Consider the following 144,179-nt stretch of genomic DNA (forward strand, 5'->3'; position numbering starts at 1 on the left):
CAGATTTTCTATAGTTGGTTCATCCGGAATTTGTGAGTCTTCCCCAAAGATATTATTTTCGTCATCGGATAGGTTAATGACTGGAACACCATCTGAAGATTCTGATTCGGAGTCGCTGAATGTGATAATAAGTTTTGAGCCCGACATCTATCACACCACAACTAACTCATTAGTACTACATAATATTTACATATAAATTTTAACCAACAGTGATAAGAAATGGTTTTTGAAATCAGACCCGATCAAAGTCCAGACTTACTAATGTATCCTAACGACTTATCAGTTAGACACACTAATGCAAACCTGGTTCGCTAAGAAAACCTGGCTCTGATACCACATGTCATAACCCGTCCTTAACCCTAAGAACGAGTTAGATAACGTATGATTTCATTGCGAGGTATTGACCTCTATATGAGACATTTTTAAAAGAAAACTGCATATATTTTACATTACAAACCACAAATCTTATTTTTGATACAAGCTTTAGACGATAGAAAGATGATTATCGTTTAGCGATAATCTTCGACTTACAAACTTTACAAATAATGATAACAACACGATTTCTAGTATATTTTACAACACAAATCCTCGGGTATGCAGTTTTATTTTTGACACAAATATGCGTACGCAAGATCCTGCTCAAATTCAACATAATGCAGCGGAAACTTCTAATTATCACCTGAGAATAAACATGTTTAAAACGTCAACATAAAGTTGGTGAGATATAGGTTTAGTGCCGGCAACAATATATATATAGACCACAAGATTTCATATATAAACAGTTTAATAAAAATATTCTAAGTGGTTGAGCACCTGGTAACCATACTTAACATTTAATCACGTCGCATATTCCCTTTATTATGAAATCTTACTACACCGTACCAAGTGTAGTCACGAAACGAAGTACTGTGCAACCGTTGAATACTGGTCGTCCAGTCCGGTTGGGGTTGTCAGGCCCGATAGATCTATCAACAGGATTCGCGTTTACAATACCGCTGTAAATATTAGTTACCAAGCTACAGGGAAGTATGCCAGTGGTACAACTCAACGTAGAATATATTTTTCAGTTACTTGTGTCCATAACGTAAAACATAAAATACATGTATTCTCATCCCGAAATATTTAGAGTTTAAAAGTGGGACTATATACTCACTTTCGTCTTGAAGATATGTAATTTCGACTTGGTCTCCGATTGATATCACGAACCTATCCATATATAGTTTATCAATATATTTCTATTTTAAACAATCGTCACATATATATACTTTTTATACTTTTAATAGTTTTAATAATTTCTTAGTCCGTAGTTAGCAGTCCGATGTTAGTAATTCAATTTTAATGGTTCATTTTTAGGTGTTTAATAAACCCCCAATGAAATAAATAAAAACCCCCATCGTATATGTATTGGTCGAGATTAATCTTGACCCATGGTACCGGTGTTGTCAAATGACGTGTTGCGTACATAAAGTACCGGTGTTGTCAAATGACGTGTTGCGTACAATCATGGGATCTTATGATTAATCTTCTCGTATTGTTTACGGGTGATCCTGAACCATATAAAATTAAATTATGAGTACATATATATAAAATATCATGTTATTTTAAAAAGATGTGATTTATTTAATTTTCTCCAATTATTTTCGTAGCCAAACTAGTCTTAGATATCCGATCTCGTTTTGGTCATAGTTTCTTCGTTACAACTCCGTTTTCGTTGATTCAACTTGCCACTTCCTTGGATCGAGTCCCTCTTTAAGACTATGAACTGTAAATACCTTAGTTTGTATTCGAAATCACAGGTCATAGGTCAAACTTTAGTGAAACTTATGAAGTTAATCATTTTCCATCATGTAAACAACCTTAAATGATTATTTTTCTAAAAATACTTATACTTTGAGTTAAATCATGAAATTTTTATGTGTTATCATATTCATAGTAAAAATCATTTTTCCAGAAAATAAACCTCCAATTCAAAGTTTAAGATGGTTTTTAATTATCCAACCCAAAACAGCCCCCGGTTGCACTCCGACGTCATAAAAACAGTTTTTAAGGTGTTCTTTGAAAAACCAAGTTATACCTTGTTAAATTAGCATATTTTTAAGTTATATTACAGGTCTTGAAGTATTTTAAAAGTTAAGTTAGAAGGATCTATTTAGTTTGCGAACAAGTTTGAAATCATTCAAAATATGTTCTAGTTTATAAACTCTTATATATATAGCTATAAATATATGAATTGAAAAAGAGTTGAAGTAGAGTTTTTACCTCAAGTTTAAAATGTAAAGTTGCTGGAAAGAAGTAGTAAAATAAAAGTTGAGAGAGTTCTTGCAAGTGTGTGTGAAAATTGGAAGTAAAATTTGGAAAATGAATGTGTAAAAATGAGTTAGAAATGGTGCTTATTTATAGGCTTGAAAATTTGGTTTTTAGTGAAAATATCTAAGATAAGTTAAAATTTATTATGTCATGAATGACATATTATTCCAATAATTGAAGATTTCTATTGGTATATACCAATAGTAAATACTTCTAGAAGCTGTGTATAGTACCCTAGATATACGTATAGGATTATTGAGGAAACGGAACGAGAATTCAAATATAACTATCTTTTGTAAATATACTTATATTGTTTTATGTATAAAAGCCCTTTAAAAATGATTAAATACATTACTTATACGATATATGTATAAACATTATAAATCATCAGTATTTATGTCAAATAACGTTACGTATGGTTATTGTTTTGAAAACTTAAGTTAGTAGTTTCAAAATATACTTATGACTTTTTGTTATTAATACAAAATGAGATATTAAAACATCCTTAGATCATGTTAAATATGTATGTATAATTATCATATATTGTATAGTTCGTGATATCATCGGTCAAACTAGACGGTCAAACGTTGTGTAAAACTCTTTTCAAAAACATAAATCTTAACAATTTGGATTGCTTATCATGTTGGTAAGGTTTAATTTATATAAATATTAATCTTATAAGTATAGAACGATCGAAAAAGTGCGGGTCATTACAGCAAACGAGAGATGAAGCGACCCGTCCTAATCCATCCGGACGAAGTCCATATCGATTACAAACGATTCACAATAGTTGGTTACATCGCGAGGTACTTGACCTCTATATGATACATTTTACAAACATCGCATTCGTTTTTGAAAAGACAATCTTTCATTACATCGAAAGTTGACGGCATGCATACTATTTTACAATATATCTAACTATAATTGACTTAATAATAATCTTGATGAACTCAACGACTCGAATGCAACGTCTTTTGAAATATGTCATGAATAACTTCAAGTAATATCTCTAAAATGAGCAAATGCACAGCGGAAGATTTCTTTCGTACCTGAGAATAAACATGCTTTAAAGTGTCAACCAAAAGGTTGGTGAGTTCATTAGTTCAACATAAATAATCATTTCCATCATTTTAATAGACCACAAGATTTTCATTTCCAGTTCTCATAAATAAGCGTCCCATGCATAGAGACAAAAATCATTCATATGGATTGAACACCTGGTAACCGACGTTAACTTAATGCATAGAATATCCCCAGAACAGAACCTCTCGTCTGTATAATAATAATCTCGAAGTACTAAAGCATTCGTACCCCGAATGGGACTTGTCAAGGTCCATAGATCTATCTTTAGGATTCGCGTCAATCAGGGGCCATTTCCCTAAATTCTTAGGTTACCAGACTTGAAGGGCGATATTCGGTTAATAATCCAACCATAGAATGTAATTTTAAGTACTTGTGTGTATTTCGTAAAACATTTATAAAAGCAGCGCATGTATTCTCAGTCCCAAAAATATATATAGTAAAAGCATTTAAAAAGGGAGCAAATGAAACTCACATACTGTATTTTGTAGTAAAAATACATATGACGACATTTAACAACTGAACAATGCAGGGTTGACCTCGGATTCACGAACCTATATCAGATATATATATATTAATACATATAATTGTAATCGAACAGATTTATATATTATATCTTAAATTATATATTATATATATTTAATTTGTGTATATATTGAAAATGATTAATATTTATATAGTTATATCAATATATATATATTAAAAATACCTAATTTGTTAAAAAAAGTTAATATGATTATTACATACTTATATGTAATATTACTATAAGTATATTTTTATATCAATAACAGTAACAAAGGTTGTATTCGATTATAATGATAATATTAATAATAATAATACTGATAAAAATATTAATTATAGTAATAATAATAATAATGATAAAAATAATAATAATGTCTCTAAAAATAATACTAATAATATTAGTGATAATAATAATAATCCTAATAGTAATAAAAATGATACTTTTACTAAAAACGTTATTTTTAATAATATTGATAATAATATTTTTTTTAATAAAATAATACATTTACTAAAAGGATACTTTTCATAATAATGCTAATAATGATAGTTTTAGAAATAATGATGTTATAATAATAATGATAATAATCATACAATATTGGTTTTAATCATAATGATACTACTAAATAATAATAATAATAATAATAATAATAATAATAATAATAATAATAATAATAATAATAATAATAATAATAATAATAATAATAATAATACAAATAATAAAAATAAAAATAGAGCACAACCTTTGAAGAACAAGCTTTCTAAAAAAATGCCATAGACTGGGCTTGAACCCGCGACCTCTCGTTTAACCACAACACCCCTAACCATTCATCTGTCATTGTTTTTCTTGATAAAATTCCTAATCTAATTATATTTAACCCGTTTATATTTCTTCTTCTAGTATCACCATCCTAATTTTTTTAACGATTCATTATCAAAATCACTTAATGTCGTCATTCATTCTCACAGGAAGCAACAAGAAAAGCTGGATCATGGCTAGCAGACTAGGGTCTCAGCCCAATTCTAAAACAATTACGCAAGCCCAATTACATGAGGGTTGTTTGGTTTCACCTGAAGCCCAAGGAAAAGGAGTAGCCCATGTATTTAAAAGGGATCCAACTCAAATCCCATTGATACCCGATGCTGTTGAGGTGATACAATAATTCGGCAAAAACAAAAATATGATAATAACTAATCTTATCAATTGTTGGTCGGCCATGAGGCTAATCGGTTGTCCCACATACACCACTTTTGTCACAAAGTTTAATATTGCTTTGTATAAAAATCACCAATATATTTACTAACAATTCCGATACACGAGAAGCACTCTTTTGCCTCTTTCTTCAATCTCTCGGTTTGTTCTCGAGGTTAGACACCGGTAGTTTGATGATCATTAGTAAGCCAGAGTAATGAAGATTCTAAACTTCCTTTTTGAACATTCGATCGACCCTTCTCTTGAAATGAACGAGTACGTGTTTGGCGTTTGCATCGGTGAACTCATTGTTACAATTAATGTATCTTGAGTTATTAAATTAAATTCTTATCAAGCAGCGGCAGTAACGAAGGTGTGGTGATTGTTTTATAAAGGTGGTGAGGGTTCCATGATGGAGGTAGAGGTGACTTGGTTTAGGATGGGTTCTACAACCACTAAAACAGTAAAAAAAAAATAGCAGTAGCAACAACCATATTGGTAAAATTTATGGTGGTCATGGGGTGATGCAAAGGGTCAAGTTGGTGCTCCATTAAATCAGCAAAACAGAAAAATTTATAGTGATAGTGGTCGTTAAGTGGGTTTGCACAAAGGAAGGTGTGGGTTAGGATGTCGAGCATGAATAAAAGAAAATAGAAGGAGATAGCGGTAGCATTAACAGGTCGAGTAGTTTAAAAGAAAATAGAGTGTTGCTCATGATGGTTTGTGGTGGTTTGATTCATATAGAAGAAAAGATGGTTCTAATGAGTTTTGATTTGTAACCGGGGTTGAAACAAAAAACGTTATGGTGGTGGTGAAAGTGGCATAAGTAAGGACGCGATAATGCTACCAAAACAATTTGGTTTCTTATTTACAGAAACAAAGATTAGGAGTATGGGAGTATGATTTTAGTGATGATGAGAGACTATGGTTCAAGCACAAAAGTTAGATATAATATTAGAGAGATATAGTAGACAAAGCAAGAACTGTATGATAATTGAAAAAGGCAACAAAGTGAAATCATTTATGCGGTTAAAGTAGGAACAAAAGTTCACGAGAGTTTATCCAAGTTAATGATCAATTAGTAGAAAGGAAAAGATAAATGTCTTGGGTGATGTACATATAATTATTGGAGGGTAGTGAGAGTACAGAAATTTGATTGAGAAGTTTGTTAAAGTGGGGAATCAAATGGTAACGTAAAATCAAGCTAGTGATTAGTTAGATATTAGTGCTCAAATAACAATAATATCGTATAAATTAATAGTTAGATAGAATACATACAATATGATAATAAAAAGAAAACGTGTCAATTAACTATATATTAGCCGTCTTTTTGTCTTCATTCTATCGACAGGTTTACACGGAGTGATATTTCTCGCTCGGTTGATAATCAGTGACGGATAAAGTCTCCATAAAAATCCCATAGTTTTAAATTAAATATCTTTATTTATTTCAGTCATTAGTGTATAAAAATTTGGTTATTAATTACTAAATGAAAATTACATCACTGTCCGCGCTCAATAACAGGTAAAATATAAAAAGTGCTAAAATTTAATAACTAGATCCTAAATACATTTTTAGTAAGCCTAAAATTTATAGAACTCATTTTCGGATCACCGTTTATTTTAAAATCATATAAGTTTGGATTTAACTTGTTTAATATCGATCGAATGATAAAAGAGTGTCACCCGTTCACTAAATAAATTCGAAATCACATATACATTATATATTCATTTTAACAATAAATTTTATTATATCTTTATTAACTTACATATTATTTTAACAACAATTGCATATAACAATTTATTGATATTCTTATATATAATTATTTACATATATATTTATATATTTATATACATATCTATTAACACATAGTTGTTCGTGAATCGTCGAAACTGGTCGAAGGTCAATTGAATATATGAAACAGTTCAAACTTTTGAGACTCGACATTACAGACTTTGCTTATCGTGTTGAAATCATAAAAAGATTAAGTTTAAATTTGGTCGAAAATTTCCGGGTCATCACAGTACCTACCCGTTAAAGCCCGAAATTTGAGTGAGGTGGTCATGGTTAACAATAAAAATGTTTTCATGACGAATATGAGTTGATAAATAAAGTTTTATCATCATTGAGTAGTATGGATAAAATGATTTGATTAATCGAAGTGTATGAATGAAGCTATCACAAAAGATCGAGATGAAGAAATGGAGATTTTCCATAACTTTTGACGTAGTCACGATTTAATTATGGAATTTAAGGGATTTAAAGAAAATCTTCGAAATCTAAGAGATTTGATTCTTCGGCGAATAAGGAGATTAAGATCTCTATAATTAAATACGGTGATCTGCCTCGATTACTCTGTCTGATATTTCCATTATAAATGAACTTCTTCCGTTCCATTATTTTTCACTACTCCTATACTAAATTCCTAATTTCAAAAGATTTTGAAAATGTTTAATCCAGTTCTGATCCTTGTTCTTATTCTGATTATCGCAATGATCGTTCTTCTTTTCCAACTCCCACCGGAAGAATCTGTTTATTTCTACTATGCTCTAGGGATTATTGTATTTATAATCCTCCCGTGTCTTTATATTGCTATTCGTATTAATATCCACGGTTTGTAACTTTCGTGATGTTATTGGACTTTATATTTTCTCTTATTTTTCAATGTTCCTATTCCTGTCTCCTATAATCACTGTCATTCACCGTTAATACTCCCTCCTATTTGCTGCGATTTATACTCCAATTTCTATTTCGGAGCTTTGTCCCTTCATTTCTTCTATTGGGCATTTCTTGTAATGGTCCAGAATTCACGGATATAAGTTTCAGAATGAACATTGTTAATGTTCTAAGAAAGAAACGGTAATAGCACAATATGACTTGTCAGATTACCAGAATTCAAGGAAAAAAATAGGACTATCAAAAATATGTTCTTGATATGTTTATAGATTAGACAGAACGTAAGAGTCGTGTAACATGGCACATGATGACGTTAGAGTCTGTGAATCATCACGTTTCATTAGAAACTCAGCATGACTTACTGTAATATAATTACGTTGATCAAGTGTCATTATATTATACTAACTCATGCATCAGTTCCCAACATTACTTCAATAACATTCATATTTTAAGCTTGAAAGTTTACAGAATATAGAAACTAACAGTTTCTATATGATGTAACGCTAATAGCACGAAGAGATTAATGATTTCAGATAAGAACAGTTATAAAAATATCTTCAGAAATATGGAGGATATTTATAATGAAAGATACGATGATATCTTGGAATTTCTAATATCGAATGATGGTGAAGAAAATTTGTCCGCAAGAGTTTGGAGTCAGAAGCAAGGTATTCGCTAAAGATTTCATCAGAAACAGAATCATCAGGATTCTTAATGTACAAGTTTAGTCCTTGTGATTTGTTCAGAGACTCCTTCGTAGTTTGCTCAATCAGTTTTTCAGTTCCAACTTTTCTGAGCTTTTTCCAACATACTATTCTATATCATCAAACTTCCGACGATTAAGGTCGTTTACAGTTGCCCACGGTTTCTGCTGCTTCATTCAGCTTTTTCAACATTCAGAGTATTGATTTGTAGACTGAGTGCTTTTCAGAATTTCAGAATGAAATATCATAATTCTTAAGAGATAAATGTTATACATTTAACTGTTGATGTAGATATGCTGTGAGTCTTCAAAGTACCGATTGCTAATTCCCGGTAATTGGTATGACAGTTCTCGTTACAAGATGCGGATGAGCATATGATAGGGTTTCAATAAATAAATATAGTGATTTGTCGGAGAGATTTAAACCAAGGAGCGACGAGGTTGCTGGTACATTTGCTGATAATATGGTGGAATATAAAAGGTTCTCCGGTAACAATAAAAGAGCACACATATATATCAAGGTTATAATAAGGTTGTTTATAACAAAAAGTCGAAGTTGACTTGTTGGAGCTGTGACAAAATTGACTAATTTGAAAAGAACTAAAATGTTATTTTCGATAATAACAAGGCCAAAGGAGCTAGCACTGATATGTGTTAAACGTTTACTCAGGTTCCGAGTGTTTTTAGGTGCATAACTATACACATCAATCTTTTCTTTCGTAGATGAAGTGCGGTTGGTTCATCCTCTCGATTGAGGTGTTTTCAAGAATTATGATAGGTTTGAACGCAGATTGGAATCGTCAAGATACAAATGAGGTTTAAGTTGAAATCAAGTGGCAAACTTGAAGAGATGTTTAGTTTCATATGTTATAATCAATATTTTAATTCAGTTTTAATTGTCCAATCTTGATAGTCCACAGTCGATATTCCACAGTTAACAGTCCAATAATTCATATATAGTTTAATTTATAATATTCGAATTAATTAATACATATCGTGACCCGTGTACATGTCTCATACTTGATCACAACTCAAATTATATATATTATTGTATAATCAACCTCAACCCTGTATAGAGAACTCGATCATTACTGCATATAGAGTGTCTATGGTTATTCCAAATAATATATATAAATGCGTCGATATGATATGTCAAAACCTTGTATATGTATCCCGATATTTAAAGTGCGTAAAATAAGTAACAGAAATTAAATAACGATAAATAAAGTGCGTAAAGTAAATAACAGAAATTAAATGACGATAAATAAAATTGCGAGAATGTAAATTGTGATAATTAAATTGCGATAAATAAAATGTAATCAGTTAGCTAGGAACAATTAGCTAGGAACATTTAGCGTGGATTCTTAACAAAATTTCTCATAGTTAATTTGTTTGTTTCTAACAAATTTTATTTTGTCAAATGTTTTCTTCATTATGCCACTTGTTGGATTCTGATAAATCAAAATCCAAATATGAAATTGGATGAATATGGTTATTCTGTGGTGAACGGATACGTGTATCGGTGGATATAAATAGGATAGTAAATGACTGTTGAATCATATGTGAAAGAATGTACAATGTAACTTATTAATGTGGAATCTAAATATTCCTCGGGTACTACCTACCCGTTAAAATATTTTCACCATTAACTGTTTGTACGAAAGAATTTTTAATTACAATCTTTGTGAAAATATACTTACATATATATTTTCTTCAGATGTAATCATGGATTTAATGAGTTAATATAGTATTAAACTCATTTGGTTTACCGTCAAAGCTAGAATACATAATCTCTAAAACTTTTAGAAACCACATATTCTTCGCAGAATATTTCTTCAATGAAGTTACGAATTAATACTTCATCGTTCATTTTTGTTGGTACTCCTTGGTATCTATGGTGCGTATGACGTTGATGTTCGTGTGACAGATTGTGAAGTTGAGGTTTGCGATGCGGTTGTTGTTGGTGGTGGTAATGGTACTGTTAGCGTTGATGATGGTGGTGCTGGTTATACTGCTGGTGCTGCTGCTGGTGTTTGTAACCTTTGCACTATATTCTCCAAAGCCACTACCCGAGCGCGAAGCTCGTTGACTTCTTCTATTACACCGAGGTGATTGTCGGTTTGGACGAGCGGATAAATATGATCTAGAATTTGGTATAGTATATAATCGTGACGAGATACTCTGGAAATGAGAGAGAAAATAGTATTACGAACGTGTTCGCTGGTAAGTGCTTCAGGTTCATCGCCAAGAGGTAATTTCGGTTGGTGGAAGGGATCGTCTTCTTCGCGTCTCCATTGATTAAGTTGACTACGAACCCATCAGATGAATTGGGTATGACTGATTGGTTGATTCATTCTGGTGACGCTGATAGGTGAAACTCTATATCGGAATAGCTGTCGGAATAACTATCGGAATAGTTATCGGAATCTGAAGGACTCGAACTGGTTGAGGGATTCATCTCGTACGATCAGATGAAGGATTTTTGATAAAAAATAGATTATAAGATGTAGATTAGTACCCTGCAATACATAATTTACATATGCATATATAATACTAAAATCCCATAAGTTACGGAGGAATTTACGGAATATATCAGGCAAAGTTTATAGTAACAAATACGCTAAGATATGGATTAGCAGATATGGTAAAATATGAATCTGTCTATACACTATATATGCAATAAAGGCAGTAAGATGTGTCTAGACTAAGAATGATAAGCAAGTGATTCCCTAAGAATGATAAGCAGATGATTTCCGACTAGAAATGATAAGCAAAACTTTTGACATGCAGACACGGTCGAAGTCCAGACTCACTAATGCATATAAACAACTATCAGTTAGACTCACTAATGCAATACCTGGTTCGCTAAGACCACCGCTCTGATACCAACTGAAGCGACCCGTCCTAATCCATCCGGACGAAGTCCATATCGATTACAAACGATTCACAATAGTTGGTTACATCGCGAGGTACTTGACCTCTATATGATACATTTTACAAACATTGCATTCGTTTTTGAAAAGACAATCTTTCATTACATCGAAAGTTGACGGCATGCATACTATTTTATAATATATCTAACTATAATTGACTTAATAATAATCTTGATGAACTCAACGACTCGAATGCAACGTCTTTTGAAATATGTCATGAATGACTTCAAGTAATATCTCTAAAATGAGCAAATGCACAGCGGAAGATTTCTTTCATACCTGAGAATAAACATGCTTTAAAGTGTCAACCAAAAGGTTGGTGAGTTCATTAGTTCAACATAAATAATCATTTCCATCATTTTAATAGACCACAGGATTTTCATTTCCAGTTCTCATAAATAAGCGTCCCATGCATAGAGACAAAAATCATTCATATGAATTGAACACCTGGTAACCGACGTTAACTTAATGCATAGAATATCCCCAAAACAGAACCTCTCGTCTGTATAATAATAATCTCGAAGTACTAAAGCATTCGTACCCCGAATGGGACTTGTCAAGGTCCATAGATCTATCTTTAGGATTCACGTCAATCAGGGGCCATTTCCCTAAATTCTTAGGTTACCAGACTTGAAGGGCGATATTCGATTAATAATCCAACCATAGAATGTAATTTTAAGTACTTGTGTGTATTTCGTAAAACATTTATAAAAGCAGCGCATGTATTCTCAGTCCCAAAAATATATATAGTAAAAGCATTTAAAAAGGGAGCAAATGAAACTCACATACTGTATTTTGTAGTAAAAATACATATGACGACATTTAACAACTGAACAATGCAGGGTTGACCTCAGATTCACGAACCTATATCAGATATATATATATATATATATATTAATACATATAATTGTAATCGAACAGATTTATATATTATATCTTAAATTATATATTATATATATTTAATTTGTGTATATATTAAAAATGATTAATATTTATATAGTTATATCAATATATATATATATTAAAAATACCTAATTTGTTAAAAAAGTTAATATGATTATTACATACTTATATGTAATATTACTATAAGTATATTTTTATATCAATAATAGTAACAAAGGTTGTATTCGATTATAATGATAATATTAATAATAATAATACTGATAAAAATATTAATTATAGTAATAATAATAATAGTGATAAAAATAATAATAATGTCTCTAAAAATAATACTAATAACATTAGTGATAATAATAATAGTCCTAATAGTAATAAAAATGATACTTTTACTAAAAATGTTATTTTTAATAATATTGATAATAATATTTTTTTAATAAAATAATACATTTACTAAAAGGATACTTTTCATAATAATGCTAATAATGATAGTTTTATAAATAATGATGTTATAATAATAATGATAATAATCATACAATATTGGTTTTAATCATAATGATACTACTAAATAATAATAATAATAATAATAATAATAATAATAATAATAATAATAATAATAATAATAATAATAATAATAATACAAATAATAAAAATAATAATAAAAATAAAAATAGAGCATAACCTTTGAAGAACAAGCTTTCTAAAAAAAAATGCCATAGACTGGGCTTGAACCCGCGACCTCTTGTTTAACCACAACACCCCTAACCATTCATCTGTCATTGTTTTTCTTGATAAAATTCCTAATCTAATTATATTTAACCCGTTTATATTTCTTCTTCTAGTTATTTTTTTAACGATTCATTATCAAAATCACTTAATGTCGTCATTCATTCTCACAGGAAGCAACAAGAAAAGCTGGATCATGGCTAGCAGACTAGGGTCTCGGCCCACTTCTAAAACAATTACGCAAGCCCAATTACATGAGGGTTGTTTGGTTTCACCTGAAGCCCAAGGAAAAGGAGTAGCCCATGTATTTAAAAGGGGTCCAACTCAAATCCCATTGGTACCCGAGGCTGTTGAGGTGATACAATAATTTGGCAAAAACAAAAATATGATAATAACTAATCTTATCAATTGTTGGTCGACCATGAGGCTAATCGGTTGTCCCACATACACCACTTTTGTCACAAAGTTTAATATTGCTTTGTATAAAAATCGCCAATATATTTACTAACAATTCCGATACACGAGAAGCACTCTTTTGCCTCTTTCTTCAATCTCTCGGTTTGTTCTCGAGGTTAGACACCGGTAGTTTGATGATCATTAGTAAGCCGGAGTAATGAAGATTCTAAACTTCCTTTTTGAACATTCGATCGACCCTTCTCTTGAAATGAACGAGTACGTGTTTGGCGTTTGCATCGGTGAACTCATTGTTACAATTAATGTATCTTGAGTTATTAAATTAAATTCTTATCAAGCAGCGGCAGTAACGAAGGTGTGGTGATTGTTTTATAAAGGTGGTGAGGGTTCCATGATGGAGGTGGAGGTGACTTGGTTTAGGATGGGTTCTACAACCACTAAAACAGAAAAAAAATAGCAGTAGCAACAACCATATTGGTGAGATTTATGGTGGTCATGGGGTGATGCAAAGAGTCAAGTTGGTGCTCCATTAAATCAGCAAAACAGAAAAATTTATAGTGATAGTGGTCGTTAAGTGGGTTTGCACAAAGGAAGGTGTGGGTTAGGATGTCGAGCAGGAATAAAAGAAAACAGAAGGAGATAGCGGTAGCATTAACAGGTCGAGTAGTTTAAAAGAAAATAGAGTGTTGCTCATGATGGTTTGTGGTGGTTTGATTCATATAGAAGAAAAGATGGTTCTAATGAGTTTTGATTTGTAACCGGGGTTGAAACAAGAAACGTTATGGTGGTGGTGAAAGTGGCATAAGTAAGGACGCGATAATGCTACCAAAACAATTTGGTTTCTTATTTACAGAAACAAAGATTAGGAGTATGGGAGTATGATTTTAGTGATGATGAGAGACTATGGTTCAAGCACAAAAGTTAGATATAATATCAGAGAGATATAGTAGACAAAGCAAGAACTGTATGATAATTGAAAAAGGCAACAAAGTGAAATCATTTATGCGGTTAAAGTAGGAACAAAAGTTCACGAGAGTTTATCCAAGTTAATGATCAATTAGTAGAAAGGAAAAGATAAATGTCTTGGGTGATGTACATATAATTATTGTAGGGTAGTGAGAGTACAGAAATTTGATTGAGAAGTTTGTTAAAGTGGGGAATCAAATGGTAACGTAAAATCAAGCTAGTGATTAGTTAGATATTAGTGCTCAAATAACAATAATATCGTATAAATTAATAGTTAGATAGAATACATACAATATGATAATAAAAAGAAAACGTTTCAATTAACTATATATTAGCCGTCTTTTTGTCTTCATTCTATCGACAGGTTTACACGGAGTGATATTTCTCGCTCGGTTGATAATCAGTGACGGATAAAGTCTCCATAAAAATCCCATAGTTTTAAATTAAATATATCTTTATTTATTTCAGTCATTAGTGTATAAAAATTTGGTTATTAATTACTAAATGAAAATTACATCACTGTCCGCGCTCAATAACAGGTAAAATATAAAAAGTGCTAAAATTTAATAACTAGATCCTAAATACATTTTTAGTAAGCCTAAAATTTATAGAACTCATTTTCGGATCACCGTTTATTTTAAAATCATATAAGTTTGGATTTAACTTGTTTAATATCGATCGAATGATAAAAGAGTGTCACCCGTTCACTAAATAAATTCGAAATCACATATACATTATATATTCATTTTAACAATAAATTTTATTATATCTTTATTAACTTACATATTATTTTAACAACAATTGCATATAACAATTTATTGATATTCTTATATATAATTATTTACATATATATTTATATATTTATATACATATCTATTAACATATAGTTGTTCGTGAATCGTCGGAACTGGTCGAAGGTCAATTGAATATATGAAACAGTTCAAACTTTTGAGACTCGACATTACAGACTTTGCTTATCGTGTTGAAATCATAAAAAGATTAAGTTTAAATTTGGTCGGAAATTTCCTGGTCATCACAAGAGAGAAAACATCAGCTGTGTGTTTAGACAACTTTTGTTCGTGTGTCACATATTTGTACCAAAGAGAGTATTCACGAGAACCAACGACACGATATATCGAGTGACTATATGCATCACATGAGGATAAACATGGTTTTAGAGGATTTTGGAAGCATCAATTGCATACACTCATAATGAAAGGATTATCAAGTTGCATGAGAAGTTGTATAGGAAATAATTACAGAATCTCAATGAATTATAATTATGGAATCGCCACTGCAAGGACGGCACCGCTCCGACGTTTTAATTTGTCTTTGAAGACCAAATCAATAATAACACTACCAAATTTGCGTACCGATAAGGCGATAATGAGACCCGCATAGGTTAGGGACAAAAACAATTGAAATAGCAGCAGGTTCGGTAGATATGTTCATCCTATGTCTATGTGTAGTGTGTGTGACCAAATGAGCCGTGGACCAGCACAACACTTTCAACACCCACTCTTTGACTTTTTTCTTCTCTCCAAAAGTTTTCGTTCAAATCTCTCTTTCAAAAAGTTTCAATGCGCTTCACAATTTTCCCATAATTAAAATTCACCAAAATTATCCAAAACCCCCCCTTTGATTTCATTCCAAACACTACAATCCATACATTTATACCTACTACTTGTTCAAGCTTAATTTTTTAGATACGAAATCTTTCCCGATCTATCATCTAATTCACTCTTAAAATTAGGGTTTTTTTTACTGTTTTATCTCTAGGGTTTCGAGTGATTCAATTTAGGTAATTTCTGGTCTGTAAGAGCAATTGGAGCTGTGAATTGAGAGATATATCGTATATGAGCTATCAAATTTCAGACTTTGGTCCTGATTGAGAAGTTAGGGCAAAGCTTCTGTGAAATTTTTGGGGTTTTTTAAGTTTAGGGTTTGTTTATGAAATTTTGAAGGAAGGATGTTTTATTCACAGTTTATATTAGCAAAAAAGGGTCCTTTAGGGACAATATGGATTGCAGCACATTTGGAGAGGAAGCTTCGTAAGAATCAGGTTGCAGATACTGATATTGGTGTCTCAGTAGGTAATATATATATCTACTGTGTTAGCTCTAATCTTTTGTTGAGTGAATTCTATTATCTTGATTGAGATACAATAATGATTTTTTATAACAGAGTACTTAATATGAAGCTTTATAATTTAATTTAATTTAATTTGAAGTTCTCTATTAATTGCTGACTATTTATATCTTTATTGACTGTGGCTTATTAATTAAGTTAATTAAATGGTTAAGTACTCTGTTAGGCAAGTGATTTTACATCTTGGTTTTAGCTAACATAACTTCCATGAGCTGAGCAGCGTATTCCTTTTGGTAACCCTAAGTTGCTGACTGAGACTGCAGAAAATAGTAATCATTATATGTCGCAATTTAGACGAACGAGGTTCATTTTCTAGGGTACTTAGTGAGTAACCAATAGTTTGAAGTTGTGTTTACTTGTTTAGTGACGTAGTCTCATAGGAATTAGGAAAGAGTTATGTATTTGGAAGACATAGAATGAGACAATAATCTTTTGATATTAGATGACCCGAATTATTCATCTAATTTATCATTTACAGATTGAAAGTTTAGATATTGTAAGAAACCTTATCAAATATACATATATTTGATTCATGCCCTTGATCACAAAATAATTTTATTTAGCTTTATCTTGTGAAAGTAGGATACTTTAATTTTAGAGCTAACAACTTACTGTTTACAAAGAATTAGACATATGAATCGTATAGGTTTTAGGTGGGTAACCAAATGGCGGTGAATAAATTTGAAGTTGACCTTAGTGATTTAGCATTATGCGAATGCCTCAATCTTTGCTATCACTTTACGCGGCACAAACAATATTTTTGTACCCTTTTTTAAGTTTACAGAACCTTAAGTGTTGCAGAATAGCTAGTAGCCTGCTTATCTTAAGCAAACCCTTAATCGAAGTCTACGCATTAAAACTGTGGAATTAACATGTCATGGAATACACCATCATATCTAAATTTGAAGTTGTATTACTAATGTCTTTAAATCATATGATTTGTGTATATTGAATCTATCAGTTTCCTGTTAAGTTGATCATGTCTATATCATGACTTGTTTGATAAATACTTGCCAAATATAAAATCTAAACACACTTGAAAAAAACAAAAAACAATGGTTGATTGTACTTATGTTTACAACAATTTAAACTGCCAATATATTATGTTTGGTTTTGACAGACTCGATCCTCTTTCCTGAGATGCCGATTGCACTCCGGTTGTCGAGCCATCTTTTGCTCGGTGTGGTTAGAATTTACTCAAGAAAAGTCAACTATCTTTTCGACGATTGCAGTGAGGCTTTGCTTAAAGTCAAACAAGCTTTTCGTTCCACCACTGTTGACTTGCCACCTGAAGAATCTACTGCTCCTTATCATTCAATCACACTGCCCGAAACTTTTGACCTAGATGACTTTGAGCTGCCAGATAGTGAGATTCTTCATGGGTTAGTTTATCAGTATCCAATCTATTTATATCAACGATATCCATGTAATTGATCTGCAATTATAAATGCTGACTCTGATTACAACAGTTTAAAAAGAAAATCTATCGTTCTTGGTGGTATGTTTTGCCAATTTGTACTGATTTTTTGTTGCTTGGTTTATATGTGTTGCAGTAATTATGTTGATCACCACATTAGTTCAAAGGAACAGATTACACTTCAAGATACTATGGATGGTGTGGTCTTTTCTACATCCAAATTTGGACTTGATGGTTTGTCTCTGTCCACTGTCACGCACACACGCACACACACACACACACACACATATTTCGTTTGCTTTTCCTTTTCATCTTTTATAATTATAACTTGTTTCTCGCTTACAGAGACCTTTGGTGATGGCGATGCATCTGGGTTGGACCTTGAAGAGGTAAATTTGGTACCAAAAGCTAACAACTTCTAGATTGAATTAACTTAAAAATCAGAACATTTCCCGTTTCATATTTAAATTTGTTTTTGGACTTCAAAAGTTTTCTATCTATGAAATCACTTGAATTACTTCTGCGTTTGATTTACGTAGTCGAATCAAATTTTTAAAAGAGTTCATATTTTGTTTACAAACTAAAAATGTACACTACATGAGTATGTTATTTTACAAACTACAAATGTACACTTCATGAGTATGTTATTTGCATGAGTATCTAAAATGTTTTTTAAAATTTTATCCAACCAGGAACTAATGGTTGAAAAGGCTGCAAATGTTGAACATGCTGCTGGTACATCGAATTTAGAGTATGGTGTTTCTCTCTCCAACTGTTAATAAATCATTTTGCGATTCACATGGTTTAATCTACTGATAAAAGGAGGTTTTGGTACCATGTTTATTTAATATGGTTCAAACTTGCTATTATCTTCGTCTTTGAGCAACTTGTGTAGAATCACCTCCCACAATATGAATTTATTTTTATTTTTATATTTTTTTAACTTCTATTCACCACCATGTTAGGTATTTCATGCAATGATTTAGAGCTACAAACTAACAAAATTTTACATTTTTCAAATTTCAGCGTTGATCCTCAAGCATCTGGTCATGCTAATGATCCTAATGACATCCTAAATCAGGTCCATTAAGGAACTTGCGATTGTCTGCATATTAAATCATAACCTAAAATTTAAACCCATATGTAAAATATTGTTTTGTGCTTCTCTTTTTATACCAGCCAATGGACGAGGATGATGGATACAACGAACCAGCTGAGTATGCGCATGCTCCATGTACTCCTGGATTGTGGGAAGAACCGAATCTATCAAACATTCAAGAAACTTCTGCATGTGATGATCATCAAGAACCAGAAAATCATACAATACCAGAATTTGCAGTGAAACAGAGCATCGAAAATGTTAAAGAACAAGTTGATAATCAATTCGAGTCGGACGAAAAATCACCACCACACGTTGTTGCAACCGAGCAGATGTTGATGGATGATCTTGGTTCAACGCCTTTTACAGAATCTGTTTTAGCTAACCATGTTAACTCCATATCTGAAACTGTTGATCCTGTGTCTAATGACCCTGAAAAAGTGGAAGATTTACTTAATAAACATGTTAGGGATGAGGAGCCTTTAGTTCAAATGGTTGAAGGTAATCATGAAAACTATGCAGAACATCAAGGTATGTTATACGATATTACTCATATGATCACGTTAAAAGCAAAATTGTAATATTCACGAGTCGGGACGAGTCAGTCGTTGGCTAACGTTGACTTTTAGTTATAAATAAATCAAACACATATATATTACACATAAATATATGAAAAAAACATAAATATTTCAAACATAGATATATGACAAAATTCGTCTTTAGAAAATATAAAGTTTTTGACCTAACTTTGACTTTGACCGACTCAAACCGAGGGTGTGTTTGATAAAACTGGATGATTAACCGCTGAATGGTTCATAATCTGAATGATTTAAAGGTTCTGAATGGTTAAGAGAGAATTCCAGCTTTGAATGGTTCAACACCAAGTGCTGAACCAAACTATTCAGCACCATTTGTCATTTAGCACCATTTGTCATTTAGAGGTCAATGATAGCAATCAACGCTGAACCATTCAATTAAGAGGTAAGCAAACACACCCTGACTCGGCTGATTCAGCCCGACCCGACTTTTTAGCATTGGTCGTGACTCGGCGTTTTTGGCTAGTCGAGATGGACTTGTCCCCAAACCGACGCATCGGCCGACTTTGCGGACTTTTACATTAGTGGTTAAAATAGTTCAGATTGTTTGTTGGATCTTTGTTAAAAAGTTTATTGATTGATGCTGCAGGGAATCAGGAGACTGCAAGTCAGTTGGATCGAGCCACTGAACCCATTTTAGAACCCAAGGACTCCACATTTCCGGTTCCGATGTCTCACGAGAGCGTGCCAAGTTCCGTCTTCCCGACTCTTAGACCATGTGTCACTCTCATGAACCATGAAACTAATGGTGAGAAACTTGTTGATTCTCCTGAACTATCTCATTTTACGTCCTTGCATTCACACTTTGATATCGAATATCTGTTTTTTTCAGTTGAAGGACCCCATGCAAATGAAGTATTGAATAATAACTTGCAAGAAATTCACCCTTCTGAACGTAGTCTGAATGATGAAGTTCAGTTAACATCTTCAATATCAGACAGACAGGTGGACAATGTAATCGAAAGTGCAGTTCAAATCGGTAACATTAACAGCAATACGTCTGACATGTTCCCCGTTCCCGAGAAACTGCTGTCTTTTTCACAAGGGCTTTCAGATGTACCCAAACACCTGCTATCCGAATCTACACCGGCTGCAAATGACGTGGCAATATCTGGGAAAAAACGCAGCTTCAGTGAAACTTCAATGAATGCTCAGAGTATAGATTTAAATGAATCTTGGGGCTTTTTCAACACAAATGTAACTGAACAACCACCTCAACAACCACCTGTTTTGAATGATGATGATTTGTTGTCTTCCATTTTAGGTATGCATAGGATTTCCTATACGTGGCAATTGAGACCCATAATCTCAAATTTGGGTCAGTTGGGTTAAGCTTTTGGGTCAATTGGGTCTTGAAAAGAAAGCCATGCAATGTAAACCCAAAACTGTAAAAAAAGGTACAATGAGTTTCCCTCCAACCTATTGGGTCCTATACAAAATATAAAGGAACATGTCCAATGGTATAAATTGATGAAGCTCAATAAATAGAGATAGGTCTAATGGGTCTTGTGAATAGGTAAAACGGGTCGAGTATAAAGATTATAACATGCTTCATTCTTTCAAACATATATGGAAGCATTCATGGTTATATCAATTATGTATTTATGTGTATTAAGTGAGGATTTTTTTTGGTGCAGTTGGTAGAAATACTTCATTATTAAAAATGAAGCCTACTCCGCCTGTATCTACAAAACGACGTCGAGCACCTAAGACTCCGAAGACAGGCGTTTCAAAAAGGAAGGTGGTTATGGATGATAACATGGTTTTGCATGGCGAGTAAGTCTCATTTGTTTTTTACTTGGACCTGTTCATAATAACCATGTTGAATGGTCAACTTATTTATATATTTTAAAACATTAATTGTTGTCTGAATTTCTCTTAAAAGCTTTGTTTATTTTAAACAGCACAATACGTCAACAATTAACGAACACCGATGACATACGGAGACTAAGAAAGAAAGCTCCTTGCACTCGTGCTGAAATTTCAATGCTTGAGAAAAACTTCTGGGAAGATGAACTATTTGGTGAACCCATTTGTACTGGTGAGTTGTGGGCAAAATTTGGTCACTTGTTTGCATTTCTTTGTATTTAATTGTCAAGTTTGAAAAAGGCGCGATACATGTTCGAGATGGTCGGGACCTTAAAAGGTCGAGACGGGGGGCTGAAACGGACGTTGACTTTTAAATATATAAATATCTATATTCATATACTACCTCCGTCCCAAATTAATAGTCATGTTTTGACTTTTCAAAGTCTTTATTTCTTAACTTTGACCTTAAATAACTTTTTTTTAAGTTTTATGATATTTGATAAAATTTATATGAATTAATTAAGTTTTATGTGTTTTCATTTGGTATAATCTTTATCAAATATTATATAACATAAAAAGTGATTTAAATGTTTCTACCATTTTCATGGCGTCTTTATTTTATTTTACTATTTTTTTTATTTTTACTATTTCTTATTTTTTACAAAAAAAAGTCCTACTTTTTGGCTGGAGGTCCACTCGGAAGCAATCTCTTTATCCGTCGAATAAAGAGAGGGACGACTTTCTCTATCTTTTCTGGGTGGAGAAATGACTTGTTTTTATTCTCGGGTAGGGGAATGATTGTCTACATCTCACCTCCCCATACACCACTCATGTGGTATTGGGTTTTGTTGTTGTTGTTGTTGTTGTATAAAAAGTGATTTAAAGTCAAAGTTAATAAATGAAGATTTTTGAAAAGTCTAAACACGACTATTAATTTGGGACGGAGGGAGTACATATTTTAAAGCCAAAAACTTTCCTTGACTAATTTGTCCCAATAATCGCTATCACCATTTATTACTGTACAAAATCAAACTAAAATATGACAATCTTGACTGATTTGACCGACTTTTCCGGACTTTGACCCAACCTTTGAGCGATGGTCACCAAATTGTACTTTATCACTTTTGACCGAGACATGCTAGTCACCAAACCGCCGCAATGGCACGAGATGGTGTCGTTTGCAACCATGTTCATAGTGCATTTGTCATATCTTTCCATTTAGAAAAATATAACATTTTGATTGCTCGAGGTTCTTGACTCACAAAGTTAAAATGTCTTGTTTTTTAAACAGGGGTGTCATTCAGATTGGCTTCTTTGCACAATCAGACGTATGATTTGAGTAATATCGTTGTCTCCCCGTTAGAAGGTGGACCCGACCCAAAATTAATTTCCCATAGTGATGAAAAGGACGTTGAAGTGGAAGTGGAGACACAAAACACGGGTGTCTCGGTTGGTCCATATGTTCCTAACGAAATCGGAATTGAAGACAAGGATGTTGCCGAAACTCAACCTATCGAGCTTCCTTTGGTGACTGACAACACATCAAATTTAGAATATTATGGTAATCAAAATCAAAATCAAAATCAAACACCGATGGATACAGCCGAAGTTGTGGCTGAACCGTTCAGTTCAGAACACCCGCAGACAACTCCAATGGATGTTGATCCAAAAAGCTTCTCAGACATTGTAATGCCTATCGAGGCTGAATCACCAAGTTATAATCATAATGACATGTCAGCAGCAGCAATCGGTGAGATTGAAAACACCAATCAGATGGATGCTTTCTTGCAAACGGATGCACACAGGGATATAAATATAAATAACAATAACAATATTGATAGTAGCATGGCTGCTGATGTAATCGCTGATGATGTCATCGTTGGAAAAGTATCAGAAGAAAAGCATGAAAATGAAATCAGGATAAATGAGGAGGTTGTAAACGAAGGTGCACCTTTAGATCAAAGTACTGATTTCAATGCTCAGAACATGATCTACAACGGTATATTTGGTGAAGATTTTGTAACTTCTGGAGTATACGATTCTGACGCCAATGCGGTTACACGTGACGCATCGTTGGACGAAAGAGAGAATTTAGGTCAACATGTTACGTTCGAAATGACTGAAATGAATGTTGAAGATACCCCTGCAAATAACAGGCTTGATGATGAGGTATGTCCATTCACTTTATAATAAATCGATTATGTTGTCCGATGCTTATGCATGCATGATGTTATTCTTTTGGTCAAAATACTCAAGAATTGCTTTTCAACAAAATAAAATAAAATATAAAATAAAAATTATATTTTTTTGTTGTTGAAGAATTACCTACTGAAGATTTCTAATTTGCTTTCTTGGTGCAGGAGTTCAATCATTCTGCAGTTGAAAACGATACAGGTCTCAATTCTTAGTTTTCTTTACGTCTGATTTCAGTGTATTTCGTTACATTGTGGAATTAAATTGAATAACAACTTCCCTTTTTCAGATTTTTTGAATTTTGATGATGTCGATGATGACGGGGGTGATGCTGGTGGGGATTATGGACCTGATGTGGAAACAACACGGGTTATAGACAACAGTGGATGGTCTTCCCGTACAAAGTATGTATATATTTTACAATTTCGATCCATAAGATTTTCAATATTATAGTTATGGTCATTACACTTGTCACATTTTGAATTTGTTGTAGAGCGGTTACAAAATATCTCCAAATTATGTTTGATAAAGAAGCTGAACGCGGAAGGAATATGCTTTCTGTGAACAACCTTCTAATCGGCAAAACACGAAAAGAGGCATCGAGGATGTTCTTCGAGACACTCGTATGCTTACAGCTTACTAATTACTCCACTAATTACTATAATTCTCAAGCACATAAAGCTGATTATTAGATTATCATCTTGTTTATGTTCTATGCATTTTGCAGGTTCTTAAGACAAAGGATTACATCCATGTTGAGCAGGCGGATCCGTATGAAAACATAAACGTGTTTCCTCGTGCAAAGCTTTTGAAGTCGGACTTTTAATTACACATTACTAATCTCGCACCATTGCGAAATAAACGAGCTGCTTGGAGCTGGATTATTGTTCTTACTTAGATATCTGTTGTTTGTTTTATGTTGTTTGTGGTAGCTTATTAAGTAAATTAGTTATGTTGGTAGTTATATAACAACCATGGACTCAAGTAGATTTTGTAGCATTTGTAATGACTCTTATAGAGCGTATGATGTTTTATGGATTAGATTTATTTGTATATACGTATATAGAGTTGATCAATGCTAATTTATGAGATATTATTATTGTGTCATTTACTTGTGTTTGTCATTTGTTAACCTTTGCGGTTTGCCACTTGCTTAGTGTTGTTTTGAAACTTATGGATACAAACATTTGTTAACTTTGTGTTTGCCATTCTTATTTAGAGTATAAACAAAATACAATATTTTATTGACTTATTTTTTATTATTATTGTTAATTGTTATACAAAGCTTGATATTTTGTATAAACAAATTTATTTCAATCATAAATTAAAATTAAAATCTTTTGATACAAATGATTTTAATTGTCATGTTTCCAAAATCATGATTCATGATAAAAAGTTAAAGCTAAAGGGTTTTGACCTAAAAAGCTTTCAAATCTCATGAAACACATAGCTAAAGTTAAATGGTTTTGACCTAAAAAGCTACTATTCACTTTGATAGCTTTTTGACCTAAAAAGTTATGAAAGTAAATATGATGCTATTGTACATATAAGGTTATATGACAAATACCACAAATTTTCACGATTTTGATGTTTTTCTTGTAATTAAACTTTATTACAACTATTTTACGACATTTGATATGATTAGATATTGATTTGAAGCAATGAAATTAGAATTAGTTCATGTCTTGCATGAGTAGTTCTCAAACACTATTAACATCCGACTGTTTGCGTGGAATCAAATGTCATATATATATAACGAAATTTGTGAAAAGAACTCATGACATAATATGATTTTTTTGTTTGTTGCAGATTCAATAACTTATTTCAAACCTTATTTTAGGAAAACAACATCAAAATCATGATAATTTATAGTGTTTGTCGTACTCCACTTTTGTGAGATTGAGTTTTGTTGTTGTAGTTACAAAACCATGTTCATTTTTTCCATAAACAATATATAAGATATAGTAAAGAATCGAAATAGAAATTTTTATTGAAGATAACAAGTAAACGGGAGCCCGCTTCGCTGGGCCTGAGCCTGGGCCACACTTCTTTTTTGTTATTAAAATGGAATGGGGATCGTGATATATGGTATGGATCTATACGGTCATAATTCATAAATATCTCAAAAAGGAGATGTAGCCACCTGTGTGTGACCAAAATAGCCTCGAGATCTCAGTATTGACCTTTTTCTTTCATCACTCTCTTCCTGGTAGTTTAAGGTTTTTGAGTTCTAGACTTACTACATGGCAAAAATCAGATAAAAAAAGTGTTGACAGGCCCAGGATTTGAACCTGGGTCTTTTGGTCGATAAACGCGCATGGGAGCCATCCAGCTAATATTCAATATCTGTATTAAAGGCAAGTATATCTTTTTATTCGCTAAAAAAGCTGGAAAAAACAAAAAGTGGGAAAACAAAGTGTGAACAGATGTAAAGATGGAGGGTTGTAGTTGAAGAAAATGAAAATAAGTTTGAAGTGAAAAATAACATTTTTTTGTCTTCTTTTGTTTTCTAATTGAATCTATGTATAATAAGAGAACTATTATATTGAAATCAAATATTATTTTTTTATAATGTTATTTTACAAAAAAAATCTTAGTGACACAATCCTTGTCACGTATCATTCTGTGTGGGTTAATTTGTGTCAAGTGTCACTCAATGGCTATGTATAAGTATGCGTGACAACATACTGAACTTAAATGTGTGTCTACTTGTTAGTCTTCGTGACACAGACCGATCCACAACGACTCACACGTAGAACGTATTAAAAAAATACTTTTACAAAAAAGTTTTTTAAACATTAAGGTCAGTATGTTTATATAGTTGTTTCGTCTTTAAATAGTTCTCTCTAAATCTCACCCATAAAATTTATAAATAAAAATAAATAAAAAATTAAATGATTAAAACTCGATATATGTTAGACCACTCTTATTCATGACACCCGTCATAGAACCACATTGCTGTCACATCAGCGACACCTCAGCAACTTCTTCCTTTCACTTTACCAACCACATTCACTAACATCAACCACACCAACCACATTGACCCTACATATATATTTTATTATTATTATTATTATTATTATTATTATTATTATTATTATTATTATTATTATTATTATTATTATTATTATTTAAATTATTTAAAAAAATGTAAAAGTATCCCGAGACACCATCTCTCTCACTTCATCTCTTTTATCTTCTACCATCTCTCTCATTTCATATACAGAGACACCATCTCTCTCATGTGATTACCCGAGATTTTACCTTCTATGGGGAACCAATGTTACCTTCTATGGGGAACCAATGTGCTCGTTTATAGAAGGTTTTTTTCGTTTTAAAAAAAAGAATACATTACCAATTAACATAAATAAAATTAAATAAATACACAAATGAAATAAATAAACCAGCGTGAAACAAAATGTCGTTGCAGAGCATAATATGAGACGGTGGTTCAACGGCGGCCATAACCGCACCCCGTAGCATTGGCGCCAAAGCTACGGCGGGGCAACGACGGCCCATCGACGCTACCGCCGTGAATGGTCTTAGTACGTATATATAACTGTAACCCTTCCCCAAAATAATTATCTCCCCAAAGCTCCTCCCTCTCTCTTTTTACCTCCGTCTCTATATTTGTTATTCTCTTTTTCTGTTTGTTTTGTTTCGACTCATAAACGCTGTGAGTCGTAGCAGAGACTCGCCAGTCTTCGATTAAATGCCGACTTGGTTTATGAGGTGCAACTTTTATTCTGTATATTTTTATTTCATTTCGCATTAATTTGTTAATTATATATGTTTAATTAATAAATTCGGTTTCTTATGAATTTTCTCCCGTTTATTTAGGGTTTCAGATCTGTTATTTGTATTTTTTGTGATTCAAATTGTTTTAAAGACTAAATCATTGATATTTTGTTGTTTCTAGCTGGAAATGGAACGTTAGGGTTACGTAGATTCTCGTGTGTGTATCTATGTGTGTATATGTTTTGATATTGTAAGATTCGAGGCTACTGATTAATTTATTGAAACATAGGATCCAGGAGATGATATTGCCAACATCAAATTTACTTCTTTCACCATATTTTGATGTTTATTTCCCAGAATACCCTTTAATAAATTATTATAAAAAGTTTTACAAGTTTTGTGTAAGACATTCATTAAGGGTAGTTTAGATAATTTTGGTGGAAGAAGTAAATTTAATGTTGGCAATATCATCTCCCGCTATTATTGATTTACGCTGTTAATTTGTATATATGTTATTGCGTTCTTGATTTCTTCCTGTGGATCTTGTCTAATACTTGGTTTTGATTTTCTGCAGCTCGAAGGAGAAGCACACTCTAGGGTAAGTTTTGAGGCTTTACTATACATATGCGTTCGTTTAATTTTATGTTTGTTTTTTCCACATGGATTATTGTCAAAGTCGTAAAACTTGCGATTCGAGGAAACTTCAGGTTTTTGAGGAGTTCTTTCTCGGCGACTTGGGAGAACTCGGATGTTGACTTTTTAATATACACATGTTTCAATATACATATAAGTATCAATATTAGACTTCTAAAATCATATAAATTATGTTTTCAAATAACAACGATAAATGACACTGGTTAAGATTCACCCAACATCGTTTTTTGTTTTTTAATGAGTATAACACCCAAAGTATTGTATTATAAGATATATTGTTTTGTTTTACTATATTTCTATATTTTTAATATTTACTTTGTATTATATTACTTTACTATTAAAATCAAAATATCTAAACTTAGTAGACCATGACATGACATACCCTTTACAGCTGTAACACTATTTGTAGTGGTAAGTGGCATTTCTTACTCGTGTTTCTTGCTTTTTGCACTTTTTTGGTGACTATGACATGATTCTTTTTTGGGTGGAGTAGGGTGTTGGTTTTGGTTGATTTTAGTGGAATTCTGATGTGACATTTTATTTTTATTTTTTCTATTTTACTACTCGTAATTTGTTATATATTATTTATTTAATAAAAATGCAAAATAAAAAATTACACATATTTTAAACTAAATAAAAACACATTTAATTAACACCATTACTAATAAAAAAATACATAATTAAAAATCTTAAAAAAAGAAAATTACATTATTTAAATTCATAAAATAAAGATGTACAAACATAAACTACTCCTACTCATTCGGGAAGTTGTAATATTCCATCTTGCAACGAACATATTATTTTAGATTTTGAAGACGTACCACGTCTTCCGGGTCTTCCATTGTGACCGATGATCTCCCCCAACAAATTAATATGTGTTAGCGCACTTTGCATATTAACATACTCATTGAAATTGTCAAGTACATCCACATTTTTTGTTGCCACATTAGTCCTGTGGTACATAAAGTCTTTTGTGCTTAGAGTTTGAATAGGTCTCTGAAGCGGTAGCGGTGTACCCTGTTCAGCTTCTGCGGATTCAAGTTTCATAAAATCACTTAGAGTTGGAATATGTTCAGGGATCACCAATAATTCCACATTTCTCAGTGATTCATCGCAATCGCTATCTACCAGAAGTTTTTCAATTTGAAATAAATTTGGTTCTTTAACAATGTCTAGCTCACTTGGAGTCTTCATCAACCAACCTTACTTTACCATCATCGTTTATATCATTTAACTTTTCACATCTTCTATAATTTCGCTTCATAACTAATGCGGTTTTCTAGTTGTGTATGACTTTATCATATGAACCTTTTTAAATAATTTTTCATGTTGAAGTTGGATCATCGAACAAACTTCTAATCTTACTATGTATCCATGACATTTTCATAGATTCGTTAGATTTACAGATATAATCTGAAAAGCATTAGATATCTTTTTAAGTTGCTCAGTTGTGTGGTCAAGACGAGTGCCTGCTAAAGTATACAAGGCATCTCCGAAACTTTTATAGGAATAATCGAGATCACATAAAGATGTATATTCAACCCCATAGGACAATTCTTTCATATGCACCGCCCCTGCATGTTTTTTGAGCCAATTTCGATCATGACGGAGACTCAGACAAAAATATCTTGCTTGATTCCCAAACCCTTGTAGATAAACATCACTGGCTTTAATATAAACTTTACAATTAAGATATCTGGTTACCTTCATGAAAATAGACTGTGATATAACCTTCGTTTTTGTAGGCTTGGTATCTTCGTAGAAACTCCCTAGTTAACCCTCCTCACCAACCTTACGAATTTCATTTATCTCTCCTCGCCTTTAAAAACATTTCGTATCGTTCCCTAGACCAAAACTTCACTCACGAAGCCAAATTGTTTGAAAAAACTTTGGAAGATTAGTTGCTGCAACTTGGCTTTGTAAGTGAAGCTTTGGTTCAGGGGAACGATACAAGACGTTTTTAAAGCCGTGTAGAGCAGAAATAAAATGAAATTCGTAAGGTTGGTGAAAGAGTGTTAACTAGAAAGTTGCTACAAAGATACCGAGCCTTCAAAAACGAAGGTTATATTACAGTTTATTTTCATGAAGGTAACAAATATTTTAATTGTAAAGAACTTATATTAAAGCCAGTGATATTTATCTACAAGGGTTTAATAAGTGAAGCATGATATTTTATAAGTGAAGCATGATATTTATCTACAAGGGTTTAATAAGTGAAGCATGATATTTTATCTGTCAGGGTCTTCGTCATGATCGAAATTTTGACTCAAAAAATATGCAGGGGCGGTGCATATGAAAGAATTGCTCTATAGGGTTGACTTTTACATCTTTATGTGATCTCGATTATTCCAATAAAAGTTTCAGATGTACTGTGTATACTTTAGAAGGCGCTCGTCTTGACCACACAGCTGAGCAATTTAAAAAGACCTCTAATGTTTTTCACATTATATCTGTAGTGCTAAATGAAGCAATGAGAATGTCATGAATACAAAGTAAGGTTAGAAATTTGTTCGAGGATCCAACTTCAACATGGAAAATTATTAAGAAAGGTTCATATGATAAAACTATATACAACTGGAAAGACGCATCAGTTATGAAGCAAATTAATAGGAGATCGAAAAAGTTAGATGATATGAACAATGAAGGTAAAGCAAGGTGGTTGATGAAGACCCCAAGAGAGCTGGACATTATTAAAAAACCAAATTTATTTCAATTGAAAAACTTCTAGTAGATAGCGATGAATCACTAAGAAAAACTGAATTATTGGTGATCCTTGAACATATTCCATGTCTAGGTGATTTTATTGAATTTGAGGAAGCTGGACAGGGCCAGCGCTACCGCTTCAGAGACCTATGCCGCCGCCACCTGAACCACCAGTTCTTTTAATTATGGCTGTTCTTTTAAATATGGCTGATTATCCTCCGCTTTCGCCACCACGTGGAGCCCATCAATAATTAATTGATAATTATAAATAATTATAATAAATATAAATAGAAGATGGAGAATATGTGGCTGTTATACATTTAAGTTGGGTGTAGAACTACTAAATCATTGGTTAAAGAACAAGTCAGGAGCACATTTTCCAAAGTTTTAAACTTTTAATAATTATATGAACCAATGATATATTAGTTCCACACCCAACTATGTAATAATAAGAAAAATAGTTTTTTTTTTTTTTTTATATATATAATCGAGTCTTTTTGTTTTTAAATATAAGTGAAGAAAAAATATTTTTGTTTGTTAAAAATCAATAGTTTAACTTAATGCTGAAAAATCAATGGTTGAGCAAGTGGACGAAATCAATGGTTGAAGCTGGAAATGAATGGTTGAACTTAATTTGGTTGCATCACAATACATAATGACTGGACGAAATTAGCTTTACAAGCTGAGCAAGTGACAAAAATTAATGCTGAAAAATTAACAGGAGTTGGCCTAAAGGTCATCGGTGTTATAAAACGATAAATCAGGGTCAACAACGTAAAAAAAAAATAGATAAAGGTTATCCGTGTTTTTGATACAAAGATGAGAGACCAACGATGCAATTTTGAAATATAAAAAGACACTTACCAATTATGATGGTGTTGACATATTAGGATGTGGAGGTCCAAAAACCCATGGATTCGAGACCCTAGGCCGTCCAGGTTGCATTGGTTGAGGGGCTCCACGTGATGTCGAAGAACCCCGTATAGGATCCGGCATCTGCCCAGGGTGAGGATAATCAGCCATATTTAGAAGGTGGCGGCGGCATAGGTCTCTGTTGACCACGAAGACGATGTGGCATTTATTGATGGGCTCCATGTGGCGGCATCAAAAAGCAGTGGACTATGTGTGACAACCCGGAAATTTTTGACCAAATTTAAACTTTATCTTTAAATGATTTAACGTTTCCGACACGATAAGCAAAGTCTATGAAGTTGAATCTCAAAATTTTAGAACTGTTTCATTACATTTGACTGCTCTCGACGATTCATGAACAATTATATATATATATATATATATATATATATATATATATATATATATATATATATATATATATATATATACAAGTAAAACACTATTTGCTACAGTAAACACTATTTGCTACAGTAAAACCGTATTTTGCTACAGTGAAACACTATTTGCTACAGTAAAAAACACTATTTGATGTCGACGAACTAGCAAACAAAAACGGATAAGGCGGCCATGCGATCGCATGGCAAAAACACTGAAAACTCATGCGATCGCATGAGGTACTGTAGCTGGCCACATACTATAAAAGCTCGGTTCATTCCTCCGAATTATTATTTTTTATATTATTATTATTATTATTATTATTATTATTATTATTATTATTATTATTATTATTATTATTATTATTATTATTATTTTTATTATAATATTATTATTAGTAGTATATATACCTAAAATACTACGACGATGTTATGAGCGTGTCACCTTCAAAATGGGTTTTTGAACGGGATAGAGCTAAGGAAATTATGGGTTATTGCCAAGGAGGTTATGGGTAATGTTCGGGGGTATATTTGTGAATCAAATCTAGTGTTTATCATTTCCGTTACGTCTACGTACTTTCCTACAATATTGAATCTCAATATTTATACGTAAGCACTCATATTTTATCTTTTATATATTAATTGTGTATCCATGTCTAGTGCTCGAGTATATATATATTTATATATGCTTGTATGCTAAATTTCGTAGTTAAACAGTTATAATGAATCACGAATTAAATACATGGTAAAAAGTATATGATATACATGTTTTTGGAAAGCTGGCGAAAAATCAATAACTTTTCATTTAGATATCGAATAATTTCGATGAACGGATTAAAAGATATTATCAACTGAATTATGATTGACGTTAATTGAAATTGCTTTTGAATCTACAATTAAGATTTAAACAACTCGTTTACGAGATTGATAATTTAGATTTTTGAATATTACCAACCGAGTAAATGAATCCTTATATAAGGTACGTCTCGTTTTGTTAAACAACTGTTAAAATTGACTTTTTAAAACGACATTGGATAACTTTTGTATGTCGATCTCGAGCATTAGGATTGTGATACACTATGACCTGACCTAGCTTGATAGACGTTTATTGACCGACATATGTTCTCTAGGTTGAGATCTACGATTATTTGGTAATCCGAGTTTCGATCACATTTTGGTGAACGACTTTATATGCTGCTAAGGTGAGTTTCATTTGCTCCCTTTTTAATTGCTTTTGCAATCTATATTTTTTGGCTGAGAATACATGCACTTTATTTTAAACAAGGGACACAAGTACATACTAAATTCTATACTGAGTTTGGACCGAAAATCCCTTAGCTTTGGTAACTAGTAACTGCCGGTTATAAGAACTGGTGGGCGCGAGTAGTAGTATATGGATCCATAGGGCTTGATATCCCCGTCCGAGCTAGAGCACTAGCCTTTTAACGGACGTATGCTATTTGAGAAGCGTACACGTTGGTTTGCGTGTATTATTAAGATGATTATACAAAGGGTATAAATTATATATACGTTAAAGTTTAGTTACCAGGGTGCTCAATTTCGTAGAATATTTTGATAAACGTTTCTGGATGAAACAACTGAAATCTTGTGATCCACCTTTATATACAGATTATACGAAACATTAAAACTATGAACTCACCAACCTTTGTGTTGACACTTGTTAGCATGTTTATTCTCAGGTTCCCTAGAAGTCTTCCGCTGTTTGATTATATGTTACACAAGCTATGTGCATGGAGTCTTACATGGCATATTTTTTTAAGGAAACGTTGCATTCACCAAATCATCACCATGTATCTTATTTTGACTGCATTGTCAACGGAAGTACTATTGTAAACTATTATTTATGGTGATTGTCTATATGTAGAAATCATCAGATGTCGAAAACCTTTGATTTAAATATTCATTTATGGTGTGCCTTTTCAAAAGAATGCAATGTTTACAAAACGTATCATGTAGAGGTCAAATACCTCGCAATGAAATCAATGAATGACGTGTTCGTCCATATGGATTTGGAGCGATCGTCACACTATTTCCAGGACCTCTAATAACCAGCGGAGAATAATCAACATGTCTCTTCTGACCACGAGGACAATGTGGTATTTGTTGATGGGCTTCACGTGGTGGTGGCGGCGGCGGCGGAGGATAATCAGCCATATTTAGAAAAATCGTTGGTTCAGGTGGCGGCTACATAGGTCTCTGAAGCGGTAGCGGTTGACCCTGTCCAGCTTCATCAGATTCAAGTTTCATAAAGTCATTTAGGGTAGGAATATGTTCTAGGATCACCAATAATTAAGCATTTCTCAGTGATTCATCACAAGTTTTTCAATTTGAAATAAATTTGGTTCTTTAACAATGTCCAACTCTCTTAGGGGTTTTCAGTTACCCATCTCCTATAATTTCGCTTCATAACTGATGATATGAACGATGAAGGTAAAGCGAGGTTGTTGATGAAGAGCCCAAGAGCCGGACATTATTAAAGAACCAAATTTATTTCAAATTGAAAAATCTCTGGTAGATAGCGATGAATCACTGAAAAATGCTGAATTATTGGTGAACCTTGAACATATTCCAACTCTAAGTGATTTTATGAAACTTGAATATGAGAAAGTTGGACATGGTCCACAGCTACCGCTTCAGAGACCTATGCCGCCACCACCTGAACCACCAGTTCTTCTAAATATGGCTGATTATCCTCGCCTTCCCGCCACCAAGTGAAGCCCATTAACAAATGCCACATCGTCCTCATCTTTGTATCAAAAAGCACGAATAACCTTTATCTATTTTTTTGACGTTGTTGACCCTTATATATCGTTCTATAGCACCGATGACCTTTAGGCTAACTCCTGTTAATTTTCCAGCGTTAATTTTTGTCACTTGCTCAGCCTGTAAGGGCAATTTTATCCAATCATTCTGTGAAAATTTGGGGGGGTTTTCAAGTTTAGGGTTTGTTTATGAAATTCTGAAGGAAGGATGTTTTATTCCCAATTTATATTAGCAAAAAAGGGTCCTTTATGGACAATATAGATTGCACCACATTTGGAGAGGAAGCTTCGTAAGAATCAGGTGGTGTATCAGTAGGTAATATATGTCATACTGTGTTATCCTTAATCTTTTATTTTACGAATTCTGTTATCTTGAAATGCAATAATCCATTTTTATTAATTAATATGAAGCTTTATAATTAAATTTAATCTCTATTAATTGCTGTCTTTTTATATCTTTACTAGTTAAAGACCCGCGGTTTCGCGGGATTGTTGAAGGGTCTAATCATTTAAGCTATAAAATTAAATATATAAATTTAAAAACTATTATTATGTCTAGATGAACATTAAATCAAATGTTTTTTAGGGGTTTGAACTTTTTAAAGTTTCGAAATGTACTAACGAACTATTATTAAGTCTTTGATGAACATTAAACCAAATGTTTTATAGGGGATTCAAATTTTTGAAGTTTCAAAATGTACTAATGAATAAATAAAAAAACAAAATTTTGATTCAAATTAAATAAATCATCTTCGATATCGTAATGTAGTTTTAGGCGATTGAATTAAGAATTGTGGATGGTTATCTCATATCTTTGTTGTATTTTCCCACATATTCGACAATGTGGTTATTCTTGTTAGATGATCATGAATTGTGAATAATGACATAACCCTTTGTCTTGTTGTTAGTACTTTGTGCATCCCTGAGAAAGTCTCATGTCATACTTCGTCTACTTATAATGAGTTGAAACATTATATTTGTAATAAAATGCATAATATTGTAATATCTTTTTAATTATTTAGAAGACGTATGAAGTTTATGATTTAGTATACCTCATCCATAAAGTTGTGCATTATAGTATGTTTTTCAACTAAAAATGACATAGAATTGTAATAATTTGACATTGTCACTTCGTCTCATTTATTCAAAAAATATTTCCCTTGTGACGACCCGGAAATTTCCGACCAAATTTAAACTTAACCTTTATATGTTTCTGACACGATAAGTAGAATTTGTAATGTTGAATCTCAAAAAGTTTGGAACTACATTCATGTAATCAATTACCCTTTGACCGTGTTCGACGATTCACGAACAATTATGAGTATATAGATATGTATATATAATATATAATATTAACTGAAAACATTAACAAAGTATTAGATATATTATACTTTACATGAACGTATTTGTTTCGATATATTTATCGACAGAATTAAGAGATAATATCAAATGATTGAATTATCAGATACATTATGATATGATTACGGGCCTATGTTATGAGGTCCACTGTGATTTAAAAAATCTATTCTTTTTGACAACATTCGAAAAATGGTAAAGTGATTTATAAATAAGAACAAATGTGTCAATTAACGGAAACTAGACAAGGGTTAGTGGAAATTCCTGTTTAATTTCCAAGGCATGTTTTATAATATTTTTCTCGTGACCTTGATAAGATAACTGATGTGGTAGCGGAGTGGTATAAAATAGTTATTAATTTTAGCAGGAAATACTATTAAATACGATACAATTTTACACAAGATATTTATTTATTTAGAGAATGGATATACTTAAACCTTGCTACAACACTTATAGGCAGTGTACCTAATCGTACAGTAGTGTAGTTTTTAGTAAGTCCGGTTCGTTCCACAGGGAATCTTTTTAAACAAAGCTTAACGCTATATTAGTTTACTTTTATAAAAATACAAATATATATATAAGTAATATTATTATTATAAAGGGGGGTTTTTACCGTTTAATGACCGGTTTGTCGATTTTAAAACTTTAGTCGCAGTTAAAACCTAATGTAAAATATTAAATAAATAAAAGACTTAATTTAAAGCGTAAAATAAATAACGATTATGAAATTGCAATAAATAAAAGTGCGATAAAATAAAATTGCGATAATTAAAAAGTACAATAATTAAAAGTGCGATTAAATAACAATAAATAAAAGTGCAATAATTAGAAGTGCAATTAAATATAAAATAAAGGAAATTAAATATGAAATAAAAGAATTATGTTTATTTAAACTTCCGTAATCATGATGTTTGACGTGTTGATTTTAGTTTTATGCCCATGGGTTAATTGTCCTTTGTCCTGGATTATTTAATATGTCCGTCTGGTTTTTGTCCATAACAGTCCATCAGTCATAAATATAAAATGCAAGTGTCCTCGTCAAATTATCCTTATACCCGAAGTTAAATATTTCAACTAATTAGGGACTTAAACTGTAACAAGATTTTAATACTCTTTTTAATAATTATACCAGGATGTCGACTGAGTGTAACCCAAGATTTTAATATTTTGTTATCAATTATACCAAGTGTCCTTGTACATAATTTCATCTCTGTTTTAATTATTCTAGTGGCTATTAATCCATTCCCGTGTCCGGTTAAATGAACGATTATTCGTACATATAAATACCCCGCCCATCGTGTCCGATCGAGTGTATATGGTAATTTATAGGGACGCCCAATTGTAAATCTTTATATTAACATTAACAAACTATCATTTAGTTAAACAAATATAAAGGCCATTAATAGCCCATAGTCTAATTTCTACAAGTGTCGTTCTTTTGTCCAAACCCCAATTATGGTACAAAGCCCAATTACCCAATTTTAGTAATTAGCCCAACATCATGATTACTTTGAATTAAATAAGCATAATAATAACTTAGCTACAAGACATTAAATTAAAAGGTTGAACATAACTTACAATGATTAAAAATAGCGTAGCGTTACACGGACAGAATTTCGACTTACACCCTTACAATATTCGCTAACATACCCTTATTATTAGAATTATAATTAAAATTAAAATTAAAATATAAATTATAAATATAAATATATCGTATGAATGAGGAGAAAAAAAAAATGATGATTTGCGATCAGAATTCGGTTGCTTTTATAGGAAAATTCGACTTTTGGGGCTCCGCGACTCGCGGTGAAATACTCTTCAAACTCCGCGAGTCGCGGAGAATGAAATTACAGCTCACTTGAGCGTTGCTTGCCCTCAAGCAATATCGTCTTGAAATACTAGAATCACTTCTTTATTCTTCACACTTTGTACATCAGTGATTTCTATACGGCGGTATAAACAATGGTAGTAACGATATGGTTTACAGTCCCACATGACTATAAAAATTTAGATCCATTAAGGAAATTGGATCTTTATGAAAACATTTGATCTTTTGAAAATTAAATCTAGTTTTTACCCTAGATAAGTTTTCCGGAATAACCCTTTACCGGTGTTTGCAAAATATTTTTGTGGGTTTGGTGGGTTTCAGATTTGAAAATTTTAGCTCAAAACTTGCGGTTTTGTGTCATCCACTTGTTAACCTTGTATTTGGAAAGCAACACGTCCAGTTTACTTGTCCCGTATATTACCTTTCGGTAAACTACCGTCCGGTTGAAAGGAAAGCGTTGAACAAGCAACTGTTAAGGCAATGTCCCCTGATATGCTTTTAATTATGGTCTATAACGTGTCGGACGCAATTACTATCCTTGGTAGGAGCAATAGTAAAGCTCACCCTTATAATAATTTTTTTTTTCGGTATGGCACAAGGTCCTGTCTTTTACCACTATGCAACCACCGTTCTTACGGTTGACACCCGATTTAGTTCAGGTGACCTAATGAATTCCAGGTGAATTCCTAGGATTTTACGTTCAATGGTAATGAACGCATTGAAAATAGGGTTTTCAGAAAACAAATCGGTTTGTAATTTTGATCAAAATATTTTCTCGTTCAAGCTCGAGTTTAGATATCATTGAATTCCATGAGTTTGAATTCTCAATCTTTATGGTCAATCTCAAGGATTGAGTAATATCAGTCTTAAAAGCTGATTTTTAATCTTTAAGGAGATTATCCTTTCTGGGGATCTGATTCATTAGTCTTATCCAGCTAATTTGCATGGTGCCCCCCCATTGTACGAGATAAATCCTTCTCATGGTTAGGATAAATCTGACCACTTGGCGACCCTGTTTAATGCTGAGGTCCGTGGATTTCCTGCTGATTTTAGTGATGACTTTTCTAGATTTTTCGTCAACCTACAGCTGGTATGGACGACAACTTCATGACCTAAATCAAGAAGCGCGTTTCTTTTTCGGAAGACTTTACTTCCTTTTAATGATGGAATTGATTCATCGTGTAGATCCATCTCTTCTTTTCTTTCCTAGGGTAAAACAGTTGATTATCGTCTAAAACAAAAGTATTTTCAATTGTTTGTACAAAAATATGTGATATATGTTTTGAATAACTTGGTAAAGTTTTCCCACACTTGGCTTTTATTTTCTTTTATTTGCCTTTTTGTTCTCCTCTATTCCGTTCTTAAATGAATTTTAACATTTTGGTTTGTTTCTCAATTTATGTCCTTTCCGAGGTTACAATAATTTCGGTGTTAAAACCTAGTTTTATCGTTCATAAATATGTATAAACATGATTTTGAGTTCATTTAATTGAAAATTTTGACTAGAATTGGGTAGTTAGTATATAAGACTAGGGTTGTTCTTTTTTATCAGAGAGCACTAGATTCTAATACAACTACTGCTTTACTAGTATTTTTAATGGTAACCAAGTGTATAAACTAAAAAATTTTAAAATCCGAAAGAATTTAACCCCTTCCCACACTTAAGATCTTGCAATGCCCTCATTTGCAAGAAATCAGGAATAATTTAAATTATTGAGGGTGATTTGTGTGAAAATGATTAAATTTTTACCAAAGTTTCCAAATATATTGGCGTTTGTTTGTTGAATGATAAATGGTGCACATCATTTGTTCATTCCGTCTTGTTGTTATTTCACATATATTTTGCATCTTGTCGTCAAAATTAGTTGCTTTAGCTGAACTTAATGCCAGTCTTTGAAAATGCGTTGTTTTACCCTGTTATGTACATAAGATAAACTGCAACCATATATACATATTTTTGAAGTTTGGTATATTACCCCACATTCAAAAATTATTAAAATCTAAGAATAAAAGTTAGACAATTATAAAAACTATTACAATATTAACAAAAGTATTAAACGTATCAATCATTACAAATTAAAAAAAAAAATAAGTATACTAGGGATGATACTGGTACCAATAGGGGTTCCAGGCATAACCATAGGTGCTATAGAATGCTTCGGCAGGGTTATACGTAGGATATGGTGGCTGCATCTCTATAGACCAGGGAGGGACGATGAGTTTCGGTGTAGGAATATAGTTTCTACCTATATGTTGGCAATGAGCTATGATTTGGTTCTGATGAACTTGCCAATCTTCAAATGCTCTCTGTCTAGCATTTTCGTATTCCTGAGAAGCTATAAACCTTTGCATTTCTTGCATCTCATTCCCCCCTCCTACATTACCTTGCTGTTGGTTTTTCTCCACCTGTGGATGTCTACCATGGTATCGTACTGCGGCGTTATTTCGCCTCTTCAAAACTTTCGCACCATGGTATACATTTAAACCTATAGTATCGCGGGGTTCTGGTTCTTCTACTAATAATCTCCCCCGATGTAACAACCCAAACCAACACCCGACAAAACCTTGTGAAAATACGAAATAAAAAAAAAAAATTCTGTTGCAGACCATCGGCGCGCCGCGCCATATGGCCCGCGCGCCGCGCCATATCTGGCTGTCCCCGGGACTTTTTAACCGCGAAAAGATTGACTAGTTCCCGGCACTTTTAGACAAAACGCTTTTTACCATGCTACCAAATATGTAAAACTAACATGTTTCAAACATAAAATTAAAGTTTTACAAGCGGGGCCCACATCGGCCGTTTTACGAGTTTAGTACAATTTACGAGTTTCGACCACCAAAAAGTTTAAGTTCCAAACTACACAATGAGCATGGCGTTTGGGATTAAACTAACCAACTATCGGTCATACTCCAAGAGCTACTAAAGCCAAAAGCGTCCCCTAGCATCAAGCGGGATCTCTAGTCCAAAACGATGCCCTTACCCTTGTCCAAAACCGAACCTATAAAATGGTAAACAACGAGAGGGTAAGCAAAGCTTAGTGAATGCAATAATTATACGAATACATATATAATTATACCTACTTGCATACACTTACACAACCCCAAACATGCTAGCAAACAACATTAGCTTATCGTCGCAATATCAAGCTATAAATCTCCAATACCACAAGCTAGCATAACAACCGCATATAAATATAACTCGAATAATATAATATGCTTACAACACAAATAACCATGGTTAACCAATAGTACAAGGGAAAGGCGCTCGCGAAAACGCCATCGGTGTTCATAACATCCGTTAGGGCACTTAACACCTCACACCACTAACCCCTAGGGTGGCACCTTAACACCTCGGCACTTCACCCCGAGTGGCATCTTAACACCTCGATGCTTCACTCATTATTCTACGGAGTGGTGTCTTAACACCTCGACACTACACTCCTAGGTGGCATCTTAACACCTCGATGCTACACCCGAGTGGCATCTTAACACCTCGATGCTACACTCTTCACGTGACACGTGGTGTCTTAACACCTCGACACTACACCTTTCACGCTACAACAAATAGATACATTATATACATACGCATATAATCATTCCACTCACCTCAAAATCTCTTGGTGAAAGATACCCGAGCTTGAACACTTCAATGTAACGCACCTATTACATTTATCACAATATCAAAATCACAACTCAAGTCGGTCAAGCAACTCACTTAACAATCTAGAGTCTTTTGACCCTAAGTGCAATCCCGACCCATTTTGCACCTTTAACCCTAATAATGGGTTAACTTCACCAAAAACCCTAACTTTAGCCAATTAAGGTATTAACACACTTTTAACCACAAAGTTAACTCGTTTTCATACATGCAAGGCCACTTAGGTCATTAAAGACCCATTTGACCCATTTCAAGGTCAACACACCCATTTGGGTCATCCAAACCCAAATAACACCCATTCACATATCATTAAGGTGTTCTAGTACATAAACTAACCAATTTAGGTTCATAATCTAATTTACCACTTTGAAAACCCTAATTGGTCATCCTTGAGTCTTCATGACCCAAATTCCCCAAAAAAAACCCCTAATTTACTAGCAAATGGGTTTTATGAGTCTTAATAACCCAAACCCTAACCCCTAATGCAATTAAAGTAGGAAATTGGGTTTTATAACTTACCAACACAATCACCACGTAGCTATCGACTAGATGAACGACTTTAGAACTTGTACCAAGACCCGATTCAACCTCCTTCAAGCTCTAATGAAGCTTTCTCACTCAAGGATGCACTCTCTCACTAGAAATTGAATTTGAGAGGATAAGGTTGTTGGAAGTGGAGTGAATGAAGCTCCAAAACTGATCCAAGGTATTAAATTCGGGCTCCAAAGTGAATTGACCAAAATGCCCTCCAATTGTCTAATTAAAAGGAAAAGAGGATTCTGTCACAGACAGATGGCGCGGCGCGCCACTAGGCCGCGCGGCGCGCAACCCTCCCAGTCCAGCTTCTTTTGCCTTTTAAGATATATACAACCAAACCCCGATTCAAGTACCGCACAATACACTTATATACACATATGTACACTACGAATACTCGGGTCTTACAACTCTCCCCCACTTATTCGGATTGCGTCCTCGCAATCCAAGCCGCATGACACGAGGGAAGATAAACCAACACGAACTCTTCGGGTTCCCAAGTGAACTCGGAACCTTTACTTCGTCGCCATTGAACCTTGAAAGTTTTCACCTCTTTATTTCTCAACATTTTCACCTTCTCGTCAAGGATAGCAATCGGTTCCTCGACATATTCTAACTTGTTGTTTAGCTCGATCTCGTCTAAAGGCATCCATGAGGAATCATCCGCAAGACACTTACGGAGGTGGGAAACATGAAATGTATTATGGATCCCCGCAAGCTCTTCGGGTAATTCCAATCGATATGCAACTTCACCAACACGAGCTAAAACCTTGAATGGCCCAATAAACCGAGGAGCTAACTTTCCCCGTTTTCGAAATCGAATAATACCCTTCCATGGCGAAACTTTAAGCATCACCATGTCGCCTTCTTGAAATTTGATCGTTCGCCTACGTTTTTCGGCATACGACTTTTGCCTATCTTGAGCCTTCTTCAAATGTTCCCGAATAATATCAATCTTGTTGTTCGTCTCCAAAACCAAATCGGTACTCCCGATCTCTCGTTGACCCACTTCTCCCCAACAAACGGGAGTTCGACACCTACGCCCATAAAGCATTTCGTAAGGTGGCATCCCGATACTAGTATGATAACTATTATTGTACGAGAATTCCACCAAAGGTAAATGCTCATCCCAACTACCACCGAAGTCAATGATGCACGCTCGTAGCATATCTTTCAAAGTTTGATTCGTACGTTCGGTTTGACCGTCCGTTTGAGGATGATACGCCGTGCTCAACTTCAATTTCGTACCCATATCTTCATGAAACTTTTCCCAAAACCGAGATGTAAAACGGGTATCTCGATCCGAAATAATAGATATAGGAACCCCATGTCGAGAGACCACTTCCTTGATAAACAACTTAGCCAAGGTCTCCGATGATATCGCTTCTTTAATGGGAAGAAACAAAGCGTTTTTTGTCAATCGGTCAACTATAACCCAAATCGAATCGAATTGGGTTCTCGCCGTTTTAGGTAACTTTGTAATGAAATCCATGGTAATGTGCTCCCATTTCCATTTCGGGATTTCTAACGGTTGCAATTTACCATACGGTTTTTGGTGTTCGGCTTTTACTTGCAAACACGTGACGCATTGCTCAACATACTTCACAACATCACGCTTCATGCCCGGCCACCAATAATCTTTCTTCAAGTCAAGGTACATTTTCGTCGCGCCCGGATGAATGGAATATTTTGACTTATGTGCTTCATCAAGTAGCACCCGTCGGTAATCACCCATCTTAGGCACCCACACCCTTCCTTGAAAGGACAACAACCCACACGGACCCATAGTAATAAACTCCGATTAGCCCACGATTCGCTCCGTATGCTTGTTGTGAACATAAGCCTCTATTTGAATCTCACCAAGCTTTTCAAGAAAATCGTTGGTAATAATCAAACGTAACGACCCCACTTTTATCGCCGAATGTTGACTCTTTCGACTCAACGCATCCGCGACCACATTCGCCTTACCCGGATGATAAAGTATTTCACAATCGTAGTCTTTCACCACATCCATCCACCTACGTTGGCGATAATTCAAATCTCGTTGATTAAAGAGATGTTTCAAACTCTTATGATCCGAATAAATCGTACACTTGACACCATACAAGTAATGGCGCCAAATTTTCAACGCATGCACTACCGCCGCCAACTCAAGATCATGAGTCGGATACCTCGTTTCATGTTCCTTTAATTGTCCAGAGGCATAAGCGATGACCTTACCTCCTTGCATTAGAACACACCCGAGACCATTTAAGGAAGCATCACAATAAACCACCATGTCTTCAACACCTTCCGGTAACACTAACACCGGAGCTTGACACAACTTCTCTTTTAACAATTGAAAAGCAATCTCTTGCTCATTCGCCCAATTAAACCTAGCATTCTTTCTCGTCAACTTCGTCAATGGAGAAGCAATCTTAGAAAAGTCTTGGATAAACCGACGATAATAACCGGCCAATCCGAGAAAACTTCGGATTTCCGTAGGCGTAGTCGGTCGTCCCCAACTCTTCACCGTTTCGATCTTCCCCGGATCTACTTGAATACCGTTTTCGTTCACGATATGACCAAGGAATTGAACTTCCCTTAGCCAAAATTCACATTTGGAGAACTTTGCATACAACTTCTCCCTTCGTAGCGTCTTCAATACTTCACGCAAATGATGTTCATGTTCGTTCATACTTTTCGAGTAGACTAGTATGTCGTCAATGAACACTATTACCGACTTGTCCAACATAGGTTGGCACACTCGGTTCATAAGATCCATGAATGCCGCCGGTGCATTCGTAAGACCAAAGGGCATAACTACAAACTCATAATGCCCGTAACGCGTTCGAAAAGCCGTTTTTTCTATGTCTTCCTCACAGACCCGCATTTGGTGATAGCCGGACCGTAGGTCGATCTTAGAGAAATACGTTGCACCTTGAAGTTGATCAAATAAATCGTCAATCCTAGGTAATGGATAACGATTCTTGATCGTCACTTTATTCAACTCACGGTAATCAATGCACATACGCATACTACCATCTTTCTTCTTCACAAATAACACCGGAGCGCCCCATGGCGAAGCACTCGGTCGAATAAAACCCTTCTCGAGCAACTCTTGGGTTTGATTTAACAACTCTTGCATTTCCGTTGGTGCTAAACGATAAGGAGTTTTAGCAATGGGAGTAGCTCCCGGAACCAACTCAATACGAAACTCAACTTGTCTTTCCGCCGGAACACCCGGTAATTCGTCCGGAAAGACGTCTTCGAATTCACTAACAACCGGAATTTCACGAATAGGTGGTGGCTCATTGCGAGTATCAACAACATGAGCAAGGAAAGCCATGCCACCGGTAACAACAAAACGACGTGCCCGTGCAAAAGTGCATATCGGCACCGGTCTCCTTCGCTTATCACCATGGATAATTAACTCTCCCCCACTTAGGGTCTTCACACGAATAAACTTATCATGGCATGCAATATCGGCTCTATAATGATCGAGCCAATCCATACCAATGACAATATCAAAGTCGCCCAAGGTCATTGGAATAAGATCAATTTTAAAGGTTTCAGCACCAAAAACAACATCACAATTTTCACACACATCAACCACTAGCACCGTCTTGCCGTCCGCTATTTCGACTTCTATCGGACGACTTAACTTAGCTCACGGTCTATTAAGTTTAGGTACAAATTTAGGAGACACAAACGACAAATTTGCACCGCTATCGAAAAGAATCCTTGCCGGATTAGAATTAACCATGTAAGTACCTGAGACAACTTCGTGCGATTGTTTGGCTTCATCATTGGTCATCAAATAGTTGCGACCCCTAGCCGTACCCGCCGCCTTCTCTAAACGCTTAACATTATCGTTGCGCAAATCGGGACACTCCGGCTTCTTATGCCCTTCTTTACCGCAATTAAAACAAGTGAGCTTGTTTCCGGAAGATGGTTTTGGACAATCACGAGCCATATGACCCGCTTGCCCACAATTATAGCACGCAAAAGTAAAACCACCGGAAGCGCCCTTCCTCACGCTATTGACACTTTCGGAACTTTTCTTGTTCTTTTTGTTCGAAAAGTTTGAATAGCTCGAACCTTCACTTTTTCTCTTGCCAAAAGTAAAACCACTCTTTCTTAAGATGAGCGACTCGAAACCTTTGGCCATGTCAAACAACTCATCAAAGCTTTTCACTACGTTCACACTAATCTTATCTTGATAGTTGTCGTTCAAGGTTCGATAGAAATCTTCCTTCAACATTTTATCATTCCCGACGTACTCAGGGCAAAATTGGGTCTTGGACAAAAACACGGATTTGAGAGTGTTCAAATCCATCGACCCTTGCCTCAAGGAACGTAACTCGTCCTTAAGCCTAGTAAGATCGGCCGAAGTTCGGTATTCCTTGAAAAATTCAGACTTGAATTCATCCCAAGTGAATTCCATGCATTGCTCTTCACCATAAACTTGGAGCTTTGCGTCCCACCACAACTTGGCATCGCCCCTCAACATACTACACCCGTACCTTGTCCTCTTATCGAGAGGACATTCACAAGTACGGAAGGCCCCCTCCATATCGGAGATCCAACGGGCGCTCTTAAGAGGATCTCTTTCACCATCAAAAGAGGGAGGTTGAGAGTCCTTGAAATTCTTATAGAAAAAGTCCCGTCTTCCCACATTATCTTCGCGAAGAACGGCCTTAACTTGCTCCTTTACCACATTGACTAATTGCTCGTCAATCGTATCTAGGAACATCTTCTTAACGTCCTCGAGAAAAGCTTCATGATGCCTTTTCAAAATGGCCTCAACCTTGGCCGTAAACTCGACTTCTTCACTAGTACCTCCGCCGTTGATATCATGCCCGTTTCTCATCTTCATTCTATAAGACGGAATAGATTAAACAACGAGACGAAAAGGATTTAACACATAAGTATATACATATACACCACACTACCCCATCTTGCTCAACAATCGTCGTACATCGCTTGTTTGACACGATTTGAACCCGTAACAATGGTAGCTAATCATTGTTACGCGAGCACGTCGCATTAACTTGCTAGTACAACGTCCATCTCGCTCGATGCTCGCTAAACATACATAACAAATAGCACATGATTAGTTTACATAAACCTATGCACAAACCAATCCCGATCCGACCCAAAGTCCTACAAGTCCCGCATAAACGCGCACACAAAAAGTCTAAGTCTAGGCGCCTATCTCAAGTCACCTAAATCCCTTAGACCATGCTCTGATACCACTTGTAACAACCCAAACCAACACCCGACAAAACCTTGTGAAAATACGAAATAAATAAAAAAATTTTTGTTGCAGACCATCGGCGCGCCGCGCCATATGGCCCGCGCGCCGCGCCATATCTGGCTGTCCCCGGGACTTTTTAACCGCGAAAAGATTGACTAGTTCCCGGCACTTTTAGACAAAACGCTTTTTACCATACTACCAAATATGTAAAACTAACATGTTTCAAACATAAAATTAAAGTTTTACAAGCGGGGCCCACATCGGCCGTTTTACGAGTTTAGTACAATTTACGAGTTTCGACCACCAAAAAGTTTAAGTTCCAAACTACACAATGAGCATGGCGTTTGGGATTAAACTAACCAACTATCGGTCGTACTCCAAGAGCTACTAAAGCCAAAAGCGTCCCCTAGCATCAAGCGGGATCTCTAGTCCAAAACGATGCCCTTACCCTTGTCCAAAACCGAACCTATAAAATGGTAAACAACGAGAGGGTAAGCAAAGCTTAGTGAATGCAATAATTATACGAATACATATATAATTATACCTACTTGCATACACTTACACAACCCCAAACATGCTAGCAAACAACATTAGCTTATCGTCGCAATATCAAGCTATAAATCTCCAATACCACAAGCTAGCATAACAACCGCATATAAATATAACTCGAATAATATAATATGCTTACAACACAAATAACCATGGTTAACCAATAGTACAAGGGAAAGGCGCTCGCGAAAACGCCATCGGTGTTCATAACATCCGTTAGGGCACTTAACACCTCACACCACTAACCCCTAGGGTGGCACCTTAACACCTCGGCACTTCACCCCGAGTGGCATCTTAACACCTCGATGCTTCACTCATTATTCTACGGAGTGGTGTCTTAACACCTCGACACTACACTCCTAGGTGGCATCTTAACACCTCGATGCTACACCCGAGTGGCATCTTAACACCTCGATGCTACACTCTTCACGTGAAACGTGGTGTCTTAACACCTCGACACTACACCTTTCACGCTACAACAAATAGATACATTATATACATACGCATATAATCATTCCACTCACCTCAAAATCTCTTGGTGAAAGATACCCGAGCTTGAACACTTCAATGTAACGCACCTATTACATTTATCACAATATCAAAATCACAACTCAAGTCGGTCAAGCAACTCACTTAACAATCTAGAGTCTTTTGACCCTAAGTGCAATCCCGACCCATTTTGCACCTTTAACCCTAATAATGGGTTAACTTCACCAAAAACCCTAACTTTAGCCAATTAAGGTATTAACACAATTTTAACCACAAAGTTAACTCGTTTTCATACATGCAAGGCCACTTAGGTCATTAAAGACCCATTTGACCCATTTCAAGGTCAACACACCCATTTGGGTCATCCAAACCCAAATAACACCCATTCACATATCATTAAGGTGTTCTAGTACATAAACTAACCAATTTAGGTTCATAATCTAATTTAACACTTTGAAAACCCTAATTGGTCATCCTTGAGTCTTCATGACCCAAATTCCCCAAAAAAACCCCCTAATTTACTAGCAAATGGGTTTTATGAGTCTTAATAACCCAAACCCTAACCCCTAATGCAATTAAAGTAGGAAATTGGGTTTTATAACTTACCAACACAATCACCACGTAGCTATCGACTAGATGAACGACTTTAGAACTTGCACCAAGACCCGATTCAACCTCCTTCAAGCTCTAATGAAGCTTTCTCACTCAAGGATGCACTCTCTCACTAGAAATTGAATTTGAGAGGATAAGGTTGTTGGAAGTGGAGTGAATGAAGCTCCAAAACTGATCCAAGGTATTAAATTCGGGCTCCAAAGTGAATTGACCAAAATGCCCTCCAATTGTCTAATTAAAAGGAAAAGAGGATTCTGTCACAGACAGATGGCGCGGTGCGCCACTAGGCCGCGCGGCGCGCAACCCTCCCAGTCCAGCTTCTTTTGCCTTTTAAGATATATACAACCAAACTCCATTCAAGTACCGCACAATACACTTATATACACATATGTACACTACGAATACTCGGGTCTTACACCCAACTTATATCCACACCGAGATATTCACCAATCAAAGTAATAAAAATACCACCTCCTATTATGCTATGCGGTCGCATCCCCCGAACCATAGCTGATAAATAATAACCCACACAATACGGTATACTTACAGCGCTTTGTGGGTCTCGAATACACATATGGTAAAACAAATCCTGTTCATTTACTTTTTCCTTGTTCTTACCCCTTTGTGTAATCGAATTAGCTAAAAACCTATGTATCACTCTTAATTCGGCTCTATCTATATCCAAATAAGAGTAATTTCCCCCTTTGAAACGGTGATGGCTTGTCATTTGACTCCACACACCGTGTGTATCAAAATTTTCATCTATCTTTCTACCGTTTAGTATCAACCCTCTACAATCGGCAGATGCTAACTCCTCAGGCGTATATATACGTAAAGCCTGAGCCATGTCTAGTAAAGACATGTGGCGCATCGAACCGCCTAACAAAAATTTAATAAAAGAACGATCGTTTAAACTAGCTACCCGATCATTCAACTCTATACTACACAACAATTCTTCACACCATACTTTATATACAGGTCTACGCATGGTGAATAAACGTACCCAGTCATTAAAAGTAGAATTACCATACCTCTGTACAAGTAATTCCCTAATTGGCCCGGCCAATTCTACAGCTTCTAAGGGTCCCCATTCTATGACCCTCAGTACCTCAACAACCTTAGAATGAAGAGTATGCAAACCCCTTTGATATTTTGGATAATCTATCCAAAGTCTGTCAAATCTCAGGTTCGGGTGCAACTCTTCCAAGTGCATATCGGAAAAGGTCATGACTGGATGAGGTATATCCTGCTTGTAGTAGTTATCCACCTCCTGTTGTTCCGCATTCTCAGCAGGAGCATTACGGGCTTGGGATGAAGATTCACCCCTTTCAGTCTGCAAAATACATCAAACACAATTTTTGTGCATCCAAATATGCATTAGTGTCAGTAAAATCATCAATCAAAATAATTACAATGACATTATCAATTTATATTAAACTTAAGCTTATTTTCACATTTTTATCAAATCTACACTTTTTCAAATAAGCATATACGAAAATGTTCGCCAAGTTCATAAGCATTCAACTCAAATAACATGTCAAAATAATCATTACTAGCAATTAAACAAGTTTCAAATGACATTATCTTTCAAAAATCAAGTTCATGAATTTTAGACTTGAAAAAGTCCACTTTAATTCTCAAAATCATGTTTAGGCTCAAAGTTTGGATCATTTAACTACCTAAACATGTTACACTACTTAATTTAGCAACAATTCATGATAAAAATCGGCCATAACCTGTTTATATCAAAAAGCCCCAAATTGCTCAAGAACACAAACCCTAGATTACTCAAAATTTGAAGTTTAAGGCTTCTAATCATGTTAAACAGCATCAATCTAGGTTATACAAGCATAATACATAAACAATTTAAGCATAATTACACTAAAAAGCATCAAAATCAAATTGGGAAAAAAATTGCTCAAGAACACTAATTTCGGATTAAATGGTGTTTAGGTGTAGAAATTTACCGTTTTTCTTGAGTAATTCCTAGATATCATCCTTCTCAACATGATTTTAGTAAAAAATTTGGTGATTAACGGTTAAAAATTGTGATTTTGGGGTGTATTTTTCGGGTTTTTCGCGCAGGTTTTCGCAGTGTTTTTTTTTTTTTTTCTGTTTTGGGACTGATCAGTTCGGGTGTTTATATTTTTTTTTCTGATTTTTCGACCCCTCCGCGAGTCGCGGAGATTAAAGCTCCAAACTCCGCGAGTCGCGGAGTTTGGTATTTTTTATTTTTTTTTTATAATCATTAACTTATAAAACAATTAAGTACTTAATTTTAAAATTTTGTTTCCTTTGTTATTTAGGACGAGGTTGTTTCGGATCGATGTCCTAGTCCGTCCCTCGACAAAATTTTAAAATTTGTCTTTTTGTAGCGATTGTTTTAAAAGCTAAGATTTTTTTTTTTTTTTTTTTTTGGGTTTTTTAATGTTTTTGGCATACTTTAATTCAATGAGATTAAAAATAATGATAATAAAAGTTCTCGTCCCTCTCTCGGGTAAAGCAATTTCGGTTCAAAGACCTAGTCTTCAACTTACGACGAATTTTAAAAATCATATTTTTAACTTAATGAGATAAAGTAAATTTTTGTTTTTAAATTCACACAACTTAAATATAAAATTCAAAATTTATATTAAAAATTCACACCAAACTTAAAATTCGAAATGCATAAAATTAAAAATTTATATTTTTTAAAAATTAAAAATTCACACCAAACTTAATTTAAAAATTTATATTATAAATTCATACCAAACTTATATTAATTTTTCAAATATTTACAATTTTAAAAATATATTTTTTTTTTTTTACAAAGTTTACAATATTAATTTAAGATTTAAATATTAATTTTAAAAACATGGTAAAAATAAAATTAAAAATCTTTTTGGCTTTTTATCCCACTTTAATCAATCAAATATTATCAAAAATATGCGCCCCTCTTTTCGGTAAAGTAATTTCGGTTCCAAAACTTAATTTAACTCATGACGAATTTTTGAAATATTTTGGGTTGATTGTTTAAAGATATTTATACCTTAAGAATAAACGTTAAATTTCGCAGTGATGTAATAAATTTTTTGAATGATATCAATAATTTCGGTCGCCAAACCTAATTTTATTCAATACCAATTTAATACTTTTTAGCGAACAAATTAGCGTTTATTATCAAAAGGTTAAAAATAAAAATAAAAATAAAAACTGTACAGACATACCTGTGGAATAGATTTCTTAGTTATATGATCTATCCCATTCATAAGATAGTCGGTTTAATTGGTTTTCCATGGCTACATAGGCGTAACCTCGAGCATTCAGTGTCTTTTCTTCTAAACATATGAACGGTCCGTCTCTGCATAAAGTAACAAATTCGGTATTTGAATAGGTTTGATTATTTGAACATTTACCTCCATGTGACCATTTTCCGCATTTGTGACATCTTTCTAGGTGTCGTGCTCTTCTTTTCGCTGCGGATTTTGATTTTCCTTTACCAAATTGTAACTTATTATCTTCGCATCTGGATTCTTTTCTAACTCCGTCCATTCTTTCTCTGATTACTGATACTATTTCACTTGGTAGTATGTCATTATTTCTTTTAGTGATCAAAGCGTGTAGCATTAGACCATGGTTTAGTTCACAGGCAGTCTTCATTTTGTAAAAACCTAAAAAAAATAAAAATTCAGAATGGGGGGAGAAGACTAGTTCTTTAGGGTCTGCTAGGGAAAGACCATTCGGGTTCCATTTTCGAGAACTACACGAAAACAGACAATCTAACTCTATCAGAAATACATATTATCCTTTAAAGACTTGATTCTCCCCACACTTAGTTAGCTGTGGTGTCGAAATTGTGATTAACTTCGTTGTCGACTTCCATCGGACCATGTATGTAATGTTTAACTCTGTGACCATTAACTTTAAATTCAATCCCATTTGAATTTATTAATTCTATCGTTCCGTATGGAAAAACTCTTTTGACTATGAATGGTCCAGACCATCTTGATTTCAATTTTCCAGGAAATAGCTTGAATCGTGAATTGAAAAGAAGAACTCTGTCTCCTTCTTTAAATTCTTTTGAACTTCTGATTCTTTTATCATGCCATTTCTTCGTTCTTTCTTTATAGATTAACGAATTTTCGTATGCTTCATGTCTTAATTCTTCTAATTCGTTTAGTTGACTTAATCGTAGACGTCCGGCTTCATGTAAATCAAGATTACATGTCTTCAAAGCCCAAAATGCTTTGTGTTCAATTTCTACTGGAAGATGACATGCTTTTCCATAAACAAGTCTAAAAGGTGTGGTTCCAATTGGAGTTTTGTAGGCTGTTCTAAAAGCCCAGAGTGCATCCTCCAATTTAATGGACCATTCCTTCGGATTTGATCCTACGGTTTTCTCTAGAATACGTTTTAAAGCTCGGTTGGTATTTTCAACTTGTCCACTTGTTTGTGGATGATATGCGGTGGAGATTTTATGAGTTACTCCATATCTTTTAAGAACTTTCTCAAGTTGATTATTACAGAAATGAGTACCCCGATCACTTATTAAAGCTTTCGGTGTTCCAAACCTTGCAAAAAGACGTTTTAAAAAGTTGACTACAACTCGTGCATCGTTAGTTGGGAGAGCTTGTGCTTCCGCCTATTTAATACATAATCAATGGCTACGAGTATATATAGATTATTATGAGATTTTGGAAATGGACCCATAAAGTCAATACCCCAAATGTCAAATACTTCACATACTTGGATGACATTTTGTGGCATTTCATCACGTTGACTTATTTTTCCAGCCCTTTGACATGCATCACAGGATTTGCAAAGAAGGTGTGCGTCTTTGTAAATTGTAGGCCAATAGAATCCAGCATCATAAACTTTTCTTGCTGTTAGTTGAGGCCCATAATGCCCTCCTGTTGGTCCTGTGTGACAATGGTTTAATATTTTACTAGCTTCATCTCCAAATACACATCGGCGTATTATTCCATCGGGACAACTTGTAAACAGATGTGGATCTTCCCAAAAATAGTGTTTTATATCACTGAAGAATTTCTTTCGTCTTTGGTACGTTAATCTTTTTTCAAGGAATCCACAAACTAAGTAGTTTGCATAGTCTGCAAACCATGGGATTTCTTTATAATCTATTTTCAATAGATATTCATCAGGAAAGTTGTCTTTTATGGCTGATTCATTTAGAACTTCTAATTCGGGATTTTCAAGACGAGAAAGATGATCAGCGGCGAGATTTTCTGCTCCTCTTTTATCTCGGATTTCAATATCAAACTCTTGTAAGAGTAAGATCCAACGGATTAATCTTGGTTTAGCATCTTGTTTTGAAAATAGGTATCTAAGAGCAGAATGGTCGGTATAGACCACCGTTTTTGCTAGAACGAGATATGATCGAAATTTGTCAAAAGCAAAGACAATAGCAAGGAGTTCTTTTTCAGTAGTTGTATAGTTCGTTTGTGCTCCTTGTAATGTCTTACTAGCATAATATATAGGTTGAAATCGTTTTTCAATCCTTTGTCCTAAAACGGCTCCCATTGCAAAATCACTTGCATCGCACATTAGTTCAAATGGTAGATTCCAATTTGGTGTTATCATGATCGGCGCATTAGTGAGTTTCTCTTTAAGAATATTAAAAGATTTGATACACTCATCTGAAAAGATGAATGGAGCATCCTTTTCTAGGAGTTTATTCATAGGAGTGGCAATTTTTGAAAAATCTTTTATGAAACGTCGGTAAAAACCGGCATGCCTTAGAAAACTCCTAACTCCTCTAACATTGGTGGGATGTGGAAGTTTAGCAATTACATCTACTTTAGCTCTATCCACTTCAATTCCTTCTTTTGAAATTTTATGTCCAAGAACGATGCCTTCTTTAACCATGAAATGACATTTCTCCCAATTAAGTACTAGATTTGATTTTTCGCATCTAATTAGCATTCGTTCCAGATTAACTAGACATGATTTAAATGTATCACCGAAGACTGAAAAGTCATCCATGAATACTTCCATGCATTCTTCTATCATGTCGTGAAAAATCGCCATCATACACCTTTGAAAGGTTGCAGGGGCGTTACAAAGTCCAAATGGCATGCGTTTGTAAGCAAAAGTACCATAAGGGCACGTGAATGTGGTTTTCTCTTGATCTTCGGGTGCTATTGGAATTTGAAAATATCCGGAAAATCCATCTAGAAAACAATAGTAACTATTTCCGGCTAATCTTTCCAACATTTGATCTATGAAAGGTAAGGGAAAGTGATCTTTTCTGGTGGCGTCATTTAATTTTCTATAATCAATACATACACGCCATCCTGTTACAGTCCTAGTAGGAATAAGCTCATTTTTCTCATTTGTAATGACAGTCATGCCACCTTTCTTAGGCACGCATTGAACTGGGCTTACCCATGGACTATCAGAAATTGGATAAATTAAACCTGCATCTAGCAGTTTAATAATCTCTTTCTTAACTACATCTTGCATATTAGGATTTAGTCTTCGTTGGCGTTGCACATACGTTTTATGACCTTCTTCCATAAGGATTTTATGTGTGCAATACGAAGGACTTATTCCTTTAATATCATGAATCTTCCATGCAATGGCTGGTTTATGAGCTTTCAACACATAAATGAGTTGTGATTTCTCATTTTCAGTAAGAGAAGACGATATTATTACAGGTAATTCAGATTCACCATGTAAATAAGCGTATTCCAAATGGTTTGGAAGTGGCTTTAATTCTAATTTCGGAGGTTCTTCTATCGATGATTTGTATCGATATCTGTCTTCTTCTTTTAGCATTTGAATTTCTTCTGTTGTTGGTTCATATCCATTAGCTATAAGTGTAGCTAACATTTCAGCTTCATCAATTGGTTCATTACCTTCTCCTAAAGAACATTCTCCTGTTCCTTGTAATTCTGGAAATTCTTCTAATAATTCTGCATGTGCATCTATAGTTTGAATATAATAACATGTATCATCTGCAGATTGTGGTTGTTGCATTGCTCTATCAACTGAAAAGGTAACACTCTCATCTTCTATACTTAGGGTCAATTTCTTACCGAACACGTCTATCATTGCTTTAGCCGTGTTTAAGAATGGTCTTCCTAATATGAGAGGAACTTGAGAATCTTCTTCCATGTCCAGAACAACAAAATCTACTGGAAATACTAAAGTACCAACTTTAACTAGCATGTTCTCCATTATCCCTCTAGGATATTTTATTGATCTATCGGCTAGTTGTATGCTTATTCTGGTTGGTTTCAATTCTCCAAGGTCTAGTTTAGCGTATAGTGAATACGGCATTAGATTTATACTAGCACCTAAATCTGCCAATGCTTCTATTGAACTAAGACTACCCAGAAAACATGGAATTGTGAAACTTCCTGGATCAGATAGTTTTTCTGGTATCTTATTCAACAGCACTGCTGAACAATTAGCATTTATAGTAACAGCCGAGAGTTTTTCCATTTTCTTTCTATTTGAGATTAGATCTTTCAAGAATTTAGCATATCTAGGCATTCCTGAAATCACATCAATGAAAGGAAGATTTACATTTATCTGTTTAAACATATCCAAGCATTTGGATTGCTCGGCTTCAAGTTTCTCTTTCTTCATTTTACTCGGGTAAGGAAGTGGTGGTTGGTATGGTTTAACATATGGTTTATCCTTAACTGTGTTATCTTCATTAACCTTTTCAACTACCGGTTCTTTTTCCTTATCTTGATCAGGTTGTGGTTCTTGTGAAGTAGGAATAGCTTCATCAGAAGTTACAGGTATTTCAGGTGGTTTAAGCGTTGTACCACTTCTTGTGGTAATAGCTTTAGCTGTTTCATTCCGGGGGTTAGCATTTGTATCACTAGGTAGACTTCCCGGTTTTCTTTCACCTATTAACCTTGCTAGGTTACTTACTTCTTGTTCCAGATTTTGAATAGAAGCTTGTTGATTTCTAAATGCTTGAGCATTTTGTTCATTGGTTTGTTTCTGAGATGTGAAAAACTGCGTTTGAGTTTCAACTAGCTTCGTCATCATATCTTCTAAATTCGGCTTTTTATCATCGGTTTGTTGTGGTGGTTTGTTTTGAAAATTTGGTCTTTGCTGATTGTAAGTATTATTGGATACTTGTTGATTGCTAGGACCTTGTTGGTTGTTGTATGGAATATTTCGGTTATAATTCTGGTTTTGATTGTAAATCGGTCTTGGCGGTTGATAATTATTCTGATAATTATTTCCAGGCCTTTGGTTTATGTATGAAATATTCTCTCTTTGTTCCATTGTTAATTCAATACTGAGAAAATCTTTTGTCAAATGTGGTCCTCCACACTGCTCACAACTAATTCGTATTGAGTGAATATCTTTAGTCATCTTTTCCATTCGTCTCTCCACAGCATCTATCTTTGCGGAAATGGAATCTAAGTCATGGCTAGAATCGGCTCTAGCTGCTTTAGATGATCTAACGATGTCTTTTTCTTGGTGCCACTCATGTGAGTGGGAAGCAGTATTATCAATAATTTTGTAAGCATCAGTTTCGGTTTTCTTCATAATAGAACCACCAGCTGCTATATCTATGTCTTTTCTTGTAGTGATGTCGCATCCTTGGTAGAATATTTGTACTATTTGACAGGTGTCTAAACCATGTTGCGGACATCCTCTTAACAACTTTCCATATCTAGTCCACGCCTCATATAGAGTTTCATTTGGTTTCTGTGTGAACGTAACAATTTCTGCTTGAAGTCTTACGGCTTTAGATGCAGGAAAGAATTGTTTAAGAAATTTGTCAACTAAAACATCCCATGTATCAATCGCCCCTTCAGGTAACGATTCCAACCAATCTTTGGCTTCTCCCTTTAAAGTCCAGGGAAATAACATGAGATATATCTGTTCATCCTCCACTTCTCGGATTTTAAATAGTGTGCAGATCCTATTAAAGGTACGTAGATGTTCATTTGGATCTTCCTTCGGCGCACCACTAAATTGGCATTGATTAGTCACCATGTGTAGAATTTGTCCTTTGATTTCATAATCTGGCGCATTAATGTCTGGATGAGTAATTGCGTGACCTTGGCCAGTGCGTTTAGCTCTCATTCGGTCTTCCATACTTAAAGGTTCCAGATTCTCCATAATTGAATTTGTTGAATCGGTATCACTAGATGATTCTGATTTAATGGTTCGTTCCTCAACAATCTCTGTTTGAATAATTGGTGGCTCCGGAGGAAAGTTTAATGGTTCAGGATCTACGAACCGTTCCTGAATATTTTCCGGATTCTCAATTGTGAGGTCGGGTTTAAAAAATGGATTATCGGAAATTTGAACTGAAGTACTTGGTCTACTGGATGACGATTCTAAAGAAAAATCAACGGCGGTTATATTTGCTAAATGTCTTGATCTAGTTACAGGTGGTGAACGTACAAAAGGTGGTGAACGTCTTGCTCGGTGCATTCACTGAATATCCTATTAGTTTTTAAAAGGAAAGAACAATTATAATAAGTTATCCAATTAATAGACTTTTCTGATTTTGCCCACGTTTCGAATAGCCAAAAGATGCAGCAGAGGGGCAGGATTCGTTTGGTCTCAATATAATTGAGGACTGTTTGGCTCCAATAACCCGGTCCACGTACAAATCCAACTATTACTACGAACCAGAAAATTTTGATGTCTATCAATTTAACCACTCAAAATAAATTTTCGTAATTTTAAGAAATTTAGATAAGAAGTAGAATAAAAATCTATGTCCTAAAACTAGAATAGCGAGAAATAAGAAAGAAAAAGAGCTCGTCGAAAAAGGTCGAAAAAGAAAAATGGTTGAAAAATAAAAGGTGACGGAAAAATAAAAGAAACTTATAAAACTTAAAAATACTTGACTAACCTAACCTTATTACTACAACTAGCTTAAAATTATAATCGCAAATTGAGATTACTAATTGGAATGATAATTGATACATAGTAAAAGGTGTCTAAAAATATTAAAGCTTATGGGAAAAACTATATCCCAAATGGAAATAACTTAAAAAGAAACTAAAACTTAAAAAGGCGTTGCAAAATTCTAAAGCACCTAAATCTTAGTCTAAGAAAAAGCACTTAAGGAATTCTACGGCAAAGACTAAAAATCTAGGAGTAAAAATAACTATGGCAAAAACTAAGTTTAAAATTAAATATGAGCGAAAAATACAAATATTACGTTAAAACAATTAAAAAGGGACAAAATATAAAATATACAAAAAGTTGTAAAAATTACAATTTTTATAAAAATATTATTTTTATATTATTTATTTATTAAAACTATTAATTTTACAATTTAATTAAACTAATTTAAACAAAATATACAAAATAATAATAAAAACTAAAAACTAATTAAAAACTAAAAACATAATTAGGGTTTTAATTAATAAATAATAATAATAATAACTCCGTAATTAATGCCTGATTAGGGCTTCTGTCGCGTGTCAGAATACCTCCGCGAGTTGCGGTATTTAATGCATCAAACCCCGCGAGTCGCGGGGTTCAAAAATTCAACTGACAGGTTTAATATTCGACGCATTTTTATTTATTTATTTTTTTTTTATTTTCTGTTTTATAATTTTCTGTTTTATAATCTAAAAGTTATATATAAAAACTTATATTTTTACAAACTAAAGATACTTTATAAAACTTAAATATTTAACAAAATCTTAAAAATATACAAATTTTCTGTTTTTTTTTATATATATAGCGTTGCGCTTCCGGCTTTTAAGATAGTCCCCGGCAGCGGCGCCAAAAATACTTGATGTGGTAGCGGAGTGGTATAAAATAGTTATTAATTTTAGCAGAAAATACTATTAAATACGATACAATTTTACACAAGATATTTATTTATTTAGAGAATGGATATACTTAAACCTTGCTACAACACTTATAGGCAGTGTACCTAATCGTACAGTAGTGTAGTTTTTAGTAAGTCCGGTTCGTTCCACAGGGAATCTTTTTAAACAAAGCTTAACGCTATATTAGTTTACTTTTATAAAAATACAAATATATATATAAGTAATATTATTATTATAAAGGGGGGTTTTTACCGTTTAATGACCGGTTTGTCGATTTTAAAACTTTAGTCGCAGTTAAAACCTAATGTAAAATATTAAATAAATAAAAGACTTAATTTAAAGCGTAAAATAAATAACGATTATGAAATTGCAATAAATAAAAGTGCGATAAAATAAAATTGCGATAATTAAAAAGTACAATAATTAAAAGTGCGATTAAATAACAATAAATAAAAGTGCGATAATTAGAAGTGCAATTAAATATAAAATAAAGGAAATTAAATATGAAATAAAAGAATTATGCTTATTTAAACTTCCGTAATCATGATGTTTGACGTGTTGATTTTAGTTTTATGCCCATGGGTTAATTGTCCTTTGTCCTGGATTATTTAATATGTTCGTCTGGTTTTTGTCCATAACAGTCCATCAGTCATAAATATAAAGTGCGAGTGTCCTCGTCAAATTATCCTTATACCCGAATTTAAATATTTCAACTAATTGGGGACTTAAACTGTAACAAGATTTTAATACTCTGTTTAATAATTACACCAGGATGTCGACTGAGTGTAACCCAAGATTTTAATATTTTGTTATCAATTATACCAAGTGTCCTTGTACATAATTTCACCTCCGTTTTAATTATTCTAGTGGCTATTAATCCATTCCCGTGTCCGGTTAAATGAACGATTATTCGTACATATAAATACCCCGCCCATCGTGTCCGATCGAGTGTATATGGTAATTTATAGGGACGCCCAATTGTAAATCTTTATATTAACATTAACAAACTATCATTTAGTTAAACAAATATAAAGCCCATTAATAGCCCATAGTCTAATTTCCACAAGTGTCGTTCTTTTGTCCAAACCCCAATTATGGTACAAAGCCCAATTACCCAATTTTAGTAATTAGCCCAACATCATGATTACTTTGGATTAAATAAGCATAATAATAACTTAGCTACAAGACATTAAATTAAAAAGGTTGAACATAACTTACAATGATTAAAAATAGCGTAGCGTTACACGGACAGAATTTTGACTTACACCCTTACAATATTCGCTAACATACCCTTATTATTAGAATTATAATTAAAATTAAAATTAAAATATAAATATATCGTATGAATGAGGAGGAAAAAAAAATGATGATTTGCGATCAGAATTCGGTTGCTTTTATAGGAAAATTCGACTTTTGGGGCTCCGCGACTCGCGGTGAAATACTCTTCAAACTCCGCGAGTCGCGGAGAATGAAATTACAGCTCAGTCCCTTTGGAGTCTTTCTTGCCGACGGTTTTTATTATTTATTATAATATATAAATAATTATAAGAATTATTTAAATATTATATTATATTTATGTGCATAGTTGACTTGTAATTTTTAGTCCGTTGCGTCGAGCGTTGAGAGTTGACTCTAGTCCCGGTTCCGGATTTTCGAACGTCCTTGCGTACAATTTAATATCTTGTACTTTGCGTTTTAAATCTTGTACTCTTGTAATTTCGAGACGTTTCTTATCAATAATTGGAACCTCTTTGATTGTCTTTTGTACTTTTGAGCTTTTTGGTCGTTTGCGTCTTCAATTCGTCGAATCTGTCTTTTGTCTTCACCTTTTATTATTTAAACGAATATTACTTGTAAATAGAATAATTGTAACTAAAAGCTTGTCTTTCTTGAGGAATAATGCTATGAAATATATGTTCGTTTTTAGCATTATCAATAACTATGTTAACTTTCATTTTATTTAATATGAAAATAAAAATGTGGAGTGTAAATTACTTAGATGTTGGATATCGACAAGTTAAGTAACTCGACATTTTTCATTAAGATGATTTCATACATTTATTTTACCTTTGGACTTTATCCCATGCTTCACCAATAGACTATAATTTAAAAACTTGAAACCTATTATGAATATATATAATTCTACTTTTCTAAAATGTTTTATGATATAACGATTTCTATTATTTAAACCTTTTAACAAAATGATTCTTAAATATATTTAGTTTTGGAAAACAAAATTATCATATTTATTTGATTTAGTTTCAAAAGTACAAAAAACGTTTTCAGTTTAAAAAGAACTTTATTATTAAAACGTATATATCTTTTATAAATATCTAGAACTACTTTTGACAACTCATTACTTAACCAGTATGATAAAGATAACGATATTTATATTTTATTTTATTAAATATATATAACTATTTAAATTAATATTATATATATTTATACGCGTATTATACGTATATAGTTTTATACTTTTACTATACTTTCACTTTACCTTTACTTTACTTTACTTTAACTTTACTTTAACTTTAATAATTTATACTTTAATAACTCACTTTAATAATTCATACTTTAATAATTCACTTTAATAATTCATACTTTAATAATTCACTTTAATAATTTACTTTAATAATTCATACTTTAATAATTCACTTTAATAATTCACTTTAATAATTCATACTTTAATAATTCACTTTAATAATTCATACTTTAATAATTCACTTTAATAATTCATACTTTAATAATTCACTTTAATAATTCAAAAATCTATTATAAATAGAATTGAATAGGTTTCATTATTTCATAGAAACTTAAAAATATATTTCTATAAACTCTCTCAATCGAATTACATATATATATATTTTTTTATTATTTCAAGATATTATTAGTATACATAAAATACTACGACGGAGTTATACTTAGACTATTTCAAAATAAGTTTTCAAACGGGATAGAGCTAAGGAAATTATGGATTATAGCTATGGAGGTTATGGGTATTGATCGAGGGTATTGCTCGTGAGGTCAACCTAACGTTTATCATTTTCGTTGCGTCTACGTACTTTCCTGCAATATTGAATCACAATATTGATACGTTCGTGAATCCGAGACAAACCCTGCACTTGTTCAGTGCCGTCATACACATAATTGCTACGAAATACAGTATTGTGAGTTTCATTTGCTCCCTTTTTAATTGCTTTTGCAATATATATTTTTGGGCTGAGAATACATGCGTTGTTTTATAAATATTTTACGAAGTAGGCACAAGTACTAAAACTAATTCTATGTGGGTTTAAACCAGAAATATACCCTTAGCTTGGTAACATTAAACTACTTGTCTATGTACGGTAGGCGCGAATCCTAAAGATAGATCTATTGGGCCTGACAAACCCCATCCTGACTATGGGATGCTTTAGTACTTCGAGGTTATTTTAAACACACCTGATCTGGTGTACTTCAGAGGGTAAAACATGAACGTTAAGGCTTGTTACTGAAATGTCCCGTTCTTATTGATTAAAAACGTTCCATATTAATTGATTTCGTTGCGAGGTTTTGACCTCTATATGAGACGTTTTTCAAAGACAGCATTCATTTTTAAAACAAACCATAACCTTTAGTTCATAAATAAAGGTTTAAAAAGCTTTACGTAGATTATCAAATAATGATAATCTAAAATATCCTGTTTACACACGACCATTACATAATGGTTTACAATACAAATATGTTACATCGAAATCAGTTTCTTGAATGCAGTTTTTACACAATATCATACAAACATGGACTCCAACTCTTGTCCTTATTTTAGTATGCAACAGCGGAAGCTCTTAATATTCACCTGAGAATAAACATGCTTTAAACGTCAACAAAAATGTTGGTGAGTTATAGGTTTAACCTATATATATCAAATCGTAACAATAGACCACAAGATTTCATATTTCAATACACATCCCATACATAGAGATAAAAATCATTCATATGGTGAACACCTGGTAACCAACATTAACAAGATGCATATATAAGAATATCCCCATCTTTCCGGGACACCCTTCGGATATGATATAAATTTCGAAGTACTAAAGCATCCGGTACTTTGGATGGGGTTTGTTAAGCCCAATAGATCTATCTTTAGGATTCGCGTCAATTAGGGTGTCTGTTCCCTAATTCTTAGATTACCAGACTTAATAAAAAGGGGCATATTCGATTTCGATAATTCAACCATAGAATGTAGTTTCACGTACTTGTGTCTATTTTGTAAATCATTTATAAAACCTGCATGTATTCTCATCCCAAAAATATTAGATTTTAAAAGTGGGACTATAACTCACTTTCACAGATTTTTACTTCGTCGGGAAGTAAGACTTGGCCACTGGTTGATTCACGAACCTTAAGTTCCTTGGATAAACCTACTGGAAAAGAGAAAAATGGATCTAGCTTCAATGGATCCTTGGATGGCTCGAAGTTCTTGTATTAGAATGATAACCTACTGTAAGAAACAAAGATTTCTTGAGGTTGGATGATCACCTTACAAGATTGGAAGTGAGCTAGCAAACTTGAAAGTATTCTTGATTTTATGAAACTAGAACTTTTGGAATTTATGAAGAACACTTAGAACTTGAAGATAGAACTTGAGAGAGATCAATTAGATGAAGAAAATTGAAGAATGAAAGTGTTTGTAGGTGTTTTTGGTCGTTGGTGTATGGATTAGATATAAAGGATATGTAATTTTGTTTTCATGTAAATAAGTCATGAATGATTACTCATATTTTTGTAATTTTATGAGATATTTCATGCTAGTTGCCAAATGATGGTTCTCACATGTGTTAGGTGACTCACATGGGCTGCTAAGAGCTGATCATTGGAGTGTATATACCAATAGTACATACATCTAAAAGCTGTGTATTGTACGAGTACGAATACGGGTGCATACGAGTAGAATTGTTGATGAAACTGAACGAGGATGTAATTGTAAGCATTTTTGTTAAGTAGAAGTATTTTGATAAGTGTATTTAAGTCTTTCAAAAGTGTATAAATACATATTAAAACACTACATTTTAACTGAGTCGTTAAGTCATCGTTAGTCGTTACATGTAAGTGTTGTTTTGAAACCTTTAGGTTAACGATCTTGTTAAATGTTGTTAACCCAATGTTTATAATATCAAATGAGATCTTAAATTATTATATTATCATGATATTATCATGTATGAATATCTCTTAATATGATATATATACATTAAATGTCTTTACAACGATAATCGTTACATATATGTCTCGTTTAAAAATCATTAAGTTAGTAGTCTTGTTTTTACATATGTAGTTCATTGTTAATATACTTTATGATATGTTTTCTTATCATAGTATCATGTTAACTATATATATATCCATATATATGTCATCATATAGTTTTTACAAGTTTTAACGTTCGTGAATCACCGATCAACTTGGGTGGTCAATTGTCTATATGAAACATATTTCAATTAATCAAGTCTTAACAAGTTTGATTACTTAACATGTTGGAAACATTTAATCATGTAAATATCAATCTCAATTAATATATATAAACATGGAAAAGTTCGGGTCACTACAGTACCTACCCGTTAAATAAATTTCGTCCCGAAATTTTAAGCTGTTGAAGGTGTTGACGAATCTTCTGGAAATAGATGCGGGTATTTCTTCTTCATCTGATCTTCACGCTCCCAGGTGAACTCGGGTCCTCTACGAGCATTCCATCGAACCTTAACAATTGGTATCTTGTTTTGCTTAAGTCTTTTAACCTCACGATCCATTATTTCGACGGGTTCTTCGATGAATTGAAGTTTTTCGTTGATTTGGATTTCATCTAACGGAATAGTGAGATCTTCTTTAGCAAAATATTTCTTTAAATTCGAGACGTGGAAAGTGTTATGTACAGCCGCGAGTTGTTGAGGTAACTCTAGTCGGTAAGCTACTGGTCCGACACGATCAATAATCTTGAATGGTCCAATATACCTTGGATTTAATTTCCCTCATTTACCAAATCGAACAACGCCTTTCCAAGGTGCAACTTTAAGCATGACCATCTCTCCAATTTCAAATTCTATATCTTTTCTTTTAATGTCAGCGTAGCTCTTTTGTCGACTTTGGGCGGTTTTCAACCGTTGTTGAATTTGGATGATCTTCTCTGTAGTTTCTTGTATAATCTCCGGACCCGTAATCTGTCTATCCCCCACTTCAGTCCAACAAATCGGAGACCTGCACTTTCTACCATAAAGTGCTTCAAACGGCGCCATCTCAATGCTTGAATGGTAGCTGTTGTTGTAGGAAAATTCTGCTAACGGTAGATGTCGATCCCAACTGTTTCCGAAATCAATAACACATGCTCGTAGCATGTCTTCAAGCGTTTGTATCGTCCTTTCGCTCTGCCCATCAGTTTGTGGATGATAGGCAGTACTCATGTCTAGACGAGTTCCTAATGCTTGCTGTAATGTCTGCCAGAATCTTGAAATAAATCTGCCATCCCTATCAGAGATAATAGAGATTGGTATTCCATGTCTCGAGATGACTTCCTTCAAATACAGTCGTGCTAACTTCTCCATCTTGTCATCTTCTCTTATTGGCAAGAAGTGTGCTGATTTGGTGAGACGGTCAACTATTACCCAAATAGTATCAAAACCACTTGCAGTCCTTGGCAATTTAGTGATGAAATCCATGGTAATGTTTTCCCATTTCCATTCCGGGATTTCGGGTTGTTGAAGTAGACCTGATGGTTTCTGATGCTCAGCTTTGACCTTAGAACACGTCAAACATTCTCCTACGTATTTAGCAACATCGGCTTTCATACCCGGCCACCAAAAATGTTTCTTGAGATCCTTGTACATCTTCCCCGTTCCAGGATGTATTGAGTATCTGGTTTTATGAGCTTCTCTAAGTACCATTTCTCTCATATCTCCAAATTTTGGTACCCAAATCTTTTCAGCCCTATATCGGGTTCCGTCTTCCCGAATATTAAGATGCTTCTCCGATCCTTTGGGTATTTCATCCTTTAAATTTCCCTCTTTTAAAACTCCTTGTTGCGCCTCCTTTATTTGAGTAGTAATGTTATTATGAATCATTATATTCATAGATTTTACTCGAATGGGTTCTCTGTCCTTCCTGCTCAAGGCATCGACTACCACATTTACCTTCCCCGGGTGGTAACGAATCTCAAAGTCGTAATCATTCAATAATTCAATCCACCTACGCTGCCTCATATTCAGTTGTTTCTGATTAAATATGTGTTGAAGACTTTTGTGGTCGGTATATATAATACTTTTGACCCCATATAAGTAGTGCCTCCAAGTCTTTAATGCAAAAACAACCGCGCCTAATTCCAAATCATGCGTCGTATAATTTTGTTCGTGAATCTTCAATTGTCTAGACGCATAAGCAATCACCTTCGTTCGTTGCATTAATACACAACCGAGACCTTGCTTTGATGCATCACAATAAATCACAAAATCATCATTCCCTTCAGGCAATGACAATATAGGTGCCGTAGTTAGCTTTTTCTTCAATAACTGAAACGCTTTCTCTTGTTCATCATTCCATTCAAATTTCTTCCCTTTATGCGTTAATGCAGTCAAGGGTTTTGCTATTCTGGAAAAGTCTTGGATGAACCTTCTGTAGTAACCAGCTAGTCCTAAAAACTGGCGTATGTGTTTCGAAGTTTTCGGGGTTTCCCACTTTTCAACAGTTTCTATCTTTGCCGGATCCACCTTAATACCTTCTTTGTTCACTATGTGACCGAGGAATTGAACTTCTTCCAACCAAAATGCACACTTTGAAAACTTAGCGTACAATTCTTCCTTCCTCAATACTTCTAACACCTTTCTCAAATGTTCACCGTGTTCTTGGTCATTCTTTGAGTAAATAAGTATGTCATCAATGAAAACAATGACAAAATTGTCAAGGTATGGTCCACACACTCGGTTCATAAGGTCCATGAACACAGCTGGTGCATTAGTTAAACCAAACGGCATGACCATAAACTCGTAATGACCGTAACGTGTTCTGAAAGCAGTCTTTGGAATATCATCTTCTTTCACCCGCATTTGATGATACCCGGAACGTAAGTCAATCTTTGAATAAACAGACGAGCCTTGTAGTTGATCAAATAAGTCATCGATTCTCGGTAGTGGGTAGCGGTTCTTGATGGTAAGTTTGTTCAACTCTCGGTAGTCGATACACAACCTGAATGTACCATCTTTCTTCTTGACAAACAAAACAGGAGCTCCCCACGGTGATGTGCTTGGTCGAATGAAACCACGCTCTAAAAGATCTTGTAATTGGCTTTGTAGTTCTTTCATCTCGCTGGGTGCAAGTCTGTAAGGAGCACGAGCTATTGGTGCAGCTCCTGGTACAAGATCTATTTGAAATTCAACGGATCGATGTGGGGGTAATCCCGGTAATTCTTTCAGAAATACATCAGGAAATTCTTTTGCGACGGGAACATCATTGATGCTCTTTTCTTCAGTTTGTACTTTCTCGACGTGTGCTAGAACAGTATAGCAACCTTTTCTTATTAGTTTTTGTGCCTTCAAATTACTAATAAGATGTAGCTTCGTGTTGCCCTTTTCTCCGTACACCATTAAGGGTTTTCCTTTTTCTCGTATAATGCGAATTGCATTTTTGTAACAAACGATCTCCGCTTTCACTTCTTTCAACCAGTCCATACCGATTATCACATCAAAACTCCCTAACTCTACTGGTATCAAATCAATCTTAAATGTTTCGCTAACCAGTTTAATTTCTCGATTCCGACATATATTATCTGCTGAAATTAATTTACCATTTGCTAATTCGAGTAAAAATTTACTATCCAAAGGCGTCAATGGACAACTTAATTTAGCACAAAAATCTCTACTCATATAGCTTCTATCCGCACCCGAATCAAATAAAACGTAAGCAGATTTATTGTCAATAAGAAACGTACCCGTAACAAGCTCCGGGTCTTCCTGTGCCTCTGCCGCATTAATATTGAAAACTCTTCCACGGCCTTGTCCATTCGTGTTCTCCTGGTTCGGGCAATTTCTAATAATGTGGCCTGGTTTTCCACATTTATAACAAACTACATTGGCATAACTTGCTCCGACACTACTTGCTCCGCCATTACTCGTTCCGACACCATTTGTTCCTTTCGTTCTATTAACCCCTGGTCCGTAGACCTCACACTTCGCCGCGCTATGACCATTTCTTTTACACTTGTTGCAAAATTTGGTGCAGAACCCCGAGTGATTCTTTTCACACCTTTGGCATAGCTGCTTCTGATTGTTGCTGTTGTTGCGGTTATTATTGTTGTTGGGATGATTGTTGTAGTTGCTGTTGTTGTTGTTGTTGTTGTTGTTGTTGGGCCGTTTGTTGTAGTTGCGATTGATGTTGCGATTGTTGGGATAATTGTTGCGATTATTGTTGTAATTGTTGTTGTTGTTGTATTGGTGATTCTTATCACTGTTTTCCTCCCACTTTATTTTGACTTGCTTCACATTGGCCTCTTCAGCAGTCTGTTCTTTAATTCTTTCTTCAATTTGGTTCACGAGTTTGTGAGCCATTCTACATGCCTGTTGTATGGAGGCGGGCTCGTGTGAACTTATATCTTCTTGGATTCTTTCCGGTAATCCTTTCACAAACGCGTCGATCTTCTCTTCCTCATCTTCGAATGCTCCCGGACACAATAGGCACAATTCTGTGAATCGTCTTTCGTACGTGGTAATATCAAATCCTTGGGTTCGTAACCCTCTAAGTTCTATCTTGAGCTTATTGACCTCGGTTCTGGGACGGTACTTCTCGTTCATCAAGTGCTTGAATGCTGACCACGGTAGTGCGTACGCATCGTCTTGTCCCACTTGCTCTAGATAGGTATTCCACCATGTTAACGCAGAACCTGTGAAGGTATGCGTAGCGTACTTTACTTTGTCCTCTTCAGTACACTTACTTATGGCAAACACCGATTCGACCTTCTCGGTCCACCGTTTCAATCCGATCGGTCCTTTGGTTCCATCAAATTCCAAAGGTTTGCAGGCAGTGAATTCTTTGTAGGTGCATCCTACACGATTTCCTGTACTGCTAGATCCAAGGTTATTGTTGGTATGTAGCGCAGCCTGTACTGCGGCTATGTTTGAAGCTAGAAAAGTACGGAATTCCTCTTCATTCATATTCACGGTGTGTCGAGTAGTCGGTGCCATTTCCTTCAAAATAGTTAAATGGAACAAGTTAATCATACAGAATATTAAGAGTAGTTAATAGTATTTCGTAGCATAATATGAACTCATTTATAAAAGCTTTTTCTTCATATTAGCGTTTTATAAGTTTAAATTCGGGTAGTACCTACCCGTTAAGTTCATACTTAGTAGCTAATATACAATTCAACTACTACAATTCTATATGAAAAACTGATTATAATAATATTTCGCGTTCAAACTTTTATACAATATTTTACAAACTTACAATACCGCTTATTTTACATAAAGCATGAAATACAGCACACAATAACTTTGATACAAGATAGTTGTGAAGACAATTCTAGCTAGTACACAAGTCGTTCAGCAAAGGCAATAAAGACACGTAATTCATACGTCCAGAAACAAGTCATGCATTCTGGTTTTACTAGGACTACTTCCCATCCTTGGTCTTGTGCAACATAACCGTTATGGCCATTGATAAAACAGCGTGTTGTAACGTCATCAAAGGGATGAGGGTTACGTAATGTCCAACAGTCCCGTAATAATCTAAAAACCTCATTTCTTACCCCAATTACCGACTCCGTCACTTGTGGAAACGTTTTGTTTAATAGTTGTAGCCCGATGTTCTTGTTCTCACTTTGGTGAGAAGCGAACATTACTAATCCGTAAGCATAACATGCTTCTTTATGTTGCATGTTAGCCTCTTTTTCTAAATCACGAAGTCCAATATTCGGATATATTGAGTCAAAATAATTTCTTAACCCGTTGCGTAAAATAGCATTTGGGTTCCCCGCAATATATGCGTCAAAGTAAACACATCGTAACTTATGGGTTTCCCAATGTGATATCCCCCATCTTTCAAACGAAAGTCTTTTATAAACCAAGACATTCTTGGAACGTTCTTCGAATGTCTTACAAACTGATCTCGCCTTAAATAGTTGTGCCGAAGAATTCTGGCCGACTCTAGACAAGATTTCATCAATCATGTCTCCGGGTAGGTCTCTTAAAATATTGGGTTGTCTATCCATTTTGTGTTTTTAAACTGTAAAATAGACAAGAGTTAGATTCATAAAAAAATACTTATTAATACAAGCAATTTTTACATATATCATAAAGCATAAGAACACTATATTACATATATTACACCACACGAATACAACTATCTTATTCCGACTCGCTCGTTTCTTCTTCTTCGGTTTTGGTTCGTTTTGCCAAGTTTCTAGGGATATATGATGTTCCCCTAATACGAGCCGTCGTTGTCCACATTGGTTTAGAAAAACCTGGTGGTTTAGAGGTTCCCGGGTCATTGTTACAACTTAAGGACTTCGGGCGTTGACGATACATATAAAGTTCATCGGGGTTGGAATTAGATTTCTCTATTTTTATGCCCTTTCCCTTATTATTTTCTTTTGCCTTTTTAAATTCAGTTGGGGTAATTTCTATAACATCATCGGAATTCTCGTCGGAATCCGATTCATCGGAGAATTGGTAATCCTCTCAATATTTTGCTTCCTTGGCGGAAACACCATTGACCATAATTAACCTTGGTCGGTTGGTTGAGGATTTTCTTTTACTTAACCGTTTTATTATTTCCCCCACCGGTTCTATTTCTTCATCCGGTTCCGATTCTTCTTCCGGTTCCGATTCTTCTTCCGGTTCCGATTCTTCTTCCGGTTCCTCTTCGGGAACTTGTGAATCAGTCCACGAATCATTCCAATTTACATTTGACTCTTCATTATTATTAGGTGAGTCAATGGGACTTGTTCTAGAGGTAGACATCTATCACATAATATCAAACGCGTTAAGAGATTAATATATCACATAATATTCACATGTTAAAAATATATAGTTTCCAACAAAATTTGTTAAGCAATCATTTTTCAAGTAAACACGGTCGAAGTCCAGACTCACTAATGCATCCTAACAAACTCGATAAGACACACTAATGCAAAATTCTGGTTCTCTAAGACCAACGCTCGGATACCAACTGAAATGTCCCGTTCTTATTGATTAAAAACGTTCCATATTAATTGATTTCGTTGCGAGGTTTTGACCTCTATATGAGACGTTTTTCAAAGACTGCATTCATTTTTAAAACAAACCATAACCTTTAGTTCATAAATAAAGGTTTAAAAAGCTTTACGTAGATTATCAAATAATGATAATCTAAAATATCCTGTTTACACACGACCATTACATAATGGTTTACAATACAAATATGTTACATCGAAATCAGTTTCTTGAATGCAGTTTTTACACAATATCATACAAACATGGACTCCAAATCTTGTCCTTATTTTAGTATGCAACAGCGGAAGCTCTTAATATTCACCTGAGAATAAACATGCTTTAAACGTCAACAAAAATGTTGGTGAGTTATAGGTTTAACCTATATATATCAAATCGTAACAATAGACCACAAGATTTTATATTTCAATACACATCCCATACATAGAGATAAAAATCATTCATATGGTGAACACCTGGTAACCGACATTAACAAGATGCATATATAAGAATATCCCCATCATTCCGGGACACCCTTCGGATATGATATAAATTTCGAAGTACTAAAGCATCCGGTACTTTGGATGGGGTTTGTTAAGCCCAATAGATCTATCTTTAGGATTCGCGTCAATTAGGGTGTCTGTTCCCTAATTCTTAGATTACCAGACTTAATAAAAAGGGGCATATTCGATTTCGATAATTCAACCATAGAATGTAGTTTCACGTACTTGTGTCTATTTTGTAAATCATTTATAAAACCTGCATGTATTCTCATCCCAAAAATATTAGATTTTAAAAGTGGGACTATAACTCACTTTCACAGATTTTTACTTCGTCGGGAAGTAAGACTTGGCCACTGGTTGATTCACGAACCTTAAGTTCCTTGGATAAACCTACTGGAAAAGAGAAAAATGGATCTAGCTTCAATGGATCCTTGGATGGCTCGAAGTTCTTGTATTAGAATGATAACCTACTGTAAGAAACAAAGATTTCTTGAGGTTGGATGATCACCTTACAAGATTGGAAGTGAGCTAGCAAACTTGAAAGTATTCTTGATTTTATGAAACTAGAACTTTTGGAATTTATGAAGAACACTTAGAACTTGAAGATAGAACTTGAGAGAGATCAATTAGATGAAGAAAATTGAAGAATGAAAGTGTTTGTAGGTGTTTTTGGTCGTTGGTGTATGGATTAGATATAAAGGATATGTAATTTTGTTTTCATGTAAATAAGTCATGAATGATTACTCATATTTTTGTAATTTTATGAGATATTTCATGCTAGTTGCCAAATGATGGTTCTCACATGTGTTAGGTGACTCACATGGGCTGCTAAGAGCTGATCATTGGAGTGTATATACCAATAGTACATACATCTAAAAGCTGTGTATTGTACGAGTACGAATACGGGTGCATACGAGTAGAATTGTTGATGAAACTGAACGAGGATGTAATTGTAAGCATTTTTGTTAAGTAGAAGTATTTTGATAAGTGTATTGAAGTCTTTCAAAAGTGTATAAATACATATTAAAACACTACATTTTAACTGAGTCGTTAAGTCATCGTTAGTCGTTACATGTAAGTGTTGTTTTGAAACCTTTAGGTTAACGATCTTGTTAAATGTTGTTAACCCAATGTTTATAATATCAAATGAGATCTTAAATTATTATATTATCATGATATTATCATGTATGAATATCTCTTAATATGATATATATACATTAAATGTCTTTACAACGATAATCGTTACATATATGTCTCGTTTAAAAATCATTAAGTTAGTAGTCTTGTTTTTACATATGTAGTTCATTGTTAATATACTTTATGATATGTTTTCTTATCATAGTATCATGTTAACTATATATATATCCATATATATGTCATCATATAGTTTTTACAAGTTTTAACGTTCGTGAATCACCGATCAACTTGGGTGGTCAATTGTCTATATGAAACATATTTCAATTAATCAAGTCTTAACAAGTTTGATTACTTAACATGTTGGAAACATTTAATCATGTAAATATCAATCTCAATTAATATATATAAACATGGAAAAGTTCGGGTCACTACAGTTACCGGGTGCCTACAACTTATAGAATACTTTTAAACACTTGCGAGTGTACGAATATTTATGGAAACTAAAATCTTGTGGTCTATTACTATTACAGAAATGATTGATTATGATAAACTAATGAACTCACCAACCTTTTGGTTGACACTTTAAAGCATGTTTATTCTCAAGTATTAAAGAAATCTTCCGCTGTGCATTAGCTCATTTTAAGGATATTACCTGGATTCATTCATGACATACTTTGAAAGACGTTGCATTCGAGTCGTTGAGTTCATCAAGATTAATATTAAGTCAATTATAGTTGGATGTAATATGAAATGGTATGCATGCCGTCAATTTTTGATGTAAAGAAAGTTTGTCTTTTAAAAACGAATGCAATGTTTGTAAAACGTATCATATAGAGGTCAAATACCTCGAGATGTAATCGACTATTGTGAATCATTTATAATGTATATGAACGGGTCCTTTCAGTTGGTATCAGAGCGGTGGTCTTAGCGAACCAAGTCTTGCATTAGTGTGTCTAACTGATAGTTGTTAAGATGCATTAGTGGGTCTGGACTTCGACCGTGTTTGCATGTCAAAATTTTTGTTTATCATTTTTAGTCGGAAATCATCTACTTACCATCCTTAGGAAATTACCTGCTTATCCTTCTTTGTCTAGACACGTCTTTCTGCATTGATTGCATGAATAGTGTATAGACAAAATTCATATCTTAGCGTATCTGCTAAATCATATCTTATCGTATCTATTACCGTAAACTTTGCCTGACATATTCCGTAAATTCCTCCGTAATCTATGAAATCTTTTGATCTATATATATAGATATTCTATGTAGTTAGAATACCACCCGATAGCCGGAAAATCATTTCGTATCGAAAAATCCTTTATCAAATCGTACGAAATGGAATTCGTCATCAGTTCAAGTTCCTCGGATTTCGAAATGGAATTCCACTCAAGCTCCGAAAGCAGTGTGACTGGAATGGATCAACCAATCAGCCATCATCTATTCTGGATGAATTAGGGATGGGTTCGTAGCCTCCTTAATCATTTGAGACAAGAAGAAGGCGATCCTTTCCATCCACCACATTGCCCTCTAGGCAATGAACCTGAAGCACTTACCGACGAACCTGTCCGAAACACCATTTTATCTCTCATTTTCAGAGTATCTCGTCATGATTATATACTACACCAAATTCTAGATCTTATTTATCTGCTCGTCCGAACCGACAATCACCCCGGTGTAATAGAAGAAGTCAACGAGCTTCGCGCTCGGGTAGTGGCTTTGGAGAATATGGTGCAAAGGTTACAAACACCAGCAGCAGCACCAGCAACATAACCAATACCACCATCAACAACATCAACAGTACCATTACCACCACCAACAACAACCGCATCGCAAACCTCAACTTCACAATCTGTCCCAGGAGCATCGACGTCATACGCCCTATAGATACTAAGGAATACCACAACGATGAAGTATTGATTCATAACTTCATTGAGAAAACATTCTACGACGATTATGTAATTTCTAAAGTTTGGAAATTATCTATCCTAGCCTTAACCATAAATCAAGTGAGTTTAATTTAATATTAACTCATTAAATCTATATTACATCTGAAGAAATATACACATATATTTCCATAAAGACTGTAATAAAATTCTTTTATACAAAATATTAATTGTGACATTTTTTTTAACGGGTAGGTAATACCCGAGAGATATATAAATTCACAATTAATATGTTACATTCTTCGAATCTGATTCAGCAAATCATCCATTATACTCCCTACTTTCACAACAATATACATTCTTTTATAGAAATCAAAACAACCATACTCATTCAAAAATCTAATTACATATTCTGATTTTGAAATCGCCGAATTCAATTCAAGTTATAACCGGTATCATCACTCTTAGATTCTTACATCTTTCAAAGCTATACTTTAACTTCAAAACTGTGTTAGAACATCGTATGTATATTAACGATTATAATCTGTGTTCAAGCCCTTCGAAATACCTGAAGACACTTCAAATAATGAACAATCGAGATGATGATCCAACCACATGTTATCTACAGTTACGTACCTGAAAAACTCTTGAAACCAAAGTCATAATTTAACATGTATCCATGTCAGACCTTTTGGCATTTACTAGCTAAAATAACTTTTCAATCCCTTCTAAAAATAGACAGTTTTGTCACAGCTCCAGCAAACCAACTTCAATTGTTCATTCGAATAAGCCTTATTATAATGATTACCCCTTCATCATTATTACCGGGGAACCTTTCATATCTCGCCACATTAGCAGTAAACTTATTAACAACTTCATTGATCTTTAACTTTTCGAAAAATCTTTATATTTATCAAAACCCCATTATTTACTCATCTGCATCTTGTAACGAGAATTGCCATATGAATCATCGAAAATTAGCAATCAGTATTTTGAAATCTCGCAGCATGTCTACGCTAACAATTATATGTGTATATCTTCTGGACTTATATACTTTGAATGTGAAGTTTCTGAAAAACACCCTAAACTAACTAGTTCTTGAAATACTGATAACGCAGTAAAAACTATAAACGACCTTAACAGTAAAAAGTTTGATGATAAAGAGTAGTGTGTTGGCAAAGCTCAGAAAAAGAGAAGATTTGGTACAGAAAAATACGGATTGAGCAAACCATGAATAAGGTTGTGGATAAATTACAAGGACGAAATCTACCTTCAAAGAATCCAAATGATTCCGTGTCTGCTGAAGTCATTATCGAATACCTTGCTCCTGACTCTAAACCCTTACGGACAATATTCTTCATCATCCTCTGATATTAGAAATTTTAAGATATCATCGTATCTTTCATTATAAATATTCTCCATATTTCTGAAGATATTTCCATAATTATTCTTATCTGAAATCATTTACCTCTTCGTGCTATCTGTATTACACCATAGGAATATTTTTGAAGTAGTGTTGGGAACTGAAGCATGAACTAATATAATATAATGACACTTGATCAACGTGATTATATTACAGTAAGTCATGCTGAGTTTCTAAATAGAACGTGATGATTCACAGATCATAACGTCATCATGTGCTATGTTACACGACTCTTGTATTCTCTTTAACCTCTAAAATATGAAGAAAATATTTCTTGATGATTCGGCCTTTTCCGAGGTATTCTAGTAAATTGACAAGTAAAGATCGTGCCATTACAATTTCCTTCTTAGAACATTAACAATGTTCATTCCGAAATTCATATATGCGAATTCTGGACCATTACAAGCGGTGCTTAATCGCAAGAAGAAGAAACGAAAGGACAAAACTCCGAAATAGAAATTGGGGTATAAATCGCAAAAAATAAAAGAGAGCATTAATTGGGGATGACAATGATTATAGAAGACAGAAGCAGGGACATCAAAATATAAGAGAAGATATAAAACCCAACAACAACCCAGAAACTATAAACTGTATATATCGATGCATATAGCAATATAAAGACACGGGAGAACTAAAAAAACTATAAAACCAAGAGTATAGTAGAAGTAAATAGATTCTTCTGGAGGTAGATAAAAAAGAAGAACGACAGATATGAAAGTGAGGAGTATATCGAGAATCAGCACTGGATGAAGCATATTGACGAATAATTTTAAAGTAAGAATCGATGGAGAAAGAATAGAAGGTGTGAATTAAAAGGAAACGAAGGAGGTGGATTTATAGTGAAATATCCGACAGAAAAATCGAGATGAATCATCGCATTAAATCGAAGAGGTTCATAATTTCATTAATCACCGAAGAATCAAATCCTATATAGATTACAAAGATTTTCTTTAATCCGGAGATCAACCGTGATGACGTCAAAAGATAAGATGAATCCCTATTTTCTCATTTCACTCTTTTACGATAGCTTCACTCATACGTTTCGAGTAATCGAATTATTTTATCCATATTTCTCAATCATGATAAAACCCTATGAATCAACTTATATTCATCATAATAACATTCTTATTGTTAGCCATTACGACCTCGATCAAATTTCGGGACGAAATTTCTTTAACGGGTAGGTACTGTGACGACCCGGAAATTTCCGACCAAATTTAAACTTAACCTTTATATGTTTCTGACACGATAAGTAGAATTTGTAATGTTGAATCTCAAAAAGTTTGGAACTACATTCATGTAATCAATTACCCTTTGACCGTGTTCGACGATTCACGAACAATTATGAGTATATAGATATGTATATATAATATATAATATTAACTGAAAACATTAACAAAGTATTAGATATATGATACTTTACATGAACGTATTTGTTTCGATATATTTATCGACAGAATTAAGAGATAATATCAAATGATTGAATTATCAGATACATTATGATATGATTACGGGCCTATGTTATGAGGTCCACTGTGATTTAAGAAATATATTCTTTTTGACAACATTCGGAAAATGGTAAAGTGATTTATAAATAAGAACAAATGTGTCAATTAACGGGAACTAGACAAGGGTTAGTGAAAATTCCTGTTTAATTTCCAAGGCATGTTTTATAATATTTTTCTCGTGACCTTGATAAGATAACTATGTTAACTTTCATTTTATTTAATATGAAAATAAGAACGTGGAGTGTAAATAACTTAGATGTTGGATATCGACAAGTTAAGTAACTCGACATTTTTCATTAAGATGATTTCATACATTTATTTAACCTTTGGACTTTATCCCATGCTTCACCAATAGACTATAATTTAAAAACTTGAAACCTATTATGAATATATATAATTCTACTTTTCTAAAATGTTTTATGATATAACAATTTCCATTATTTTAACCTTTTAACAAAATGATTCTTAAATATATTTAGTTTTGGAAAACAAAATTATCATATTTATTTGATTTAGTTTCAAAAGTACAAAAAACGTTTTCAGTTTAAAAAGAACTTTATTATTAAAACGTATATATCTTTTATAAATATCTAGAACCACTTTTGACAACTCATTACTTAACCAGTATGATAAAGATAACGATATTTATATTTTATTTTATTAAATATATATAACGATTTAAATTAATATTATATATATTTATACGCGTATTATACGTATATAGTTTTATACTTTTACTATACTTTAACTTTTCCTTTACTTTACTTTACTTTTACTTTACTTTAGCTTTAATAATTTATACTTTAATAACTCACTTTAATAATTCATACTTTAATAATTCACTTTAATAATTCATACTTTAATAATTCACTTTAATAATTTACTTTAATAATTCATACTTTAATAATTCACTTTAATAATTCATACTTTAATAATTCACTTTAATAATTCACTTTAATAATTCATACTTTAATAATTCACTTTAATAATTCATACTTTAATAATTCACTTTAATAATTCAAAAATCTATTATAAATAGAATTGAATAGGTTTCATTATTTCATAGAAACTTAAAAATATATTTCTATAAACTCTCTCAATCGAATTACATATATATATTTTCTTTGTATTATTTCAAGATATTATTAGTATACATAAAATACTACGACGGAGTTATACTCAGACTATTTCAAAATAAGTTTTCAAACGGGATAGAGCTAAGGAAATTATGGGTTATAGCTATGGAGGTTATGGGTATTGATCGAGGGTATTGCTCGTGAGGTCAACCTAACGTTTATCATTTTCGTTGCGTCTACGTACTTTTCTGCAATATTGAATCACAATATTGATACGTTCGTGAATCCGAGACAAACCCTGCACTTGTTCAGTGCCGTCATATACATAATTGCTACGAAATACAGTATTGTGAGTTTCATTTGCTCCCTTTTTAATTGCTTTTGCAATATATATTTTTGGGCTGAGAATACATGCGCTGTTTTATAAATGTTTTACGAAGTAGGCACAAGTACTAAAACTAATTCTATGTGGGTTTAAACCAGAAATATACCCTTAGCTTGGTAACATTAAACTACTTGTCTATGTACGGTAGGCGCGAATCCTAAAGATAGATCTATTGGGCCTGACAAACTCCATCCTGACTATGGGATGCTTTAGTACTTCGAGGTTATTTTAAACACACCTGATCTGCTGTACTTCAGAGGGTAAAACATGAACGTTAAGGCTTGTTACCGGGTGCCTACAACTTATAGAATACTTTTAAACACTTGCGAGTGTACGAATATTTATGGAAACTGAAATCTTGTGGTCTATTACTATTACAGAAATGATTGATTATGATAAACTAATGAACTCACCAACCTTTTGGTTGACACTTTAAAGCATGTTTATTCTCAGGTATTAAAGAAATCTTCCGCTGTGCATTAGCTCATTTTAAGGATATTACCTGGATTCATTCATGACATACTTTGAAAGACGTTGCATTCGAGTCGTTGAGTTCATCAAGATTAATATTAAGTCAATTATAGTTGGATGTAATATGAAATGGTATGCATGCCGTCAATTTTTGATGTAAAGAAAGTTTGTCTTTTAAAAACGAATGCAATGTTTGTAAAACGTATCATATAGAGGTCAAATACCTCGCGATGTAATCAACTATTGTGAATCATTTATAATGTATATGAACGGGTCCTTTCATCCCTGTTAAAGTATTTAATATTGTGGTTTCTAAATTTCTAAATTTTGTAGTAAGTGCAATCTCTTAGTTCGTAATTTCAGATGTTAAAGATTTCATTCTTTCAAGTTGAGGTCCAAAACTTCAATATGATTGTTGATTAACTGTCACAATCAAGATTAAGTTAATGTATGTTAATCTCAAAATTAAAATATGAAAAAGTAGTTAATATAAAACCAATAATAATAAATAAGGTAAAGAAATTACCCGTAGCATATCAGTTGGACGTAATCTACCCATCCACATTATACACCACTGAGTAGGACACATACCATAAGTAATACTAAAGACATCAAATTTAGTAACAATTTTGTTCATATTAAATAAGCTATAGAAATGTAATATTATGTTTTCGATAATTGGTAGAATGTCGTCTTCAATGAATTCTTCAATCAATCTTCTACGTAGTTGTAATATATGTTGGCGATGTTCAACAAACCAATCACTATACTTTTTGCTAAAGTTAATCGGATTTTCAGAAAATATTTAAACAAAAACTTATATGGTATACACAGTATTGTTATAAAAGATCGAAGTATATAGATTATATTAAATTAAGATGTACCACGATTGAGGTCTTGGTGTCTTTCAATCCGTAAATGTGATATAATACTTTAGCAATGCAGTTGTAAATGGATTGAGAACTAAAACTCATAAATTCGTATATTTTCTATTTTTTGGTGAACTTGTATTAAAAAAGTACATTTTGTAGTAGTTCGTTTTTTTGGTGAACATGTATAACCTTTTTTCCATCTTAGTGAAGTACGTTTACAATAAAAAAATATAATTGTACGTTAATTATAACAGTTTGAAATTAACAACTACTATTGTCATTTTAACAATTGGAACCTTTTTTTTTTTTGCGGTGTTTCATAACTGTTTCTCTATTCTTTGCTTATTTTCTTTTTTTTTCTATAAATTAAAAAAAATAACATATTACGTATATTTGACTCATGTAAATGTAGTTAGAATAAATTATTTCAATTTTTGTAATCCCATATTTTATAACCTAAACCATAAACTATATACACTAAACTCTAAACCCTAAACTCTATATCTAAACCCTAAACCACTAACCCTTTACCCTAAACACTGAACTTTAAACCCTAAACTTAAACCTTAAATTCTAAAATCCAAACCCTAAACCCTAAACCCTATACACTAAACCCTAAATCCTATACCCTAAACCCTAAACCCTATATCTATACTTTAAACCATAAATTGTAAAAATTAAACCCCAAGACTTAAACCCTAAACCAAAAATTCTAATTTCTAAGCAATAACTCCAAAATCAACCCTAATCCACCAACCCTTAACCATACTCTAAACCCTAAACCATAAATTCTAAAATCGAAACCCCAAACCCTAAACTCTAAAACCTAAACCCTAAACCCTATATCTAAACCCTAAACTATAAACCATACAACCCTGAACTCTATACCATAAAATCTAAAAAGTAAACCCTAAACTCTAAAGCCTAAACTCTAAACCTTTAACTCTAAACCCCAAACACTAAACCCTATGCACTAAACCCTAAGCCATAAAGCATAAATTCTAAAATCTTAACCCTAAATCCTAAACTGTAAACCATAAACCGTAAACCCTAAATAGCAATTCCTAAACCTTAAACCATTAACTCTCAACGTTAGTCCTTTTTATCCATTAAGCTTAAACCATATACACTAAACTCTAAACCCTAAACCCTAAACCAACCCTAAACCACCAACCCTTTAACCTACACACTAAACCCTAAACCTTAAATTCTAAAATTAAACCCTAAACTCTAAACCTTAAACCCCAAACCATATACCCTAAACCCTATACACTAAACCATAAACCCTAAATCATATACACTAAACCCTAAAACTAAACCCTATATCTATACTCTAAACCATAAATTGTAAGCCTTAAACCCTATACCTTAAACCCTAATTCATAAACTCTAAAATCTAAACCTTAAACTTTAATGTCTAAACCATAAACCCTAAATCCTATACACTAAACTCTAAACCCTAAACCCTAAACCCTAAACTCTAAACCCTAAACCCTAAACCCCAAACCCTATACACTAAACTCTAAACCCTAAACCCTAAACCACCAACCCTAAACCCTACACACTAAACCCTATACCCTAAACCCTAAACCCTAAACCATAAATTCTAAAATCTAAAACCTAAACCCTATACAATAAACCCTATACACTAAACCCTAAAATATTTTGATTTTTTCTTCTGTTCGTGACCATGTTATATGCAAGCAACCCGATGCGCATATGCACTGTCTTACATGTCACACCTTACCTATTAAACCACCATACATATACATCTATCATCCACTTAATTTCCTTTCATAAAATCATATAAATGCCACCAGTTGTACTATAAACATCTCAACCAAAGTTCTTACTCACCACTTGCCTAAATTCCCCATATGACGACTTCCAATGATTATCAAAATTCTACTGTCAGTTGCAATAGTCCACGGAGACATCAACAACTTTTAGCAACATTAAAGAAAGTAAAATTCAGCTGACATTGAATCTGACCCAGGTTATCAACACTCAACAGTCACCGAACATCATCCAATGTCAGTTCCATAAGCATCCATAAATTCAGCACATCAGTCCAGACATTAGAAAGAATTAGAATCTCTTCTAAAACACAACACTAATTTATTCGTTGGATCCAAAATAGTGAAACATGACCTGCAATATGTTAATATGGGACTTAAATATGTTAATATATTGAACATAATAGCTAATTTATTGTACCCATTTTAGATATAAGAATGTTAATATGTTTAACATGAATTAGGATTTAATTCACTATAGCCCCTGCAATCTATTACTCCGTATCTTTTTCCGTTTATTATTTTCCTTTGTAAAGATTATAAAATAAAATGATGTTAAAATAGACCTTTACGTGCGGGACAACTCAAGAAGTTAAAAATTTAACATGCACATTAGAAGACTATATAGTTAATGACTAAGAAGACTATATAATTACATTAAAATTATATATCGTGATTTTATCTATATGCCGTGTTCATTGACAGTTGAAACTTGCTAATACCCGCGAATTCGCGAGCTTAACAAAATAAAATGTTATAATAAAATCACCTCGCAAGTAATTCAAAGTTAAAATGTATTATGATACAAGTAAATGATCATAATATAGCAACTTTAAAGATATTATAGAATCAAAGAAAGATAAATGAGTCACACATCATAGTAATACAAAATACCCATTCAAATAAAATACCACATCAATTGTTTTGCCAAGAGTATAGTACCATACCATCAGGAACCAAACCAACAATATCGTGATACTTCAACTGAACAATATAAAACACTCGTGTCTGTGTTAAGAAGTGAAGAATAATACATGTAACATCCCACAAGACTAAATATACATACACGATTGGATACATAACCATTAAAATGGAAAACGTAACATGAACACAAAGGGTTGAAGTCGTGACGTTCAACTTTACTTCAACAGCATTTCTTGTACACAGGTGGTTTGAACCTTTAATTGAAAACACAGTAAATAATAATAAACCAAAATTAAAACATAGTTAATAATAATGAATCAAAATTAGAGTGATTTAAAAAGACTTAGATATCGTACTTACATAAGACTTTAATATTTGACAAATGTTACTACTAATTTCTCAAAGTTTTGTATCGGAATTGGGATATTGAGAAAAATGTTTTTTTTAGCAGCTCAAAAATTTGTTGTTTTTATCATTTCATTTCGTAAATTTTTATTAATTCAACGAAAAATGTTAACAATAAGTTTACCTATTAGAACTTGTTAAATGTACTATCAATATTCAATTACCTGGAAGATGAAGAGGAAAAATCCTGCTTGATGCGATGGACATGTTATAAATATGTGGTGAAACATGGTTCTTTTTTGCACGTTTTAATGAGATGATGACTAAAAACCTGTTTACATTCCTAACCTTGTTCACAAATCTTTTTCCATTAGCCTTCCATTTATTATTGTTTATTTATATGTATCATTCATAAGATTCAATTTGGTTCAAAAAATTATAGTTATAGTTATAGGCTTCAATAATATAATAGCACTATATGCACTATAGTAGATAAATGATGAACAGAACAACTTATCTTTATAGTTGATGAGCTTTTATAATACGATGGTTTTGTTGAACCCTAAGCTTTGATGTTATTGTCAATCAAACTCCAGCCGAAAACAATATCCAGAACATAGTTATCTGAATGTATCTTATACTACAAAGAATACAAGTATACTGATATTTAGAAGAATTAATTAAACACGTACCTGTTTCCGAAAAAGTTTGAAGAATAAAAAACGTTTTCAGAAAGTAATTGAATAGTAGATTTGGTACTTGAGAATATTTCCGAAACCCCGGAGATTGAAAACTTATTCAGGCGATGTATTAGGAATCTTACAATATACAACACTTTAGCAATACCCCCGTACAGCACCAAAATCAATCTTAATGGATGCAAGAAATACCTGTGCAGCACCAAAAGCAACATTCACACGAATTTTCCAGTCTAGATCAAACAGAGACACTACTAACAATAATCACAACATTACGGTAAACTTAAAAAAAAAAAAAAAAAAAAAAACTTTAAATCAATCTATGTGGTAAAAAGAATACAATTAGTTACCATGAAGGTAGAAGTAAAGAGTGTTTGTTAGTCACAAAGAGTACGCAACGTTCCTTCAAGCATTTAAGCAATGCTTGTTGAACACCCTCTCTAGACACATTTCTGCCCGTGTTTAATGTTTCAGCGTGCATATATGATTGATTTAAGATATTTACCAGGAAAAAAATATTCTACAACACACCCATTTCTAATTCCATGAATGAATCTAGGACAACATGCCCTTTTAATAATCTTGTCTACTTCAGGGATGTTCTGAGCTACTTCGACGTTAAAGCAGCAACCTGACCAAATACATTAAATGATTAACATAACACTTCTGCGGTAGTAATGATTTATTAGTTATATCCTCATATTTTACATACGAAAATTCACAAGAAATGTAGTTGCCACAAGACGCTTATAAAATACTGATGCCACATCTTCTCAAACATAACTTTCCTACAAACTGAATCGGAAAAAAGACCCAATTTTAGTTACATATAAAATGACAAGAAACTTAAATACCAATGCAAAAATAAAAACTTAAAAGTACTAAATAAGTAACACATTTTGTAACACTAAACACATTAACGTAAAGAACATTATTAGGATATTGAAAAGTAAGGTGATTTTTAGACTTCATATCAAATCATTTTGTATTAAATGTAGGGGAAGTATAATTTGTACCAAATCTACCCTTTCTAATGTAGTAGAATCAGCAATGACAGAAGGCAGATTCACAGCCCCATTCGCAAGTAATGTTTTTTCCGGTCCTTGCAGTGAAAGTAAGATACAATAATCAAAACAAAAACATATAGATATTAGCGAAAAAAATTTCCATTAAAAAATAAACGCAAGAACTTTGAACACAATTGACAATAAAAATAAAAATTAAAAAAAAATGATAACTTAAGCCAGTTGGACCATTGATAAAACATTGTTATTCTCTAACTCCACACGATCAACCTCATTGTATAAAATTTAATCTTTGTCGAATCCAAAAACCAAATACATACCTTATCTATAGCAGATAAGAAGAAACATACCTGGAGAGATGTTGCTCAACTAAAACCCAACGCAAGGTAACCCAATAACAGGAGATCAAAATTGTGAAATAGTAACGGCAACGTTATAAAATAATGCATATATATAAACTGTTTGGTTGACTGAATCCACAACAATTGAAAACCTTAAAATTGGGTTAGCAGAAACATTTTCAGCATAAAGATGTAATGATATTTCATTGCTACCAACTGCGTAGAAGTTAAGATACATACCAATCACATTTCTTCAAGCTTGTTGGTGAGTCGGCTACCACGTTCGCTTTTCAATTACTTCAATCGGCCAAATCGCAAGATATGCTTCCCTAAAACAATACGTATAACTATGTATCTACCTATCCTTGTAGTTATAGTGATCAATGTATACCATGCACATGACAACACTTATAATTAGTATGAAGGTCAATGTTCCAATGTGGATTTGATAGATTCAAATATAATATTCTATGCCACATGACAGCAACTAATCAATTCCCTTGTCAACGAAAATACAGTAGCACACCTTTATAAACTAATTTTTTAGGCTTATGTTTATCTAAGTACAAAATACTCTTTTAACTTAATAAATTGATAGCAAACGCGAAAAATGTAGTCTCAAAAAGAAAAGGTATACCAAGCAGATACCTTTAATCTTCTTTCTACTTCAGCATTATACATTCCATCAAAACCACCAATTGAGTATTTGCTCCCATTCATAGTGGAAGCATCAACTTGTGTAGAATAGAACAAGAAATTACCGGATGAAATCCATCTCCACTCCTTTTAGCGGTTTAACCGCTACCATCCTTAAACCCCATTGACACCTCTGAAATATAAGATTTACTTTTGCAATCATAACTAAGATATAAGTGAATATATCTTGCAAACTGTAATTAATCGTCATATTTGCAAGAGGTGTTAAAATAGTCAACAAAAAAAAAAATTATACGATATCAAGATACATCACATTTACACATTGTTAAAATGGTGAAGTGATAATACATCAAGTTACTTTCTACCATATATCTAAAATCCTAAAACAACACAAATCAATCATCAATCGTAATTGGACTAATTACTATTGATTTAACTTTAGTGCTAAACTTTTTGCTTTGTTCATCCATCCTATATGTAATGGCTCAAACGATCAGTTCAGGTAACTGCACATTGAAGTTCCCAGCTTGCATAATATTAACATAATTAGTATTTATGTAAGCATTTCATCAAACGGTTTATATGCATGAGAAAAAGACTAATGACAAGTTCATACAAACACCTTAAGGTATTATAACCAACCTTGATAACTGTAGCACTAACAACAACCCAAACAAATAAATGTTCTAATTAAAGTTTCAACACACAAGAAAACATTGTTCAAGTGAAAAAAACTTACTACCTACAATCCCCACCAACTTATTCAACTACAATACAGAGTACAGACAAATGTATAACACATACATTGTAAATACACTTAGTGACGGATAAAAGTAAAAATACACAAAAAAAAAAAAAAAAAAAAAATGTAAAACAATAAAATTAAAATCCATCAAGAAATTAGAAACACTTACCTTTAGTAGAAAAACTACTAATCTAAGGTGATGATGACAATAACGATCCCAATACATATCTGGTAGAATCGTGGACATCGACATCTATATACTTACCTGTTTATTCACCAAAACAAAAAAATACAATAGAAAATGAAGATCAAATATATTAACTGCCAAGGTGAGTTGAATTGTATCCATATCTCATTTATAATTTAGGATCTAAATTTGTAAAAAATAATATGCGATATATGAAAAATAAATGATGAATAGCAAGTCATACCTTCTGCCATGGATAAGATCTGATTATGTGAAGGTTGTGTTGAACCCTTCATCACAATGTAACAAAACAACACCATAAAAATTATTACAAGAGTTCAAAGAATAATAAATTGGATTGACCTGGGTAATGGTAGATCCCAGAGATCGAATTGATAGATTTCTACATCTGGAATAGGGTAAAATCAGGCTCAAAAATTTCTATCGGCAACCGACGAAACATCATATATTGAAACAATCCATAAAGCAAAACAAAAAGATTTCCAATCAAAACTCACCTTTAATTGATTGAAAACGACATCGGATGAATGATTTGTATCACAAATTAATCGTTATTGATTTGAATAATAAGGAATATAAACGAACTATGAAATTAGCCTTTTTTTTAATGGTCTTGATGTGCGTTCCTTGATGTGGATGACATAAACTGATAACCGAACATCCCATCCCATTCCCATTCCCAATTCCATAATCCCATAAAAATAATCATTAAGTAAAGAAATCCAAAAACCTGAAGATAGAAGAATCCAATCGTTAGGGTTGGTAATCGATGCTCTGAATTATGCTTTCTTTTCATATCAATTAAGTAAAGAAATCCCAAACCCTGCAAATAAATAAATCGAATAGTTATAAGAACTCAAAGTCTCTGATTTTTTCTTTCTTTTCCTACCGAAAATTCGGATTAGAACCCTGGCGATGCTTGGTGGATGTTGATGACATTAACAAATTGAGGATTTGGATGGATGAAATACATGAATTGATTTGGGGCATTTAGTCCGTAGTATGTTGAGGATGGATATATATAATGGATGAAGAATTAACTGATAAAACAAAATGGCTTAGGTATCGATTAGGTTTGGAAGAAGAATGAATAGGTCTGGAAGAGATGAAGATGATGAATTGATTTAGGGTAATTTGATGGGTAAGGATCCGAAATCCGAATAGATTGTTGTCCTTAAGGTCCGCGTGTTTTTTTTCAAGGGTATAAAGGGTATAAATTTTATTTTACCATTTATTAGCTAATATTTTAAGTGGATGATTATGGACCATTAGATCAAGGGGTATAATGCTGTAATTATTTAATCTAACGTTAATTAAGGGAATTTTGAAAACAATTATTAGCTAATCGAGACTCTCTTTTAATGTATATAGTGATTATTGACTATCGACTGTGGCTAATTAATTAAGTTAACTCGTTGAGTACCCTGTTAGGCAAGTTTATAATGGAGGCAATTTTATGTTCGGTGTACTATCATTACATAAACATCGATATCTGTTGTGATATCATACTCATGTTATTATCTACACATATCATGTACTCATTATCTTATTTTATTGTATGTATGGGCATGTAACGCTTACTGGAAGGGTTTTGAGCATAATTTTAAATGAATTGTCAATGATTTAGAGCGGCATTTCGTCGGCTTAGTTTTATTGTTATAGGCATTTTGTATTAAAGCCGGCAGACTTACCTTGTAATCGTTTACTTCATCATTTTGATGAAGGTTTTAATAGTATGATTCTTTTTCGCTGAAAAAAAAAATGATTTAGAGCGGCGAAGTAACATATATATACAATTTTGATTCATAAGATTTTCATTAATAAAGTAATGGTGCTTATACTTGTGACTTGTGAGATTTTGAACTTGTTGTAGAGCTGTTACAAAATATCTCCAAATTATGTTTTTGATAAAGAAGCTGAACGTGGAAGAAATATGCTTTATGTGAACAACCTCTTAATCGGCAAAACACGAAAAGAGGCATCGAGGATGTTTTTTGACACACTCGCATGGTTACTAATTAATATAACTACCAAGTACTTAAAGGCAATTATTAGGTTAAATCATCTTGTTGATGTTTTATGCATTTTGCAGGTTCTTAAAGCAAGGATTACATCCATGTAGAGCAGGCGGATCCGTATGAAAACATAAACGTTTTCCACGTGCGAAGCTTTTGAAGGCGGACTTTTAATTGCACATTACTAATCTCGCACCATTGCGAAATAAACAAGCTGCTTGGAGCTGGATTATTGTTCTTAGAGATATGTTGTTTGTTTTATGTTGTTTGTGGTAGCTTATTAAGTAAGTTAGTTATGTTGGTAGTTATAACAACCATGGAGTCAAGTAGATCTTGTAGCATTTGTAATAGCTCTTATAGAGCCTATGATGTTTTATGGATTAGATTGATTTTAGATTGATTTGTATATACGTATATAGAGTTGATCAATGCTAATTCATGACTATTATTATTGTGTGGTTTACTTGTGTTTGCCATTTGTTAACCTTTGTGATTTGCTACTTGCTTAGTGTTGTTTTGAAACTTATGGATACAAACATTTTTTAACTATGTGTATGCCATTCTATTTTAGAATATAAACAAAATACAATGTTTTATTGACTTTTTTATTATTGTTATATGCAACTAAATATTTTGTATAAACCAACTTATTGCAATTATATATTAAAATTAAAATCTTTTGATACAGATGATTTTAATAGCCATGTTTCCAAAACCATGATTCATGATAAAAAAGTTAAAGCTAAAGGGCTTTGACCTAAAAGCTATCAAATCAACACATGAATCGTAGTATCAAATGGCAAACCAAATAAATAAAATATACGTATACAATATAAGATATAGTAAAGTATCGAAAGACAACTTTTTATTGGAAAGAATTATGAAAACTGTTGTAGAGACCGATATCAAAGTATTATTTTATTATAATTTTATATTTTAAAAAATCTCACAGGTCATAGTCTGTGTCACGTGCGAGTCTGTGTAGCTTAATATGTGTCAAGTGTCAGTACGTGCCTATGTGTAAATCTGCGTGGCAACAGATTGAACTTACATGTTAGTCTGTGCCTAATTGTCAGTCTGCATGCCACATAGACGGGTGATACATATTAGGCCGTGTGTTAAAAAAATTACCCCGTATTAAAAAAAGGTTACTTATATAAAAAAAAACTTCTTTTTTTTACATGTGAAGTTTGTGTATAAGTTCTTTCAGTTGTGTATAGTTCTCTCTAGATCTCACTTATAAAATATAAATTATTATACGTAGTATAAAATAAATTATAAATTATAAAATAAAAAAAATAAAAAATTAAATGATTAAAACTCGATGTATTTTTGTACGTATATAAAAGACTTAACTACACGAATGGTCACTGTGGTTTGTCAATTCTTGCAAGTTTAGTCACTGAGGTTTGAAAATCGTGCAAGAACAGTCACACCGTGTAACAGACGTTAATAATATCCGGTAAGCGTCACTCATGTGCCAGGCATGTGAGGGTATTTTGGTCATTTTCCCTTCCAGTCCATTTTCATCACAAAACTCAGATTCATCAACAATCTCAAATTTCCAAAAAAAAAAAAAAAAACCATCAAAATTTTGATTCCAAAACCCTACCTTAAATTCATATCTGCATAAAAATCCTTGACAATAATGATAAACCTTCAAATACCATGTGTACTTACACTTCGCTACTGGTTACTAAAAGATAACATAGTACTTCGTATTTTTTTAACATTACAACACATCCATATTGTTTACAGCACCTTCTCAAATACTCCGTATTAAATATACTTTTTAGTGTTTATTTAGTTACATACCGATACAAATGTACCAGCTTCTGCAAATGTACCCCCTAAAGTGTACCAGCTTCTTTAAACCCCGTCGTGAAAATTTGGATCTAGATCGGTACCTTTTTCCGGCGAAATTAAATCAAGCAGATTCCGGATCTTCATCTTTTTCCGGCCCGATCTGTACACTTGATTTTGGAGAAGAAGACTGACTCCATCGGACCTGCGGTGTTTATTTCCGGCGACGATTTGCTCTCCGACGTTTGTTTCCGGAGTTTAGTCCGGTTACTTTCTGGCTCGAACAAGATTTTCTATCATGTTTGCTTCCCTCGACACTGAGACAAAGTTTCTCAACGATTTTGTTTATGCAAAATTGGGTGTGTTCATAGTTTATATTTTAATTTCTAACAGACCCATTTCTTGAAATCAAATCGATGCAGATGCCCGGCGGTTCTTCGTTTGTAGATCTACCTTGTACAAACCACAGATTTTCTCTCCGATTTTGTTTGGTGACCACAGATTTTCTCTCTGATTTGGTTTAGATTCAGATTTGGTTTTGGGTGAATGAATTTGGGGTTTCATTTTAAGATCTAATTCGTAACGTTTATGCTTTGATGTTTAAGATCTACCTTGAACTGAAACAAAGATACGTTTTTTTGTTGGGGTTTCATTTTACTTTGAACTAAAGATATGTAGTAAGATAGAAACAGATAATTGAAAATGAAGGTAAGATGCTAGTGTTTGAAGAATGTTAAAGATTAAAGAAGAAGAAATGGGAAAAAGACGATTTTACCCATCATGTGCAAGTCTTGTGATCTAACTTAACAAAAAAATTAACGTCTTTTACACAGAGTGATCATTCTTGCAAGATTTTTAAACCTCAGTGACTAAATTTGCAAGAAAAAAACTATAGTAACTAAACTTGCAAGATTTGACAAATAAACCATGTGTATAGTTAAGTTTTGTAAAAGTGTAACCCTCCCCAAAATAAATATCTCCCCAAAGCTCCTTCCTCTCTTTTTACCTCCCGTCTCTTTATTTTTATTCTCTTTTTCTGTTTGTTTTGTTTCGTTTCGATTCATAAACGCCGTGAGTCGTAGCAGAGACTCGCCAATCTTCGATTAAACGACGACTTGGTTTATGAGGTATAATTTTTATTCTGTCTTTTTTTTTTTTTTTTTTTAATTTCATTTCGTATTAATCTGTTAATTATATATGTTTTTAATTAACAAATTCGGTTTCTTATGAATTTTCCCCTTTTTTTAGGGTTTCAGATCTGTTATTTGGTTTTTGTGATTCAAATCGTTTAAAAGACTAAATCATTTGTGATATTTTGTTGTTTCTAGCTGGAAATGAACGTTAGGGTTTCGTAGATTCGAGTGTGTGTATATGTATGTATGTGTATATATGTTTTCATATCGTATGATTCGAGGCTACTGATTAATTCATTGAAACAGAGGATCTATTACATAATATATTATTGATTTTACGCTGTTAATTTGTATATGTGTTATTGCATTCTTGATTTCTTCCGGTGGATCTTGTCTAATACTGTACCTGGTTTTCAATTTTGTGCAGCTCGAAGGAGAAGCCCACTCTAGGGTAAGTTTTGTTCTTTTATTTTATTTTATTTTTCCTTTAACATGGATTATTGGATATGCTATTTAGACTCAAAGATAATGATTTCAAGGTTTTTCTTTTGTTTTTGTACATTAGGGCTTATTAAATTAAATACATTTCTTGTACTTTATGTTTAATGTGATTTCGACCTTCGTTTAATATTCTTAACATTCCTCAAGTGGTCCTACCGTTTGGATCTTATTTTTAGTAGTCTCATATAGGCTTTAAATCAATATTTTTTTTATATATTTTATTTGTATGTCCCTATTTTTATTATATCTTTTTGAGTAATCTGGCTGGGTCAATCTTTGGTTGAGACTTCATCTCTCTATTTTTTGATATTATGAATTATAATTTGAACATGATGCAATTTGTTTATTCCTATTTGTGACGGAATGAAATGATGAATGAGCCTTATCATGACTTGTTAATCTGTTTTGTAAAGCTCCTTATGATTTACTTGAAATAAGTTTATGAAGTGAACTTATTAATATGTTGATAATGATGAAATTTTATAAAATTTTCAGTATAATTTGAGATCTTATACAGAACATGTGATTTCACTAAGGTCAAAAGCAACCAATCAATTATGCAGAAAACTTATTTTTATAATAGCTTTACGTGGGTGTTAATTTATTAGTCAGATCAGTACATGTAGGTATTGCAACCGTATACTTTGTTATTTTGAATATTAAAAACTATGCCTACAAGCCGGGTTGTTAATTTATCCGTTCACAACAATGATTATGGTAGACTTGTTAACTCATATAGTAGCTTTTTGAAGGTTTTTATATTTTGACCGTATTTTTCTGTACTTACAGTGGTCAGCGGATCAAGACCCGCAAACGGAATATCGCAGCCCCTCTGGACCCTGCAGCATTTGCGGATGCAGTGGTCCAGATTTATTTGGATAATGCTGGTGATCTGGTACACCTTTTTAAACTTAAGCAACTACAGTTTATCAATATATGTTATGTTATTTCAGTCTCATCTTTTCACATTTATACTTCCTATACAATGTTGACATCAGTTTCTATCAACTTTTACTCTACTGTAGGAACTAATTGCCAAGTGCATTGAATCTTCAGACCTTAACTTCAGCAGATATGGTGACACCTTTTTTGAGGTGAACGTTTTCTCTATTTATAATCCATATGCCGATTAAACCCCGTTTTTTCCCGTTTTCTGGAAAACTGATTGTACTGTTTCAGGTTGTTTTTACTGGAGGGCGTACTCAACCTGGAACAACAAAGCCCGATGAAGGGGAGCGTCATACTTACTCAATATTAGATTGTGAGGCTAAGCGTGAACTCATTTTACCATCTGTAATCTATATACAGAAAATTCTGAGGCGAAGGCCTTTTCTGATCAAGAATCTTGAAAATGTTATGCGAAGATTTCTTCAGTCCCTTGAGTTCTTTGAGGAAAATGAACGAATTAAGCTTGCTATTTTCACAGCACTCGCCTTTTCCCAGAAGCTGTCTGGTCTGCCACCAGAGACAGTCTTCCAGCCGCTTCTTAAGGATAACCTAGTTGGAAAAGGGCTCGTCCTTACTTTTATAACTGACTTTTTCAAGGAGTATCTGATTGATAACAGCCTTGATGATCTCATCTCCATCTTGAAACGAGGCAAAATGGAGGACAACTTGCTTGAGTTCTTTCCATCTGGAAAACGATCTGCTGAAGCTTTCTCTGAACATTTCACGTAAGTTTTTTTTTTTTTTTTTTTTTGAACACTGAAGATTTTCAGGCGTATATTTTTATGTCATCCTAACTGCAAGAAGCATTAAGTTTTCAGTTTTCTACGTGCTTATATTTAAAGTTTTGACATTTGTTAGGTGTGTTTATGAATGATTATGGCTAAGAAGTTATTTGCTATGTTAAATTTGCAGAAAAGCAGGGATGGCGCCTTTGGTTGAATACAATGACAAGAAGATATTTGAGGTGAAGGTGAAGGAAATGAAATCTGCTTTAACAACTCAAATATCAGAAGAAGTTGACATTTCAGAAGTGATTGAAACCGTCAAACAACATGTGAAGGATGCAAAATTACCTGAAATTGAGGTTGTCAGGATCCTATGGGATGTTCTGATGGATTCTGTTCAATGGTCTGGGAAAAACCAACAACAGAATGCTAATTTGGCTCTCCGTCAGGTAATTGTACTCTGATCGAAGTGCCATCATGTTTCTTATTCGGCATCCTTATGGGTTTTGAAGTGGTTTTGTTTGGAACAATGTGCAGGTGAAAACGTGGGCCAAGTTGTTGAACACATTCTGTACGAGTGGAAAGCTTGAGCTAGAACTGCTGTACAAGGTTCAAGTCCAATGTTATGAAGATACGAAACTGATGAAGTTATTCCCTGAAATTGTAAGATCACTTTATGACCAAGATGTTCTTGCTGAAGACACTATCCATCATTGGTTCCGTAAAGGAGTCAACCCTAAGGGAAGGTAATATGTATATACCTCTTGAAGTTTTTTTTGTTATTTGTTTTGCTATTTCTATTGTCAAAATCTCAATAAATGGCATGTGAATCTTTTATTTGTAATAATCTGATGCGAGTGTTTGATGATGTAGGCAAAGCTTTGTGAAGGCGTTGGAGCCGTTTGTGAAGTGGCTGGAGGAAGCTGAAGAGGAGGAATAGACATGTTTGTTATGCTTGTCTATCTTTTCTCTTCTATCAGTGTGTGTTAAAACATGAGATGTTATGCGTGTACTTTTTACCTTGTTTAACTTTTAAATGCTGTCATTTGTCAAAAAGTTTATGATGTTGGATTAATTTGAATAATTTGTGTTGGTTGACTAATCTATTTGTCCAAACGACAAAATTCTGGCAAAGAAGCCTATGTTTGGTACCGTGTGGTGTTGATTTCTTACTAGATAAGGTCTGGTTTCGTTCCAGAAAGCGGAATCATAAACGTAGCTAAAACAAAAACCACAAGGGTGGTGGTCACTAGTGGTGACATATGGCTCGGATTTCAGGTTAATAAACGTAGCTCAAACTTCTTGGCAAGTGATTCTCGTGCCTAAAATCTTCTTTGGAAGTTCTTTATCATTTAATCTGCTTTTGGTGATTCTGGATGAAGTAATTGGTACAGTTTTGCTTTTATTTGTGCATCACCATATTTACATTTATTTCAGGTTAATAAACGGGTCATATCTTCTCACTCGCAACGAGTTAAATTTTTCCGACACCATCGTTAAACTCGAAATAATTTTAGGAACACAATGTCACTAGCTATACGCAAAACGTACTCTTTTTAAAAATGCTAAATATTTGAGGTATTTTTCATACACGTTGATTTTGCGTTGAATTTTTAAAAGTCGACAATTCCATAGCGAAACGCGGAGATGCACATATATTGTTAATTTAAAATAACATCTAAATCTCTCACGGGTTATACCTTTTTGTTCGACTCGAGTTGCGCTTCAACGACATCATCGTTAGCCACAAAATAATTTTACTAAACGCAATAAAATACATTGAAAATCGAACCCCGGCGCGAAGCGAGGGTTCGATAACTAGTTATGTACAATACAATAACGGAAAAATACTTTGACATATTCACGAGCTACTTGCGCGTGATTAATTCTGGGGCTACTATTCACGAGTTAATTTGACTTGACCTGGGAACTGGTTCATTCGGCCTACTTTATAATTTTACTAGTCTTTAAGAGCCCGTGCGTTGCACGGTGGGCCCTAATAATACTAAGTATAAAATCAAGACGAACTTATCAACATTATCGAAGCCACATTAATATAAGACATCATATCATACTTGATAATAAAACAAACAATGTTTTTCATTCAACCAATGCGTTTAAGTTTTAGTTTGGATTGAACTAAACATTTATATAGATAGAAAGCACGTTCATTAAAGTTGCTTGAAAGACGACGAGGGTTATATGCATTACGAAATTCAAAACAGTCACAAATCATAGTATCATGTTATCATATACATAGATACATACACATGTCACAGTTTTTAGACATATACTAAGATATGTAGTGAAATTGATTGAGAGAATCCTAAAACTATAAAATTCCTAAAACTATAAAATTTCGTATGAACATACTTAAAGATATTATATAATGACTATCAATGAACTTGAAAACATTCTTAAAATTAAGTTATCTAAAACTACCCATAAGAAAAAAGTTCACACAAGTGTAACTAAAAATGGAGCAGTGTGATTGTATTACATATATTACATTCTTCAAACATAAAAAATGTATTAAGTACTTAACCTCAACTATTTCACGGGTAGTTAGTCTCTAAAACTACCTATTTGGCCAATGAAAAAAAAAAAAAACTTGACATAAGTGGTAATTACAACACCTACAATACTATACAGATAATAGCAGATCAGTTCCAATAAATGCTTGAATGTATAATGATTGCTATTGAACAAAATTACACTACTACAAACCAAACGCAAAATAGCCACTGTTGTATTGATGTTTTGGTTGACTGACTTCCATGAGCAACCTGCCACACGGTAGGGAGTTGCATCCCCAAATCTCCCAACAGACTACACAAATCAAAATGACTAACAAAATGAGGTTTAAATTCAGTCACACGGATATATAAATCAATTAATTTATTAAATATAAACTCAACAATAATACTGTGAAACATAATCGATTACTCATCACAAAGAAGAAAGATTTGAAACACAGTTCAATTTCCATAACAGAAAATCGACACTGCAACGGAAGTATTCAGCTCCAAAACAAAACATGTCTCTTCCAGGAAACATATATATTTTATAACCGTCACATTATAATATAATAATGTGAAGTTCCTGGATTAAAATGTAAAATCTGATCAACTTTAATCCACTATACATATTTATTATAGGTGGCTTATTTTCAAATTCTTTTCTTAACTTCACATTATCAATCATTATTCTATCACTTAAATCTTAATACATTTGTCATGTTAAATCTTAATTTTTCCGACCATAATCAAAACAACCATTATTAGATTTAAAAATAAAGTACATCAAATTTCCCCAACAGGAACACCATATATTTCACCAAATGTTAACAACAGGTCGTGCAAAGTTAACACATATGCTAACATTAATCTCATAAAAGAATTCAATTCCATATTCATTTTTCATAGACCAAAATACTTTAGAATTGCCTTTCCTATATGAACCAAGAAAGTCAACCCTTACAGGATGTAGACCCAATCTGACTTTGCTTCCTTATGAAAATTTCTCTTCCTTCTGATGATTTATCAGCCACACTTAATAAAACAACTTAAATCTCAGTTTAATAAGAAGCCTCAATAAAAATACATACCCATTTAACTGTCCAATAACTAATCTTTAAATCTATTACTTATGCTTAGCATACAATTGACTAAGAGAACACTTGTGAACATTATAAACCTATGATACAATGTCCTGACGTAATACTAAATAAGCTATCAACAACGAAGAAACGACTTCATATAAAAGAATAAGCCACAACCAATATCTAAGAAAGTTTATATTCAAGGTAACATGTATAAGTAGAAATTCTCTATAACCGACCGGTTATTGTTAACCATAACACGAAAAACTCAATTTGAAAGGCACGCAAATGTTGAACTTAAAATCAGAAACAAAACCTTACTAAATTGGTAAACCAGAACCCTCAAAGCTACCATAATGCAAAAAAGATTTGGAAGTGATAATCAAACATCTTGTTGCTGCTGTTACTATTCGTAGCAGTTGCAGTTGACGAATAAGCAAGAACAAAAGAACGATAGACATACCACACGAAGCAACTTTAATGATATCAAACAGTACACACAAATTAGAAAAGAATCAAACAATTTTTTCCAGTCAAAACATAATGCACACCACACACTATTGTTCGATGATAAGCCGAAGTTGCAACAGAAGTGAAAACATCCTCATTAACAATAGGCGATTAATGAAAATGACTTACCAGAACCATAGGACGACCGTCTAAAGATGAAACAAATACGCAAACAGGAACAGAACAGAACCCACAATAACACTGATCAAAGGGTCCTCAGACAAACCACCACTACTTTTAACCAAATCAGTAAGCTTTATGAGTAACCAACCAAATCAGCTTTATGAGTAACTGAAACTTCACAACAATTAAGCTTTATGAGTAACCCACTACTTTTGTAACTGAAACTTCACAATAATTAAGCTTTATGAGTAACCCACTACTTTTGTAACTGAAACTTCAAAACAATTAAGCTTTATGACTAACCAAACAAATCAGGAAACCAAACAAAATTCACGAATAACGTACTTTTCGGTCCAAGTTGAAGTACTTCTTCTCCACCACCACAAATACGTACAATGGAAACTGAAAACACTGAAACAACGAATCCAAAGCCAAAATTTTATATTAATAACTTTAATCAAAACAAACAAACAAACAAACAAACAAACAATTGAGAAGAGAGCCATACCAAACAATTGCATGCCTCTTCAATCAGTATTACCGACCAAAAATTTACGAAGGCAAAAAAACCAGCGGTTATTACGCTGGAAACGATTGGTGAAAGGGCGCCGCGGGTTGCGCTTCAACGATGTTAATGCTAAATTGAAATCGCTAGTTGATGATATCGATTTTTATGCCAGGATTTGAATTGATAAATTGATTTGAAGAGGTTGAATTGAACGGATTTTGTGGTGGATTTTGGATGCGATTTTTGAACTTTGATTAAGATTGTGAAAAAACCTAAAATTGATTCAATCGACTTCGTGTTTCGATTTGATTCAATCGAACCATCTGAATGATTTCAATTTTTTCTATTAGCATCTATTAGCGATGGTTTTTTGGTTTTTTTTTTTTTTTTTTTCTTCTTTAGTCGTACACGTGTCAGTTAGAAGGGGTAGGACAGATATTACTAAGGTGACCAATAAGAATATGGCATTTGTGTGATGATCCGGAAATTTCTGACCAAATTTAAACTTAATCTTTAACGTTTTCGACACGATAAGCAAAGTCTATGAAGTTGAATCCTAAAATTCTTGAACTATTCAAATACCCTTCGATTGTTCTCAACGATTCGCGAACAAATATATGTAAATAGATACATATATATACTAGTACTTGAAAACGTAACAAAATGTTATGAAAACGATACTGTGCATTAACCTTATTGGTTTGATTATCTGATTGATATATTTAACTACGGAGTTAAAAGATTATGCCAAACGATTGAATTAAAAGATATTTATTGAGTCCCTTAAAGATTATGATATTATTACGAGTTTCTGTTGTGAGGTCCACGTTGATTTGAAAAATCGTTCATTTTTAACGATATTCGAAATAAATGGTAAAGTGTTAGTTTAAATAACGTAATTTAGACACATACAATAATAAGGAATATTAACTGTTGGAATTAGATATATGAATAACTTGCGACGTATATTTAAAACGTGTTTTTAAATATTAACTTGGTTACAAAACGTTTTGATTTAAAACAATATTATTAAATATATTTTGTTAGATAACGAGCCATTGATTTATAGAAGTAAATGACCAAAACACTCAATTTTATAAGTTATATCTCAAGTGGTATAGTTTTTGAATAATTTAAATCTATATTTTGACAAAGATACGAGTCACGAAAGGTAAAGTGCCAGTTTTCTTAGTGTACGAAAGGACGTTCGAAAAACCGGAACCGGGACATAAGTCGAGTGACAACGTACGACTTATCGGAACAAAAATTACAAGTCAACTATGCACGTGAATTTAATATAATATATAATTAATTATTTAAATTAAATATATTATATATATTATATAAAAATATGTCGACAAGCTAAAAGTTAAACAAATGTGAGTGGATCAGAGGGCCATGCGATCGCATGGCCTTGATGCCCAAAAACCATGCGATCGCATGGTGGGCTGGGACAAGTCAGGTACTATAAAATGCGAAGCCTGGTGATCGAATTCAATATATATTTCATCAATCTATCTCTTGCTCCGTATTATTATTATTATTATTATTGTTATTATTATTATTATTAGTATTATTTTTAGTAATATTATTACATAAAATATTACGACGAGGTTATGAGCATGTCACTTTCAAAATGGGTTTTCAAGCGGGATAGAGCTAAGGAAATTATGGGTTATTACTAAGGAGGTTATGGGTATTGTTCGAGGGTTTTGCTCGTGAGTCAAACTAGTGTTTATCATCTCCGTTGCGTCTACGTACTTTCCTGCAATATTGAATCACAATATTGATACGTGAGCATTCATATCTTATCTTTTATATATTAATTGTGTATCCATGTCTAGTGCTCGAGTATATATATTTATGCATGCTTGTATGCTAAATTTCTTCGCTAAACAGTTTATGATGAATCGCGAATTAAATACATATATTACTGATAAAAGGTATATGATATGCATGTTTTTGGAAAGCTGGCGAAAAATCAATAACTTTTCATTTAGATATCGAATAGTTTCGATGAACGGATTAAAAGATATGATCAACTGAATTATGATTAACGTTAATTGAAATTGCTTTTGAATCTGCAATTAAGATTTAAATAACTTGTTTACGAGATTGATAAAATGGATTTTTAAATATTACAAGCCGAGTAAATGAATTCTTATATAAAGCACGTCTCGTTTTGTTGAACTATTATCAAAATTGACTTTTTGAAACGACTTTGGATAACTTTTGTATGTCGATATCGAGCATTAGGATTGTGATACACTATGACCTGACCTAGCATGATAGACATTTATTGACCAACATATGTTCTCTAGGTTGAGATCTACGGTTATTTGATATTTCGAGTTTCGGTCACATTTCGGTGAACGACTTTATATGCTGCTAAGGTGGGTTTCATTTGCTCCCTTTTTAAATGATTTTGCAATATATATTTTTGGGCTGAGAATACATGCACTTTATTTTAAAAACAATGGACACAAGTACATACTAAATTCTATATTGAGTTTGAACCGAAAATCCCTTAGCTTTGGTAACTAGTAACTGCCGGTTATAAGAACTGGTGGGCGCGAGTAGTAGTATATGGATCCATAGGGCTTGATATCCCCGTCCGAGCTAGAGCACTAGCCTTTTAATGGACGTATGCTATTTGAGAAGCGTACACGTTGGTTTGCGTGTATTATTAAGATGATTATACAAAGGGTATAAATTATATATACGTTAAGTTTAGTTACCAGGGTGCTCAATTTTGTAGATTATTTTGATAAACGTTTCTGGATGAAACAACTGAAAACTTGTGATCCACCTTTATATACAGATTATACGAAACAATAAAACTATGAACTCACCAACCTTTGTGTTGACACTTGTTAGCATGTTTATTCTCAGGTTTTCTAGAAGTCTTCCGCTATTTGCTTATATGTTAGACAAGCTATGTGCATGGAGTCATACATGACATATTTTTCAAGGAAACGTTGCATTCACCAAATCATCACCATGTATCTTATTTTGACTGCATTGTCAACGGAAGTACTATTGTAAACTATTATATTACGGTGATTGTCTATATGTAGAAATCATCAGATGTCAAAAACCTTTGATTTAAATATTCATTTATGGTGTGCCTTTTCAAAAGAATGCAATGTTTACAAAACGTATCATATAGAGGTCAAATACCTCGCAATGAAATCGATGAATGACGTGTTCGTCCATATGGATTTGGAGCGATCGTCACAGTTGGTATCAGAGAGTTGGTCTTAGCGAACTAGGTCTTGCATGAGTGTGTCTAACTGATAGTTGTTAAGATGCATTAGTAAGTCTGGACTTCGACCGTGTCTGCATGTTAAAAGTTTTGCTTATCATTTCTTGTCAGAAATTACATGCTTATCATTCTTATGTCTAGACACGTTTTCCTGCATTTATTGCATAAATAGTGTATAGACAAAAAAAATCATATCTTAACGTATCTGTTACTGTAAATTTTCCTGACACCTTCCGAAAATTTCTCCGTGATTTATGGAATTTGGTATTATAAATACATATGTAAATTATGTATTGAAGAATACCATACTAAATTCTATAATCTAATTCATATCAAAAATCATCTCCCTAATTATACAAGATGGATCCCGTATCTAGTTCAAATTCCTTAAACTCCGACAGCTATTCCGATATGGATATTCACCTGAATTCCGAAGACAGTGTAACCGGAATGGATTAACCAATCAGCCATCACCTCTTCTGGATGAATTGGGGATGGGTTCGTAGCCTGCTTAGTTATTGGAGACAAGAAGAAGGTGATCCCTTCCATCTACCACATTGCCCTCTTGGCGAAGAACCTGAAGCACTTACCGGCGAACCTATTCGAGACACCATTTTCTCTCTCATTTTCAGAGTGTCTCGTCACGATTATATATTATCTCAAATTCTAGATCTTATTCGTCCACTCGTCCGAACTGACAATCACCCCGGTGTAATAGAAGAAGTCAACGAGCTTCGCGCTCGGGTAGTGGCTTTGGAGAATGTGGTGCAAAGGTTACAAGCACCAGCAGCAACAGTACCACCATCAGCAACACCAACAGTACCATCACCACCACCAACAACAACATCTGCATCCCACACCTCAATATCACAATCTGTACCTCGAACATCAACGTCATACGCACCATAGATACCAAGGAATACCAACAACAACAAACGATGAAGTATTGATTCATAACTTCATCGAAGAAATATTTTGCAGAGAATATGTAGTTTCTAAAAGTTTTAGAGATTATATATTCTAGTCTTAGTCGAAAACCAGATGAGATTAATATTATGTTAACTCATTAAATCCATGGTTACATCTAAGGAAAATATATATGTAGGTATATTTTCATAAAGATTGTAATTAAGAAAATTCTTTTGTATAAACTGTTAATGGTGAGAATATTTTAACGGGTAGGTAATACCCGAGAGATATATAAATTCACAATTAATATGTTACATTCTTCGATTCTGATTCAACAAATCGTCAACTATACTCACTATTTTCACAACAATATATATTCTTTTATAAAAATTAAAGCAATCATCTTCATTCAAATTTGATTACATATTTTGATTTTGACAAATCAAAATCCAAGTCAAAATTTAACAAAAGACATCATTCTTAGATTCCTACATCTTTCGAAGCTATACTTTGACTTCAAAACTGTGCTAGGACATCATAGAACCCAGAAAAGTATTTGTATCATTCAAATTCCTAGAACATCATATGAATATTAACGATTACAATCTATGTTCAAATCCCTCGAAATTCTTGAAGACACTTCAAATAATGAATCATCGAGATGATGATCCAACCACATGTTACCGTAGTCTTGTACTTAAAAAACCCTCAAAACCAAAGTCATAGTTTAACACGTATCCGTGTCAGACCATTTGGCATTTATTAGCTAAAATAACTTTTCAATCCCTTTTCAAAATAGACAGTTTTGTCACCACTCCAGCAAATCACCTTCAATTGTTCATTCGAATAAGCCTTATTATAACGATTACCCCTTCATCATTTTTACCGGGGAACCTTTCATATTCCACCACATTAGCAGTAAACTTATCAACAACTTCATTGATCATTAAGCCTCTCCGAAAAATCACGATAATTATTCATTGAAACTCTATCAAGTACCCATATACAACTTGTAACAACAATTGTCATACCAACTACTGGAAATTAGCAAATCAGTATTTTGAATTTCGTAGTAATTTTTCGCCAACAGTTATATATATACATATAACTTTTACCTTCAAGACTTACAGACTTCGAATGTGAAGTTTCTGAAAAACACCCTAAACTACGAACTAGTTCTCGAAATCTTAAAAAATGCTGATGAAGCAGCAAAAACTATAAACGACTTTAACAGTCGAAAGTTTGATGATAAAGAGTAGTGTGTTGGAAAAGCACAGAAAAAGAGAAAATTTGGTACTGGAAAACGAATTGAGCAAACCATGAAGGAGGTTGTGGGAAAATCACAAAGACTAAACCTGCCTTCAAAGAATCCAAATGATTCAGTGTCTGCTGAAGTCATTAACGAATACCTTGCTCCTGACTCTAAACCTTTACGAACAAATCTTCTTCATCATTCTTCAATATTATAAATTCTAAGATATCATCGTATCTTTCATTATAAATATCTTCGATATTCCTGAAGATATTTTCACAACTATTCTTATCTGAAATCATTTATCTCTTTGCGCTATCTGTATTACATCATAAAAGAAACTATTTTAGTTTCTAAATCCTGAAAATTTTGAAAAATGGATGTTTTTGAAGTAGTGTTGGGAATTGAAGCATGAGTTAGTATAATATAATGACACTTGATCAACATGATTATATTACATTAAGTCATGCTGAGTTTCTAATGGAACGTGATAAAGGTTCACAGATCCCACCCTCATCATGAACCATGTTACATAACTCTTTCATTCCATATAATCTTTAAATATATCAAGAAAATATATTTCTTGATGATTCGGTCTTTTCCGAATATTCTGGTAATTTTCCAAATCAAGATCATGCAATTACGATTTCTTTCTTAGAACATTAACTATGTTCATCCAAAGCTCCATACATATGAATTATGGACCATTATTCGCTTGACTTAAAGTCAGGAAGAGAAAACGAAAGCATGAAGCTCTGAAATATAATGGAAAATATAAAGCCCTATAACAACCCCAAAATTACAAACCGTGTATATCAATGCGTATAGCAATATAAAGACACGGGAGAATGAAAAACACTATAACCCCAAGGTAATGATAGAAGAAAATAACTTCCTCTGGTGGTAGATGAAAAAGAAGAATGACAGATATGAAAGTTAGGAGTATATCAAGAATCAGAACTGGATGAAGCATTTCACAATCTTTTGGAAGTATGAAATGAGGAAGAAGATATAGGAGTGGTGAAAATAATGAAACGGAAGTGGTTAATTTATAGCAAAATATCAGACATAGCAATCGAGGCAGATTACGCATTTAATCAAAGAAAATCCTAATTTCCGTAAATTCTGAAGAATCAAATCTTATTTAGATTATGAAGATTTTCTATTCCTTAAATTTCGGAAATCAATCGTTACTACGTCAAGAGATAAGACGCATCTCTATTCTCCATTTCACTCTATTACGATAACTTCCCTCATACGCTTCGTGTAATTGAATTATTTTATCCATATTATTCAACGGTGATAAAAATTCTATTTATCAACTCATATTCGTCATAAAAATATTTTTATTGTTAGCCATGACGACCTCACTCAAATTTCGGGACGAAATTTCTTTAACGGGGAGGTACTGTGATGACCCGAAAATTTCTGACCAAATTTAAACTTAATCTTTAACGTTTCCGACACGATAAGCAAAGTCTATGAAGTTGAATCCTAAAATTCTTGAACTATTCAAATACCCTTCGATTGTTCTCAACGATTCGCGAACAAATATATGTAAATAGATACATATATATACTATAACTTGAAAACGTAACAAAGTGTTATGAAAACGATACCGTGCATTAACCTTATTGGTTTGATTATCTGATTGATATATTTAACTACGGAGTTAAAAGATTATGCCAAACGATTGAATTAAAAGATATTTATTGAGTCCCTTAAAGATTATGATATTATTACGAGTTTCTGTTGTGAGGTCCACGTTGATTTGGGAAATCGTTCATTTTTAACGATATTCGAAATAAATGGTAAAGTGTTAGTTTAAATAACGTAATTTAGATACATACAATAATAAGGAATATTAACTGTTGGAATTAGATATATGAATAACTTGCAACGTATATTTAAAACGTGTTTTTAAATATTAACTTGGTTACAAAACGTTTTGATTTAAAACAATATTATTAAATATACTTTGTTAGATAACGAGCCATTGATTTATAGAAGTAAATGACCAAAACACTCAATTGTATAAGTTATATCTCAAGTGGTATAGTTTTTGAATAATTTAAATCTATATTTTGACAAAGGTACGAGTCACGAAAGGTAAAGTGCCAGTTTTCTTAGTGTACGAAAGGACGTTCGAAAAACCGAAACCGGGACATAAGTCGAGTGACAACGTACGACTTATCGGAACAAAAATTACAAGTCAACTATGCACGTGAATTTAATATAATATATAATTAATTATTTAAATTAAATATATTATATATATTATATAAAAATATGTCGACAAGCTAAAAGTTAAACAAATGTGAGCTGGATCAGAGGGCCATGCGATCGCATGGCCTTAATGCCCAAAAACCATGCGATCGCATGGTGGGCTGGGACAAGTCAGGTACTATAAAATGCGAAGCCTGGTGATCGAATTCAATATATATTTCATCAATCTATCTCTTGCACCGTATTATATTTATATATTATTATTATTATTATTATTATTATTATTATTATTATTATTATTATTATTATTATTATTATTATTATTACGACGAGGTTATGAGCGTGTCACTTTCAAAATGGGTTTTCAAGCGGGATAGAGCTAAGGAAATTATGGGTTATTACTAAGGAGGTTATGGGTATTGTTCGAGGGTTTTGCTCGTGAGTCAAACTAGTGTTTATCATCTCCGTTGCGTCTACGTACTTTCCTGCAATATTGAATCACAATATTGATACGTGAGCATTCATATCTTATCTTTTATATATTAATTGTGTATCCATGTCTAGTGCTCGAGTATATATATTTATGCATGCTTGTATGCTAAATTTCTTCGCTAAACAGTTTATGATGAATCACGAATTAAATACATATATTACTGATAAAAGGTATATGATATGCATGTTTTTGGAAAGCTGGCGAAAAATCAATAACTTTTCATTTAGATATCGAATAGTTTCGATGAACGGATTAAAAGATATGATCAACTGAATTATGATTGACGTTAATTGAAATTGCTTTTGAATCTGCAATTAAGATTTAAATAACTTGTTTACGAGATTGATAAAATGGATTTTTAAATATTACAAGCCGAGTAAATGAATTCTTATATAAAGCACGTCTCGTTTTGTTGAACTATTATCAAAATTGACTTTTTGAAACGACTTTGGATAACTTTTGTATGTCGATATCGAGCATTAGGATTGTGATACACTATGACCTGACCTAGCATGATAGACATTTATTGACCAACATATGTTCTCTAGGTTGAGATCTACGGTTATTTGATATTCCGAGTTTCGGTCACATTTCGGTGAACGACTTTATATACTGCTAAGGTGAGTTTCATTTGCTCCCTTTTTAAATGATTTTGCAATATATATTTTTGGGCTGAGAATACATGCACTTTATTTTAAAAACAATGGACACAAGTACATACTAAATTCTATATTGAGTTTGAACCAAAAATCCCTTAGCTTTGGTAACTAGTAACTGCCGGTTATAAGAACTGGTGGGCGCGAGTAGTAGTATATGGATCCATAGGGTTTGATATCCCCGTCCGAGCTAGAGCACTAGCCTTTTAACGGACGTATGCTATTTGAGAAGCGTACACGTTGGTTTGCGTGTATTATTAAGATGATTATACAAAGGGTATAAATTATATATACGTTAAGTTTAGTTACCAGGGTGCTCAATTTTGTAGAATATTTTGATAAACGTTTCTGGATGAAACAACTGAAAACTTGTGATCCACCTTTATATACAGATTATACGAAACAATAAAACTATGAACTCACCAACCTTTGTGTTGACACTTGTTAGCATGTTTATTCTCAGGTTTTCTAGAAGTCTTCCGCTGTTTGCTTATATGTTAGACAAGCTATGTGCATGGAGTCATACATGGCATATTTTTCAAGGAAACGTTGCATTCACCAAATCATCACCATGTATCGTATTTTGACTGCATTGTCAACGGAAGTACTATTGTAAACTATTATATTACGGTGACTGTCTATATGTAGAAATCATCAGATGTCGAAAACCTTTGATTTAAATATTCATTTATGGTGTGCCTTTTCAAAAGAATGCAATGTTTACAAAACGTATCATATAAAGGTCAAATACCTTGCAATGAAATCGATGAATGACGTGTTCGTCCATATGGATTTGAAGCGATCGTCACAATTTGGCTAGCTGGATACTGATTTATTGGATGGTCGCTATGTGGCAATAAGCCACATGATTTGTAAGGGGTAGAGATTGGTGGTCCAGCTGTCTATCCATCTGATATTTGAACCTACTAAAAGTCACAAGCCTCCAAATATCTGATGGGTGTAAAGTTATTTGTTGTATGCCTACTTTATGCAACGGCAAATCTCAAATGGCTCATGCCTCAACCTCATTATCTAATTTCTTGACATCATTATGAAAATTGTTTTCCTATCACCCGATGCTTTACGACTCGTTCCTCACCCTCAATATTTTTACTAACGATGAATGCATAAAATCCACCCTCAAACTAGCGAAGAGCTAGAAGAAGAGAACAATTAAAAGGCTTAGAAAGCCAAGATTTCATGCTAATACAACTTCTAAAATTAAGCCAACAAAAAGAATGAGTCAAAACGGTCTCGAAAATTAGATTTTTTTTCATAAAAGAATAATAAAAAAATAATAGTATTACATGTCATATCTTCCATGTAATTGGCAAAAGGTGTAGACCGATAAGGATGCCCTAGCTTTGTGTTGTCTTTGCCAACCCACCAAACTCACTCCGTAAGAGTCAGATGCATGTAAAATACCTCCACTGAATACCCAATGAGTCAAAAGGAGCTATGCTCCCGACGTACAAGGGTATTGAGTCAAAGGAATAGATTCCACCCAATAGTCAAGGGAGCTATGCTCCTGACGTATAAGTGTCTATATACACTAAGAAGCAAATGAATAAGTTCTTGACGTACCCAAGATTGTAACCTGCACCATTTTTGGCAAGGCTTTCAAACTTGGGGCCCCTGCTTCAAAGGAGACGGGTACCATTGATGCCGAAGCGCGTTGGTATGGTCCATGTAATTTCTTAGTGTATCTCATGGTTTGTTTTATATTAGCTGTTAATAATAAAAATGAATAGACAAAAACATGCAGTAATAGTTTTCTAATCGGATTGTAATCGGATTGTAATCTAAACAAAAACATGCAGTAATAGTTTTCTAATCGGATTGTAATCTAAACAAAATTATGATTTGTGTCGAGTTAATTCTTCCATTCAAGAAGTTGTGAGTTTAAATTTAAGGGGAAATTTGTATTATATTCGTGAACAGTTCCCGTAGAATATGTGAATTTGTCATTACTTTTTCTTATATGTTTTTGATATTGAAGTCACTCACTTCGATAGTTTAACTGATCACAGTTTGATAGTTCCATTTCATTTCATTTTTATTAATAAAGAACAAATAAATTATTTTTTTAGGTCAAGAATGTATTACTAATTCCCCTCCATTTTTCAGCTAACTAGTAAAGAATATAGGAGCTGATCAGTATACCATTATTTTCAGTCATATACAACTAACTGTGCTTTAAAATATTGTACTGTACAACGCAACAAAGCACACTTAGTGAGTTAGTGATGTACGGGTAAAAAGTGATGGTGTACGAATATCGCCCAAACAATATATACCTGCAAAATCGGCCCATCTTTCTACTTAAAAACCTTCGCTATTCTTCAATTTCTCATTTAACAAAACCTTCATAGTTTCACAGTTTACTTCAGTTTGATTGATTATATTCGTCAGTGGACTATTATCCAATCCTTTCAAGGTAATCTTACTTCACTCTCGAATCCTTTTCTTCAGCTGAAATATTCGAAGATGCAATTATATAATATGCGAACTAGTTTTTGTTTTGTTTTTGCCATACATATATGTATACAAATTAATGTTCAATTGTACTCCATGTAAATCGCAAACTCTATAAAACGTTACTTAAAAGCATATTTTGCGTTAATCGTAAATAGGTTATCAAATTTGAGACTCTACAGGAAACATTTCTTGGATTGTTACTAATTCACTCAGTTATGGTTTTTTGATCCACTGCGAAGCTAAATATACCTCATCTTGAGCATATTCATTAAATTGTGATTCAATTATACAAACTTAGTGATTGCCTCTCACTTTTTCTTACATTTATTTATTAATTAATAAAATCTGTGGTCAATTATGCTGATTCACTGATCTTACTGCAGTTAATTAGTGTGGTAATTAATGACTGGTTGTGCGATTAATGGCGGGTGGGCTTTCCCCACATTATCAAGTTGTGTCCCTAGCAGATTTTGCATACGTTACATTGCGTCTACAAGGTCTAATGGTCTCTCTTTTGGACGTCAAAAGTCGTTGCCCTTAACCACCTATTGCTTGAGTGACATGGCTGTGACCATTGCCAGTGATCATAACTATGGAAATAAGCAAGTGATCAGTGTTACTCCTCGTGTATACGACTACTTGCTCACCAATGTTAGAGAACCACAGGTTAGCAAGCGTTATCATGATCTTCGAGCATTCTATTATATTCATATTCATTTTATTTATCATATTAATGTGTTTGAACGAGATAAAGGAATTTATATGCTTTACAGATACTGAAAGAACTTAGAGAGGAGACTGCAAGTCTGCGAGGAAGTCAAATGCAGGTGTTTTTGGTTCTGTTCACAGCTACTTTATCGTATAACCAACTGAAAAAACAATGCTACACTTGAAAATTAACGAGAACTAATTCGAGGCTTACAATGTGCACCCCTATAAAGACATCTTCTTATATTATATTTGAATGCCTTCTAAACAGGTATCCCCTGATCAAGCACAGCTACTTGCAATGCTTGTTCAGATTCTCGGGGCAAAAAGATGCATTGAAATTGGTGTTTATACTGTAAGTGTGTTAACTTTATTGAGTTCCTCATATTATATCTTTATTAAACTTTGTTTAATCGTGTTATTTAATACTCCAATTGTTCGAAAAAGAATACACTTCTAAAGAAATTTGTACCTAAGTTAGTAGAATAAGCATTGACATTCTAATGTTATAGGGATACTCATCTTTGGCTGTTGCTCTAGTCCTGCCTGAGTCTGGGATCTTGGTAGCTTGCGAGAGGGACAGTAATTCACTCGAAGTTGCAAAAAGGTATTATGATCGAGCGGGTGTTTCGCACAAGGTGATGAAAAGTCTTTCTTTTTACATATATTTCTATAAATGTCGACACAAGTAGGAGAATAATGAGTGGAGAAGTCTCTTTTGAGAGCTACCCGAAAGCCTTGGCCCACCTAAGTTGTTCCTAGTGTTTCCAATATTATGAGTTAATGACTAACGTTTGATCATTTTTAGGTGGATGCAAGACTAGGATTAGCTGTGGATACCCTACATGAAATGATAGAGAATGGTGAAAGTTGCAGGTGAATCATATAAATTACTAAATAAAGCTATTTAGTATTCTATATCTTTCGAAGTAGGAGATAAATTAACATCAACCTATAGCTTCTTTATACAGCATTCATCTTCATAACTGAAAAATAAAATAAATGAGGATCTGTATCATCTTTAAACTTTGAATGGAACAGTATCATTAGTCTCTGTTTAGGCAACATGTGAAGTCTGGAGTGTAATTGCATTTTCGTCTTCTGTTGTCAGTTATGATTTTGCATTTGTGGATGCCGAGAAAAGAATGTATCAGGAATACTTCGAACTGCTGCTAAAATTGGTTAGCGACATAATTTAATCCTTTAAGCAAGCATACATCTTTAGTTACCCGTATTACAATCATTTCATGTGGTTGTACTGAAATACCCTGTAAGTGACCGTTGAATGTTTACTTAATTACTCCTCTCCATGAGATGTGTTTAGTTTTATATGTTTAATTTTTTTAGGTGAGAGTAGGGGGTATTATTGTAATTGATAACGTGCTTTGGCATGGAAAGGTTGCCGATCCACTGGTGAGTAAACTAGTATGACTATATTACGAATTCATCTGTTTAAGGTTCTACAGTCTAAAGGGTTCGTTTTTTTCTACAGTTTAACGACAAAAAGACTGAGAGCATAAGAAGTTTTAACAGAGCTTTAATGGCTGATGAGCGCGTTAGCATTAGTATGGTATGTCTCATCGTGAACAAACTTGCTACTCTGTATGTCTCAGTTACATAGTTTCATTATATACCTAAACTGTATGTATTTGATAGGTACCAATTGGTGATGGCATGACCATATGTCATAAGAGGTGATTTATTCACATAAATGAAGAAAAAAATCGTGAGTATGAAATCTGTTGGCACATCTTATTTCCATCAAATTCGTCAGTCATTAACAAATTCAAATGGGTGATAATTACAGTAACTTAAATGGCAAAATGTCACATAGTGCCTGGGGCTTGAAGAATCTTGAGAAGAGAAGATGACCATGAACCACGAATAGAAGCATTGTAGAACTTTTGAACATGAATATGCGTTTTCTGTTAACAAAAAAAAAAAACTCTTATTTTGTATACCTCGTTACCTCTTCCTTGAATCATGGCAAAAGTAGACTCTAAGCACATGCATTCAAGTTGTTGAAACTTCGCAAAATGTATTATAGATGTTGCATACAGAAATTAATCTTGATGCTAATAATACTGAGGAGCTTTGTGGAACAGTTCATGATTTTTGCGTTTTGCATCTGATTAATAATAACAATACCTAATCTCGCGTATGCAAGGTACAAATTGTGGTAGCATTCATGTATCTTACGGTACACATTTTTTAAAATATAGCTATCTATAAGATGCTATTATACAACCACCATACTCAATCCATTAAATACATTATCAAATGCTATTCTCTCAGGTCGGAGATATAAATGGGTATTTCCAGCAGGCTGAAATCGTTACAATCTAGAAAGTGTGAAAAACTTAAAGCAGTCACTCAAGAAGCTTTATCCGGGGTTAATAAGTCAATGGACATGGCAGAAGGTATCTTATGGCGCTTCAAGATATGAGAAGTGGCTGTTGTTGCCCTCTCATAATTCAAAACGATTACTCCCTCGTCATCCAAATCCAGCCTTAAATTCTCTTCTTTGCATTCCTGGACTAGTTGAAACATATGTTTCAGGTTGTTAATCTCAATGCTATTCAGCTTCTTAACCTATTCACAACAGCAAAAAGCATTATATAATATGTTAATTTAAAATTAGAGGTACTAACTTGGTATATTTTGAAAAATGGTGAACAACTTAAATAAGGAAAAATAGGCATAGACATAGACATAGACATAAGAATAAAAATGGGCAGAAAGTTAAACTAGATACTATGCTAAAATATCTAAAACTATGGATGAACTTTTGGAACATATAAGCATACAGATGACGTTATAAAGGAAACGATACCTGTACTTCAGCAAGACGCTCATATCCGACATTGATATCATCCATCAAGACCTAACCATACAAGATATGTAGCTTGTTATTAGATTGAAGAACTTTAGGTTATCTACGAGCATGTTTACTTTCCACTTAATGACCTGTTTCTATACAACTCTTAAGTAAAATTGTTGTTTCTTTGTCACTTAATCTGAAAATTGGTTTGTTCGAGGAGACATAAAATCAGACACCCCTTCCCAAGAGGTAAATAGAATCAGAGACAAGTTCAGATTAAAAGTAAATAGTCCCTAAGCTGGAAGAATTAAAAGGTAAAAAATCACACTTCAAAGAAGATATTGAGTGGCGCACGTGGTCAACGTGTCATGCATCGGATTAAGATATGTTGGATCACATTAATAAGCTCAAATTCTTTTGGCCAGACATGTAAAAGAAGACTGAGTACCTGGGATAAAATCACTAGCTCTTGACCAGGCTTTTGAGGTAGCTCCCTCAATGCTCGTTCACAAAGTCTCCAACGAGAGGTATGGTTCCCCTCTTCTACGTATTCATGAAGGTATGGTTGACTCAATGGAATAAACACAAGACCAGCAAATACAAAATAACTAGGAGCCTTATCAAACTGGTGGATAGGTACAAGAGGCTTCAACTGCAAAGAGGACAAATTTATGAACATGTTATAAAAAGGAACCTTAAAACGAAAAGTATTTAACAGCAAAGATAGTTAACGATATGATACACAAAACTATGAATGTTAACACTAAACAAAAAAGCAACAAATAATGTGAATAAGTTAAGTAACTTACTGGATGAAGAGTAACTGTTAATTCAAGCTCTGCCTTATCTCTCAATACTTTAAGTAAAGCAGTTTCATTTGGCTTCTTCATTGAAACCAAATGACCAAAGGTTATTCGCTCGCGATTCCGGAACGGAACTGCATAACTTAAATAAATAAATAAAAATCATATAGAAAAATGAACCTCGGGGTGGCCAAGGGAGGGTTTGAAAACGGTCACCGATAATCCCGTTAGGCCGCGTACATCAGAGTAAAAATACTCGCCCTCGGGTGGTCAGTGGTTGGGGCCCAGCCCAGAGAGATCTTAGGTTTAATCCACACTGGAAGCATATCTTGGGTGGTCAACGAAAAGGGCCAGAAACGGTCACAGGATACCAGAACGGTCACTTGATACCCAGATGGGCCGCACATTGAATAAAAAATACGCCTGAACAAGGAAAACCTTATCCGTTTCGTATATTAATCGATGAATAAAGTAAAAGCGAGAAGAAATTAGATAAGAAATTCACCTGTTCCATCATTTGCAATAGAAACACCATCAAATTCAAGAACAATATCATCTTTCTTTAAAATCATATACGCATTAGAAAGTGGATTAATTTGGCTCACAAGCACCCCAGTCAAGTCAGGGCGCATGCCAAAGTATTCACGAAGTTGAACATTTTCAGTAGGTTGACATGACAACCCCAAAGAACAGAAACCCGAATAATCTCCACTAGTTTCAACATCGTCAACAAAATGTTTTATCACAGGCACAGGAATTATGTAACTGCAACACGATTATGTCATCAACGAACAAAGAAAAGATGACTTAAGATATATTAAAATATCACTATATGAAGCTCACCCTATATTTTCGCCCCCATCGAGGTTTTGAAATGCTACTCCAGCAACCTTATCACCCATAATTGCGGGTCCCCCGCTATTTCCTGGATTTATGGCTGCATCTATTTGTATTGCTAAAAGCTGAGTGGCTCCATGAACATATTGTGTAGGTTCAACTCTCGAGACTACTCCTTTCGTAACAGAAATATTATCACCACCTGAAATTAGCATTTCAAGTTAAGTACTTTACTACTGCTACTACTACTACTACTACTACTACTACTACTACTACATCATCATCATCATCATCATCATCATCATCATCATCATCATCATCATCATCATCACCACCACCACCACCACCACCACCACCACCACCACCACCACCACCACCACCACCACCATCATCATCATCATCATCATCATCATCATCATCATCATCATCATCATCATCATCATCATCATCATCCTCCATTACAAAACAATAAATGTAGTTTACCTTGAGGGTATCCAACAACAGATACAGCTTCTTGCATAAATGGGATGTCTCCAAGCTCTAAAAACTTCATACCGTCCCAAAATTCATCATTTTCGACAACAAGTATAGCAAGGTCACATTCATGACCAATAGCTTTAACTTCTGCTCTATATTTGGTTGGAGAACCATGTTTTCTAACAAGCACAAATGTATAGTCAGCCACCACATGAGCATTTGTCACAATCCTCTTTCCAGATATTACAAATCCTACAAATTTTGACAAAATTACAGTTTCAGTTAAAGTTACCCTTACAAACAATTAGTGAATAAAAAGAAAATGTACAACCAATTTTGAACATAATAAACGAAAATGTATTTGCATATCTATAAGCTCTGTATAAAACATCTACCAATAACAACAAATACAACTAACACTAAAAATACTTAATTTATGAAGAAAAATAAATGTATGTTGTAGAAGTCGCTAGTCGGTCGGGAACTTGAAGGGACTAATCAGCCAAGTTGGAGACTAGTCGGCCATTGACCAACTTTGACTTTGACTGTATTTGACCAACTTTGACTTTGACTTTGACTGTATTTGGCTAACTTTGTCAAAATAAATCCAGCTTTAAACTAAAAATACAATATGATTGACTAAATTGGAGAATAAATGGTTAAGTCGGAGACTAGTCGGACTAATTCAAAATCCCGATTAAGCGGACTTTTACAACCATGACCTCTTACCAACGACTGTATCATCATAATGTATTCACTGTTCAAATACAAAACAATAAATTCACAGTATAATTATAAGTAATAGATACGGAGTATAAACAAAAATGTTGGCAAGTTCATAACAAACCTGAACCCATGGATTCACGCTGTGACTTATTTTGCCAAGGAAGAAAATAATTGGGGCTACTAGAAACAGTAAATATTTTAACAACAGAATCAAGAGCTAATTCTATTGCTGAACACGCGCCAACTGTATCTTCCATAGCCGTCGTTCGGCCGTAAGTCAGCTGATCAACGGCAGCAGTGGTGACGTATCTACATTGATTATTTGTTAATTTTGACTTTGATATTATGGATTGATAAGATAAAGAAGAAGAACATGTTGGTGTGTTTGGATGTGAGGGTGATATATGAGTGGTTATATTGTTGTTTTTATTGTGGAGATCACGGCGAGAGTTGACGGACGTCCACCGCAGGACACGGTGGTTGTGGCACGGAGAAGGTGTGAACTGCCGAATAGCGCGGTTGATTGGTCGGAGCATATCAAACAAGTTAAAAGTATCCGTTCCAAACAATGAAGTTGATACTCAAAAGGTGTTGGGTTAAATATTCAGTAGAGGCAAATTATATATTTTGAATAAATAAATATAAAATAAATAAATAAACGTTACTCAAGGTTAGAATTGAAAATGTAAATTTGTATACTTTCGACTTTATGTATTGTCCCACGTTATTTGTGTCCTTTATCATAGCCGGCGATGCTCATACGCTAAGAGACGGTCCACAAGGACCACAAATACAATATTTACATGATAATTTTTTACTCTACTTATACTTGTATTTAGATCTGACGGTTCTAATTTTATTTCCCTTTTCCATCTAATGGTCATTACTTTACCATGTTAAAATTTTAAAAAATGCTTTGTTAATTATCACTTTGTTATTATATATACAGATATAAGATATATTCTTTATATTCTAAAACTAGATTTAAGAGCCCGTGCGTTGCACGGCAGCTCAAAAATAGTATTCGAATGAGTTAATATTGGTATCGATTAACTGTATTATACACTTACAATGATGAAACCAATCAATAATGAAATTACTCCGTTCTGATCAAGGCATTATATTTTCTAATTTTTGGTGTGACAATATACAAAATAAGTAATACAAATACTAATCAAATGTAAATTACATGGTTAACCGCATACAAACCACGGAACTAACTCCGTTGAAATTTGTGAGCGTACAAAGTATCAATCAACTTAAGCTAGTCTCACTAACTAACTAAACGCAAATAAAGTACAACGACGTAACCACATCTATTGAACATAATAGAATAATATATACTCTTGCTTACATAAACGAAGAGAACATAGCACAATCTGAATTAATCAATGTTCTGTACATGGCATGCATAACAAATGAGATCATATGTGTAGAGATGTTACATGCTAATTAACATATCAGACAAATGAATGAGACTAATGAGTACATACATTGTAGATGTACACCAATATGTGTGCTTAACACGACACGTGAGACGTGACTCGCAAGCCCGGTAGTATGAGACTAAGCAAAACAACATTTCTGAAAAGTATATAAACTTGAAATAAGGTAATCCTGGTTCATGTGACATACTGCTTTTAAGGAATTAGACCAGCTTAGTAAGCTTTCTTTGGGTGTAAAACATCCTTTGAGTTTACATATATGATCAATTACTGTTTGAATATTGCTTATGAATTAACTATTCTAGGCAGTTGAGTCGTAATACGTCGAACGGGTCAAAATTTATGAAGTGTATTTATAAGAATATACATCATTTCAAGTCATTTTATAGGATTTCATATGTTTTAAGCTGAGATAGGTCTTTATATTGCTACAATGAAAGATATTGTGGGTTTTGTTGGTCCACGCTTTTTCATGTGCACTCAAACTCTGTATGATTATTTATGTAGATATTTAGTGTGTTCTCCTTTTACTGCGTTATGTTATAAATTATTAATCAAGCTACTCACTATATAATTCGTTTAAATTTTTTTTTTTGTTAAGGCTCTAAATCTCACGTATCCAAGGCATAAAAAAGTTCTAGAATATTAAATACTAATGAAATTTCTAACCGTTCATCTGGCGGGTAAAAAACCTAGACATAACGATAAAACTTATAGTAGCAGCTGAGAGATACTTTAGACGACTGTCACTTCTCCATACCTACCTCGAGTAGTACACACAATAAACTTGAGAAAAGGTATACCAAAATGTGAGATAACAGCCTGCAAAGGTGGCAAATTTAACCCGCCACATAACCAAACTGTTTTGACCCATCACATAACCAACCCCATCCAATTTGCCACCTCTGCCAAACAGCCAAAGACATTGAAACTTAAATTTTTCTTTCCGTGTAAGCATCAGTTCGTAACACAATAACATTCATGATAATAAATGAGTCAAATCATAATATGCTATATGGACATAATACTATCAAATGTGGGTATAAAGTTGAAAACACCAAAAAACTGAATTTGGCCAAATTCACACGAAAGATGTCTACAAAAACACCAAAAAAATGTGATAATATTGATAAAATTTTAATCGTTGTCTACTACATAATAACATGATGTATAGTATTTGATAATACCTGAAATCGTTCTTTAATCGCGACGATTGTAGGGTAAGATTTGCATAAGAATCTTGCTCTTTCACCTGATGGATCGAGAAAAGACGATCAAATTTTCAATTTGCCTAACAATCTTGTTCTTTCGTCTGATGGATCGAGAAAAGACGATCAAATTTTCGATTTCCCTAACAATCCTCCTCTTTCATCTGATGGATCAAGCAAAGACAGATTTAATATCGATCTAAGAAGATGAGATTAGTGGATTGGATTCATACGTCCAGAATCGGTTAAGTAATTTTAGAGATTGAAGGTTTGGGGATACGTTCGGGAATAACTGAGTGGATACGTTGAAAAGATTAATATTTGATTATTAACAATTCATATATGATTCTGTTTAACAATAACAATTTATAACTTAAGCATGAAGGTTAAAATATGACAATATATGTATATCTTTATTAAACCTGTAAACTACAGCTTCAATATTGTGAATATATAATAATATATGAAACCTTAACCAAGTACAAAATTAATGACATTAACATTGAAACTGAGAATGAAGTCAAGTGTATAATATACCTTGATTATAAAGTGTTCTTAACATGAACTTGCCTATTGAATCTGATAACAGGTAATGATGATTAAAGAATTGGCATCATTGTAGGTGAGTTTTTCCTGCAGAAAAATTTCATATGTTTGGATTTATTTTAAATTCATGGAATACGAAATCAAATTTATACACATGTTTCATGTATGCAGTTGTTATTAGCTGATATCAGAAATGTAAAAAATTAGTATGGTTGAATTTGTGTATACGAAATTTGAGTTTGTTTTCTGAAGCAAATTAGCAATTAGCATGGATGAAATTGTGTATACACGAAATTTAAAAAACTCTAACCATTGGGTCACACATTTTCGAAATGTGTGACCCACCCATATTACCTTCTTCGAATTCAGTAAATATGGTAACCAACTAAGAGCTGGTATACATATCGAGGTAACCGTCATCATATTTAGTAAAGTAATTTTACTATTCACGAAGTTATATTTACATCTGCTATAGATATAATAGCATGAATGCGGCCCATGACGGATACATCACCGGATACAAAAAGAGATTATGATAATTACCTTGAATAGCCTTTCTAGGAGTCTTAAATCCGAGATCAACACTTTTCATGAATATGTTTCCACCGTTTCCAGGTCTCTTTCCTTTACCACTTTTCTTCGAGCTAATATCATAAAATGATAAATCAATCATTTATTTCAGAATTAACTACAACTGATCAACAATTGAACAAAACCTCAGCAGAATTACACAAATCAAATAAGCACGGGTTTGTCTATCCTGTTTAGAAATCACTTCCTGATTAGAAATCGAGTATTATCAAATGTAAGACAAAATTTGAGAACTTTATATGAAATTCATCAGTTTTATTTTGCAGGTTCTGGAACATAACCATCAAATTGACACTAATTTTGCTACTAAAGTGATAAAATTTTGCAAGGGTATATTGAAAACATACCTCAAATGGGTATGCTATCGAAAACATATTGTGCATTACCTGTTTTCGAATCCATCCTTGTCTGACCTGTAATTATCAAATGTGTAGCCATACTATATCATCTGCAAGATTCAGAAAAAAACATGTCTGTTTATAGACGATTGAATTTATTAATCAATAGCACACAACAAATATGCAATAATAATGAATTTACATAATCTTCAAACGTGTAACATAATGAAGTTACATACTATAACAATTATATTTTAGGATCAGAGTAAACAATAAGAAATCTGAGTGTTAGACTGAAATACAAACCCTAATTTTTTAAATCCACAAGAAAACAAAATTTGATTTCATGTATACGTGTGAACAACTGAAGTTTAGAACGCATGTTTACTTACATACCTGGTTAGACCGATGATGAAATTATCGGATCGAAGGAAGATGATGAAAGGTTCTTATGGCGATTGGTTTATTGGTTTATCAATCGCATCTGATTGATTGCGAATCATATATCCATGTGTTTTCCGGTTGAATCAATTAGGTATTGGGTTTACAGGAGATGGATTGGAGAGGAGCAGTAGGAGAAGAAACATTCTGCATCGTGTGTTTTGATCGTTTGTGTTAATGCCAGCGTGGATAATAGGTAGATTAATTAGTGTTAATTGTGATTAAGTAGGGGATTTACACCTCAGCAAAACTGATTAAGGATTAATTAAGGACTGACATGTCGGATTATATTTCACGATTTTTAGATGTGTATAGATAGATAGATAGAATAGATAGATGTATAGACTCTTTATCTTTCTTTATCTTTATTCCGAATAAAACTTAAATTTATGAGTATTAAATTATTTTACTCAACCCTTCTAATTGTAATTACAAGTTAGACGCATGACCCATGTTTGACCTAACAGTAAATTTATGGTAACCAGTTTTCTCGTGTTCAAGTCATTTGACTCGCTAGGTCCATGGAAAACTAGACCACGAATATATGCACTTGAAGCAAGGCAAATTTAGGCAATGGTATAAATGTTTAATTATTGAAAAAATCAAATTGTTAGTCGTAATTATTATTATTTTAATCAATAATAACGATAAAACGTGCAGCCACATGAATATGTTCATGTGATTCATCATTTCATTTCATTTCATTTCATCATATAAAACGAATACTTTTCAACGATTACTCCAAATCTCCTTACAGATTCATTGATATCTTCTTTTATCTTGTGTAAATAAATAAATATATGCTGTACGTATAGTTTCATCTTTCAACTTATATATCTATCTATATCTATATATACAAATACAATTTAATATCGGCAATTCAAGTACATGGCTAGCAGAGATCATGCTGTAGATGACCTGTTTTCATCATTAAACTCATCACCAGAAACTCGTCAACTTGATTTCGGTCATAATTCGCCTAATTTGATCAGTTTTGACGACGATGATGATACTAATTACGGTACTACCCCTACCGGTACTAAAACCCTAATGGTTTTCGATCGATTCTACGATTCATCATCAGACGATGGACTTTACTCCAGTGGCAGTGCCGGCGCCGGCACCGGAAGTACCGGCGGTGAGAATTCTGTACTTCAGGCTGGAAATCGGTTGGATTACATGATGCAGTATTTAGATAAGAAGTTATTAACTGTTGATGAAACGAATAATGAATGTAAACAAGCGTTGCCGGACATTATAGGTAGTGGTGGAGGGATTGGGATGTTTAGGTTACCAATTAGGGCTGCCGTGCATCCCGGCTGGCCACCGTGTGTCGAATTACGGCCACATCCGCTTAGGGAGACACAGATTGGGTGTTTTTTGAGAGTATTGGAAGGAACAGAAGGTGGTAGGGAACTGTGGGCAGGATCTGAGTGTGGTGTTAGGGTTTGGGATGTGAAGGATATGTTTGATGATGGGGAAGATGAGGTGGAGGTACGGTTTTATGAATCGGTTAAGACGTCTCCAACTTTGTGCTTGGTGGTTGATGATGGGAATAAGGTGGTGTGGAGTGGACATAAAGATGGGAAGATTAGGTGTTGGAAAATGTTGAAAAGTTATAATGATGAACCTGATGTTCCGTTTAGAGAATGTATCTCGTGGCAAGCTCATCGTGGACCTGTTTTGTCGATGGTGATTTCGTCGTATGGTAATATGTCTTGCACTTGTGAATCTGGAGTTTTTTTTTATAATATTAATATTATAGCTTCAACGAGTGTGCATATGGATCTGTCCCAGTTTTCTTTTACTTGAATCTGTTACCTGGCTGAATATCACTATACAGAAAGACTTTAGGCCTTTAGGGTTCATGACTAGCAGGAACTGCATAAATTTATGTATATTCACCCTATCGATAAAGTTAAATCTGTCCCAGTTTTTTTGAACTTGAATCTGTTATCTGGCTGAATATCAGCTTACTGAAAGGTTTTAGGCCTTTAGGGTTCATGACTAGCAAGAAATACTTAAACTAATAATGTATATTCACCCTATCGATAAAGTTAAATGTTTAATTAACTATTCCTTTATCTCCAAAAGAATTTTGTTAGTCTCTTAAACTGTGTAAGTTTTCTTGAAAAATTGATAGTTATTATTATGTTTAATCAAGTATAAATTAAAATTAAAAGCTGTCTTAAGTTATGAAGCGAACTTTGTTTTTGTGGACAAATGGAATTAATCTATCCTCGTTGTGTACTTGTGTGTTACAACAAAACCTTCACTTTCTTTCCAAGTTTTATTTCAAACTGATATATTCATCTTTATTCTTTATATAAACAATTAGAAACTTAAAACATGGGTTTCAAATGTTCAAACTTTCTACATGGATAATTAGTATCATTTTTTCAGTTTACACGTAGCTTCAATCAATTTTCAATATTATGTTAATACAAGAAAGATTTTTAGATAAATATAGTTTTCTTCTAATTCTGAACTTCATCTAGGTGATCTATGGTCCGGATCCGAGGGTGGTTCAATAATTGTGTGGCCCTGGGAAGCCATTGAAAAGGCCCAGTTATTGACAAAAGAGGAAAAACACATGGCATCTTTAATAATTGAGAGATCATACATCGATCTTAAAAACCAAGTCACTACAAATGGCATCTCTTGTAGTATACTTTCAGCAGATGTTAAATATTTGTTATCTGATCATTCCGGGGCAAAAGTTTGGAGCGCGGGCCCCATGTCATCTGCATTATGGGATGCATATACAAGAGAGTTGTTAAAAGTGTTCAACATTGATGGACTGGCTGAAAATTTAACAGTTATGCAAGATCTAACACCAGAAGAAGAAGCAAAGATGAAATTTTCATCTTATCCTAAAAAAGACAAAACACAAAGTGGGATTAGTTTTTTTCAGAGGTCACGTAATGCAATATTGGGTGCAGCTGATGCGGTTTTTCGCGTTGCAGCAAAAGGAGTTTTAGGTGATGATATTCGTAGAATCGAAGGTTTAATCATAACAATTGATGGAACCATTTGGACTGGATCTGCAAATGGGTTAATTGTGAAATGGGATGGAAATGGAAACCAAGTGCAAGACTTTCAGTATCATAACTATGCCATTTCTTGCTTATGTACGTTTGGGTTACAAGTATGGGTCGGGTATGCAAGTGGGACACTGCATGTACTTGATCTTGATGGAAATTTGGTTGGCAAATGGGTTGCTCATGACAGTGCTATTATTGATATGACTGTTGGGCCCGGTTACATATTTACATTGGCTAATGATGGTGGCATACGTGGATGGAGTATATCGTCTCCTGGACCTGTAGATAAAATATTATGTTCAGAGTTGTCTGACAAAGAATTACAGTACACAAAGCTTGAAAATTTTAAGATTCTTGCTGGTACATGGAATGTTGCTGAAGGAAGAACCACACATGATTCACTTATATCTTGGTTGGGTTCTTCAGCTAAAGACGTTGATATTGTTGCTGTTGGGTTACAGGAGGTTGAAATGGGCGCTGGGTTTCTTGCTATGTCTGCTGCCAGAGAAACTGTAATAATAATTAATATTTATCATTAATAATAATAATAATTATAAATAATTATTATTATTATTTATCAAAAAAAAAAAATTGTTTTGCAATGTTGATTATAAAGTTTTTTTCTACAGATGCAGTTAGGTCTTGAGGGAAGTGCTGCGGGTCAATGGTGGCTTGACATGATTGGTCGAACTCTGGATGAAGGGTCAAGTTTTCAACGTGTTGGCTCGAGACAGCTAGCGGGCATGCTTATCGGAGTGTGGTGAGTATTTTGTGGGGGATTAACTTTTTCAGGTGTAAAAAGTATAAATATCTGTTCTAAACTTTCTACAAAGAAAAATGTTTTAGTTGTAACAACTTTTGAGTTCGCGTTGGTTTTTTGCCATGTTTTGTGTTTGACTTTTGGATGTTATTTCAGGGCCAGCAATGATATTAGAGTTAATGTTGGAGATATTGATGTTGCAGCAGTTCCATGTGGATTTGGAAATGCTATTGGTAATAAGGTAACTGCTGCTGGGGATTTGATTATTCTAATTTGAGTAAATAATACCTTTAGTCCTTATAGTTTACATGAAATTTCATCAACAGTCTTTATCATTTGAAAATTACAGTGGTCTTCCGTGCAGTTTTAATGAAATTACACCAATTGTCCTTATCCTTTAAAAATTACACTGATCTTCCCTGACTTATATAAAAGTGTACGTTGATGGTCCTTGACTTGTTCAAAATGTATATTGCTAGTAGGGACCATTAACATACATTTTAGAGTAAGTCAGGGGCGGTCAGTGTAATTTTCAAAAGATAAGGATGATTTGTGTAATTTCATGAAAACCGGAGAGACTATCGCTGTAATTGTCAAAAGATAAGGACTATTGGTGTAATTTCATTTAAACCACAATGACTATTGGTATAATTTACTTGCGTTGTTGGTGATTCAACTATATAACTGATAAACTGCAGGGAGCAGTTGGTTTGAGGATGAGAATCTATGGGTGCATTATATGCTTCGTGAATTGTCACTTTGCAGCACACTTAGACGCTGTTAGAGCGCGTAATGCTGATTTCGATCATGTATATAAGACTATGTCCTTCAGCCGTCCACAAAACGTTGTGAATGCATCGTCTGGTATGATGTCATACCTTTTCTTATCTTGCTTGCTTGCCTTGTCATCTTTCTCATTATGGGCTCTCTATGGGGCCCGCCTGGTTCCCGGCTTACTTTTTGCAGCTGGAGTCTCATCTGCTATCCAAACGGGCCGTATTGTAAATGTAGGTTCATTGAATAATGCCAAATTATTGGTAGAATATTACTTAATATGAAACTATGAGACAATAATGTTGATGTTTTTGCAGGCTCTTGGTGCTATGTCTGTGGATGAGTTGCCGGAGCTGTCTGAGGCAGACATGGTTGTGTTTTTAGGTGACTTTAATTATCGACTTGATGATATATCGTATGATGAAGCACGAGATTTTATCTCTCAAAGAAGTTTTGATTGGCTTAAAGAAAAGGATCAGCTACATATTGAAATGAAAGCTGGAACTGTTTTTCAAGGAATGCGTGAAGCTGCTATTAGGTTTCCCCCAACCTACAAATTTGAAAGGCATCAACCTGGTTTAGCAGGTATATATAATACCTTAAATGTATCTACTTTTGTATATTTCGGGTTGTATCATAGCTTTTGCTTAATGGGTTTAAATGTTCATGTTGTAGGGTATGATTCGGGTGAAAAAAGGCGCATACCTGCATGGTGTGATCGAGTCCTATATCGTGATAACCGTACAGATTCTTTAGACATATGCAATTTAAATTGTCCTGTAGTTGCTTCGATTTTGCAGTAAGTTTGCTCTGTCCAGTTTGTGTTTTCTTTCGTCATCATCATTTTTCTGAAAGGTACAATTTTTTTATTTTGTATTTTATTATTATTACTTTTTTTTTGCAGGTATGAAGCTTGTATGGATGTGACAGATAGTGATCATAAGCCTGTGCGTTGCATCTTTAGTGTGGAGCTGGCTCGAATAGATGAGTCAAAAAGAAGAAAAATGTATGGAGAAATTATCAAAACTAATTCGAAAATCAGGCGTGTTCTTGAAGAACAATTCAATGTTCCCGATGCTATTCTAAGTACAAACAATATAATTCTTCATGATAATGACAAATCAATCTTGCGGATTACCAATAAATCTGGGGAAGATGAAGCTCTGTTTAAGGTTTTATGTGAAGGTCAATGTACTATTAAAGATGGAAAACAAGCATCTAGTCACCGCCCAAGAGGTTCTTACGGCTTTCCACGATGGCTTGAGGTAATTTTCTCTGATTCTTATATGCATTAATAGATAGGAGTGGTAATTTCAGTTCATTATGTTAAATATTTAGGAAGTTCTAGAAATGAACTTACAGCTTTGATGGGCTGGCCCAACCTGACCTGTTTTGACCTGTAAATGATGCTACTCCTTTTTGACCCGGCCCTCCCAATTTGCCACCTTTAATTTTGAATCATGACTACATATTTTAAAGACATAATTGCGCGGACAATCCCTGTGGTTTGCACAGATTACGCGCTTAGTTGCTAAAATTTTTTGCGTGGACAGTCCTCGTGGTTAGCCAATATTGCCTGGTGACTAACGACTATTAAATATTTCTGTTAAATGTGCAAACCACGAGGACTGTTCACGCAAGAAAAAAGTTTAGACTGTACACGTTAAATGTGCAAACCACGAGGACTGACCACGCAATAAAAAAAGTTTAGGGACTGAGCGTGTAATCTGTGCAAAACATAGGGACTGTCCGCGTAATTATGTCTATTTTAAATTACTGTAATGTATTTATTCAGAGTGAAAGTTTCTAATGATAGTTTATTGCACTGAGCCACTGAATCAGGTTAAGCCAACGATTGGTATAATAGAACCGAATCATATTGCGGAGATCTCAGTTCATCATCAAGGATATGAAACCCTAGAGGAATACGTAGATGGTGCTCCTCATAACTGTTGGTGTGAGGACGTGCGTGATAAGGAAGTTATGTTGTTGGTTGAAGTAAGAGGCAGTTGTACAACGGAGAGAAAATGCCACAGAGTTCGTGTTCGTCACACACACAGTTTGTCAGACAGGTCTATGCCTATGGAGCAAAAACCGGATAACTCTACTCGTGTACAGTCAAATGTACTTCACCGTTCTGATATCAAGTGGTTGACTGGTTCTCGTGATGTTGTTGACCATTTACGTGATCTGCATACTCCTTAATGTTGACCATTTACGTGATCTGCATACCCCTTAATGTTATTTGGTCAAGTTAATTACAACTTACAATATCGGATGATAAGCTTCCCGATCTTGATTGATACTTATTTTGACAAGAGAAAATAATTCTTTTACACGGTCCACGAAAGGGCGCAGTTATCTGAGTATTTTTGCCCACTCCGAGTATAATTGTTAATTGTTTAGTGTTTTTTTTTTTTTTTTTTTTTTTTCTCTTTCTTTCTGGGGGAGTTGGGACGCTGATGACGCTTATTACCTGTTAAGATTGGAGTTTAATCTTTTGTACTTGTATATACACCTTGTAGACTCTCATATACTAAGATCATATCATAGTAACAAATATTTGTGCAAGAGTTTCGGTATCTTTCAAATATGTACAGACTGACGATACCATAATAAGTGTGAATAATAGAACTGCACAATGAGTTACTTATTTGTTTTCACTTGAAGGAATAGAGACGATGCCCTAAGATGATCAATAATTCTTGCAAACAACGATGAAACATACATAGTTTTATTAGAAAATTTGTTCAAAAACGTTACAACAGACAAGAAACAAACATCACGAATAAAATCATCACTTCATGTCACGTGATACAACCAAATAACTACCAAGGATGAAGATGACAACATTGTACTAAATTCTCCTAGTGGTAAAAGTGCAACCCTAACAACAATTCTCACATCCACAACCATTGGTGGTACCGGTCAGATCAAAGGGCATTGGGTTAACTTAAAAAACAGACTTCAAAAAAACAACAAAACATTATTTGTAGATGGTGAAACTGTAATAACACGCAGGTTATGATAATGTTAATAGGTAGGTGTAAGGGTTGCAACATACAGTTGTGGAAGAACCTCTGGATTTATTTATTTATTTCAATGGAAGAGAGTATCCACGTAGATATGTTGAATCGACCCCAGACTCTCGCACTAACGCCACTCTACCAGTCCTTGCCACCTGCATATTAGAGTCCAATCAGGGATTATTAACAAGGAAATGACACAATGCTTGGCAAACAAAATCTAGAACGCCAATGCATAGTCATTTTACAAATGTATTTTTGTCTCGGAATGTAAAATTTGTCCACTAATGTTGCAATCTGAACATTTAAGATGTCATAATACAATTTTGTGACAATATAAATCACCATAAAAGATAGAATAGTTTATAGTGAGCCATGACACAATCTAGAAACTAGGGTTCGAGAAATAACATACTTAAAAATAAAAATGTGACTATTTTGCAGAAAAAATTATACAAACCTCACATATTCCATAGGGCTCCAATAGTTTTTGTAGTGCAAACATCTTACTGAAATCTCCCGTTAGCTAAAGTATAAAAGGAAAATATCAAATCAAAACAAGAAAAAAAGCAAAATAGAAAAACAAATGGTTATAGGAAAAATCAGGAAGAAAAATTACTTGAAGTGTAATAGTGTGATCAGAAACGTCAACAGGCTTGGCTCGAAATATAGTGGCAATGTCCAGGACATCCCTTCGAGCGACAGAATTTGCAGCAACTTTTATTAACATTAGCTCACGTTCTGAAAACGGCAAGTGAGTGATATCTCTGACCTAAGAATACAAAGCGTATTTCAATGCCTTAGTTTAGGTTTACATATGGAAAATAAATTTAAATAGATCAAATAATAAGTCTAATAATAATAAATAATAATCTCACATCATGAACATCCACCACTTTGTTAAACTGCTGAACCAACTTGCCAATAGATTCATCTGTGCCGGGGACCACAGTTGTAATACGAGATAGACCTTCTATTTCTGCAGGACCTACAACCAGACTCTGTATATAACCAATTAAAAAAACCTTCTTAGTTCCTTTCGTACAACCATTACTTCTGGATTTTTTAATTTTTTATTAAAAGAATTGTATTTATGTCTGAATATAAGCAAAGAAACCTGAATGTTGTAACCCCTTCTGGATATAACTCCGGTGACCAGGTTGAGAACTCCAGGAGTATCATTCACAAGAATGTTCAAAGTGTGAGACTGATGACCCGTTGACTACAAAATTGACTCTAGTGTCATAAGTCAAATCTTAAGTTGAATCATTATCTTGAAGACTAATAAAGGGCTCAAGTATATACAGTGACAACAAATAACAAAAAATGGGAAATTGACATCTTACATCTTCATCATACAGTACCCCCCAATTGGCATCAAGAACTTGATCCGTAACGTAGCTATCGTAGTTCTCCACCGGATAAACATCACCCTTCAGTCAAATGAAAAAATATGAAGGGCTAATTAGCAAATATCCGATCAATAAAAAATGATCTACCAGTTAGCTATTCATATCTTGATGACCATATAACAGAACACTGAAGTGTTACATTAAAAAATTAGTCTAACCAGATATAAGCATATAATGGCCGTGTGCCAACTTATGATTTAATTGACATTTAACATCGTTTTACAGAAAAAGAGGTGAAAAAGTTAATTCATTTTATCGTTCTATATTAATGTTTTTTTTCATATGTTTCCCTATATCTCTGTTATATTTGCGATATGCTACATTAAATTTATCAAAAACTGACATGTGATATATGCAATTAGAAAACAACTATTAAGCTTGCACAGATTACACCACCTACCCTTGACACTGCAATTGAATCTTCGTCTACTGGACATGTTGTACCATTTGAAACAGCAGTAATAGGACTTGTGGGTTCTAGATCCGGATAAGACGCTGCAGAGAAGTTCCAAAATGGAGCAGTTTCACCCAGTTTTTCCCGTCTCAGAGCAATCTACAAGTTGCAGACAAGAATCAAGAAAGTTTATGTTTGTGTTTTTGTCTAAAAAATAAATCTTTTTTTACCTTTCCTGTTCTAGTGAGCTCTTTTATTCCATACTTAGCGAAATTTCTATGAAATGCAGCCATCTTTCCAGGATCCCCAGTAACCTATATTAAGCAGAGCTGAGAAAATTAGCTGATACATGATTACTAATATAATTATCAATGCAGCAAGAGATTAAAAAGTCAACCTCTATAGTCAATGAGTATTCCGATGCATCAATGACATTGGCTCTAAAGACGTCTACTAGCCACATAATCTGAAGGAAAAAAGAAACTATTAATCAATCTTGAATATATAATTTTCTATCCATCATTTTCTATAGCTACATGTAAATGAACAATGGACTTTTTAGTGTTTAAACCGTAAGAAAAAAAAAACATAAGTATATAAAACGATGTAACCTCAGCTCGTGTGCTTTGATCTACACTAAGCTTCACAAGCATCAATTCCCTTTCAACTTGTGGCTCCTTAGAAAGATCTTCCACCTAATACAATTAAACAATTCAATCACGTTTATAATTCAAAGTATTCAATTCATGGTAGATAATTAAACAGATGCATGTTATTAATTCGACGTAACCTTGATAACATTCACAAGCTTGTTAAGCTGCGCTACAACTTGCTGCAAAACCTTCTCAGTTCCAGAAACAACTATGGTAAACAATGCTTTATCCTTATTTAAACCAACAGCGAGCGATTCGATGTTATAACCTCTTCTAGCAAATACACCAGCAATTCGGTTTATTATACCACTTTCGTCTCCAACAAACACCGAGATCGTATGGCGCTTCACCCTAACAAGGCATAAGTATAACTTATCTCGTGTTTAATTTAATTGTTATATAAATATAAATATTAATTAAATTTATTGATTTATACAGGCAACAGCAAGAGAATATTATACAAGTAACATATGTAATTATTATACAGGCAACACTAAAAAAATGAGTAGATTAACATTTATACGTTCATATCTCAAATATGTGAAGAAAAATAGTAATAAAAATATTAAATAACTAATTAAGAGGTAGTAAGATACTTAGAACACGGCGGCGTGACAGCTCCGTTAACGGTTGGAGTGAGCGGCAATGCTGCCGGAGCTCCTCCGGCAGCAATTGCATTTCCGTTGTCGGAGATAGCGTTGATTACTTTGAAGTTAACAGAAGCTGCACATTTTCGATTGAATGATTTAAAATTATTAACGTGTGCTAGTGTTAGTGGTTCATATCGGCGGTTGTGGTAGATTAGTGGTGCGGAGGAAGCGCACATTGTGGCGGCCGTTACCGACATCACGAATTTGTGGAGATGAACAGATGCGGCGGAAGAGTGTGTAGAAGTGCGGCCATTAATATCGACTAATGGTGGTCCAAATCATGATATTTAAACAAAAATGTGATAATTATGTAATGACGGAGTCATAATCAAAAGCGCCTAACCGCCTACAAACAACATAGTACAGTACTATTTAATTTGATTTTATTTGATTTGATGATTCTTTTCAAATTGTTGTTAATTTACGCAATTTCGTTTGCCTAACTTGGAAAAAAATAGAAGTAACATGTGGTATTGAAGTGTAATTGTTTGCAAAATGGTGAAAATCTGTTTTATCTTATGCAATTTTTGTTTGCCTAAAATTTTATAAGGTGGTATAGTTTAGTGTAAAAATATCTAATTTGATGCCTAATTATCATGAGATTAATAATAGTAAACATGTTTATATAAATAGATGGATGACTTGTTACTTATGTAATGGTATTAACGCCTAAAAAAATATGCCTAATCGTATTTAGCTTGATTATATTACCTCTCATTTTATAATTATTTAACAATAAAATAATTATTCAATGTGTTATTAAACATATATTTAATTTTATGGCACATATTTAAGTATATGGCACATGACACATGGTAAAATTAACTAAACATTACAAGGAAGAAAATTACTCCGGTTCCGTATCATAGGGGGTGTGCATTACACATAACCAGATCAAACTAATTCGGTTCGATTTTGTCTTGAGTCTCAAATTGTAGTAAAAAGTCTGACTAAGGACCGAGGACCGGACCATATATTTTCGGTTGGGTTGGTTCGGTCGGTTTCTTTTTGGTGTTATTTTCGGATTCGGTCCAGTTCGATCCGGACCAAAGAGGCAAAATGTGGTATGAGGACCGGACCGAAATAGCTCGATCACGATCCGCTCGGTTCCTTAGTTTCGGTTCGGTTCTTCGGTTTTTCCGAACCATGCACACCCCTAAGTGGCCATCATATTACCGTCGAAATGCTAACAGACTACCACTCTCGCACAGTGTTGTTCTATGCGGTGTTCTAGTGGGTTTGAAAAGAATAAGAGATTTATTTTGATAATATTTGAGAAGAAGAAGAAGAAGAAGAAAATTGTAGGGGGAGGGGTATTGCAAGGAGAAAATAAGAAAGGGATATTAACCAAAATGTATTTGATATTAACTTAATAAGCTAAAGAGTGCCATGATAATTGTGTCGTGTCTGTTGAAATGTCCCGTTCTTATTGATTAAAAACGTTCCATATTAAATCATTAAGTTAGCATATCATATAGATATAGAACATGTGTTTAGTTGATTTTAAAAGTCAAGTTAGAAGGATTAACTTTTGTTTGCGAACAAGTTTAGAATTAACTAAACTATGTTCTAGTGATTACAAGTTTAAATCTTCGAATAAGATAGCTTTATATGTATGAATCGAATGATGTTATGAACATCATTACTACCTTAAGTTCCTTGGATAAACCTACTGGAAAAGAGAAAAATGGATCTAGCTTCAATGGATCCTTGGATGGCTCGAAGTTCTTGAAGCAGAATCATGACACGAAAACAAGTTCAAGTAAGATCATCACTTGAAATAAGATTGTTATAGTTATAGAAATTGAACCAAAGTTTGAATATGATTATTACCTTGTATTAGAATGATAACCTACTGTAAGAAACAAAGATTTCTTGAGGTTGGATGATCACCTTACAAGATTGGAAGTGAGCTAGCAAACTTGAAAGTATTCTTGATTTTATGAAACTAGAACTTTTGGAATTTATGAAGAACACTTAGAACTTGAAGATAGAACTTGAGAGAGATCAATTAGATGAAGAAAATTGAAGAATGAAAGTGTTTGTAGGTGTTTTTGGTCGTTGGTGTATGGATTAGATATAAAGGATATGTAATTTTATTTTCATGTAAATAAGTCATGAATGATTACTCATATTTTTGTAATTTTATGAGATATTTCATGCTAGTTGCCAAATGATGGTTCCCACATGTGTTAGGTGACTCACATGGGCTGCTAAGAGCTGATCATTGGAGTGTATATACCAATAGTACATACATCTAAAAGCTGTGTATTGTACGAGTACGAATACGGGTGCATACGAGTAGAATTGTTGATGAAACTGAACGAGGATGTAATTGTAAGCATTTTTGTTAAGTAGAAGTATTTTGATAAGTGTATTGAAGTCTTTCAAAAGTGTATAAATACATATTAAAACACTACATGTATATACATTTTAACTGAGTCGTTAAGCCATCGTTAGTCGTTACATGTAAGTGTTGTTTTGAAACCTTTAGGTTAACGATCTTGTTAAATGTTGTTAACCCAATGTTTATAATATCAAATGAGATTTTAAATTATTATATTATCATGATATTATCATGTATGAATATCTCTTAATATGATATATATACATTAAATGTCTTTACAACGATAATCGTTACATATATGTCTCGTTTAAAAATCATTAAGTTAGTAGTCTTGTTTTTACATATGTAGTTCATTGTTAATATACTTAATGATATGTTTACTTATCATAGTATCATGTTAACTATATATATATCCATATATATGTCATCATATAGTTTTTACAAGTTTTAACGTTCGTGAATCACCGGTCAACTTGGGTGGTCAATTGTCTATATGAAACATATTTCAATTAATCAAGTCTTAACAAGTTTGATTGCTTAACATGTTGGAAACATTTAATCATGTAAATATCAATCTCAATTAATATATATAAACATGGAAAAGTTCGGGTCACTACAGTACCTACCCGTTAAATAAATTTCGTCCCGAAATTTTAAGCTGTTGAAGGTGTTGACGAATCTTCTGGAAATAGATGCGGGTATTTCTTCTTCATCTGATCTTCACGCTCCCAGGTGAACTCGGGTCCTCTACGAGCATTCCATCGAACCTTAACAATTGGTATCTTGTTTTGCTTAAGTCTTTTAACCTCACGATCCATTATTTCGACGGGTTCTTCGATGAATTGAAGTTTTTCGTTGATTTGGATTTCATATAACGGAATAGTGAGATCTTCTTTAGCAAAACATTTCTTTAAATTCGAGATGTGGAAAGTGTTATGTACAGCCGCGAGTTGTTGAGGTAACTCTAGTCGGTAAGCTACTGGTCCGATACGATCAATAATCTTGAATGGTCTAATATACCTTGGATTTAATTTCCCTCGTTTACCAAATCGAACAACGCCTTTCCAAGGTGCAACTTTAAGCATGACCATCTCTCCAATTTCAAATTCTATATCTTTTCTTTTAATGTCAGCGTAGCTCTTTTGTCGACTTTGGGCGGTTTTCAACCGTTGTTGAATTTGGATGATCTTCTCGGTAGTTTCTTGTATAATCTCCGGACCCGTAATCTGTCTATCCCCCACTTCACTCCAACAAATCGGAGACCTGCACTTTCTACCATAAAGTGCTTCAAACGGCGCCATCTCAATGCTTGAATGGTAGCTGTTGTTGTAGGAAAATTCTGCTAACGGTAGATGTCGATCCCAACTGTTTCCGAAATCAATAACACATGCTCGTAGCATGTCTTCAAGCGTTTGTATCGTCCTTTCGCTCTGCCCATCAGTTTGTGGATGATAGGCAGTACTCATGTCTAGACGAGTTCCTAATGCTTGCTGTAATGTCTGCCAGAATCTTGAAATAAATCTGCCATCCCTATCAGAGATAATAGAGATTGGTATTCCATGTCTGGAGATGACTTCCTTCAAATACAGTCGTGCTAACTTCTCCATCTTGTCATCTTCTCTTATTGGCAAGAAGTGTGCTGATTTGGTGAGACGGTCAACTATTACCCAAATAGTATCAAAACCACTTGCAGTCCTTGGCAATTTAGTGATGAAATCCATGGTAATGTTTTCCCATTTCCATTCCGGGATTTCGGGTTGTTGAAGTAGACCTGATGGTTTCTGATGCTCAGCTTTGACCTTAGAACACGTCAAACATTCTCCTACGTATTTAGCAACATCGGCTTTCATACCCGGCCACCAAAAATGTTTCTTGAGATCCTTGTACATCTTCCCCGTTCCAGGATGTATTGAGTATCTGGTTTTATGAGCTTCTCTAAGTACCATTTCTCTCATATCTCCAAATTTTGGTACCCAAATCCTTTCAGCCCTATACCGGGTTCCGTCTTCCCGAATATTAAGATGCTTCTCCGATCCTTTGGGTATTTCATCCTTTAAATTTCCCTCTTTTAAAACTCCTTGTTGCGCCTCCTTTATTTGAGTAGTAATGTTATTATGAATCATTATATTCATAGATTTTACTCGAATGGGTTCTCTGTCCTTCCTGCTCAAGGCATCGGCTACCACATTTGCCTTCCCCGGGTGGTAACGAATCTCAAAGTCGTAATCATTCAATAATTCAATCCACCTACGCTGCCTCATATTCAGTTGTTTCTGATTAAATATGTGTTGAAGACTTTTGTGGTCGGTATATATAATACTTTTGACCCCATATAAGTAGTGCCTCCAAGTCTTTAATGCAAAAACAACCGCGCCTAATTCCAAATCATGCGTCGTATAATTTTGTTCGTGAATCTTCAATTGTCTAGACGCATAAGCAATCACCTTCGTTCGTTGCATTAATACACAACTGAGACCTTGCTTTGATGCATCACAATAAATCACAAAATCATCATTCCCTTCAGGCAATGACAATATAGGTGCCGTAGTTAGCTTTTTCTTCAATAACTGAAACGCTTTCTCTTGTTCATCATTCCATTCAAATTTCTTCCCTTTATGCGTTAATGCAGTCAAGGGTTTTGCTATTCTGGAAAAGTCTTGGATGAACCTTCTGTAGTAACCAGCTAGTCCTAAAAACTGGCGTATGTGTTTCGGAGTTTTCGGGGTTTCCCACTTTTCAACAGTTTCTATCTTTTCTGGATCCACCTTAATACCTTCTTTGTTCACTATGTGACCGAGGAATTGAACTTCTTCCAACCAAAATGCACACTTTGAAAACTTAGCGTACAATTCTTCCTTCTTCAATACTTCTAACACCTTTCTCAAATGTTCACCGTGTTCTTGGTCATTCTTTGAGTAAATAAGTATGTCATCAATGAAAACAATGACAAACTTGTCAAAGTATGGTCCACACACTCGGTTCATAAGGTCCATGAACACAGCTGGTGCATTAGTTAAACCAAACGGCATGACCATAAACTCGTAATGACCGTAACGTGTTCTGAAAGCAGTCTTTGGAATATCATCTTCTTTCACCCGCATTTGATGATACCCGGAACGTAAGTCAATCTTTGAATAAACAGACGAGCCTTGTAGTTGATCAAATAAGTCATCGATTCTCGGTAGTGGGTAGCGGTTCTTGATGGTAAGTTTGTTCAACTCTCGGTAGTCGATACACAACCTGAATGTACCATCTTTCTTCTTGACAAACAAAACAGGAGCTCCCCATGGTGATGTGCTTGGTCGAATGAAACCACGCTCTAAAAGTTCTTGTAATTGGCTTTGCAGTTCTTTCATCTCGCTGGGTGCGAGTCTGTAAGGAGCACGAGCTATTGGTGCAGCTCCTGGTACAAGATCTATTTGAAATTCAACGGATCGATGTGGGGGTAATCCCGGTAATTCTTTTGGAAATACATCAGGAAATTCTTTTGCGACGGGAACATCATTGATGCTCTTTTCTTCAGTTTGTACTTTCTCGACGTGTGCTAGAACAGCATAGCAACCTTTTCTTATTAGTTTTTGTGCCTTCAAATTACTAATAAGATGTAGCTTCGTGTTGCCCTTTTCTCCGTACACCATTAAGGGTTTTCCTTTTTCTCGTATAATGCGAATTGCATTTTTGTAACAAACGATCTCCGCTTTCACTTCTTTCAACCAGTCCATACCGATTATCACATCAAAACTCCCTAACTCTACTGGTATCAAATCAATCTTAAATGTTTCGCTAACCAGTTTAATTTCTCGATTCCGACATATATTATCTGCTGAAATTAATTTACCATTTGCTAATTCGAGTAAAAATTTACTATCCAAAGGCGTCAATGGACAACTTAATTTAGCACAAAAATCTCTACTCATATAGCTTCTATCCGCACCCGAATCAAATAAAACGTAAGCAGATTTATTGTCAATAAGAAACGTACCCGTAACAAGCTCTGGGTCTTCCTGTGCCTCTGCCGCATTAATATTGAAAACTCTTCCACGGCCTTGTCCATTCGTGTTCTCCTGGTTCGGGCAATTTCTAATAATGTGGCCCGGTTTTCCACATTTATAACAAACTACATTGGCATAACTTGCTCCGACACTACTTGCTCTGCCATTACTCGTTCCGACACCATTTGTTCCTTTCGTTCTATTAACCCCTGGTCCGTAGACCTCACACTTCGCCGCGCTATGACCATTTCTTTTACACTTGTTGCAAAATTTGGTGCAGAACCCCGAGTGATTCTTTTCACACCTTTGGCATAGCTGCTTCTGATTGTTGTTGTTGTTGCGGTTATTATTGTTGTTGGGATGATTGTTGTAGTTGTTGTTGTTGTTGTTGTTGTTGTTGTTGGGCCGTTTGTTGTAGTTGCGATTGATGTTGCGATTGTTGGGATAATTGTTGCGATTATTGTTGTAATTGCTGTTGTTGTTGTATTGGTGATTCTTATCACCGTTTTCCTCCCACTTTCTTTTGACTTGCTTTACATTGGCCTCTTCAGCAGTCTGTTCTTTAATTCTTTCTTCAATTTGGTTCACGAGTTTGTGAGCCATTCTACATGCCTGTTGTATGGAGGCGGGCTCGTGTGAACTTATATCTTCTTGGATTCTTTCCGGTAATCCTTTCACAAACGCGTCGATCTTCTCTTCCTCATCTTCGAATGCTCCCGGACACAATAGGCACAATTCTGTGAATCGTCTTTCGTACGTGGTAATATCAAATCCTTGGGTTCGTAACCCTCTAAGTTCTGTCTTGAGCTTATTGACCTCGGTTCTGGGACGGTACTTCTCGTTCATCAAGTGCTTGAATGCTGACCACGGTAGTGCGTACGCATCGTCTTGTCCCAATTGCTCTAGATAGGTATTCCACCATGTTAACGCAGAACCTGTGAAGGTATGCGTAGCGTACTTTACTTTGTCCTCTTCAGTACACTTACTTATGGCAAACACCGATTCGACCTTCTCGGTCCACCGTTTCAATCCGATCGGTCCTTCGGTTCCATCAAATTCCAAAGGTTTGCAGGCAGTGAATTCTTTGTAGGTGCATCCTACACGATTTCCTGTACTGCTAGATCCAAGGTTATTGTTGGTATGTAGCGCAGCCTGTACTGCGGCTATGTTTGAAGCTAGAAAAGTACGGAATTCCTCTTCATTCATATTCACGGTGTGTCAAGTAGTCGGTGCCATTTCCTTCAAAATAGTTAAATGGAACAAGTTAATCATACAGAATATTAAGAGTAGTTAATAGTATTTCGTAGCATAATATGAACTCATTTATAAAAGCTTTTTCTTCATATTAGCGTTTTATAAGTTTAAATTCGGGTAGTACCTACCCGTTAAGTTCATACTTAGTAGCTAATATACAATTCAACTACTACAATTCTATATGAAAAACTGATTATAATAATATTTCGCGTTCAAACTTTTATACAATATTTTACAAACTTACAATACCTCTTATTTTACATAAAGCATGAAATATAACACACAATAACTTTGATACAAGATAGTTGTGAAGATAATTCTAGCTAGTACACAAGTCGTTCAGCAAAGGCAATAAAGACACGTAATTCATACGTCCAGAAACAAGTCATGCATTCTGGTTTTACTAGGACTACTTCCCATCCTTGGTCTTGTGCAACATAACCGTTATGGCCGTTGATAAGACAGCGTGTTGTAACGTCGTCAAAGGGACGAGGGTTACGTAATGTCCAACAGTCCCGTAATAATCTAAAAACCTCATTTCTTATCCCAATTACCGACTCCGTCACTTGTGGAAACGTTTTGTTTAATAGCTGTAGCCCGATGTTCTTGTTCTCACTTTGGTGAGAAGCGAACATTACTAATCCGTAAGCATAACATGCTTCTTTATGTTGCATGTTAGCCGCTTTTTCTAAATCACGAAGTCCAATATTCGGATATATTGAGTCAAAATAATTTCTTAACCCGTTGCGTAAAATAGCATTTGGGTTCCCCGCAATATATGCGTCAAAGTAAACACATCGTAGCTTATGGGTTTCCCAATGTGATATCCCCCATCTTTCAAACGAAAGTCTCTTATAAACCAAGACATTCTTGGAACGTTCTTCGAATGTCTTACAAACTGATCTCGCCTTAAATAGTTGTGCCGAGGAATTCTGGCCGACTCTAGACAAGATTTCATCAATCATGTCTCCGGGTAGGTCTCTTAAAATATTGGGTTGTCTATCCATTTTGTGTTTTTATACTGTAAAATAGACAAGAGTTAGATTCATAAAAAAAATACTTATTAATACAAGCAATTTTTACATATATCATAAAGCATAAGCACACTATATTACATATATTACACCACACGAATACAACTATCTTATTCCGACTCGCTTGTTTCTTCTTCTTCGGTTTTGGTTCGTTTTGCCAAGTTTCTAGGGATATATGATGTTCCCCTAATACGAGCCGTCGTGATCCACATTGGTTTAGAAAAACCTGGTGGTTTAGAGGTTCCCGGGTCATTGTTACAACTTAAGGACTTCGGGGGTTGACGATACATATAAAGTTCATCGGGGTTGGAATTAGATTTCTCTATTTTTATGCCCTTTCCCTTATTATTTTCTTTTGCCTTTTTAAATTCAGTTGGGGTAATTTCTATAACATCATCGGAATTCTCGTCGGAATCCGATTCATCGGAGAATTGGTAATCCTCCCAATATTTTGCTTCCTTGGCGGAAACACCATTGACCATAATTAACCTTGGTCGGTTGGTTGAGGATTTTCTTTTACTTAACCTTTTTATTATTTCCCCCACCGGTTCTATTTCTTCATCCGGTTCCGATTCTTCTTCCGGTTCCGATTCTTCTTCCGGTTCCGACTCTTCTTCCGGTTCCTCTTCGGGAACTTGTGAATCAGTCCACGAATCATTCCAATTTACATTTGACTCTTCATTATTATTAGGTGAGTTAATGGGACTTGTTCTAGAGGTAGACATCTATCACATAATATCAAACGCGTTAAGAGATTAATATATCACATAATATTCACATGTTAAAAATATATAGTTTCCAACAAAATTTGTTAAGCAATCATTTTTCAAGTAAACACGGTCGAAGTCCAGACTCACTAATGCATCCTAACAAACTCGATAAGACACACTAATGCAAAATTCTGGTTCTCTAAGACCAACGCTCGGATACCAACTGAAATGTCCCGTTCTTATTGATTAAAAACGTTCCATATTAATTGATTTCGTTGCGAGGTTTTGACCTCTATATGAGACGTTTTTTCAAAGACTGCATTCATTTTTAAAACAAACCATAACCTTTATTTCATCAATAAAGGTTTAAAAAGCTTTACGTAGATTATCAAATAATGATAATCTAAAATATCCTGTTTACACACGACCATTACATAATGGTTTACAATACAAATATGTTACAACAAAATAAGTTTCTTGAATGCAGTTTTTACACAATATCATACAAGCATGGACTCCAAATCTTGTCCTTATTTTAGTATGCAACAGCGGAAGCTCTTAATATTCACCTGAGAATAAACATGCTTTAAACGTCAACAAAAATGTTGGTGAGTTATAGGTTTAACCTATATATATCAAATCACAATAATAGACCACAAGATTTCATAATTCAATACACATCCCATACATAGAGATAAAAATCATTCATATGGTGAACACCTGGTAACCGACATTAACAAGATGCATATATAAGAATATCCCCATCATTCCGGGACACCCTTCGGATATGATATAGATTTCGAAGTACTAAAGCATCCGATACTTTGGATGGGGTTTGTTAGGCCCAATAGATCTATCTTTAGGATTCGCGTCAATTAGGGTGTCTGTTCCCTAATTCTTAGATTACCAGACTTAATAAAAAGGGGCATATTCGATTTCGATAATTCAACCATAGAATGTAGTTTCACGTACTTGTGTCTATTTTGTAAATCATTTATAAAACCTGCATGTATTCTCATCCCAAAAATATTAGATTTTAAAAGTGGGACTATAACTCACTTTCACAGATTTTTACTTCGTCGGGAAGTAAGACTTGGCCACTGGTTGATTCACGAACCTATAACAATATATACATATATATCAAAGTATGTTCAAAATATATTTACAACACTTTTAATATATTTTGATGTTTTAAGTTTATTAAGTCAGCTGTCCTTGTTAGTAACCTACAACTAGTTGTCCACAGTTAGATGTACAGAAATAAATCGATAAATATTATCTTGAATCAATCCACGACCCAGTGTATACGTATCTCAGTATTGATCACAACTCAAACTATATATATTTTGGAATCAACCTCAACTCTGTATAGCTAACTCCAACATTCACATATAGAGTGTCTATGGTTGTTCCGAAATATATATAGATGTGTCGACGTGATAGGTCGAAACATTGTATACGTGTCTATGGTATCTCAAGATTACATAATATTCAATACAAGTTGATTAAGTTATGGTTGGAATAGATTTGTTACCAATTTTCACGTAGCTAAAATGAGAAAAATTATCCAATCTTGTTTTACCCATAACTTCTTCATTTTAAATCCGTTTTGAGTGAATCAAATTGCTATGGTTTCATATTGAACTCTATTTTATGAATCTAAACAGAAAAATATAGGTTTATAGTCGGAAAAATAAGTTACAAGTCGTTTTTGTAAAGGTAGTCATTTCAGTCGAAAGAACGACGTCTAGATGACCATTTTAGAAAACATACTTCCACTTTGAGTTTAATCATAATTTTTGGATATAGTTTCATGTTCATAATAAAAATCATTTTCTCAGAATAATAACTTTAAAATCAAAGTTTATCATATTTTTTAATTAACTAACCCAAAACAGCCCGCGGTGTTACTACGACGGCGTAAATCCGGTTTTACGGTGTTTTTCGTGTTTCCAGGTTTTAA

At 33.8% G+C, this 144,179-nt stretch overlaps 6 protein-coding genes and 1 long non-coding RNA gene across 12 annotated transcripts; 4 read left to right on the forward strand and 3 right to left on the reverse strand.

Annotated features, from left to right (window-relative positions):
* The first annotated feature begins 16,081 nt into the window (after window positions 1-16,081).
* On the forward strand, window positions 16,082-24,773 carry LOC139863094 (sister chromatid cohesion 1 protein 4-like). Of its 2 annotated transcripts, none has more exons than XM_071851737.1 (16): window positions 16,082-16,506; window positions 17,682-17,943; window positions 18,115-18,212; window positions 18,324-18,367; window positions 18,671-18,729; window positions 19,005-19,059; window positions 19,158-19,578; window positions 20,263-20,421; window positions 20,506-20,937; window positions 21,311-21,449; window positions 21,578-21,714; window positions 22,774-23,651; window positions 23,843-23,876; window positions 23,965-24,079; window positions 24,169-24,298; window positions 24,403-24,773. In XM_071851737.1, exons 1-16 carry the CDS (start codon window positions 16,383-16,385, stop codon window positions 24,499-24,501), a joined length of 3,186 nt encoding a protein of 1,061 aa, XP_071707838.1. In that variant the 5' UTR covers window positions 16,082-16,382; the 3' UTR covers window positions 24,502-24,773. The 2 variants fall into 2 exon arrangements, with proteins under 2 accessions (XP_071707838.1, XP_071707837.1); XM_071851736.1 differs by having other exon boundaries at window positions 16,083-16,506; window positions 19,158-19,608.
* A 2,551-nt stretch (window positions 24,774-27,324) lies between these two features.
* Window positions 27,325-96,343, forward strand: LOC139861452 (uncharacterized). Of its 2 annotated transcripts, none has more exons than XM_071849842.1 (8): window positions 27,325-27,407; window positions 93,458-93,481; window positions 94,321-94,426; window positions 94,557-94,625; window positions 94,711-95,204; window positions 95,392-95,653; window positions 95,742-95,950; window positions 96,078-96,343. In XM_071849842.1, exons 1-8 carry the CDS (start codon window positions 27,388-27,390, stop codon window positions 96,142-96,144), a joined length of 1,251 nt encoding a protein of 416 aa, XP_071705943.1. In that variant the 5' UTR covers window positions 27,325-27,387; the 3' UTR covers window positions 96,145-96,343. The 2 variants fall into 2 exon arrangements, with proteins under 2 accessions (XP_071705943.1, XP_071705944.1); XM_071849843.1 differs by lacking the exon at window positions 27,325-27,407 and adding an exon at window positions 92,888-93,024.
* Window positions 84,036-89,146, reverse strand: LOC139861952 (uncharacterized). Its single transcript, XR_011764021.1, has 3 exons — window positions 88,303-89,146; window positions 88,041-88,136; window positions 84,036-87,298 (listed from the first exon to the last, which is right to left on the reverse strand). It is a non-coding gene; the product is annotated as an uncharacterized lncRNA (long non-coding RNA).
* A 14,695-nt stretch (window positions 96,344-111,038) lies between the features above and the next one.
* On the forward strand, window positions 111,039-114,037 carry LOC139862090 (uncharacterized). 3 transcript variants are annotated; one of them, XM_071850641.1, is made up of 11 exons: window positions 111,039-111,184; window positions 111,609-111,891; window positions 111,999-112,052; window positions 112,205-112,288; window positions 112,446-112,571; window positions 112,742-112,809; window positions 113,045-113,114; window positions 113,281-113,346; window positions 113,426-113,503; window positions 113,590-113,680; window positions 113,842-114,037. In XM_071850641.1, exons 2-10 carry the CDS (start codon window positions 111,628-111,630, stop codon window positions 113,629-113,631), a joined length of 852 nt encoding a protein of 283 aa, XP_071706742.1. In that variant the 5' UTR covers window positions 111,039-111,184; window positions 111,609-111,627; the 3' UTR covers window positions 113,632-113,680; window positions 113,842-114,037. The 3 variants fall into 3 exon arrangements, 2 of the variants coding, with proteins under 2 accessions (XP_071706742.1, XP_071706741.1); XM_071850640.1 differs by having other exon boundaries at window positions 113,590-113,659; window positions 113,741-114,037; XR_011764045.1 differs by lacking the exons at window positions 113,590-113,680; window positions 113,842-114,037 and having other exon boundaries at window positions 113,045-113,203; window positions 113,426-113,497.
* Window positions 114,038-114,306: 269 nt separating this feature from the next.
* On the reverse strand, window positions 114,307-118,133 carry LOC139863411 (protease Do-like 10, mitochondrial). Its single transcript, XM_071852048.1, has 8 exons — window positions 117,719-118,133; window positions 116,878-117,123; window positions 116,401-116,596; window positions 116,063-116,322; window positions 115,564-115,691; window positions 115,203-115,406; window positions 114,767-114,817; window positions 114,307-114,525 (listed from the first exon to the last, which is right to left on the reverse strand). Exons 1-8 carry the CDS (start codon window positions 118,131-118,133, stop codon window positions 114,307-114,309), a joined length of 1,719 nt encoding a protein of 572 aa, XP_071708149.1.
* A 4,794-nt stretch (window positions 118,134-122,927) lies between these two features.
* On the forward strand, window positions 122,928-129,393 carry LOC139861463 (type II inositol polyphosphate 5-phosphatase 15-like). 2 transcript variants are annotated; one of them, XM_071849853.1, is made up of 10 exons: window positions 122,931-123,874; window positions 124,665-125,722; window positions 125,840-125,970; window positions 126,127-126,211; window positions 126,669-126,834; window positions 126,937-126,977; window positions 127,062-127,329; window positions 127,420-127,543; window positions 127,649-128,009; window positions 128,587-129,393. In XM_071849853.1, exons 1-10 carry the CDS (start codon window positions 123,055-123,057, stop codon window positions 128,947-128,949), a joined length of 3,417 nt encoding a protein of 1,138 aa, XP_071705954.1. In that variant the 5' UTR covers window positions 122,931-123,054; the 3' UTR covers window positions 128,950-129,393. The 2 variants fall into 2 exon arrangements, with proteins under 2 accessions (XP_071705953.1, XP_071705954.1); XM_071849852.1 differs by having other exon boundaries at window positions 122,928-123,874; window positions 126,669-126,977.
* Window positions 129,394-129,462: 69 nt separating this feature from the next.
* LOC139861464 (acetolactate synthase small subunit 2, chloroplastic-like) lies at window positions 129,463-133,112 on the reverse strand. The gene is made up of 12 exons (XM_071849854.1): window positions 132,826-133,112; window positions 132,367-132,580; window positions 132,188-132,271; window positions 131,974-132,042; window positions 131,807-131,890; window positions 131,583-131,735; window positions 131,117-131,203; window positions 130,888-130,992; window positions 130,649-130,771; window positions 130,390-130,542; window positions 130,231-130,296; window positions 129,463-129,925 (listed from the first exon to the last, which is right to left on the reverse strand). The coding sequence occupies exons 1-12, from the start codon at window positions 133,074-133,076 to the stop codon at window positions 129,839-129,841; spliced, it is 1,476 nt and encodes a 491-aa protein (XP_071705955.1). The 5' UTR covers window positions 133,077-133,112; the 3' UTR covers window positions 129,463-129,838.
* Window positions 133,113-144,179: the final 11,067 nt, after the last annotated feature.

Source organism: Rutidosis leptorrhynchoides, chromosome 8 (genome assembly GCF_046630445.1).
Source record: "Rutidosis leptorrhynchoides isolate AG116_Rl617_1_P2 chromosome 8, CSIRO_AGI_Rlap_v1, whole genome shotgun sequence".
In the NCBI taxonomy this organism is placed as follows: Eukaryota; Viridiplantae; Streptophyta; class Magnoliopsida; order Asterales; family Asteraceae; genus Rutidosis; species Rutidosis leptorrhynchoides.

Excerpts from the sequence above, each read along its gene's own strand:
- LOC139861464 (XM_071849854.1), bottom strand. The coding sequence starts at position 133,076 with ATGTCGGTAACGGCCGCCACAATGTGCGCTTCCTCCGCACCACTAATC. Across the intron at positions 131,891-131,973 it reads AATACTCATTGACTATAGAG|GTTACTGGGGATCCTGGAAA; the intron begins GTTGACTTTTTA and ends TGCTTAATATAG. Across the intron at positions 131,736-131,806 it reads AGCTCACTAGAACAGGAAAG|ATTGCTCTGAGACGGGAAAA; the intron begins GTAAAAAAAGAT and ends TGCAACTTGTAG.
- LOC139862090 (XM_071850641.1), top strand. The coding sequence starts at position 111,628 with ATGACTGGTTGTGCGATTAATGGCGGGTGGGCTTTCCCCACATTATCA. Across the intron at positions 112,572-112,741 it reads GAGCGGGTGTTTCGCACAAG|GTGGATGCAAGACTAGGATT; the intron begins GTGATGAAAAGT and ends GATCATTTTTAG. Across the intron at positions 113,115-113,280 it reads TCGAACTGCTGCTAAAATTG|GTGAGAGTAGGGGGTATTAT; the intron begins GTTAGCGACATA and ends TAATTTTTTTAG.
- LOC139863094 (XM_071851736.1), top strand. The coding sequence starts at position 16,383 with ATGTTTTATTCACAGTTTATATTAGCAAAAAAGGGTCCTTTAGGGACA. Across the intron at positions 18,213-18,323 it reads ATCCAAATTTGGACTTGATG|AGACCTTTGGTGATGGCGAT; the intron begins GTTTGTCTCTGT and ends TCTCGCTTACAG. Across the intron at positions 23,652-23,842 it reads ATAACAGGCTTGATGATGAG|GAGTTCAATCATTCTGCAGT; the intron begins GTATGTCCATTC and ends TTCTTGGTGCAG.
- LOC139861463 (XM_071849852.1), top strand. The coding sequence starts at position 123,055 with ATGGCTAGCAGAGATCATGCTGTAGATGACCTGTTTTCATCATTAAAC. Across the intron at positions 125,723-125,839 it reads TGTCTGCTGCCAGAGAAACT|ATGCAGTTAGGTCTTGAGGG; the intron begins GTAATAATAATT and ends TTTTTTCTACAG. Across the intron at positions 128,010-128,586 it reads GCTTTCCACGATGGCTTGAG|GTTAAGCCAACGATTGGTAT; the intron begins GTAATTTTCTCT and ends CCACTGAATCAG.
- LOC139861452 (XM_071849842.1), top strand. The coding sequence starts at position 27,388 with ATGCCGACTTGGTTTATGAG. Across the intron at positions 94,626-94,710 it reads ATGGTGACACCTTTTTTGAG|GTTGTTTTTACTGGAGGGCG; the intron begins GTGAACGTTTTC and ends GTACTGTTTCAG. Across the intron at positions 95,205-95,391 it reads GCTTTCTCTGAACATTTCAC|AAAAGCAGGGATGGCGCCTT; the intron begins GTAAGTTTTTTT and ends TTAAATTTGCAG.
- LOC139863411 (XM_071852048.1), bottom strand. The coding sequence starts at position 118,133 with ATGCTCCGACCAATCAACCGCGCTATTCGGCAGTTCACACCTTCTCCG. Across the intron at positions 117,124-117,718 it reads GCGTGAATCCATGGGTTCAG|GATTTGTAATATCTGGAAAG; the intron begins GTTTGTTATGAA and ends CAAAATTTGTAG. Across the intron at positions 116,323-116,400 it reads GATGGGGGCGAAAATATAGG|TTACATAATTCCTGTGCCTG; the intron begins GTGAGCTTCATA and ends ATCGTGTTGCAG.